Below are 114,027 nucleotides of genomic sequence, written 5' to 3'. Positions count from 1 at the left end.
ACTGCCTTGCAGGAAGCTTATACCAATTATACTCCCACTCTCAGGATGTCTCCACCATGCCAACACTGAAATCTGGCTGGTTTATTTTTTTTTTATGGTTACTAGTAATAAACAAATAAACATATCTTGTTGGTTTTGTTTAAACAAAATTGACTACTGAGACGGGATTTACTTTCTGATGCCATTAGCAATTCTTTTTTTTTTTTCCTCTTTTGCCATTTCCTGTTGACCTGTGAGATTTTTTTTTTTTCCTTATGGATTAACCTTTTGTATATATGGGCATAAGTCTAAGTCTCTGTCAACTACAAATTCCTTAAGGGCCAAAATCATCTTCTTCATCACAACATGATTAACCTCTAGTGTAATGCTTGACCCAGGGTGGACCCTCAGAAATATCTGTCAAATAACTGATCTTGCCCATCATATATATTATATTTTCCCACTTTGTCATGGGTCTTTTTTTAAAAAATTAATTATTTGTATTTATAAATGATAGCAGAATGTATTATAATTCTTATTACACATATAGAACACAATTTTTCATATCTCTGGTTATATACAAAGTATATTTGTTATGGGTCTTTTCATCTTATTTTTTATTTTTCCCCATCCAAAAATTTTTAAATTTCTATAACAAAAATCTATTAATATACTCCTTTATGAAAATAAAGTCATACCATTTTCATGTCAAGATTATAAAAATAACAATAAATATTTATGTAACACTTCTTGTGCCAAGAACTATTGCAAACATCATGAGGTTCATTCTTTTAATCCTTCTAATAAGATTTTTGTCTAGTAGACCATGTGTACCAATTCTGCTCTACCCCACTCCCAATTCCCAATTATTCTTCCTTTAAAAATTTTATCTAGCTATTGCTCTCAATTGATTTCATTATTTTTAATACATAATATACTCACATTTTCAAAATCAGAAGGAGGAAAATGGATAAACTGAGATTTTCCTCTCTCCCTGTTATGGTTTGGATCTATAATGACCTCCAAAAGGCTAATGTGCTAGAGGCTTGGTCCTCAATGCAGCAGTGTCCAGAGGTGCAGTTTTTAGGAAGCAATTGTATTCTGAGGGCTCTGTTCTCATCAATGCATTAATCCATTGGTGGGCTCATGGTTGATGACAGTTTGGGGAGGTGGTGGAAACCTTAGGAAGTGGGACCTAGTTGGAAGAAGTTAAGTCACTGGGGGCAAGCCCTGGAAGGGCTTTTCTTGTCCCTGGTATGTCTGTCTGTCTCTCTCCCACTTTCTCTCTATTTCCCAGTTACCATGAGGTGAGCAGCTTTGATCAACCATGATCTCCCACCATAATATACTGCTTCAACCACAGACCCAGAAACAATGGAGCCTACTGACCATTGGCTTAAACTCTGAAACTGTGAGCCAAAATAAATATTTCCTCCTTTAAGCTGTTTTTCTCAGGCATTTTATCACAATGACAAAAAGCTGACTAACAGTCCCCTTTATTTCAATAGTCCTTGTTTTCTTCCTCTGTGAATATATGTGTAATTTCTCTGTTTTGTTTTGTTTTCAAATCATGGCCTGCTCTATATACTGTTCTTCAGTCTGCTTATTTTATTTCACTTAAAATGTCCATATGTGTTTTAAAACCACTTCATCAACTTTTTATTATGATTGAGTTAAATATACAAACTTGGGGAGTGATTTTCATTAAAAAAAAATTTGTAATTGTAGATGGACAGCATGCCTTAATTTTATTTCTTTCATTTTTTTTGTGGTGCAAAGGCTGGAACCCAGTGCTTCACACATTAGGCAAGTGCTCTGCCACTGAGTTACAAACCCAGCCCATGATTTTCATTTTTAAAATATTAAATCTTCTTATTTGAGTATATTATTTCCATTTTTTCCAGATTTCTTTGTGTCCTTCATCAAGGTTTTTAGTTTTATTCTTTTAAATACGAAGTTTTCTTTAAATTTTCTTATAAATACTGTTTGTTTTTGAATAGTTTGTCTTTTAAATCTTTCTCTATGTGATAGGCTAGCAATTTTTATTTTTTAAATTGTATTCACATACTTACCAATAATATTGAGTTCTTTTCATATGTTTATTGATCATTTGTACTCTCTATGACTTCAGCCCCTCACCCTTGTACATCTGAATGACAGAGAAGACTCCAGAAGATCCCAAGGACAACTAAAATCATTGTTCAATATATGAAAATGCTCATTCATTATTCCCATCAAAAGCAATTTCTTTACTTTAACAATAAAATTAAAGGATGTTAATAAGTATACTTTTCCATATTCAAGATCAAAATTACATAGTCTTGCACTAGGGGTGTAGATTGGTGGTAGAGTGCTTGTCTCGAATGTGCAAGGCCCTGAGTTCAATACCAGCACAGCAAGCAAATAAGCAAACAAATACATAACCAAACAAATGTTTTTAAAAATCACAGTCTTCTGTGATACTTTTTTCCCATTATTTCTACTTTCTTTCATTTGCCTAAAGTGTTATAAAAGAAAAATCTACCATGAATATTTCCCTTGTTTCTTCTAACTCTTCCTTATTTTTTTGGAAGTGGGAGTATGGAGGATTGAACTCAGGGACACTCAACCACTGAGCCACATCCACAGCCCTATTTTTAATTTTATTTAGAAACAGGGCCTCACTCAGTTGCTTAGCACCTCACTAAATTGCTAAGGCTGGCTTTGAACTTGCGATCCTCCTGCCTCAGCCTCCCAAGCTGCTGGGGATTTCAGGCATATGCCACTGTGCCCAGCTTAACTCTTTCTTTTTATTGCTTAAAGTTTTTTCAGGTTCTCCATACCTTTGCCTAGCAATAATTGACACCATGGTCTCCCTACCTCCTCTTGCTTTCTTCTCTGCCTGAAGAAGGGACAGATTAATATTTTGGTTGGCTTATCATTTTGATTATGACCAAAAAACCTGACAAGAACAATTTAGAGGAAGAATGGTATATTTTGCCTCCTGGTTTCAGAGGCCATAGCCCAGAGATGGCTGACTCCATAACTCTGAGCCCAAGATAAATCAGAACATCAAGGCAGAATGGTGTGGTGGAAGAAAGCAGCTCAGGACATGGTAACAAGGAAGCAGAGAGCACTTTGCTTACCAGGGACAATATATAAATCCCAAAGGCACAACCCCAGGGACCTCTCTCCTCCAATCACACTCTATCTGCCTGCAGTTACCACCCAGTTAATCTATATCATTGGATTAATCCTCAAATTAGGTTACAACTCTCATGATCTAATTATTTCACTTGTAAAATTCTTGCATTGTCTCACACATGAGCTTTCAGGGGACACCTCATATCCAAACTATAACAACGAAGTATAAATCCATTTATGACCCATTGTATACACTGCTACCGTTTTCTCTCATCTCCCACCATTATTCTACATTTTTCCTACAGTTCAGCAAAATTAAACTACTTAATGTTCCCAAGATTTGATCTGTGCTTTTATGACTCTGGGCCTTTGCTCCTACTATCACGTGTGTCTGGAATGCTCTCCCATTATTTTTTTTCAGTCTTTTGAAATTCCATCCTTTCTTCCACGCTCACCTGAAATATCATCTCCAAGGTGATATTTCAATATCATCTCCTTTACTAAACTCCCAGAAGAACTTAGTTGCTCTTAAACTGTCCATTTTATTATCACCACTACTAGTAGTTCATAAGTTGATTAAGCACAAAGAACATGTCTTACATGATGATTTGGTGGAAAGGACAACATATGAGGTCAGAAGATTTGTTCAAAGCATCATTGTTTTTTATTGGATAAGGTACTTAACTTACTGAATTCTCAGAATCTTTTAATGTTGGTAATAGTACCAAAATTTATGTTAATGGTACTAATTGGCTTACACGAAGTAAATTTTGTACATGCTGAGTTCTTATCACATTTGTGCATTATGACAATGTATCAATTCAGATGGTAGCAATATTTTCTAAGATATTCCATTGCAATCTAGTCTCAAAAGTAGAAATCATTGTTGGTCTATAGGGAAGATAACAGAATTCTTAAACAATACATTTACAATTATCTAAAAGTGAAAGAGAACCTTAAATATATTGAGCTCCAAAGTCCAGCTTATAGATGTTTTTTGTAGTTTGTAAATAATAATTAGGCTGAGAGAAACCAATGCAAATGAAACTTATTTTTATGAAAGATGCTAAGGTATATGGAGAGAACCCTAAGTTCCTTCTGTCTCCAAGGCAAAGGGCAACGTAATAGGTGCTGAAGACTATAGATTTCTCATGCACCTCACTTTTATTGCTCTCTAAAATAAGTTCTTCAATGATTCATAACAATTTCCAAGTTTCTCCCACAGTGGCACCCCAAAACATAGATGTACCATACTTTGTACATGTGAGCACATGCATGTAAGCCACCTTATCCATCCCAGAGAGAAATAAAACAAGAATGAACGAGTGATTCTGCTTTCACATCACTATCTCCTTTCCATACACTTCTAATTAATCCCCTTCCTGAGACTCAGTGCAAAGGGCCCTGCTTCCACATATCTGAAGAATGGTGTTCCCTCAATCTGTCCCTCTTTTCCTAAGTTTAAATTTCTTTACATTGTCATCCATCCCTTCTACTTTTTTTGCAGTTTTATTGAAACACAAAATAAATTCATTAAAAGGCCTAAATTACACTTGTCTTTAAGTGTAGAGCTCAATAAATTTTTCTCACGTACCTACCCTAGTTGGCCCCTTCTTGACCCCTCCTAACCAATACTCCTCATCCTGTTCCCCACAGAGGCTCTGACTTGGATTACCATAAGTTTTATATATTCTTGGCCATTTAAAAATCATATTTGTAGAGCACTTGTTCAAGACTTTCCCATTTTAAAAATCGAGTTGTATAGTTTTTCTTATTGTTTTGTAGCACTTTTTACATATTCTTGTATGAGACCATTTTCAGATAAATGTCTTAGAATAATTCTCTCTTCCCTACCCACTCTCCTATTGTGTCATTTGATAACAGAAGCTTACTTCCCCCCCCCCATTTAGGTCTATAAGGCATCTTGAATTAATTATTGTATATGGAGTGAGGTAGGAGTCAAATATCCTTTTTTTCCAGATGAGTAGCCAATTGCTCCAGCACCATTTGTTCAAAATATTATCCTTTCCTCACTGAACTGCAGCAGTGACTTTGTCGTAAATCAAGTTCTCAAGTTCTATTTCTGGATTCTCTATTATGTTCTCTTGGTGTATTCATTTATCTTTCTGCCAATACCACACTGTGTTAATTATTGAGCCTTATAATAAGTTTTGAAATTTGGTAGGATAAATCTTTAAGCTCTTTTTTTTGAACATTGTCTTGGTTATTCCAGGCCTTTACATTTCCATATAAAACTTAGAACCAGCTTTCAATTTGCATAACGCACACATTTTGCAATTTTCTTCCTTTCTTATATACTTTGCTTCAGAAAATGACCCTTCTCCTAAAATGTTACTCTCCTTTTGTGCCTTCAATGTTGTTCTCAGATGCTTCTCTTGGATGATCAGGAATCATTATCTCATCCTGCATCCCCACCCCTCATCTGCAGCCGAAAAATCTCTTTAGCATCACAAACTCATATGTACTGTTATAAAAATCATCATCTTTCCTCTCATAACTTCTCTTTCTATATTCCCGGATCATCTGACTCCAACATTTAGAGTCATCTTTGCCTCTACGTTTTTTGTCTTTGATTCCTCAACATTTGTTCCACCATGGACTGGGGACTGGCTCAGGAATGGGCATGTGGCTCAACTATAACCTTGGAGATGGGCAGGGAGTCAGCTGGGGAAAGTGGGGGGAAAAGTCCTGGGAAATATTTTCCCTTTCTTAAATTAATCTTCTTCCTGTGGACATTGTAGTTCAGATACCTGGAACTACCCCTACCATCTTGCTATTAGGTAAAGAATGATGCAAGCATTGAGATAGCAGGGCAGAAATGGGAAGAATCTGATTCTTTATAAACTCTTGAAGTCTTTTCTACTTCAGAATTTCCAAATTGTTGAGAAATAAAATTCCTTATTATTGCCAAGTGCAGTGATGCACATGTGTAATCCCAGCAGCTCAGGAGGCTGAGGCAGGAGGATAGGGAGTTCAAGGCTAGCCTCAGCAACTTAGTGAGGCTTTAAGCAACTTAACAGACCCCGTCTCTACATAAAATATAAAAAAAGAGCTGAGGGTCCCTGATTCTAAATAAAATATAAAAAGGAGTGGAGAAGTGATGGCTAAGTGGTTAAGCACCCCCTGGGTTCAATCCCAAGCACCAAAAAAAAAAAAAAAAAATCCTTATTGAAGACATTTTAAATTAGGATTTGTTACATGCATTGACACATCCTTACTGGCAGAATACTGGTAGAACACACTACCCTAACTCCTCACTATATCTCATTTGGGCTGCTGAAATTTTATCTGGTCTTTAAGGTTTCAAAGCTAATCGATTTCATATACCTGCTTGCTAAAGATTCCTTTTTTTTATTCTTCTTCCCACCATCCCACCCCCGTACTAGGGATTGACTCCATGGTCTTGGTCATGCTGAGTAGGTGCTTTGCCCCCAGCCTCTTTTAATTTTATTTAGAGAGGATTTCACTAAATTGCCTAGGCTGGCCTCAAACTTGTGATACTCTTGCTTCAGTCTCCCACATAGCTGGGTTTGCAGTCAAGCACCACTGTGCCTCCTGTAAACATTCCTTCTTAAGGAACTCTTTAATCACGTCCCTTGTCTTGTCCAAAGACTTCTAGTAACTTTCCATTGCCTAGAGAACAGTCTAGGCTCAGCATTTGTGGTTTCATGTAGCCCTATCCTTCTTTATAGAATCTGTGTTATAAAGAATTAAGTGCCATCTCTCACATATGACTTTCTCTTTCCCGCTTTGTTCATGTTATCTCTGCCTAGAATGCTCTAGCTTCACCGCCGCCTGTCTGTATGCAATCTTCTTGAAACTTGCCTTATGTCTCCCATTCTACCCTTGCAAGGTACTCTCTCCTCTCCAAGCATCTATGGTATTTATCGTCATCTACCTTGCATCGATGTTATTTGTGTAATCTCTTCTGCTAATGCCTTTGAATAGAATTTTCTGCAAAGATAACACATAATTTATTGCACACTTGAAATGTGACTAGTACAACTAAGGGCCTGAATTTTAATTTTGTTTAAATTTAAATACACAAGTAGCTAATGGCTACTGTATCAGATAGTACAGTACCAGACTAATAGGCTCTGGAATGCAATATACACATTTTTTCCCCTATAACCACTACAGAGAGTCCCTAGAAGCTACAATCTGTTCTGTTCTCCTTATTTTTTCCAGTTTTGTGGACGATAAGACATTGAATATTCACTTAAATCAATAAATAATCACATTTCCCAAATACTGTGTATTACAAGTACTTACAAGTACTTATAAAGATTCCTAGCTATTTTTGTTCCAAACTCAAGTAAATTCAATAAGGAAGAAGAAATATCTGGATGACTCAAATTCTAGTCTATTACTGAGGAACAGATAATTAGTCCAATCAGAGGATCTATCATCTATGTATATCTAACTTACACCATTCCTTCTCTTAGTGATATAAAGGAACTCCTTACAGTTTAAAAGTCTTAATTTTTTAAATTATTTTTTTCCAGAGTTGAGGCTCTAACCCAGGGCCTTGTACAGGCTAGGCAAGCACTCTACCATGAGCTATAACCAGCCTAAGGTGTTTTTAAAAACTATTTATTTTGCAGTAATTTCAAACTTACCATAACATTGCAAGATACTGTAAAAATATCCAGCTTCATCAAATTTAATTGTTTTAATTTAAAAATAACCCAGATTCTCCAAGCTTCAAATTTTATCAATCTCTTTTTGTACATGTGTACAGCAGATGTGAGCATGTATATATATATGGTATATACATTATTTTTTCTGAACCATTTGGGAGAAAATTCCACAGTTGTGTCCTTTTACCCTTTAATATTTCAGTGTATCTTCTTCTGAACAAGGATATTTTGTATAGAACGTATTCAAAAAATTAAACATTGACACAATATTTATGTCAAACTACAGTCCATATCTAATTTCAGCAATTATCTCAATATTCTTTATGACATTTTCCTCCTCTCATAAAGGACCCATTTCAGGGTAACATATTGCCTTTAGATGTCACGTTCTTTTAATTTCTTTTAATCTGCAGTCTTTGTCTTTTATGACATTGACAGTGTTTTAAAAATATAAGGCTAGTTATCTACAAAATTTTTCTCTGCTTGTGTTGTCTGACCCTTCCTCATGGTGAGATCTTGGTTAAAGCTCTTCAAAGGTGGTGAAGGAAGTATTGTTATGCTGATCTTTTTGTCTTCCATCGGATCTTAGACTAGACCCAACCACACCTATTATTAAATTCATAAATCATTACATTTTTTAAAACAAGGAGAGAGAATTTTAATATATATTTTTAATAATAATAATTTTTATATATTTAATATATATATATATTTTTAGTTTTCGGAGGACACAACATCTTTGTATGTGGTGCTGAGGATCGAACCTGGGCCGCAACGCATGCCTGGTGAACACGCTACTGCTTGAGCCACATCCCCAGCCCAAATCATTAGATTTTTATTAGAATATTTACCTGCAAATTTTGTGCAACAAATTTCTAGGGGAGCCCTCTACCACTGAGCCACAACCCCAGCCCCTGTACAACAAATTTCTAAAACAAAACGTTCTTGTTTAAAATACATAATTCAGCTGGTGCACACCTGTAATCCCAGTGGCTGGGGAGGCTGAGGTAGGAGGATCTCAAGCTCAAAGTCAGCCTCAGCAAAAGTGCGGCACTAAGCAACTCGGTGACACCCTGTCTTCAAATAAAATACAAAATAGGGCTAAAGATGTGGCTTAGTGGTTGAGTAACCCTGAGTTCGATCCCAGTACCCTAAATAAATAAATGAGGTGATTCTACAATTCTCAAAAGCACTTGTCGGCTTTGTGTGTGAAATTTACTTAATGGATTTAATTTACCTGAAATCATTTCAATTATTTTATATTGAGCATGAAAATAATTCCTCAAGGAGAATTGCTATGAAGTATTAAGTATTCTTATTTCTTAATGGTATATCCACTGGAGAGAAATTTCTTAGATTCTGATATTGTATATCAAAAGCACTTTTGGCCTTTTGAAGTTTGGTCTTTGAAGTGTTACTTTTTTGTCCTAGTTGTTTGTTTCCTTGGCAGAGCTAGAGATGGAACCCAGGGTCTTGCATACGTTAGGCAACTATGAAGGGTTTCAAATCAGCGTCATAGCTCAATATTTCAGGTAAATTTAAGGACGAGTAAGGGACAAGGAAGTGGGGAAAATATCTAACTGTAGGGAAGGCTATACTTCTTAAAAGATGCTTTGAAAAACAAAAAAACCAAAAACCCACTTCTCATTGTAGCTATAGAGCTATCCTTGAGATAGATAGCATGGTCCTTCAGGATTCTTCTCGGGAATACGAATTGTTTCAAGGAAGAAACTGGCAGCGATATGGACATTTTGGACAGAGACAGAAAAATGCTGGAGTGTTTTGGACACCATGAAAACGCTAGAATTATTACATAAATATTTTATAGTGTGAGACACGTATGTTGGTTTTTTTTTTCCGTAGAGGGAAATTAAACAAATATTTCTTTAAGAAGATAGAAACTTGAAGTCTTCCCCTCTCCCCTGAAAGCTAAAGTGTCGTTGGCTCTGCTTCTAGGACTTCTAGGAACGTGCAATTAAAATAAAATCGAAACAACAAATCCCTTGCAGCACTTCCCCCACCCCCACCGCTCCAGAAGTCCGAGCCCGACACGCTGCTGATCAGAGTCTCCCAGCCCGGAGTCCCGAGGCTTCCAGGACGTCTCCGCACACCCTGGGGACGCCTCGGTCCCCCGCACGGGTCACTCCGGCGAGCCGGCGGCCTCGGCGCGGCCGGGCTCCGAGGGGGTGTGTCCGCGCCCGCCCGGCGCCCGCCTCCGCAGGCCCACCTGCTCCCCGCGCCCGCCCCCGGGACCCTCCAGCGGCGCCGCCGGTCGCCCCGCGGGTCCCGCCGCCCGCTTCCGGACCCGGCGAGACCCCAGCGACGCGCGACCGACCCTGGAGCTCGAGCTCCCTTCTCCCTTCCACCCAAAGGGCGATCAGCCCGCCTGAGCGCGGGGAACCTGTGCCCCCGCCCCGGCCGGCAGCCCCAGCGTCCCCCTCGCACGGCCCCGCGGCGGCCCACGCCAGTCCGCGCCGCAGAGCAGCATTCGCCCAGTGCGCTCCCAAGACGGGTGTGGGGATGGTGAGTGTCGGGGGCGGGGTGCGGGGCGGGGAAAGAGCACCCCCGCGCCGCTGCCGCCGCCGCCGCCGCCGCCGCCGCCGCTGCTGCCCCGCCGCCCGGCTGGGGGAGGCCTCGTCACAGCCGCCGCCTCAGCAGCGCCCGCAGATCTCGCGGTGTTTGCCGGCCTCCGCGCCGCCATATTGTGTGACAGTATTTTGATTTGGACTGGGCTGGCGGAGCCGCGGCGAGAGCTGGGGGGGTGGGGGGAGGGCAGGCGAGCGCGAGGGGGGTGGGGGCAGAGGGAGGTAGGGAGGGCGAGCGACCGGAGCCGAGCAGCGGGCCGCGGCGACGCCGCCCAGCCATCGCTTTTGATCTGCAGCAGCCGCCGGCGAGGCGACCCAGCCCGACCCCCTCCCCTCCCCCTCAGCCACGAGCGGCGGCGGCGGCGGCGGCGGCCGGAGGGAGTTGGCGGCGGCGGCCGATCGGAGGGGGCTGAGCGGGGAGGGAGGGAGGGCTGAGGTGTCCCCCCTGCCGGGTGGAATCGGAGGCGGCGGCGGCGCTGGCGGCGGCCGTGGTGGCGGAGGCGGCGGCAGCGACGGTGGAGACGGCTGCCCTAGTGGGAGAGGCGGCGGCGGCGGCGGCCGAGGAGGAGGAGGGGGAAGCGGCGGCGGCGAAGGGTAAGCGGATAGCGCAGCCGGGCCTCGGCGGGATCCCCAGCGCGGCTCTCCTCCGCGTCCCGCACCTCCCGGTCGTCGGGAAGCGGCTCTGCCGACCCGCAGGGAAGGCCCTTGCGGGGCGTCCGCTCCTTCCTCTCCCTCTTCCTCTCTCCGCCTCTGTCCTTACCCCGGTGGCGAGGCGGAGAGGGAGGCCCCCCAAGTCCTCCAGACCGGGTGGGGGTGGGGAGCATCGGGCCGGGCCTGGGCTCCGGGGCGTCGGGGGGGAGGGGGAGGGGGTTCGTGGGAGCCCAGCGCCGGGAGAGCCGGGGTGGGGAGGCCCCTGCCCCCGACCTGCCCCCAGGCGTGTGTGCGCTGGAGGTGGGGGAGGCACAGCTCCTGGGGAGCCGAGGTCTGCAGAAAGATGACTTCACGGGGGGTGCTGGGAGCGAGAGGGAGTTGTGAGGAGGTCGGGGGCAGAGCGCCCTTCCCTTCACGGCTGTTCTCTTCAGCCTTGAAAGTGGGGGGCAAGCCCCGCTGAGAATATGTGGCCCCTTAGAGTTCACAGGAAAATGCTAGCTTTCTGTTGGTTCACCCTGAAACCCAGTGACTGACTGAGACCAGGAGGTAGCGAGGGTCTTTGGGGCATTGCCGAACAGGTGACAGGTGGATCTTTCTGTTGCTGATGCTTTGGGATTGTTGAGGCAGAGTTGTGTACCCAAGTGTCAAGAGACCGAGTGAGTTTGTATTTATGTGTTTGGCCATGTTTCATTCCATATATAGTATATTTGAGATGTTCGGTTTCCATTCAAGTCGGCTTAATTGTCGTGGAGAAATTCTTCAAATGTTTCTGATAAGAGAGGTTTCCAGGAGAGTGAAGGGAACTTGCAGCTTCACAGGGATACCTCAGTAGGTCGTGAAATTTAGGTCCCCAAAGTGGAGACTGTTCACTGCCTTTATTCATTGGAAAGTTGTTGAGCACTAAGGTCGTATTCAAGGCACCCGTGAGGCAGTACAATCTTGCATCCATTTTGTCTGTTTTAGGTAAGTTTGTAAAGTACCAAGTTTTAGGCTCAGGTTGATTCACATTATAAAAGAAAGTTTCTTGTATTCAAAGAAGATATTGCTCGTTATGCAATTTCAGATTTGGCTGGGAATTTTGGTGGGAATGGAATACAATTTTTGCTTTCAGTTTTTACACTACTGCTGCTTACCACACTTTTATACAGTAGCAAAGTATTGACACCTTTTGAAAAGTATCTTTTAAATTCTTTGTAACTGTGAAATCACCATTGATCTTAAAACTTGACAATTTGAAACTTTAAATTTTGAAAGGGTAGTGGCTGCTAATAAAGGAAGATCTGCTTTTCATTTTATTGTATTCTTTGAGCACTTTAATTAGAAACCTTGGTTACAAGTGTCAGATAAATGAGCTACAGATTAAATTAGAGCCCATTTAGTTTATGGATCCTTTAGCTTTTTTAAAAAATGTGTTTGCAGTAAATATGTTGAATGATGGTAACTATCAGTGTGTTAACAGGAAATAGAACAAAAATTCCAATGATTCAGAACTTCTGTTTGGGTTTCCCCCCTTTAAGCCTAAACAGTTTCTAATAGAGGGGGCTTAAATTTGAATTCTTAAAGAATCAGACCGAAAATTGAATAAGTTAGTTAGATGAGTAAGTTATCCACCGAATATACTGTTATTTCATTTTTCCCTGGGGTGCATGGAATAACTTTTCCTGAGTTTAAAAGTATTTTCCATAGGACACTGATGAAAATGCCACCATTTAAACCCTCTTTAGTGGACTCTCATAGTGGAACCTGTGCTTTTGTAATTCATCAAGAATTGGGTAAATACTCAGAGGTTCATAGAGTACATGTTCCCTGAAAAATATATTTTAACTTAAATCAATCCCATTTGATTGAAGTAACACCTATGTTTGGTCTTTTCTTTAGTGGAAAGAAGCATTTCCCTTCATCTAAAGATACCGTAAGACCTGAGTACAGTTATTACATCTAATTAAATGAGCTAATCTCTGCACAATTGAGTAGACACTACTGGATGCCTAATTATGGCTTTATTGAGTATTGCTTCTTTAGTGTTAGTAATATACTTACTACTCTTAGGTAAATGTCTTAAACTTTGTTCTACTTCTTGAATTTTCTCTGTAAGGGAAATTCTTTTCCCACACCACTGTTTAGAATGAAGTGAACCTACTGCATTTTGAAAAATAGGCATAATGTGTAGGCTCTTTTACTCTATGAATTACATTGCCAGAAAAGTCCTTGAGGAATGTCTGAATTTTCTAAAACTGCAATTTTTTTTAGTTATATAAACACATCTAGACAAAAAGTTTATTTTGTATGATTATCAGCATACTTTAGAAGAGAAATTTTGCCTTGTTATATAGATGCTTTTAAAAAAAGATTTCTGATAGTCTTTACAACATATAAAGTTCATAAATTAAATCGTAATTCAGAGAGGTTTTAATCCCATTATATTTCTACTTGGCCAGGTTCCCATTACCCAGACAACAGTAGTACTACTTTTCCGTTTTGTCACTTATGCCATTTTTATTTGGTCTAAGATTGGGACTCTCTAAAGTAAAGAATTATGAGAAAATAGAGGCAAGTGTGAAGATTAGGACAAAACATTGAGGAGAAAATAGGGGATAAGATGCTAGTGGAGGATTAAATGAACGGTTTTATGTAGCTGGGAATGTGGAGATGTGGGTAGTGGTGGCTGCCAAGCCTAGGAAAATGATCGTGCTGAACGGCATAGAGATTTGTTCTGAATCTTTTTGTAGGCTCTGGCAATCTATACATGTCATCTTATTTAAAACCCTCTATTTTTTAAGATAGTGAGAATTGAAAACATTAAAATTTTAAGGAATTTAATGTATGAATGTTCATATTTATTTGCCTCTAGCTTATATTCCCAGATAGTTAAGATATTTTACCATTTTTTTCCTAATGATTCTGATCCTAAAAAAAATCTAGAACACTTACTCAGAAAGCTAAAATTCCTAAGTACTCTGGCACTTGCCAGGTACTGTCCTTTCTGAGTTCTCTTAAGTTAATCACTGGACTTTACTGTGATCTTGATAACTAAAGTATAAGCATGGAGGGTTGTCTTTTTCATTATTTTCTAAGTATCCCACAAACAATCTTTTTATTAGTAAATGGTATTCTGCCAACATTCAGTCTTCCAGGATTTTATTTGGGGTGGGGGGGTGTCCCAGAATAATTGTCACAAAACTCCTACATTGAAGTGATATATTTTCACTTATTTTATAGAATATGCTTTCTTATTTCCTAATCCTTAGAGAAGAAGTGAGCACAGTGAGAAGTGCCAGCAAACAAATTTATGTTTCAGGAGATCCAAGTCAGAATTGTTGCAAAGTAGAGTTATGGATATTAATATCAATAAAAATCTCTATGAAAAAAAATTTTGAAGATTTTGTCACTTACATGTTCACTTGTTTAAAAATTATTTTACATAGACCCCCTTGTCTCCTGATGGTGCTTGGTAAATGAGGCTTCACTGAATATGGGTTTTTTATTTTCCTAATTCATTTTTAAGGTAAAAATTTAATCGGGATTGTAGTGTATGTCCAATTATTGATTTCAGTTTAGAATTGGCATCAAAGGGGTGCTATCTTATATAGTAAAGAGGAAGAAACTAATTTTATTGAATTTCTACTGTGTGCCAAGTTTTCATTCATTTTACAAATGTGTTCTAAGTACTTACTATGTACCAAGGATTGTTGCAGATGGTGGAGATGCAGTACTAAATAACAGACAAGAATTTATGTTCTCATATAGTTTACATTCTAGTGGTAGAAGACATAATAAATGAGTAAAATGTAGTGCGTCTAGGAAAAAAAAATACTGTGGAGAAAAATAAAACCGAAGGAGTTTGGGGAATGTTGCTTATTTGATCTTTTAAAAACTACTTAGTGGGTAGTTTATTATTCTTGATTTCAAAAAACAAAAACTATCCAATACATAAAATTTTTTTCTTTTAATAATAATATACTTCATAATTTGAGAACAAGATCATATTTGTGCTTCAGAGTTATCAGTCTCATAGGGATTTCTTAATGTTAATATTTCAGAAAGCTGCTTTGTGGCTCAGTAGAAAATTTTGGGATTACCCTGGTTTGAATCCTGGTTTCGCTACTTAAGAGATTTGCTGTTGAATTTGAGGCCAATTATGGTTTCTTTGCTTCTCTGATCCTGTTTTCTAATCTGTAATGAATATAATATCTATATGGTTGTTGCAGTGATTAAGTTGTATGTCTTATGTAAATTATAGACGCTCAATAAATTATAGAAGCTCAATAAATTGTTTATTGCACATCTAGAGTTTTATTAAAAAAAAAAAAAAAGCATGGCTGGGGTTGGTGACTCTTCAAGAAAGCTCTGTGTGGACATAGTGTAATAATGTTTCATTTGGATAACTAAAGCTGTCTTGCCTGATTATCAGAAGGTTAATCAAAGCACAACTGTAATGTACAGTCTCTAGTACTTTCTGGAGAATTTGTGCATGTTATCTAGTCAGTGTAACATCTGGAGTAACCTTTTTCTGGTAAAGGAACATTGTGTCCTTTTTGGTCATGTTGATAAGCTGGATCTCAGCATTTTGACAAGTAATCAACAAATATTATATTAAAATGTCAATGCATGTAAATTCTTATAAAACATTTAGTATAGTACATTATACATAGTGTTCAGTGAGCATTCACTTTTGTCATTTTTCTCTATTGTATATGAAGAGTATTTCAAAGAATTTACAAAGTATTAAGGAAAACAGTTACAAAGATAAAAGAATAATGTAAATTGTGAATGAGATTTTTTTGATGAAGAGCAGAATAGCCATTCAAATTGCATACTTATTTTCATTTTTACACTGGAAGATTACTAAACTGAGCTTCTCAAGGATAGAGCAGATCTTTTCCTTCCAGTTTTTACACCATGATCTGGTCAGTGCTTAGCCTGCAGCTAGGAACTTTGTTAAGTGTTGAGTGGTTCTTGTAGTAATGTTTCTGTTGTTGTTGTATCACAACCCTATTAGGTAGTAAACTCCTTCTGAGTCTGAACTGTTAGGGGTGCAGTGGACTTAAGTTTTTGAGTCTCCCTTTTAAGTACAGACTAAAATATTATAGCAGAGTGGTCTTGGATAACATTGTAACTTTTTTTAATTTGAAAAAATTCCCTAGAAATTGAAAGGAAGAAATCAGTTATTTGCAACTATACTAGTGTTCCCTATCCTCTTCCTATGATGTTGTCCACATCAGTGTGAAAAGGGGATATAGCAGTTTTTAAAAGCAGAATAGAAAAATGAAGTCATGCATAATTACATGCTCCTAACTAACTTAAAGGTCAAGTTTATTTTGTCCCTTTAAGGCAATTTCAGTGAAACTGTAGATTTGTACTGGCTTTATGAATTAAATGACTCGGTTATTTACTTAACATTCTTGTGATGTGGGAAATACTGGTGTTTCCACAGAAAAGGGAAAACATCCCACCACTGCCCCAACACCCACTGTTATTAACAGTAACCAGTTCCTCAGATGTTTGCATCTTAGCACCAGTCAGCTTTTTCTTATTCTGTTACAAGTTATCCTCTACCTCATGGATAATAATTTCATCTTCCCTAAGATTTAAGGCTTCTGACTGGTTCTAAGATCTTTAGCTGTTTACACAAACTATTTCTTGAATTAAAAAAAAATTCCTCTCAAAGCATGTATAGGATGTTTTATATTCAAATTTGATATGCCACCTTATTATCTTGCAAATGAGAAAGACATACAATTAAAGATTCTAATACTCTTGTGGGTTTTTTGTTTGTTTGTTTTGAACAATAATCTACCGCTGGAAAGAAATACTACTGCAAGGTGTTAGTTTGAGTGGCTTCAGAAAGGAAGTCTAATTTACCCACAAACAGGTACAACAAAGGAGGGCAGAGTAAAGTAAGAATTTGTAGTATTTTAATTGCCTTGTTAAAGAAAATGGCATTCTTTGTATCACCTAAGAAAGAATAACAAAAATTGGGCTAATAACAGTACTCCTGGTAGAAGACACAGAAGCCAGAGAATAAAGTAGAGGTTGGAAAGGTCCTGCCGAGAAAGAGACAGGGGAACCCAGAGTAAAGAAATGCGAAAATGCATGGATGTTGACTATTAATACTAGGATTGCTCTAAAAATAATTAATCCATTAAGTTAGCAGCAAAATTCATAATAGTCAAGCTATGGAGTCAACCTAGGTGCCATTCAACAGACGAATGGATAAAGAAAATGTGAGATACACACACACACACACACACACACACACACACACACACTGGAATACTACTCAGCCATAAAGAACAAATGAATTATGGAATTTGTCATAGAAGCGGAGACTCATGCTAATTGACAGAAGCCAGTCCCCAGAATGTTAGAGGTCGTATGTTTTTTCTGATATTCGGAAGCTAATCCAAAATGAAGGGGTGGTGGATAAAAAAACAGAAGAAAGATCAAAGAGAATTGAAGAGATGGGAGGAGAGATGGTTAAGGAAAGAATAGTGGAATGAATTTGATCTAACTTTCCTAGGTACGTATATGAACATATCCTAGTCAATCTTACCATCGTGTGTATCCACAAGACACAAACTTTAAAAAAAAAACTATAAGTAAATAGAAAGGTCAGTAGACTAGGAAAAATGGGGGGAGAGAGGAGGAAAGGGAAAGTACGAGGGACTGAATTAGAACAAGTTATAATCCATATTTTTATAATTATGACAAAATGAATTCTAATGTTATGTAAAACTAAAAAGAGCCAGTAGTGTTGGGGATATAGCTCATTTGGTAAGGAAATTGTCTTTTGACCTTTAATACCTTTATACCTTTTAGTGTCAACACCATAAGTCTATCCTAAGTTTGCTTCTGTCAGTTTGTTGGCCAGGCAGCCCAAAGATATTGCTTACTTTAATCATGTCAATTTTGTGGAGTGTTTTTTTTCCATTCCTCATCAATGAGAGAAAATATTTGATAATACAAATGAAAACTTGAGTTTAGCCACTTAACCTTATAGAATATTGACCTTACGTCAGTCAAGTTTGATTGAAGCAGAGAAATTACAACAGCAGTCATTCTGATATGAAGTGGGGAAACGTGATTAGAAAGGAATTTACCTGATTTTAATTCTGTAAAGGAACCAAGTCATATAATGAATTTTGGTTTTGAGTTGATCTGTTAACTTGTCAAATTGTCAGTCTCTGCCATTTTAATTAAATATCTTAATCATGTTGGCAGTTTGCAATGTAAAATAAGATGTAGGCTTTAAACTCAGATGAGCCCCAAGTAAATATGAGTTCTCTTTCTAACCATAGCTATATGATCTTAGGTATCATTCAAGCTCTAATCCAAGAAAAATGGATACTCTTTTAGGTACCTGGCATGGTAGTTCTAACTGTATTTTCTGTGATATGTTACCTAGCACAGTGTCAACCTGGAGCCTAGTAGCCATTAATAAATAATACTCAAAATCTAAACTACATTCCATGATATCCTGAAGATGGGGGTTGTAGGGAGGTGTTGGGGATTGAACCCAGGCCTCATGCATGCTAGCAAGTGCTCTGCCATTGGAGCTATGCTTCTAGCCCATCCTGTACTTTTTAAGGCAAGTTTTCTTCCCTATAACTTCCTCACATTAGCTTCATTTTGATCATTTTCTGTTCCGAAAAGTTTAATTATAAAAGATAATAATCTTTGAAGTAAACATGATGAATACTTGTTCTAGTTACATTAGATATATAGCTTAAATAATTGGGAGCTACTTTTTCAGTTATTTCAGTAACATTCTTTTGTATGTCTGTACTCACATGTTGAGAAACAGTGCTCTCTTGTTCTTGTGTTTATTGCTGGATTAATTATAATTGTCTTTGCTTTGATTTTTCCTAAAATTGTTTGCCTTAATTTATTAAGTAAACTGGTGTGATTATTTGCTTTTCTATATTAGTTAGTATTAAGTGCTGTTTTAATATTTTATATTAATAATACAGTTTGTCTATTAATTATGTACTAAACTTCAGAACTCTTTCTAGTATGATCATGATACAAATAACTTATTACTACAAAGCCAATTGCTCTATAGTTGCTACTGAAATAGTTTAAAATATGGACTGCATTTTATTAAGTATGTTTAGAATATTCTGTAGTGTATACATATTTAAAGTCTCTTATCCTAAAGTGACTAGTACTCTTTAGTCTTACATGTGAGCAGTTTTTGTGCAGTCTGTAAAGTCAAGCCAGAAGCACAAATTATGATGGGGATCTAGCAATTAATCATTGGATAAATGATATATTATCATTACAGAAAGAATTGTGAGGTTCATATTGGTCTTTTTGGCTTGTTTTTATACCCAAATAGATTTTCTGCAAGCAAAAATCACTATGTAGTGTGAAGGATTACATATATAGAACATTTTATGTTTATTTTGATCAAATGCCATTATTTTGAAAAGTAACATTTGTAAATCTTGTCATATGGGTCACTTAATACAATTAATGATTGGGTCAGCAAATTAGTTTTGTTTTTTTGTGTGCGATGCAGGGGATTGATTTCCCAAAGCCTTATTATGCATGCTAGTCAACACTCTTACCACTGAGCAACATTCTGAGTCCTGATTTTGCATTTTTACAGTTTGCAACAGTTTGACTTCCAAGCAGCAAAGCCAGTTATACATTGCAAAAAAAAAAAATTAAATTAAAAAAACTCCCTTTAAAATGAATAATGTTTAAATTTATGCTATAAAGCCTATTGTATTATAAAGACAATTAGGGGTCTGGTAAACATAAACTTCTGCTTTTTAAAACTTAACCCATTAAGTCCCACATTTTCAATTCTTAAACAATTCAATGAAATTGACACAGGTGCATTAAAATAGATTGGAAATCACAATCTAGAACTTAATATATTCTTTATATATATCGTCATATGTTCTAATCATTCACTTACTGCTTTTCTCAAATTAATTATAAACTAATTTTCTCAAATTAATTAATTAAAAATAATATTTATTTCAAAAGTTTTCATAAATGGTATATTTGTTGCTCAACTTAAATTTTTAAAGGTAACCCACATTTAAGATGATGGGACTTAACATCAACTCCTAGGTGTCACAGTTAAGTAGTTGCTAGAATTGGAGAGAAAAATGTGCTCAAAGAAACACTCTTAAGGTGTCAGTGTCAAATAAAAAGTGCTGGAAATATATCTACGTGAGGGAATAACTATTGGAATCTTACTCTGTGACTAGCATGTAGCTCAGTTTACCAACACAAATAGTACTTGATTAAGTCCTGTTTGCCACTTTTAAGATGATTTTCTAGGGAAATGGAAAAATAAGCAAATGGAAATGGGATTTCAAAAGAAAATTTCAGCTGCCACCTATGGTGATTCTGCTTTTTTACATTTAAATATGCACTGACACATATTGATTGGACTTGCTTGCTCTTTGAGATTTTTCTTGCCGAAGTGATTTGTTGGCCTGAGTGAGAGATCCTCATTCTCTCTATGAGATTTTTCTGGATGACTGTCAGTTCCTTTGTTGTAGTTCTACAAGTGGAATGAGAAATACTCTTTTGGGGATGATAACAGATTCATGGGAAAATTTATCTGGTGATCTTAGTCAAAGCCAAGATAAAGTTTTATAGGGTATCACATGAGAATATTAAGAAACCCCCAAGTTTCATATGCCTTGTATGGCATACCTGTGCAGAATAGCTGCTCACCCAAGAAATCTTGACTTGCTTGTTCTTCTGTAGTGTCTCATCTCTATATTCTTTATGATTAAATCTAACTGAGTAGTTTTTGAGTTTCTGCTGTATACTGGGTCCTTCCTAGGCAAAGGGGATGGAGAGATTAATAAGATATAGTTCTTGTCCTTGGACACATTTGTAAATGACTATGATATACTGTGACAAATGTTGTGACAGGGTTAAACAAAATACTTGAGGAATCCACAGGAGGCAGTATCTGATTCAGTGAGAGATGAAAGGATACAACAGGGAAATCTTCATAGGAAAAATGACACTAAGTTTGAGTGTGTTTCAGACAAGGAAAAGACAGGTTTGCAGTTAAGAGGGCATTTTGGACAGAGAAAAACAGCATGTCTAAAGGATGGAGGTAGGAATGCCCATCTGTATTTAGTAATTGTGAGTATTCCACAGTGTGGTAGGCTCCAGTGGTGGGTTAATAGGAACTGAGATGGAAAATTAGAAGACAGAGCATGATTTGACTTCATTCTATTAATGACAGAATGCAAGTTCTTAAATTTACCTTCTAAGAAAAACAAAGAATACTACAGCAAAGAGAATACTTAAGAAAACAGATACACTTGGAAAGGAGAGTTAGGCCTTATAACTTGTTGTTTGAGAGTTGACAAGGGATCAGAATTAAGGCTGTGATAATTAGGAGGTGAGCAGATGATGGGCTTGAGAAGGAAATATTGAGTATAAAGTAAAGAAAAGAGTCACACATGCCCTGGCTTGAGTTCCTAGGTGCATGGTGGTGACATTCACTGATACAGAACAGGTCAGGGGAGTAATAGGTGAGGAAGGTAAGTTTTTAGTTTTGTTTGTTGATTTTAAGGTTCCTGTAGAGGGAGAAAGAGGAGGAAAACATCACTTTATTTGAGGGAGACAAGGAAGGCTTTCTGATTAGATAACAGTTGAGCAGGCACCTGATGTGATTAAAAAGATTTCCACATAGAAGGAGCAAATGCAGAGGCCTTTAGTTGAAAGCCTGCTTGCTATCATCCTTCCAAGAGCTAGAAAGCCAGTACAATTGGAACTGAGTAAGGGAGAGGAGGAAGGGCAGATGAGATATAAGTGAGTAAGCTTTTTAAATAAGGTTTTTAGATTATTATGTCTTTCCCCCTTATAGTCTCACCTTTCTGACAAACCTCAACCCCTGGCAAGCTCCATCTGATCTCTATCCCTATGATCTTGTCACTCTGAGTGCTACATAAATGGAATTATACAGTGTAATGCCCTTAAAGTCCATCCAAATTGTTACATGTATCATTAGTTCATTCTATGTTAATGCCAAGAAGTATACTATTTTATGAATATACCATAATTTATTTAACCATTTACTAATTTGAAGGACTTCAGAGGTCTTCAATTTGGAGCTGTAAATACAAAGCTGCTATGAACTATTTTTTACTGGTTTTTATATGAAAAACCATTATCTCTATACCATAAATCCCCAGGAATACAATTGTTAGACTGTGTGATAAATGCATGTTTAACTTCAAAAGAAACTGACGACTTCAGCAATGATAGTTACTGCTTTATATACCCACATCAGTATTTTTCTTTATTTCAGCCAGTCTAAAAGGTGACATTAATATGCACCATGACTATTGACCGAACATATTTTTACGTGCTTTTTTGCTGTCTGTATATCCTTTATAGTGCAGTGTCCATTTAAGTCTTTTGCCTGAATTCCCCCTCCCCCGCCCTATGTGCTGGGGATTGAACCTGGGGTGCTCAATCACTTGAGCTACATATCTAGCCTTTTTTATTTTTTATTTTAAAGGAGGATCTCACTAAGTTACCCAGACTGTCCTTGAACTTGTAATCCTTTTCCCTCAGTTTACCAAGTCGCTGGGAATAGAGGTGTGCCACTGAGCCTGGTTGTTTTGCTCATACTCTAATTGAATTGTTTTCTTGAGAGTTCTTTACACATTCTGGATCCAAGTCCTTTGTCAACTAAATGATTTACAAATATTTTCTCCTACTCTATAGCTTCTCATTTTAGCCTATAATTTTTTTTTATGAAGTTCATGCATTTTATCTTTTATGGATTGTGCCTTTCTTGTCAACTCTCAGAACTCTTCAACTAAATTTAGGTCCTAAAGATTATTCTGTTCTAAAAGTTTTTTCAGAGCTTTATGTCTTACCTCTTATAGCTATGACCTACTTCGATTTAAGTTTTATGTAAGGTATGATGTTTAGGTTAAAGTGGGTTTTGTTTTTGTTTTTGTTTTTTGCCTGTGGATGAACAATTGTTCCAACATTTCTTTTCATTTTGTTTTATTTTATTTTATTTTTTTTTAGTTGTAGATGGACACAATACCTTTATTTATATTTATGTGGTGCTGAGGATTGAACCCAGTGCCTCACACATGCAAGGTGCATGCTCTACCACTGAGCCACAACCCCAGCCCCATCTTTTCAATTTCTTGAAAAGACTATCGGTCTTCCATTGAATTGATTTTGTACCTTTGGCAAAAGTCAGATGGCCATAATTATGAGGTTCTATTTCTGGATTCTCTATTCTTCTCAAAGATCTTTTTATTTGTCCTTTCACTAATAACACATGATCTTAATTAGTGTGACTATATTGTAAGTCTTAAAATTGTAGTGACATTCCTCTGATTTTATTCTTTTTCCAATTGTTTTGTCTATTCTAGTTCCTTCCTGTGTAAAATTCAGAATCTCTAAAAATATAGTGCTGGTGTATTTTGTCAGACTTGCGTTAAATCTATAGCTCAGCTTCAGGGGACATTAACTTTTTTTTTTGATTCAGTCCATGAACATGGTACATCTCCCCATTGTATGTCAGATTTTGGATGTGTTTCAAATCCTGTATGGATAGCATTGCTGATGAATTGAATATGAGGTATAAAAGAGAATTCAAGAATGACTCCCAAGATTTTTGGCCCAGGCAATTGGAAATATGCAATTGCTGTTGACTGAGTTGGGAAAGAGTGGTGAAGTAGCAAGTTTAGACTGGGCTGGGCGTGTTTGTTTTGTTTTGTTTTGTTTTGACATGTTAACCTTAATGTCTTTTAGACATGTAACTGGTGATATCTAGTAGGCAATTCATTCAGTATTTGAAATGGAATTTAACTGAGATTTGGGCTAGAAACATAAATTTGGGATATAAGTTTATGTGTAAGAAATTCCAGTGGTATTTGTTAAAAACTATTCCTATAACTACTTTTTGTTTTCTGTCATATTACTTGCCATATTACATATTGGCAAAAAATCCAGATTCTCCTAGCATATGAAGAACTTTGATACCATTCTGTTCTGCGTTGTATCTAACCTTGCCATTTTTCTGTTATTCCCTAGATCAGGGTTAACAACTTCTAATGAAACTCATTACATTGTAACTCTACAAAATCTTTGGCCTCTGTTGGGTAGGAAGGTGACATGACCCAGCCTATATTTTAAGCTAGTAAGTTGTCACCACTATGAAATACAGAAAGACTTCTTAACAGTATAATAAGCTATACAGTAAGCAGTTATTGTGTTACTTTGATTGTCCAGATAGCAGATATCTGAACAAGAATACTGGAAAGAAGAGGGTAAGTACGAAAAGTTTTTGTGGGGGTGATCATTGGAACTGCCATTAACTATATGTGGAAAGTAAAAGAATTGGAGGCTTGGCTCTGGTTTCTAGCTTCAGGATCATGCTACTTAAAATTAACAGAAATACATTTTTGGGTGGGGGGCAATGAGTTGTTCTGGATAAGATGAATTTAGGTTGGTAGCATGGTATTGTCAGGCTGTTAGTTTACTTGTTCTGGTTCCACCCTTTCCCCCTAATGTCTGAATTCCATTGGAATAACTTCTCTTTAGGAAAAACTAACCAATAATCAACAGTAGAGCTTGAAATATGTGAAGGGCAATTGCTTTCCTTATCCCTTAACCACATTCCCATCCTCTTTCCCTACCATATTGAAAAAATTACTTAGAATAAATATACCACTGTCATTATTGCCACCTATATTGGTACATTTTTATATTTTTGTAGAAAATAAGTAAGGTAGCTTGGCAAAGCTTTTTGAAGAAAAAGCTTTATAATGTATTTGTGATTCAGGTATTAATCATTGAGTCAATTAATACATCATTCATCTAGTATCATTAGGTATTAACTCCATAAAATAATTGAAACTTATCCCCAAATCTATTTAATTATAGATTTTCTGTGCAGATTTTAAAATATCTATATTATATGAAGATATTTATAGCCCCAAATTATTTCTTTATAATTTTTATATGCTTTGCTACTTTCTGAAATAGAGAAAAATATACATGCCTTGCATACTAAACCTTTTCTGGAAGAGAGAAAGAGCTTCAGAATGAGTCAGGAACCCCATATTCTAATCCAGTGCCAGCACTAAGTTGTTGTGTGAGAATTGACTACATGGACTCTGGAACTTCACCTAGCATGTAGTAGGTGCTTTGCAGATACTTTTAGAATGAATCATTGTTTTATGCCTAGTTTAGTACTCCTCCTCTGATTTATTACTTGGAATTCCTAGTAAATAAACTTCTGAGTTTTTAATTTTTTTTTTTAGTTGTCGTTGGACACAATACCTTTATTTTATTTTATTTTATTTATTTATTTTATGTGGTGCTGAGGATCAAACCTGTGCCTCGAGTGTGCTAGGCGAGCACTCTACCACTGAGCCCCAGCCCTAGCCCCACCTTTTTTTAACTTCTGAGTTTTTAATCAATAGGGCCATCTAGGTTCTCATAGGGCTGAACTATAAGCTTAATTTCTAATATCTGTTTTAGCTGCTTAATGGAATTGGCCTTGTCTTGATAGGTTATTTTGGTATTTGAAGTTGCCAAACAACTGATCTTTCAGTACTTGATTTATTGAGAGCATTTTACTTATTTAGTACATTTTATGTGCCTTTGTTATATATAGCAGTGTCCTAGATGGAAGCACATAGCTCACTCCCCAGAGATTGTGTAACTTTGATGAAGAGACATAGAAGAGGAAGTACAGGAGAATAATTGAATGTTCATTTAAATGTCAAAACATTGACCCCACAGAAATATTATTTAAGTTCTAGGAATAGAGCCCATTTGGGCTGGAACAGAATAAGGATTCAACAAGAATGTGAAATTGAAGATTTTCAAAGGTGGTTAGGAGTTTGGTATCAGGAGGGAGAAATCATCCTATGCGAGGGTTGTTGGTACTAAGGAAAAGAAAAAGGGAGGTGAAATTTGTTCAGACAAGGCTGGCTGGATTCCTAAGGGTGTGAAGACTTATGGGGGCGGGGGAAGTAGGTGGATATAGCAGAGATATTTTAATCTAGGCTACAAGTCCCCAAGGAGATCTGAGGGTAGAATTTAGAGAGGTCTGAGCTGTGGTACACACCTATAATCTCAGGTACTTGGGAAGCTGAGACAGGAGGATTGTAGGTTTGAGGCCATCCTAAACAATTTGGTGAGACTCTTATCTCAAAATAAAAATAAAAATTTTTAAAGGGCAAGCCCTATCACAAAATAGTAATAGTAGTAGTAATAATAATAATATAATAGAAGAGATGTTTACATTTGGATAAAAAAAGTTACTTCTAACTGAAACTTGGCATATTCTTCTGTTAAGATTTTAAGCAGCAGATTACAATAGTATTAGCAGTACCCGTCTTTACTGCTAATAGAAAAAACACAAGACAACTTTCACATCTATCATTATGGCATTTCTAGATGTAATTTATGTATATATTACTTCACAGTTATGGTTTTTAAACTCCTGGTTGGTTTTGTTGTGTTCTGTGTTAATAAAGAAACATGCATGTTAATCAATCACAAGTTAACTGGGCTTTAGTGTCATTGGTGGGGAGGATGGTAATTTTATTTAAATAGACAATTGAAAGACTACCAAAGGGGCCCATCACCCCAGATCTAGGGTAGAACCAAACTGGAGAAAGCATTGAAAAACACCATGATGGGTTTTAGTGGAAGTGATAAGCAGGAAAGGAACTCAGTGAATTTTTTTGTGCCATTTACAGAATAAATGCAAGTTAATTAGTAATTTCTAAAGTTTGAAGAAGTTTTGTTGTCATTTTTTTTTAAGAGAAGGGGAACTCTTCTTAGCACTCAGCTATGAATAAACTGAGGTTTAAAAAAGGTAACCAAAATTCCATATTTACTATTCTTGCCCGGATATTATATATTTATTTCAGCTTATTAAGTTCTTGCTTGTGCAACTGAGTGAAATATTTGAAGCAGTTACATAGGAATTTTTCATAGATTAGGTTAACAGGGAGCTAAGGCACAGGTCTGGTAATGTAGATGTTGGATGATAGGAATACCATGGTAGGTAGCAATAGAAGTGGAGCAGAATCTCAAGAGATTTGGGAAGAAAACTATGTAAGTTGAATTTTTTGGGTTTTGGAGAGGTAATGTGTATTATATAACTCTTCGAAGTAAGGTCTGAGACATCACCCTATAATTAAATGCTAGTATTTCTTCAGTGAAACATGGAAATACTCAACAGTAAGTGGGCTAAGTCAAACCTATAAATAGTTTTACATCAACTAAAGTCAAATTTTTGCCATTTGAAATAAATTTCAACATGAAGCTTGGTGGGGGGAAAAATCTCTTCAATATTTTTTAGGTTTTAGAGTTATGGAAGAAGTCAACTGTGACATCCAGTGAGGAGAGTCTTAGGAGTTGTTTTGAAGAATGTTGTGAAATTGAGATTTAAAGGAGTGGGGTGAAGGTAAAGAAAGGCAAGACAAGAGTTGAGACAGCTTCAGTTTTCAGACTGAAAAGAAAATTGCTGCTTCTGTGGAAAAAAGTGAGGAGTTGAGGAGAGAAGCCAATTTGGGAAGAGTTTAAGTAAACATAAGCACAATTAAGGAAAACAAGTTTTGCTTCACTGAGATTCTCTTTTTATTAATTTTTTCATCTTCTTTAACATGGATAAATTAGCTTGAAAGTTTGAGTAAGTATTAAGAGTGTAAAATTTCCTTCTAAAAGGAGCTCTTAATTCTTAGCAATCTACAAGGAGCCTAGCAACCTCTGTGTTAAAACCTTCTCTGGGTTGTGAGTGGATGGAAAGGCCTTTTTTTTGTTTTTGTTTTTGTTTTTTTGTTGGGTGAGGACTGTGTCCCTACTCAACTGAACAAAACCTGGAAAAGAAACTAAAGGAAGTGGAGTGAGGTATTTGGCACCTAACACATCTTCTTCCATATGTCAAATCACTCCTATGGCCATGTTCATAATAATGAATTTATTTAGACGTGGTCATCATTCAACAGCAGTGGTCACTGATGGAGGCAGATTTTGCTCTGTGTGCGTAGCAGCAGTCTGTTGTGTTCTCTTTGTAGACTGGGTCAGTACATCAACTCAGGTAGAAAGCATTAGCATACATAGTGATGTGCTTTTGTTCTGAAATCTGGAATATAGACAGTTAATGCATAGGATTGAGGAAGAACTGTATTACCATTCTGTACTTCCTTTTCATTTACTTCGAAAAATAGGCTTATATATTGATATCATTATATAAGTAAAAACTCCTAGAAATGGGGAAAATCCTTAACAAAAATGAAATAAAGCTCAATAATCATTCTTAAATACATTAAATTATTTTATATTTATATAAATGTGTATCCTTGTTTTTGATTCATAAGAAATAAAACAAATTTTGTCTATTAAACTTTTGTTCATAATCTGCTAATTTGTGTTTAGAACTTGTTTTTCTTAAATTAAAGTCTTTTAATTTCAAATTCTAAGATACTGAATGTTTTATCAAGTAGATTAGAACACTTATACTACAATTCAGAAATTTTCCTTAGATTATGCTGATTGTAGATGAATGCCAGAGGAACCGTGAAAGAATGAATGTCGTAACTTTTGCTTCTATTCTTTTGACAAACATTAAGAAAAGGCATAGGAATAAGGATTCTAGCAAACTGAAAAAGACTGCACAGTATTGACCAAAAAAGGAATATTCAAGAGGAAAGTTATTAGTAATGTCCTTAGTGCAATAAAGAAGAAACAGCCCTGGACCTAGAGTTAGAAAACCACAAACACATTTCTTCCCTTAACTTTGATTTTTAGTTTTGGTAATCAGTTTTAAAAAAAGATTACTTAATTGTCTGAATCTTGCAAAGTGGCAGTAATAACTACTTAGCTTTCCTCAGTGGTTTCTGGGAAGATCTAGTGACATGATAGATTAGAAAGTACCTAGTAAAATTTAAAACATTCAGTGAACTTAAGTAATTGCAAAAAAGTGGAGGAGGAGCCTGAAGAAGATATTGAATTTGATGATTTGAATAAAAATATTATCAAGGGAGAGACCTTGAAGGTAGGTTAAAACAAAATGAGGCCATTGTATAAAATCTTAGTAGAGCAGTTTGGCATTACATTGCTGATGCAGTTTCTTCCATACTTGTTGGTGTTTCATACTAGACTAGGAGTAGATAGAGGGCAACAATTTTAATAAACAGGTTTGTGAATAAATACTTGATAAAGGATTCTCATCCTGAAGGCTAAGGAGATACTTTGTGGTATGAATGTGCGGATGTATGTGTGTGCTCACATATACATGACAGTGTGTTTACGATGGATAAGAGTTATATATGGTCATAGGTTGAAGGAAGAAACTGAAAAGAAAGGATATTGGTTTCTTTAAGGAAACGTAAAAGAAGGGTCTGGAGCTATAAATGAAAATGCTAGTCTTTTTGTTGTTGTTTTTGGATATATATGACGGTAGAATGTATTTTGGCATGTTATACATACATTCAGTGTAACTTATTCTAACTAGGATCCTATTCTTGTGGTTGTCCATGTTGCAGAATTACCCTGGTCATGTATTCAACTAGAAGGATAGGAAAGTTATGTCTGATTAATTTTACTGTCCTTCCTATTCCCCTCCACCCTCCCTTCCCTTCATTCTCTTTTGTCTAATTCGGTGGACTTTTCTTCTCCCCACCCTCCCTTGTGGATTAGCATCCACATATCAGACAGAACATTTCATTTTACTGTTAGTGTTTTGGTGGTATTGGCTTATTTCACTTAGCATGATAGTCTCCAATTCCATCCATTTACAAGCAAATGCCATATTTTCATTCTTTATGGCTGAGTAATATTCCATTGTGTATATATACCACATTTTCTTTATCCATTTATCTGATGAAGGGCATCTAGGTTGGTTCCATAGTTTGACTGTTGTGAATTGAGCTGCTGTAAACATTGATGTGTCTGTGTCACTATAGTATGCTGATTTTAAGTCCTTTGGGTATAGACCAGGAGTGGGATAACTGGATCAAATGGTGGTTCTATTCCAAGTTTTCTTAGGAAATCTCCATACTGCTTTCCATAGTGGTTGCACCAATTTGCAGTCCCACCAACAGTATGAGAGTACCTTTCTCTCACATCCTCACCAACATATATTGTTACTTGTATTTTCTATAATTGTCATTCTGATAGGGGTGAGATGGAATCTCAGTATAATTTTAATTTGCAGGAAATGTTAGTCTTATTCACAAGAGACCATTCCCTATAAAAAGTACCAGACCCAGGATGTTTTACTAATGAATTCTTGAAAACATCAAGCCCTGGATAACTTTCAGAACACAAAGAAGAAGAAGTAAACTTTGTAGTTCTTTTTACAAAGCTGGCAAAAACATGAGAGTAAAACAGTAAAGAAGACTAAGACTAGTCTCTCAAAAATTGGTACAAAAAATATGTTTAATTGTTAAGTGGAATCTAGTATGGCATTAACAAAATAGTTCTGTGACCGAGTAGGATTCATTCTAGGAATGCAGTGATAAATCAAATTAATTCTTATTGATGGGAGGGGATATGATTATCTTGAGGGAAATAAAAAAAGGGGAAGAGGAGGATTCACCACTTATTTCTGCTAAAAAGTCTTAGTAAAATAAGAATAAAGGGATATTCCTAAAATTTCTTATATCTCAGATTAGTAGGTAGCGGTTTGTTACTAGAAACATTAAAATACTAGAATTGGCATTTAGTAAATTTCTAAATTCTTGTTAAAAAGTCATGAATCAAAAAAGATCCAACCAACATTATTATTATTATATAACATGGTCTTGGAAATGTTAACCAGTGTAATTAGACCCAAAAACAAAACAGGAGATATAATTATAGAAAGGGAAGAGGCAGATTTACTATATTTATAGACAACATTGTATATGTAGAAAAGTCAAGAAAATCAACTGAAATATTGCAATGAACAATGAGATTTCAAAGTGTTGGCTAATTAAAAAATTAAAATACATAACAATGGTTTCTCTAAAGTGTTTTTCTTTTCCTTGATGATCTTTAAACTGAAAGCCTATCTATATGGGTTAGTAAGTGGTAATTCTCTACCTCCTCACGTTTACATTTTTTTTTTCTTTCTAAGGAGTTTGTCGGTTTAATCTTACCATCTCTTTTAAATAAGATGCTTCCATATAAACTTTTAAAACTATTTTGAAATAAAGTTGTGGCAGTGAATACATTATACATTTAGCGTGACTGTAAGGATTTTTTTTTTTTTTAAGAATTCCTTGTGGCTTGTAATGCTTGTTCTATTACGCTGTAATGTCAGGGAAGGTGTAATCTGATCTTTGAGCCATACTTGGTAAATAATAATTTGGGGTGGAACCCACTGTTCTATCAGTAAGAGGAAAATTATTGCCCATATGTATAGCTCTTCTTTGCCTTTAAAGTATTTCCTAACTTAAAGACTAAGTTATATCATATATTGATTGCCTTTTTGACTTTTAAAAAGCAAGAAGTGTGTATTTTCTACTTTGCTTGGAGGAAGAATAATTACATGTCTTCTTATTGGATACAAATTTTTTTATAACCTAAATGTAAATTTTAATATATCTAATTATTATCAGTTGTCAGACTTGAGCTATCTCATTTGCTTTGTAGCTATTCTGAAGCCAGTGTTGATGAATCAGTATTATCTCTTAGAATGTGATGCATTGAATGAATTAAACCTAAAGACTTAGTATGTAGGTATTGCAGTGAAAACTTATGTGTACCCATGTTTAGAACAGAAGAATGTATTTTATTCCTTAGTAATGCAGAAAAATGTACTGGACACTTAGTATATGCTAGGCTATTAGGTGCTTTATATACTTGAGCTAAATCTCATGACAATTCAGAGAGATGAGTGGAAGTATGCATTTAATTGAAAGGAAACTTCTGCAGAGACTTTTAATCCAGGGCCATATTCATATCAAATTTGAATGGAGGTCTCTCTCTCCCAGAAATCCTTACCTGCAGCTTGCCATCACAAAAGATGGAAAGTTTATGTTTTCCACAAAATAATTTTTCTCCATTTTGCTATGTTGTATTACTAGTTACTAGAAATTCAGGGAGGTAAGTTCTTTGAAACCTTCTTTTCACTATTTTTTTTTTGTCCTGTTACAATTCTTACATCTTACAGCAGCAGAGAAGTTGATTTATTTTGTGGGGTTAGTTTCTTAGAAAAACTCCTAATGGTGCCAGCCTACCAACATAAGGGCATCATTTCTAGACCCTAGAATCTAATTAGTACAATATTCTACTATTTTTTAATATCCTACCATTTCTTTAACCTTTATAGTTGCAAGTTTATTTGGGGGTTTTTGTTTTTATATGGGTCTCACACATTTTTTTTTTAATCATGAATCTATTTTAGTAATGGAAAAAAAGAATTTCCAGTGTGGTTAAGAACCACATCTTATGAGCTGTTCTTTGCCTCCTTCTTTTAAGAATTACCAAGTGTTTTTAGAAATTGGAACTTGAAATTCAGTTCATTGCTTGGATATATCTAAAGTATTTCTTAAGAAACCCCTGAGAACTGAAATAGGAAATTAGGGGAACAGTTAAAAAATGATGGGAAATAAAATAGCAAAACAGAAGAGCAAAATGAGCTGAAAATAAGGACTTCACAATTTCAGTTTTATCAATGAAAATGGATTTTGTTGGTTTTTGTTTTTTTTTTTTTTTTTTCTGTTATGGTTGCTCTGGTCCCCAGTGGGACGGGCTGTTGTTGAAAGCCCTTAGAGATTTCATCAAAACTACTATTCAATTTCTAGAATTGGGAGTCTAGACTAAAGTTGGATAGATTAAGAGACTAACAGTTAAGAAAATAACTTTCTCTGGTAACTTGTCATTTTAGAAATCCTTTTTCCACTTTAGAATATTTAGTGTTAGAGCCTTTAGGAACTACCTCACTGCTCTTAGATCTCATAATGTTATCTGGTCACGTTTCATATTCTGCCTACCTCTAGTTTACTCTAGTTTCTCTTCTGCTTTCAAGGCTTCAGACCCAGTTCCTGGACCTGCCCTGGAAAAGAAGTATCCAGTAGAGATGAGCTCACTGCAGTTACTTAATTAAAAATTGTAAGCTGCAAAAATGGCAATGGGCCAACCAAGAACAGCTACAATTTGAATTTTTCTATTTCCAGGTATGCTAAAGTCCATGGCACCAGACAACCTTAGCCTGTGTAACTGCCTTACTATGAAATCTGTAGTAAACACAACTTTACTTTAAAAACTTGTAATCCTCTTGCTTTAAAGTACAATAACATCCCTAACATCTAGGTAACATGTAACTAGTATTGCCTTTAGTGTAACTTTTGCCTGAATGTTTCTTTCTTGTTTGCTAGTAATAGCAAACTAATGGAAAAACAGTCTAAGACAGATTTGAAATGCTAGAGTTAAGCCCTGTAAGTTTACAAAAAGTACTCTGATCTTCTTTGAAAAGTGAACATTAACAATAAGCAACTGTCCTACTTTTAAGAGATTTATATATACGAGTAGTATAGGGAATAAATGAATGAAACAAGTTCTTCCTGAGATCCTCAGCTGTTCTGTACTACTGATGCCTTCATATAATAGTTAATAGTTCAGAAGTCAGAACTGACATTTCTGGATAGAACCAAATGATGTATTGTAGTACTTTTACCTGGAGAATTATTTTAGATGTAAGTGTATAAATAATATTTGCTGATTTTTTTATTTGAATGCTTAAAAAAAAAATGCCAGATAAGAAAGTCATAGAGTGTCCCAGGATGAAAAAAAATGAGGTTTTCTAACACTTTAGGTTTTAACTGAGAAAACTACTCATAAATGGTTAAAGAACCAAGGTTAATTGGCTTTTAAGGACATGTATTGCTTTTACTAATTTGTACACATTTAGAAACAATCCATAAAAGGTAACTTATTTATTCATAAATAAAATCATATGTATATAATATTATATATGTAAATAAAATTATATATAACTACACATATCTCTTGATTTTTAAAGTTCAGTTCCTCTAGGTTAGAGCTCACCCACAATTGAACAGGGATTTTGTATCCTGATTGTGAATTTAGAGGATGATCCTAATATTCTACCATGTGCCTTCCTTACGTTTCCTTCTAGAGTGTTACTTAATGCATTGAGTTAGTGTCAGGCAGTCCAGTCAGCATTAAGGTCACTGGTTATCTATTTAGTATTGATCATCTCAGTACTAAATTAGGATTGAAAAGGGAGCAGCTAGGAGAGTTCTTACAGGATCATCACCATTGTTTGAGAAATTGAAGAAGGGATTGTATATGCATACCAAGTCTTCACCATTAGTAATGGTGGAGTTTTTTGTTTTTGTTTTTGTTTTATAATTGTGTGTGTAAAACATTGAGCTAAACACAGTAGGAATATAGAAATGAAGGAACCCTTTTCAGTGAGCTTTATAGACAAGTATAGTTGGCCCTCCACAGCCATGGGTTCTGTGCCAGCTGAAGATTGAAATCAGGTCGGCCTCAAGGATTACAGCTGTAATAAACATGTATACTTTTTTTCTTGTCATTATGTCCTAACAATACAATGATTTACATTGTATTAGGTATTATAAGTAGTCCAGAGATGATTTAATGTATATGAGAGGATGTGTATATGTACATTTCCATTTTGAATAAGATTTTATAAGGTTAATCAAGCATCTGCAGATTCTGGTATTCTTGAGGAGTCCTGGAACTTATCCCTTTTGAATTCTGAGGGACAAGTGTAATATGGAAGTATCATAGTAGAGACATTAATATACTATGGTGTATTTACTTGAGAGTACCAGAAAGATTCAACCTGGTAAAGAAGGTAATGCGTTTCTATCAAGCCCTAAAGGTTAGAATTTAACTTTAGAATGTGGCAAGAGTGTTTTTCAAGAATTATTATTTCTAAGTTGTATGTTCTAAAAGCATTATCTAAGCATCTAACATGCTTAGAAGATAGTGGGGATTTGATAGGAGATGGAGCTATGTCATACATATTTTCAAATGTCAGGTGAAAGAATTTGGACTTTCATTTATTTTGTTAGTGAAAATTCACAGAAGATTTCCTAGTACTAATGCATGTAACTCATTGAGTATTTTGGAATACTGATTGCAGTAAAGTGAAGGTTGAATTAATAAGGTTAGATGTTAGGTAGTAATAATACCTAATAAAGGATACCTATTGTTCTGTTTGTCCTACATTGTGTGTAGAGTTTCACCTGTAATTTCTCTTTAATCCTCACTACAGGACTCTAGTGAGAAGTAACTAAAGTGATACATGTTAAACATTTAGCATAGGACCTGAACCATAGTGCTGAACCAGAGGAATTACACTATGAGCTCAGATAAAATAGTGTGTAGTATCTCTTCCTTTGTGGATAAGGGTATAGGGTTTATTGAGAAACTCTTAAACTGTAATAAACCTACTTTTTCTTATATTCTCTACTTATTTCTTTTAACCAATTAAATTCTTAATGGTAAATAATAATATTGCTTACTTAGTTTAAGGGCTTGAGTAAGAAGTTCACCTTGAGTTCCTTAGGGTGAAAAAATGAGACATGGCTTTTTTGTTTTAACTGTGTGTGTCATAAATTAGGAGACTAAGTTTAGAAATGATTAGTCACAAACCTAAACATATGAATAGTTAAAAATGTAACTGTACATGTATAAATATACCACAGTAAATTCTGCCTTTGTGTATATCAAGCCATTTAAAAATAAATAATAAAAGGAAGGCGGTAGAATAGAGGAGGGGCAATAGGAGGAAGGAGGAGGGGAAGGGAAGAGGAAGCACCAGGGACTGAAATTAGAACAAATTAAATTCCATGCATGTAAAGATTATGTCAAAATGAACCCAATATGATATGTAACTATAATGCACTAATAAAAATATTAGATAAATATATATGTATCCAGTTTTTTAAACATCCTGATAATTGATTATTGCTTCAACTGTTAACTGCATATCAATAACAGTTTGAATTATTTGAAAGTAGCTATGTTGGCTAAGTACAGTTACTTTTAAATAACTCATTCTATTCCACCCATATCAAAATACAAGGAGTGTCATGGGGAAATATATAGAGATTAGTTTTATAAAGAGATTTTTTTTCTTTAATTCTAGTCTTTCAGTTGTTGATGCTTAATTATTCAAGTAATAGATAAATATATTTTCCTACAGAAATTGAAACATTACAGAATTGGAACTAAACTTATAGGGACTACCTTTATAATCTTTCCTATGTATTCAAACAAATATTTTTCTTTAAATAAACCTTGTTGTCATTTTTTTTACAGAGTATCATATTATACATGAATTCTGCATCTTAATCTTTTTCAAATAATGTCTTATAATATTTGCCATATAACTATTTGGATCTTAACTTTGCTACAGAAAGAAAAAAAACATGGTGTATATCTATGCAAAAATTTATTCCTTTGTGATAGATATTGGAGTTTTTCTTTGGTAATGGCACACAACCTTTGTTTACATCTCTTTATACACATGTGTTTTTCTCTAGATGCTTTTGTTTGTATATAGATGGATAGAAAGATAGAACTCTCAGTACTTTATTATTAGTTGCACGTCCACTTACACTGTGTCTAACTCATAAACTTAATTCACTCTTGGAGATTTTCTCTCTTTGGGAGTTCCTCCCATCCTTGCCCCCACCCCCATATACACACCCCTCTAGCAGCTGGCGGGCAGTCTACTCTGGGAGTATGTTGGCTGAGGGCTGCAACATTAGAAAGAATATGGGCAAAGTTATTTGAGATGAACAGGGAAAAGTAAGGGATTGAATTTATATAGGAATCAGTTGATGAAACTTCTTAAACTTTCTCTGATGAATCTTCCTATTAAGGTGGAATTTGAAGTTATATTCAGCCATAATACAATTTTCATGTATCATTGAGTTAATTGATTCATTAAAAATGATTGTGGTTGGTGAAATAGGAAAACTGGTTCTTTCAGTCACTTTCATTTACTTTTCTCCTCCTTTTACCCATAAGTAAGAACTTATTAATATATTTAGCTTCTGTGTTCAGATTATCTTTATGCACATGGCAGATTGTCCAAAACTAATAGTGAGAAGAATAACTTTGTTTTGAATGGTAACTTTGTTTTCACTTTAAATCCCTAATATATTAGAAAATAATTATGATATATGAATAGGAAAATACACACAAGGTAGTCAGTTGTACACTATGTCATCTCAGATTTATTGCACTTTTCTCAATCCTTAGAAAATGGTAGCACCCACCACAAAACCACAATACATAAATTGCCAAGTGTGTTTGACTTGTACATTCCTTTTAGAAGAACTTATAACTGGTTAGTCTTTTATCCATAAGAAATGTCAACATTCATAGTCTTGAAGTAATGCATTAAATTAAAAAATTGGAAAACTTTTTGTGGGGAAGTTTTTAAGAGGTGGTAGTATGGATCATCTTGTTACTTTAGCTATTAATGCTTATAGTTTCTCTTAAAATAAATTATCCCATTTTAGAATTATAAAGTTGAGATATCTGACTTTTGGTAACATAATCCTTGGGTCTCTTCAGTCTTAAATAACAGTAAAACTGAACCTAATAGCTAACTTAAAGTAGTTAGTATTTGGACGACTGATGTTTCTATTATTTTATTTTTGCAAATAACAGCTTGCCTATGTAACATGGTTCAGTGTTAGAAGTATTGTTGATCAACTTTATGCTAAAAATTAGTTATAATTTTGTTACTTTTATCTTCAGTGGTGATAGTGTTTGAATTTTATATTTTTAACTTTACAGCTAAAATTCTTGCATTTTACCTTAGAAAATAACTATTACAGATTTTTTGAAAGTGTTTTGCCTTTATATCATATTCCAAGAAATATAATTCTAGTAATTTGCTATAAAAAGTGTTGACTTTTTAGGTTAAATTAATGACATTTATAAATTCTTGTAAGGTTTATCAAATGTGTAGTGTACCAAATGTTATCTAACTGGCATGGGCGATAATACACTGCATATCAATCCTTTTTATGATGAAGATATTATTTCAGAATAACTCATTACAGTCTTGATAATGTCAGTCAATCCACAGAAGACACAAATTGTAATTAGTGTGAAGAAATTTTAGCATCATATCGATAACCAGATAAGTGGTTTTCCCACTGGACATTTTGGGAATGGTAGTGTTAACAGTTGTTGAGATCAAAGGAATTTTGACATATAGCCAATTCTTTTAAAAATTTAACATATGTCTTCCTGAACATCACTATAACATGCAAAAACATACCACCAAAAATGACATGTACCTGTTGAAAAAAGGAGATTAGGGTTATAGCACTCAAAATCTTCATCTGCGAACTTTAAAAATAAAAACAAGAAATTTAATGAAAATGATAATACAGTTTTACTCATGTTAAATGATTAGGAATTACATAAATACTACAATAAACATTATGCTTCTTCTTGAAGGAGACTTGAAGTTTACTTATGAGAAGTGAGCTCACTGGGTTGTAGCTCATGAGTTATTGTGAAGTAGTCCAAAAAGGATTTTCTGAAACCAGAAGGGAAGTTGTAACACAAGATATAACTGGGTATGTGTAATCTATAACATGCTGATGAAGTAGCTGGTAGGTAGATGTTAGAGGCGTGTTCCTGTTTTGTATGGATTTGTGTGCAGCTTGTTCCAGTTAGATATGGTTTTCTGTGTTTACCTAGTGATTCTCCCAAGTGAAATTGTAGCAAAATTCACCTAATGCTCAAATTATTCTCTACTATATCAACTGTATTAGAACAAATTTATCATTTCAAAACAGTGTAGAACTAACTTACAGCTGAAGGTGAAGAAAACTTTTACATTTGGGAAGATAGATACTACTTGTTATTACTAGTCTCTAAAAGCTAGATAAATTCTGATGTTTATTTAGAGTTTCATTGCAGCAAATATATACCGAACATTCATTTTTCATATATAGGTACCTAGGATACAGAAGTAGGCAAGGGATCTCACAGCTTTGGAACTGACATCACTCATGTGAAGAATTTTGTTTATAATCATGGGTTGGTTGTAAGAGGTGAAATTGTGTTGATGAGTAGAAGAAGTCTAGCAAAGAGTCTAGTGGCCAGCAGGTGTTTTCCTAACCTCTTAAATTATAAACTTTTATAAGATAACTTGCTAGAATCCTGTGTAACTCAGGATTTCATGGTTTACAGAAAATATTATCATTTCTAGTAGTTACAATGGAAACCAGAATTTAATTTTAGGATATGTTGAAATGTTACCTTCATATTCATAAAATGAGGGAGAAACTAATACAGTTGGGGGAGTGAATTTGGCATATTTCTTCATTATATTATTTTGTTTTCAATATGAACTATTTTTCTTTGTTGGAATAATTAAAATTTGTACCACTAGAATTATGCCATGTAAGAAAGGAACAAATATAAAATGATATGCATATAGTTTTGCATAATAATATTAAAACTATAGTACTAGTGTATTCAAGTCTCTAAAAGCTAGATGAGTTCTGATGTTTATTTAGAGTTTCATTGCAGCAAATATATACCGAACATCCATTTTTCATATACAGATACCTAGGATACAGAAGGAGGCAAGAGATCTCAAGGTATTCAAGGTCTTCTTTAATAAAAACCATCATACACATGAAGGCTTCATTGCTTATCTTCTTCCATAACAATTCCCCACCCCAACACCTTCTTCATAATCCCCTTCTTTCCTCTTGTCCCTCCTGTCTTATTCTACCCAGACACGTGGCTTATTATCTCCAAAATATGTCCACTATTTGGTTACCTTGCTTGGTACTTCAACTGTATCATTTAAGTATCTGTATCTCCCACTCCCTCCCTCAGTCCCCAGGGACTTCCTATTAAATACCTGTGGCACAATTTATGATCCTTTCTAGCATTCATGTGCAACCTAGTATCTTGAGCTTTTTCACCTAGGTTTCTCAGAGTTCCTCAGTTACACTTGTTACCCATCCCATGTATGTAGGAAAGGAAGGCCTCAAGAAGTCTGTCAGCTTCTGCATTCAGCAGCCAGGGTAGCATTTCTACTTTGTGAAAATACACAATATTTAAAATAAATAGTTACTGCCATAGTTTATATTTTTTGCTGCCAGGCAGGTGTAATACTGTTCACTTTCACTGCATTCACACTAATCCTTGAAACTCTTTGCTTTGTCAAAATAGGATGAAATAATGGGATCACTATTTTATTGACCTGTATTTACTGTGTGCTTTTTGATATTGCTGTTTTTTTTTTATCTTACATGGGTTACTAATTTAATTCTCATAACAGTCCATAAGGTAGCCACTATCTGGCTTAGAGTATGAGGGAAAGGAAAGAATGATCAGGGGCAGTCAGTTTCAGTCTTTTTTCCTTTACTTTTTAAGCTTAAAAGTGGTAATTTATTATTTAGCTCTATATTTACTTCTTTACACTTTTTTTCTTGTAACGTTCTTTTTATTTTATATTTTAATTTATCTTTTTAGTTATATATAACGTTAGAATACATTTTGACATAATCAAAAAAGCATGGACTATAATTTGCTCTAATTCTGTCCCCAGAACCCCCCCTCCCTACTTCTTTCCCTTTACTCTACTGATCTTTGTACAATGGTTTTATTTTTTAATTAGTACCTTGTAGATGTACTTGATGGAGAGATTCACTGTGGTGTACTCGTGTGTACATACAAAAGTTCTTCCCATATTCCTTTCTTCCTCTCCCTTGATCCCCTTTGTCTGCTGATCTTTCCTCTATTTTGATGGAATTACCTCCCTCTTTTTGTCCTATTCTCTCTACCCACCCCTCATTTTAGATTATCAGCTTCAATCTTTGACAAAGTTTTCTTTATTTCTGTGGACATTGTTGTGGATATTTGTTTTTAATCTCTTATCAAGGTAGTCTGTTTACTATACAGTAGTACATCTCCTCTGAATTTATAACTTCAGTTGTAGAATAGAAATGCTTTTCCTTTCTCCCCTCTCCATTTTCTCCCCATCCTCCCTCCACCTCATGAGAATTTGAGAGTTCTATTCTTTTATTGGCTTGATAGAAATCCAGCTTTTGATTGGGCTATATTTGATTAATATTCTACAGGGTGTTTTGTTGTTTTTTAATATTTTGGTTTTTTGTTTTTCACTAAAAATCAAAATGCTAGTTTGGGAAAGGACCTTGAAGGTATATATGGTCCATTTCCTTATTATAGACTGAGAAATTACTTGGTGATATTTATAGGCAAAAAAGTAATATAAACACTGAATACTGGTTAAACAAAAATTGTGAAATAAGTAACTGGGCAGAAGGATACAGAGGTAGAGAAGTATAGTGTATCCAAGTGGTATGGGCAGAGTTAACGCTAATCTTTATTTTCCATAGTAAGAAATTCATATATAATGTGTAAAATTGAAAATTCGGGAAGTAATTCTTTGATCATTTTATATAGGAACTTGGAGAAATAACTCAGTGGTTACCTTTGCATAATAGGTATTGGATGGAGAGATGTGAGGCAAAGAAACCACAGGTTTTCTTGATAAGTATACCTTGTAGCATTATATGGCTTTTAAAATTATTTTTATGTGTTTCTGGTTTAAATTTTTATTAAAGTTTTCATTACAATATAATATCATGTTAAAACATTTTTGAACAATGAATTATTCAAATATCTTTAAATCAGTATTATTTATACATGTTAAGGTTTGTTGAATATGGAAGGAATGTTGGCCTTTATGAAAAAAATTGATAGTGACTGTTATATTTTAAACCATAATACTACCAAGAATATATTTCTTCATGTGTTCTTAAATTATAGGATATGATAGAATTGTTTCTTCTGCACTCGGGTTTTAATTAATGCCAGCACCAAAAATGCCTCTCAGATTTCTGTCTTTAGCTGAGACTTTACCTTCTGAGCTCCAGACCCTCATTTCCCAACACGTTAAGACATCTTTCTTTGGATATTTTAAGGTAGCCTGAGACTCCACATATTGAAAACCAAACCTGTAATTCTCTTTGTATTCTTGGACTTTTCTGTTGTTCTGTAGTTCATAGAGAAGTCAACCTTGATGCTGCTCCTTCATCCTGATATCCAATTCATTACCAAGCTTAAAAAAACTTGGATTGAACCCAAGGGCTTACATATGCCCTTGGGTTCAATCCAAGTGAGCCCTCAGCCCTATAAATATTTACTTCCTGAATATCCTTTAAATTTTTATACTTCTTTTTACCCAGCCTCCATTGCATCTCTACAATATAAACTACTACCTTTTCCAGGGTAGACTATAGCAGAGTTTTGTAACTGGTTTTCTTATATTCATTTGCTCTTTCCTCAGTACTATAGCCATGTTACTTTCCCGAATATTTCAGTAACTTCCCATTGTTCTTAAAATAAAACCTCCCAAGATTTTTGTTTATTTTTACTGTACTAGATTGAACTAAGAGTTTTGTGCCTGCTAAGCAAGCACTCTACTTACTCCTCGGCTACATACCCACTCCCTTTTTTTATTTTATTTTGAGACAGTGTCAGAGACTGGCCTCAGACTTGGGATCCTCCTGCCTTAGTCTTCCAAGTAGCTGGGACTGCAGTTATGTACCACTACTCCCAGCTAAAACCCCCAATTTTAATTCCCTCTATAAGGCAGTTCATGATTTGATCCTCACTTGCTTTTATTATTCTCTGTTCTTTATAATTTTTCCTGATGTACCATGTTACCTTCTAACCTCTGATTTTGAATGATGTGAAAGAGATGAAAACCATGGCTGGGATAACAAAAAGAAAGATGGCAGGCAGCAAATTCGGTAGCAGAAGGAGGTGGACAGCAAGTTAAGAAAGTTACCTTAATTATAAATTTGTATTTATATCAAACTTGAATCCAGGAATTTCCGTGGTCTGAAGGGCAGGAACATAGACTCTAATACTTGAATCCCCAGCACAAAGGTGCTTAAACTGGATATTCTTTAAGTCTGTGAGTGGCAAATAAATAGATGATGATAGTCCCAATTGTAAATAATAATGTCATAATTATCCAAATTTTTATTAAAATCTCCATCCTTCAGATTGCTTTGCCTTAAAAGTCACTGACTCTTCTATCATTTCTAATTTGTGGTATATCCATCCAGTGAATTTTTTATTTCAGATATCTTATTTCCATTTGGTGGTTCTGCTCTCTTCTCCTCCCTCTTCCTCTTTTTCCTCCTTCTCTTTACTGAGAAGTCCAAGCATATTTGCTCTTACATACATGAGCATAGTTAAAACAATTGTTTTAAAATCCTTAAGTCAGTTCAGGCAGCTGAACCACCTTGGACTTATTCTCCATCGGTTTCCTTTTATCTTGGGCATAGATCATTTTATTCCTCTTTCTTCTGTGCAACAGTTTTAGATTATAATTAGAATATGATTGACATGAGATTCCAGGTTCTGTTCCTCCAATGAATATTGATGTTTGGTTTATTTAAGTAGACTAAACTCACACTACAAACTGGAATCTCAGATAAGTTTTTTTAAGCTTAACCTGGTTGCTTGGAATCTGTCTCACATATGTATAGAGATTACGTATATGTACAGAGTGTATTCACAGAGTTTGAGGCTTCATCTCTCTGATTTTCCTTTCCATGATGTAATCACTATGCTCTTAGTGAGTCTTTGTGGTCATGCCAAAGTCTGCCCTTTGGTTCTTCAGGCAAATAAAGACTATAGGTCTTCGGTCTGGGTTTTAGCTACTCAAACCAATTAGATTCTTACTTTCTGGCTAAAAGCAATTTTAAAATGGAAGGTCTTCCTGTTGTTCCCTTCTTCCACATTCTTGCTTTTCTTTTTCTATTTATATTTCTGCCTTAAAGTAGTTTTTTGATACTTTGTCTAATGTTTATAGATATTATTTCTTTAAGAGTTGGTTCAGTAGAATCTATTGAGTCACAGCAGGAAGTGTACATAAAGTACAGTTGTACAGTTTGAATAATTTGAATAATTTTCTTGTTTTGTGTACTCTGTAATATTAGAAAGGCAAGAACATATGGTAAGAGTTTTTTAAAAGTGTTTTAATAATGCAATAAATTACAATTTCACAGTTCCTCTTTCAAGTAAAGGTATTCCTCATTTAGACTGAGGATGTATTTGCCTCTCCCTAAAATTGTGTAAAATAATTATTTTCTCCAAATTTCATTTGCAATATGTATTAGAAACTGCGATATTAAAGAACCTATAGTAAAACCTTTATTTCATCCAATGAATATTGTTATCTTTTGTAAAACAGGAATGAACTAGATCCTGGAAATACAGCAGTAAACTTTAAAGGCCTTGATTCTGTGGAGAAATTTTGGGGGATAGATAGATAATGGATCAAATGTATGCCAGATAGTGATAAGTAAAGAAAAAATATGAGAATTTGGTGGAAAGAGGTGTGGCAATATTTTAGATAGATTGATCAGGGGAAAGCAGTCTCTGAGGAAGTGACTTTTTTTAAAAAAATCTTTTTGTATTTTTTAGTTATAGATGAACACAATATCTTTATTTTGTTTATTTTTATGTGGTACTAAGGATCAAACGCAGTGCCTCACATGTGCAAGGCAAGCACTCTGCTACTGAGCCACAGCACCAGCCTAGAAGTGACATTTTATCAGAGATCTTAATGAATTTAAGAGAGGGAACCCTGTAAGGGAAGAATGTTTCAGGCAGAAGAGCCAAAAGCCCAAAGGGAAGAGTTTGATTGGTTTCTTTGAGAATTCACCAGAAGATCATTAGGAACTGAAGAGGTAAGAAAAGTGGTAAATGAAGTTAGAGAGTTGGTAGTTGGTTAGAGGCATTATAACATCAAAGTTAACAGGGTGTAATTGTTCTGGTTTACTTTTCACAGAGATTACTCTGCTTACTAGGGGAAGACTGGGAGCACAGAAAGGAGAGTTAGGGGGGAAAATGAAGGTAGAGAAGAGACCATTTAGAAGACTTGAAGGGGTGTAAACTAGGTGAATTATGATGGCTTGGGCAAGGGCAATAACTGGTAGGAAAAGTAGTCAGATCAAAATACCTTGTGTAGTAAAGTCAACAAGACTTGATGTTAGATTAGATATGGGATAAGAGAAAAACCAAGTAGGTGAATAATGGAGTGGAAAAGATTGGGAAAGGGTGGTTTGGAAGGGGGGTAGATTAAAAGTTGAATTTTTGGACATATATCTGAACTCCATTAGCCCACCAGTATGCAGATGGCCAGAAAAGGAAGGATCTGGCAAAAAAAAAAAAAAAAAAAACTGAAAAGAAGCCACCTGTGGGTAGAAGGAAAGCCAAAACAGTACATATCTCAGAAGCCAAATGAAGAAATTGTTCAGAGAATGAGGAAATAGTTGACTGGGTCATAAACTGTGGAGTGATCTTTTAAAATGAGAAGTGAGAACTTATTTCGTGACCTGAAAGCCTGATTGGGTAAGCCTAAAAAAGGAGATTAAGAGGAAGGAATAAAGACTAAATTTTAAGTATAAATAGGTATTCCGAGGAGCTTTAGCCCAAAATGAGACAAGTAGACTGGTAGTTGGAAAGATGTCAAAGGAGACTTTCTTAAGATGAACAGCTCTGTAGCATGTTAATTACCCCTTAAGTTAAATATCATTTACCAGTTTCCAGCATTACTCTTTTCCCCTTTAGCTCATTTGTAGAAACACTACTTTGAGTGCCAAAATTGCCTGTGCTTGTGTGTTTTTTATGTAGAAATGCTTTTGAGAAATCTGTAATGCAAATAACTTGGATTGGCAATAATTTTACCTATGAAATGTAACGGAACTGAAGTCACATCAGTTAAAAAGGATTAAGTAAAATTTAATCAAATAATAATCAACTTAAAAGACTTACTATGCATAATAGCTAAATGAGTTTTTATTCTGTTGAGGGCTCAGGAATTATTTTACTATATTAGACTGATGACTATAAAGTGCTAGGTACACAATAATAAATAAAAGAGACTTTATTCTTGCATTCCTAAAATTGAAAGTTGTTCATGAAGATAAAGGAGAAAAACTACAAATAAGAAATTAGTTTTAAAGAGATTGTGTCTTGTTAAATTTATCCTAAAATGAAGTCTATTTTAAGTAATAATCAAATAGTATGGGTTTAAGTATTTTAATATTTTATTTAGGTTTAATATACCTGTATCCTGTTTATGTCCCAAAGAGGTTTTCAAAATTAATCATGATTTACATTAGGAATGAAAATAAAGGGGTAGTTCTTAACTTTGGACATACATTAGAATCACCCAGGGAACTTATAAAAATCCATATGCTCAGGTTGCCCCCTGACCAGTTATATAAAAAACTCTATGGTTGAGGCCCACGTATTAGAATTTTTTAAAAATACTGATTTAATAGACACAGAGGGAATAATATTGCTGAGCTCCTGAGAATGAGTTGATTATGCCTTTAAGGATATCTGAAAAATAAAGCCAAAATATCAAGTATTATTGGATATAGATTATTAAGCCTTGAACAAAGTATGTGAAAGTTTTTTACAGAACCCAATTTTTTCAGGTTTTTTAAAGAGTTTTAAGTGGAACAAATGATATTTTATATCTCAGGCTATTCTCTGTAATCATTAAGAAAAACATCAGTAAAGTTTTTCATGCTCTTCTTTTAAAAAATGAGGGAAGACAATCCTGACAATAATTTCTTATAGAATGTCTTTTGCCACGGCCATTATAGAGCATACAAATATGAAAGAAATAAACAATATAAAAGTTTGCCATCAGAAATTATACTGAAAAGAGAGTGTATGTTAAGCTTTTTAGGCCAAAATAATATTTTTATCATTTATATTGGTAGGTGCTAAGGCACATACCCATTTGTACTGAAATTTTAAATCCACATAATATTCATTCTATACTCAGTTCTCATTTAAAATTTTTTTTCTTTCTTTCACAGAAAATGCTTGGACAGAAGAGATGATTACTAATTCCATTAAGGCCTAGAATTGCCTACTGTACAGATACTCCTGATCAGGCAATATACGAATGGCCCAAGGAAGCCACCAAATTGATTTTCAGGTTTTGCATGACCTGCGACAAAAATTCCCTGAAGTACCTGAAGTTGTTGTGTCCAGGTGCATGTTACAGGTCAGTGTTCAATGATTTCTGAATTTATTAATACAAATCTGGTGTTTTATAAACATTAGAAGAAAACTCTTCTAAGTTATTGTGCTGTGATGAAAAGAAATGAACTTTGGTGTGTGACAGTCATGTGGCCTTTGCCAACATGAGGTTCTCTGTCCTCTACCTGTAATATGGATACTACCTGTCTCATAGATTAGTTGCAGGAATGAAATGAATTCTGAATGTAAAACACTAATTATGTTTCTATTTTTAGTAGCTATGAGAGTCAGAAACCTTGGATTCTAATACTAATTGGACACTCCATGCATATTGGGCAAGGCTCTCTTTGTACTTCTGTTTTCTTATTGTAAAATGACTGAGTTTGACTTTAGTTCTCAATTCTAAAGAAAAAATTTGTTTTTATACTTTTAATTTAATATGTAAGTTTTCCAATTAATGTGATAAATTGTTACAGTATTCTTAGTATACATAATTTTAGAAATCCGTAATTTTGAAGGTTTAGTGATAGTATGCCTTCCCATTTGAATAAACTGGAAATCTTTTTATCAAAAAGTATTGGGGCTCCTTCAGACATATTACTCTTGACAAATGATTTTAAAGATTGAAATTTTTATTCAATCTGTACCTGATATCAGATGACTACATAAATTTTGTTCATACCCTTATCACTATTTATCTGTACTTTTTAATTAGTCTACTTGCCTTTAGCCTAGCCCACTTTTTGGTGTCTCCAGTCCATTCTCTTATATCTGCCTAATTGTCTTTCTAAATGCAGATTCTGTCATGTATTACCTGCTTAAAACCTTTTGATTGCTCTCCATGCCCTTCAAAATGAATTGCCTTTTTCTTTCTAGGGCATGCTGCATTTGGAATCCTGGCTTTTTGTACCGCAGCATAATGATGTCTTATCACTTCTTCCTGCCTATACCCTATGGCTGATTATTCTGAGCTCATGGAATTTTCCAAATTTATCTGACTTTATTTCTAGAGTATAATGGTTAAAAGCATATGTTTTGGCAGTAAATGGACCTGAGTTCAAGTTTGGCAATTATTAGCAGTAATTTAATTAACCTCTCTGGACCTCATTTTGTGACCTTCATTTCCTCAGCTGTACATGAGAATAAAAACTTCACATTCAATTAAATATGATAGGCTGGGTGTAGTGGCGCATGCCTGTAATCCCAGCAGCTCAGAAGGCTGAGGCAGGAGAATCGAGAATTCAGAACCACCCTCAGCAACTTACTGAGGCCCTAATCAACTCAGTGAGACCCTTTCTTTACATAAAATATAAGGGCTGAGGATGTAGCTCAGTGATAAGCACCCCTGAATTCAATCCCCAGTACCAAAAAAAAAAAAAAAAAGAATTAAATATGATAATGTTGGACCTGATTCATAATGAGTGCTCATGTTAGCATGCTAATACTACAAGGAGTAATATTAGTAGAAGACTTGATAAATATTTCGTGAATGAATCAGTTTACATTTGTCAGGATAGAACATGAAAGTTAAAAAAAGAGGGGAAAAGAAGTAATAAGAAAATAGTCAAAAGTTAACAAAGGTATGAGGAAGGAACAGAGATAGTGGGGAAAGATTGTCTACCCCCCCAGAACCCAAATATCTCTAACTTTTCAAATAAAACAATTTTTTAGTAAAATAAATTTACACTGAGAATGTCCAATAAGTCAATAAAAATTAATAGAAAATGCTGTAGATTCTTTAAAATTTCTTAGACTCGATATTGAAAGAACTATTTAGAACACTTCTATACTCAGTAGAGAGTTTAAAATAACATCAACAGGGAGTAAAACAGATTTTTTTGTAGAATTGCTTAAAATATTTTCAAGAATACAAAGAAAAGCTCTGTGTATGATAATCAAGATCATTGTACTGTCATGTGTAACTAATTAAAACAAAAAAATAAAAAAAAAAAAAAACAAAGACAAGCTATAATGTACACCTGAGTATGATCTTCAGGACATACTAAGAAAACAAATGTCCTTCTGTATAGACAAGAACAGGGCATAAATATAAACGAAATATATATTTGCCTCTGATTGCAGAAATACTGAATTAAAAACAAAATTAATAAAAGATGGTTAACAATAGAGGATAAGAAGGGCATACCAGATGGGGATAGAGTTAAGACTAAGACTTCTCAACATATCTTTTTTTTTATTATTTTGATCTATGTAAATGGAACCTATTTTTTAAAAAATAATTAAGCATGGTTTTCAACTTTACCAGCGGTTAGAAAATATTATTTGGATTTCCTCTGGGCACCCAGAAGTTTCTCAAAAGCTCACTGGTCTATTTGGTGTACTCCCCAACTACTAATGAGGACTAAAATGAAACCTATTTTGCTTGCAACTTATTTGTGAGACAGACCACACTTTTTAAAAGTGAGTTGATGGGACTGGGGTTGTGGCATGCATGAGGCACTGGGTTTGATCCCTGGTACCACATAAATAAGTAAAATAAAAATATTGTGTCCATCTACAACTAAAAAAAAATATTTTTAAAAAAACAAGTTAATTCATCCAGGTTATTTGCTTTTTAGCTAATACAACAAGAAATGTGACAAAAGTGGGATGGAAAGGGTCTCTCTGGGTACAGCTAGGATGCAGGTCTTCCATATTTGGGAAAATAGTGAATCAATGTTGGAGAAGATTGATCATAGGGTAGTCTTTGATATTATCTATAATTTTTGTTCATTCAGGAGTTTGGGGAAAAATGAAAAGGGAACTAGAAGTAATGATTCAGAATTTTTTGGTAATCTTGAAGAGAATGCAGATTTGTGGCTGTGTACAAAAGAACAATGATGATTACTCTTTTTCTCTTTCTTTTTTTTTTTTTTTTTTTTTTTAGTACAGGAGATTGAACCTAGGAGCGCTTTACCTAGGTACTGAAGTAAATCTCTAGCCCTCTTTATTTTGAGACAGAGTCTTGCTGAGAGTCTCATTAAATTGCCAAGGCTGGCCTCAAACTTATGATCCACCTCCTGTCTCAGCCTCCTGAGTCACTTCTATTACAGGAGTGTACCACCACTCTTGGCTTGATTCTCAAACATTTAAAAACTCACATCCCTCCACCCCATTTTGATACATTTAAAGAGAGTTCTTTGCAGTTTCCCACCAAAAATAATCAAGACTTCTTTGAGAAGTAGATAAGTAGTAGGACATGATCTTGTTCTATCAGAAAGCAAGGAAGCCGAAAAAACTAGGTTCATGTTGTTTGTACAGAGAAGCCAAGGTGACGCTGTTCTGCTAGCCCAAAGATGCAATGTAATGGCCACAATCAAAACAAAATAATGAAGATGTAGGAGTTTTTAATAAAACTAAAAACAAATATTAATCATCTTTGGAGATTTCTAGGGTACCAACTTTAAAAATTATTCTGAAAAATATATATACTGCCTTTTCTGTACAAAAAGAAGAGTAATCAAACAGTTTAAAAAGATAGGTCTTCAAGAGAGAATTGCTGCTAATAAAAAGCATGCATTTTATAATTGGGATTTTACCAGTACCACCATTTTACAACTCCTAAGGAAATAATATTTCTAAATAGTGGTTATCCATAACTGCTAATAGTCATTAGCTGGATCAAGCTGACTGCATAAGAATTTACGAAGAAATTGATTTCTCTAGGGGATAAGTAATACAAAGTCACATGAATTATAGTAGAGCTGGGATTAGAATATTGCTTTTTAATATGAACATAGAATAATTATTAATTAAAAAGGATTAAAAGGATTTTTAAAAGCTCAAGTGAACTGAAGCAAAAGGCTTTGCAAATATAAGTAGGAAGCATTCACAAAGGGAGTGAAATTGGATTTGGTAGGAATATACATTTTATTTTATTGCCATATTCATTCTAATGGCAATGATGACTTAGTAGAGGTAAAGGAAAGATAAGATTTCTATGTTTCTGAGCTTTTGCTTAGTAAGAAGAATATATTAGAAAGAGCAGTAAAGTTAGCAAAAAAAAACCCTGTTAGGCACATTAATTCAAGTCTCATTATTATAAGTAATCAGATGATCAAAATTGTGGTCAACTTTTCAGTTTTATTTGGAAAACTAGTATATATCAATTTAAGACTTAAAAGAATTTTTGTAGCATGAGAGATTTAAATTGTTGGTTCTAGGTTGGGGAAAAAAAGGTTGACCAGTGCCCACTTTCATATTACCTGTTCAAACTGTGTGGATTGTAGTATTTCTCAGCAAGATTTCAAAATGCCTTGTTAATACAGTTCTTTCTTATGTGATTTTTATCCCATATCGAACTGCTTTGTTCCTCATTTTCTTTAGATCTAAAACTATCCACTTTTTCTTAGGCTCCTGATATAGTCCTCGTTCAATTTTTTTCTCTTATGTCCAAGTTGCATTGACTAGTCTTATGTGATTCATTCCATTATCAGACACTCATTATCCTGTCTTCATTTCCTTTCATCTGAAATATCAACAGAATGACCCTTTGTGTCTTTATTTCTCTTTTCATTCTAATTCAGTAGCTCTCCCAGTAGCTCTCCCCATTTTTTTTAATAAAAGTCAAACTCTAATGTGACTCATTTTTCAAAAATCCTTCATTGTTGAATCCTAGTCTGCTTTTCCAACTATTTATTTAACAAAATTTCCAATATGAACCTTTAACTCCAGCCAGATCTGTCCCAATCACCTTGTTTGGGAACATATTTTTAATTACTGTTACATTTATGTCCTCCATTACATATGCCATTCCCTTAACCAATAATTCATTTCTTTCCTTATCCAATTCTGCATATCCTATGAAAACCATCAGGCCATACCTCCTTTATTGTCCCTGTCTTTTCTTAAAGTAGTCTACAGTTTTAACTTGTATTAAACTTCAATATTAATATGCACATACTTATTCATATTAACAGTGTTACTTTTTCAAAAATCTATTATTTGACTCCCTGTTTGAGTTGTTCATATATGTCATTGAGTCTTTTTGCAGACTCAAACATTGCTGTGCATATGGCAGGTGTTCAGTAAATACTTGTGGATGATGACTCTTAGTCATTTTATTTGGAGGAGTCTTTAAAAACAGCCTATTTGTTTTTGTTTTGTTTCATTTGTTTCTGTAGAAGTGATTTTTATGGTGCATATATTTCATATGTAAAAAGATATTTTACAAAAGTAAGAGAAGGCATGGGAGGAACTGATGACATTGGTATGAATTTTAGAACTTTTAACATTTAAATTCTAGGGGCTGGGGATGTGGCTCAAGCAGTAGAGCGCTCGCCTGGCATGCGTGCGGCCTGGATTCGATCCTCAGTACCACATACAAACAAAGATGTTATGTCCGCCAAAAACTAAAAAATAAATATTATAAAATTCTCTCTCTCTCTCTCTCTCCCCCCCCTCTCAAAAAAAAAAAATTTAAATTCTAAGGGCTGGGATTGTGGCTCAGAGGGAGGGCTTTCGCCTCGCATTTGTGAGGCACTGGGTTCAATCCTCAGTACCACATAAAAATAAAATAAAGATATTGTGTCCACCTATAACTAAAAAAATATAAATATTTTTTTAAAATTTAAATTCTACAGATAACTTGTTAAAGAGTCATTAGTTTATAAGATTTATAAGCATTTGAATGTGCAAACACTAATAAAATATCATTTAACTTTTCAAAAAATATTTATACAGCATTACGGACTTCAACTTGATTATTTTATTTGACATTAAAATAGTATTTTTAACACAGTTTTATTGTGTTAACTTGAATCCATACCAAATAGCTTCTGAAATAGCGATTTGATTCACTTTCATCTATTAATAGTTTTCCATTACATTAATGAGAATTTTTAATTTAACCATCTGCATAAAAATAATTCTCAAAAGAGTTCAAATATATTAAAATTGTTTTGATCATTAACTTGTTATTCAGAATATTTTTGTGGTAATGACAGTCTTATTACTTCTAATTGTTAACATCAAAGTGTTTTTATTTTGTTTTATAGAATAATAATAACCTGGATGCCTGCTGTGCTGTTCTCTCTCAAGAGAGTACAAGGTATCTGTATGGTGAAGGAGACTTGAATTTTTCAGATGATTCTGGAATTTCTGGTCTACGCAATCACATGACTTCTCTCAATTTGGACTTGCAGTCACAGAATGTTTACCATCATGGAAGAGAAGGAAATAGAATGAATGGAAGCAGGACTCTAGCACACAGCATTAGTGATGGACAACTTCAAGGTGGTCAGTCGAGTAACGAACTATTTCCGCAGGAGCCACAGACAGCACCAGCTCAAGTTCCTCAAGGCTTTAATGTTTTTGGAATGTCCAGTACATCTGGTACTTCAAATTCAGCACCACATCTTGGATTTCACTTAGGCAGCAAAGGAACATCTAACCTTTCTCAACAGACTCCCAGATTTAATCCTATTATGGTAACTTTAGCCCCAAATATCCAGACTGGTCGTAATACTCCTACATCTTTGCACATACATGGTGTACCTCCACCTGTACTTAACAGTCCACAGGGAAATTCTATCTATATTAGGCCTTACATTACAACTAGTGGTACAACTCGACAGACACAGCAACATTCTGGCTGGGTATCTCAGTTTAATCCCATGAACCCTCAACAAGCCTATCAACCTTCACAGCCTGTTCCTTGGACTACTTATCCTGCATCTAATCCTTTGCCACATACCTCAGCCCAACAGCCAAATCAGCAAGGCCACCAGACCTCTCATGTCTATATGCCCATCAGTTCACCTACTACTCCACAACCGCCAACAATTCATTCATCTGGTAGCTCACAATCTTCTACCCATAGTCAATACAACATTCAGAATATTTCAACGGGACCTCGAAAAAACCAAATTGAAATCAAACTTGAACCCCCACAAAGAAACAATTCTTCAAAATTGCGTTCTTCTGGACCTCGAACCTCCAGCAGTTCCTCTTCAGTCAACAGCCAGACCTTAAATAGAAATCAGCCCACTGTTTACATAGCTGCCAGTCCCCCAAATACTGATGAGATGATCTCCCGTAGTCAACCTAAGGTCTATATTTCAGCTAATGCCACCACAGGAGATGAACAGGGCATACGGAATCAGCCCACAGTCTTCATATCCACAAACTCCGGGGCATCTGCTGCCTCTAGGAATATGTCTGGGCAAGTGAGCATGGGTCCTGCGTTCATTCATCACCACCCTCCTAAAAGTCGAGCAATAGGCAATAACTCTGCAACTTCTCCTCGAGTGGTGGTCACCCAACCCAACACCAAATATACTTTCAAAATTACAGTTTCTCCCAATAAACCCCCTGCAGTCTCACCAGGGGTGGTGTCCCCTACCTTTGAACTTACAAATCTTCTAAATCATCCTGATCATTATGTAGAAACAGAGAATATTCAGCACCTCACGGACCCTACCTTAGCACATGTGGATAGAATAAGTGAAGCACGGAAATTGAGTATGGGATCTGATGATGCTGCCTACACACAAGGTAATATTAACTAATGGAGGGGTAATTTCTCATGCTAGGTTTATTGTTTATTTGATTCCACAGCAGAAATGGGCATCAGCATTATTTCATCTTTTAAATGGTGCCCCAGCTGATCTTAACATTTGAAAGTAATCCATAGAAATTTCAATTTTATTATCATATAACTTGAAGTTTGATAGTGTTATCAGCTCTTCAGAATAATCTAAAGATTATTTATTTCTTTATGTCCATAACACTTTTCTTTTCAGTTCTTCTTGTACCTGTGCTGATACTGACTTTCCTTTAAATTTTATGCAAATAAAAACCTATAAATTATAAACACACTTTAATAAGAAATAAGTTGGGTTTACCTTCTTTAATCAGATACTTGAAGAAAATAATTTTCTTCATTTTACTGATAGGACATTTTAATTCTTCTATTAAGGTCGAAATTGCTACAGAGTCCTAGAATAATTCAACTAAAGTAAAACTGAATCTTGTTCCTGATACTTATCTCTTTAAGTTTCCCTAAATGTCAGTTAATTATTTTTTTAATTGGAATTATGAATAAGGATGATGGTTTTAAATCTGTTTTGATTATCTTTTTCTGAAAAAGACTAGTTTATATTGAGATAAAACTAGATTATTTCCATATTGATTCAAGTAGACAGTATCTGTCATATATTTTATATGACCTCCTTAAGCTACTTAATTTTCAGTAGGAAATGTAAATTTATTCAGATAAGAAAGGTTGTGTTTTTTTTTTTTTTTAATGTTGATGCAAGTGTGTAGATTAAGTGGGAATCTTTTAAGAAAAGACATGTCTTAGTCATCCTTGTATCCTCAGTGAATTGTTCTGTGTGTTAACTTTGGTTGGAAAATACTATGATGTCACCTCCATGCAGCATGCAGCCCCTACTACTCCTAGCACCATTCATCCTTTTAAAAACTTCTAAATACACTGACTTTATTACTGAATTTACCCTTAGAGGAGCCTGTTCTGATTACACTAGAAATTGTGTTCAAACTTATATTTTCCTTATATCTGTGACTGACTGGAACCATTTTTTTTTTTCTCTTTTTTGTTTCATTACATGAATTTCAGTATATTATTATTTCTTCTACTGATATTTATTCCTTTTCTCTCCCCAAAGTCTTTTTTCTTCTCCCCTTCTGTCATAACAGCAGGCTGCTTATATTTGGGTAGTTGCTATGATTTAATGAAGAGAAAAATTTTTATGAAGATAATTTGACAAAGGAAATTAGCAAGTAGACATTTTCATTTAATCAGATATAAATTATATCAACAAAGCTATTCATATTTAACTCAAATGTGAAAAGAAAATGCTTAAATATGCCATCCCCCATTTTTCTATACCCATTCTCTCTTGAATCTACTGCAGTCAGGAATTTTTCCACTGTAGTCAAACAGAACTATTGTGGAGGTCATCTGTGATAGTGTTGTTACTATACAGCCAATGGATATCTGTCAGCTCTCATCTCTCTTGATCTATAGGTCAGCAGCATCTGAAACAGTAGGTCTCCCTCTTCTCTATGCTATGAAATGTTTTGTTCATTTAGCTTCTAGAATACTATTCTAGGATTCCCACTTTTTTTATTCCTTGCTGGTTTTCCCACATCTCTGACCTCTCACCTTTTTGCTCTCCCATTTCTTTGTTCCCAGTGATATCAGAGTCTCACAGCTTAATTCCTAAAGCTCTTCTCTTTTTCTGTACTTAATCCTTAGGTGATCTCATTTGGCCTCTAGACTTTAAATAGCATTATATACCTGCAACTCCCAAATTGGTAACTCAAGCTTAAATTTCTTCACTGAGTTCTAAGCTGGTTTATTTAACTACTTATTTTGCATTCTCACTGGTACATTTAGTAGGCATTTTAAACTTTCTGTGTCTTGAAACAGCTTTGACCTTCCCCGCAGCTTGCTCTGCCTTTGCTCAGTCCCACCTTAGTTACTGGCAATTTAATTTTTGTAGTGAACAGAACAGAAACCTTGTAAAACATCCTTGATTCCATTTCACATCTATTTTGACAGCAAATCCTATCAACACTAACCTTAAAAGTATTCAAGAATTCTCTTACCGTAACTCTGGACCAAGCCAGCATCATCTCAGACAGATACTCTAGTAGTCTACTTGACTCTCACCTTGCCTCGGGCTTGTGGTCTTCTCTCAACTTAGCAACCAGGGAGGGATATGCTCTTCAAAAAATATGTCACTCCTCTGCAAGTGATGGCTGCCTAGTCCAGAGTAAAACCTGTGAAGCCTTGCATGCTCTGCTGCTCCTGCCCACCAGCTCTTCTTTCTTTTTACTCACCACTTTGCTCCGCTGTGGTTTAGCACTACTGGTCTTACTCTTCCTTAAGCATGGAAGCTATACCCTAGGACTTCTGTGCTTGCTATTTATATTGTCTCAGTTTATCTCTCAGAAATTCACAGCCCCCTCCTGTGCTTCAGGTCTTTACTCAAAATCACCTTTTCAATGAGACTTCTCCCTATCTAAACTTAACTGTCACCCAGCATTTCCTACCTCTCCATCACTGCTTACATTTACTCAAGGGATGGGGAGTAAATAATGTAATATTAAGATATACAGTAATTAATACTTGCTGAAAGCTTACAATGTTTTCACCACAGTCTTAAATATTTATTTCCCACAACTAACTATAAAATAGATACTAGTATTATTCCTGTTTTCAGATTAAAGTACTTAGGAGCAGACAGATTAAATAACTTGCTGTGGGGACCATATCTGCCTAAATTTAAGAATTTAGTAAAATATCATTCCATAAAAAACAAAACCAAGGGTCTGAGGTTGTGGCTCAGCAGTAGAATGCTCACCTAGCTTGTGTGAGGCACTGAGTTCTATCCTCAGCACCACATATAAATAAATAAAATAAAGGTCTTGTGTCCACTTCCAACTTAAAAAAAAAAAGTAGAGAAATAAAACAAAATAAATGGGTATAATTTAAAATAACTTGAAGCAGTAGAGTAATAACTTGACTGATGTAGAGAACACTTTGTAAAGCACCGAAAAATTAAAAAAAAAAAAAAAAAAGATCCCTTATAAGGGCAGGGTCTGGTTTGAGAACAGAAAGCCTACCAAAGTAGATTTCCCCAGAATCCACCACTCAGACAGCCTTCAGACAACTTAACAACCTCGACCATATAAATTCTTTAAATATAACTACATATTCATTGGATTTCATAGCATTCATGTGGCTGTGTGCTGTGGTATTATCTGTGTGTGTGTACCCCATACTGAGGCGATGCTGCTCTACAACCTTTCTTCTACTTGTGGCTTTCTGTTTACTGTGGACACAGATTTGTATATCATCCAGTAACAGAATCTTGATCTAGTATTTTATTAATTTGGTTCAGGACAAATCAAAGGATTGTCCTTTTCTGGGGGGAAAAAAATGCATCTTTTAGGCTTCTACCCTACATATGTGTGATACAAAAGTTTATACAGCACTGTCTACAGTGCTAAATGAAGTGACTTGAGTGATAACCAGTATTTAAGAAAGGATCTTTCCCAAACTCCTAATTCCAGCCGTGTAAATAAAAGAAACAGTTCTGCATCCTGCAATAAAGCTGATCTCTCCAAAGATCCTGGAACAAACTGTTAAAGAAATAAACTAAGCCAGGTCCTGAAATCATAGGAAAATATTTTCCCAAATTGAGGAGGAAGCATACAAAATTGGTAACCAAGATTTTTTTGTTTGGTCTAACATTTGAAATCTAAAAATACTATAATAAAAAATGTTCAAAAAATGAGTTTTAAACAGATACATTATTTGATTTGCTACCTGCTATAAAGTGATCAGAAGAAAAAAATAAATTAACGAAGCTTCTCCCACCACTTGGCACTGAGTCTAACACTACGAAACCACCCCTAAAAGGAAGTAAATTAAACTTGAGTCACTAAATTATTACAGAAATCCCAGACAAAAATGAGTGGCGGCATGTTAGCACATGCCTGTAATCCCAGCGGCTTGGGAGGCTGGTAGGAGGATCATGAGTTCAAAGCCAAAGCCAGCCTCAACAAAAGCAAGAGGCTAAGCAAATTAGTGAGACCCTGTCTCAGAATAAAAATACAAAATAGAACTGGGGGCATGGCTCAGTGGTCAAGTGCCCCAGAGTTCAATCTTCAATACCAAAAAAAAAAAAAAAACAGTACTGGATAGAAGAAAAAATTAATGTGGGAAGAAATTTTTAAGTTTAAAATGTTTAGATATGAAGGCTTTACCTTTCCTCTGTATAGCAAATACAGAGGTGAAAATTGCCTATTGGTAGTAATGTCACCAGTCATAGCTACACACACACACACACACACACACACACACACACACACACACAGATACTAGGTTGATTCTGACCACCTGACTAAAACAGACCCCCTTTGAAATTAAAAGCAACTTTCTATTAACTGCTTTTCTGCATCCTATATTTCCTCATGGTGAGGACAGTTGCCAGGGGAATTAAGTAATATTACTTAACATATTCTTTGGCTGAGCACACCCTAACTAAATTTGTATATGTATATCACCTGGCTTTTATTTCTGTGAATTGACCAATTCCATAGAACTTGTAGAGAAGCGGTTGAACTGCTTCCCAGTTTCATCAAACTGCACAAAATTTCTTTTTCCTTTTTAGATCTTTACCTATTCCTTCTGCAGGCAGGCAGCCAACCAAATTTGGCCAGCCAGGACTCAGGCAGGTTCCCTGGCTGCTGGACTGCCAGTTTCCTGAGTACCTAACTTCTGAAAAATAGTGAAAAAATACTTAGTTATCCACACTGTATTGTGATTTTCTGGAGCCCTCCCCTTCATAGTACTATGCCTTTTGTACCACTACAGCATTTATAGACACAAGGACAAAATACTTTACTCTTTCAGACCAGTTGTCATGATGGGGAAAAGGCCTACTTTGTGCATTTTGTTATAGAAGCCAGGAACTCTTAGCCCACTGACATGACTGCTGAACATCATTTCTCATTCTCATTTCTCTAGTATTCATATTCACTTAGCTGGCAGACTGTTTTGAAAATAATATAGCATATATAAAATCATAAATATTTTAATGATACTTTAACACCTTTTTTTCCCAGTTATAAACTATTAAGCAGTAGCCTTGACTGTGGACTTCACAATATTCTTTTATTTAAGGAGACTTAATATAATGCTAAGGGTGACACACATTCATTGAGCAAGATATTTTTTTCAAAATTAATTCAGACTTCTAAATCTTTACTTTGTTTACCTTTTTTTTTTTTTTTGTAGTTGTAAATGGACAGAATGCCTTTATTTGTTTTTGTGTGTTGCTGAGAATCAAAACCCAGTGCCTCACACATGGTAGGCAAGTGCTCTACCACTAAGCTACAGCCCCAACCCCACTTTGTTTACCTTTATACATCTCTTTATTCAGAATGCCTTTTGGTAGAGCTCTATGTTGACATTGAAATCACATTGTTAAATAATAAACTCAGTAGTTAAGATTGATTGAGATCAAACTGCTTATGGATTTTTTTCCCTCAAAATTAACCCTACTACTTGCCAATTCTTCCCAGTCTTAAAACTTGACTGCCTTTTTAAGTTGAGGTGAATCTCATAGTTGGAAGAGACTTTAAGGGTCTTGTACAATTCTGTACCAAAAGTTATTCAGTCCACTTATTTCAACACTCAGTCCTGCAGGATTGCTACCAAGGGTAAATCCATTCTGTACTTGAATACCTAAAGTAATATATTCTATTTTTGGAGACATCTATCTACTAGCAAGTAAGTTCTTAAATTACTAAACCAATATATTTAAAAATCATTAGGAAGATAACATGTGCACATGGTAAAAGAAATTCTAACCAAAACAGGAAACTACAATAAAAGTGTGTCTCCTTTAACCCTCATCCCCTATTTAACTATCAGAGGTAATCTCTATTAGCACTTCTTTTTTTAAAATTTATTTATTTATTCTAACTTGTTACACATGACAGAATGCATTTCAATTCATAGTACATATATAGAGCACAATTTTTCATGTCTCTCGTTGTACACAAAGTAGTGTCACATACATGTACTTAGGATAATGGTGTCCATCTCATTCCACCATCATTCCTACCCCCATGCTCTATTAGCACTTCTTAATCCTCCATCCTCCTCTTTATATTCATTCGTGTGTACGGATATACTGATGTATGTACACATATGTGCTTCTTTTAGTGGGAACATACCATGTATGTATACATAAATGTGGAATTATAGAGTTTACCTCTCTCTATAGGTGCCACATTCATGAATTTGGGCATCTGCACATTGAAAATTAATTATTCCTGTGATGATTGCATCTATACTGTACATATACAGATTTTTTTCTTTTCATTTTTCCCTAAACAGTGCAATATAACAATTGTTTATAGAACACATTGTATTAAGTATGACAAATAATCTAGAGATGATTTATGAGAGGATATGTATGTGTTATAGGAAACACTATACCATTTTATATAAGGGACTTCTTAAGCATCCTCAGATTTGGGTATCCTTCAGGGGAAAGTTCATGGAACCAATCCCCAATAGATTAAATAAAGAGACATCTGAATGGAACCAATCCCCAATAGATAATAAAGAGACATGGTTTTGAGTATGAGAACAAATGTTGCACATTTTTTTAGTTTAATGTAACTTAAGATCTTTGCATTTCAGCATGTACAAATCTCTTTCATTTTTTTCTTTTAAAAAAATTAGTCATTTTAAGAGCTTTATTGAGATACAGTTAACGTACTATGTATAGTGCACTTCTACAGAGTTTCAAGTCAGTGGTTTTTAGTACATTCAGTTACAAGTGCATCATCACCACAGCCAATAGTAAATAAAACACTTACGTCACCTCAAAAAGAAGCCCCATACCCTATAAGCTTTCACCACTCTCAGCCCAGGCCACCACAAAAATACTTCTGTCTCTCTAGCTTTCTGTATTCTGCTCATTTCATATAAGTAGATACATATACTATGTGGTCTTTTGTGACTAGATGTTTTCACTTAAGGTCATCCATTTTGTAGCAAGTATTAGTACTTCATTCCTGTCAGATGAGCTACACACACATACTGTATTTTGTTTATTTATCACTTGATGCACATTTTGGTATTTTTTTACCTTTTGGCTATTTCAAATAATTTTGCTATAAGCATTTCTGTACAAGTTTTTGTGTTTATGTATTTCTCTTCTGCATATACCTATGAGCAGAATGACTGAGTCATGTGATAATCTTATATTAACTGCTGGAATGGCCAGGTTGTTTTCCACAGAGATTGCCCAATTTTGCATTCCCACCAGCAGATTTGCTCTCTCCACATCCTCACCAACACTTCCTGTTATCAGATTTTGTGATTCTTGTCCTCCTGGTGCCTATGGAGTATTTCATTGTGGTTCTGATTTACATTTCCCTAATGGCTAATGGTCTTGAGTATCATTGTCATGTGCTTATTGGCTGTTTGTGTTTTTTCTTTGAAGAAATGTCCATTTATATCCTTTGCCTCTTTTTATTTGGGTGATCTAGAGTTTTATTATTGAGTTGTATTAGTTGTTTGTATATCCTAGAAGTAAACTCCTTGTGTGATTTGCAATTATTGTCCCATTCTGAGTTGTCTTTTCACACTCTTAATGATGCCCTTTAAGCCCAAAAGTCTTTTATTTTGCTGAAATCCCATTTGTGTACTTTTGTTGGTCATGCTTTTTGTGTCTTAATCTATGGTGTCTCCTTAAGAATTACAACTTTAGCTCTTATGTTTTCTTCTGTCATCTATTTTGAGTGAATTTCTGTTTAATGGCTTGAGCTAAGAACCAACTATTTGTTGAAAAGGCTTTTCTTTCCTCTTTGAATGATTTTGGAACCCCTGAAGATGATCAGTTGACTGTAAACACATGGGTTTATTTTTGAACTCTCAATATTTTCCATTGATCTGTATGTTCCTCATTCTGATACTACAGTTTTAATTACTTGCTTTATAGTAAATTTTGAAATTTGGATGTGATTTCTTCTACTTCATTCTTTTTCAAGATGGATTTGGCTATTTGTAATTACATATAAATTTTAGAAGACGTTACAACTTTTAAATAAGGTTCTAATAGGGATTACTTTTAAAATATTTTTCTATATATTTGCTATGTTTTAAATGCACAGAAAACTAAAGGCTATATGATGAAAAGGTCCCCTCACTAGAGATAAGCAGTGGCTGATCACAGTCCATTCATTATGTGTTTGTCTAGAAATTGAAACTATCAAGTGGAAATTGAAATTATCAAGTGTCTGTGTATTTTATACTAATGAAGTAGGGTTTTACTTTCTGTGTTTTGTTTTTGTCTTCATGTTTTTAAGAGAATTGTAGATCAACAAGTTCAGCTCTGCGTTTTTAGAAATGACTGCAATAGTATTATACCATGATATCTAACCAGTTTTTTCTTAATGATCTTTAAGATAGTTGCTAATCTAGCTTTTACAAATAGTACTGTAATAAAAATCCTCATGTATATACATTTGTGCCCATATCCAAGTATGTCAGCAGAACAGTTTACTGTGCCCAAGCATATGTACATTTTTAATTTTGATAGATTTATCATTTAGGCTTGGTTATAATGTAGTAACAAATTGTATCCTAAAAACACCAAAGGCTTATTTCTAGTTCACACTTCTTCTTGTCCATTACAGATTAGGTAGTGGGCTCTATTCTACATTTATCCTTACCCAAGGATCCAGGTTAAGGGAATATCTGTCTGTGCTTCCATGACAAAGGAGATCTAGCAGATCAGCAGTGCTTCCCTAGGCTTCTGTCTCGACATGTTATTCTTTGGATAAAATAAGGCCCATAGCCACACCCAATTCAGTGGCAGTGCAAGGTGTAATTTTGCCACATACCTCGGGGAAGAATAACCAGGAATATTTAGTGAAGGATGCCAGTGACTGCCACAATAAACGTTGCCAGATTCAATTTGAGGCTCTCTCTATAAAATTTTATACCAGTTTTTATTCCCATAAACAGATGATTGAGAAAATACACCTCTATCAGTCAACTAGGTAAAAATGTGCTTTTTTTAAAATTTAAATATGAGGTTGAACATTGTTTCATGTTTTCTTTCTTAAACTAGTTGTATTTCTTATATTGTAAACTTGCCTGTTTTTGTAGGATGTTTACTCCATTTTCCTAATTTGTAATTACTTTTAACTTGGTCAGTAAAATTTTTTGTTTTATACATTTTTTACTTTTGTACATTTAAACTTTTTTCCTTATGGCTTCTGGGTTTTGTATCTTATTTAGAAAACGTCTTCCTGTTCCTAGATTTGGAAAAAAAGAATAGAAACCTTGTGCTATATTTTCATTTTAGTTATAATATTGCTCCTTGGAACTGCATTCAACTGGTCTGTGGCATCCCATCACAAACTTGAAAGTAGCTTATCATTATCCCCTTTTAAAATATAAATCTATAAGTGTTCAGAATTTCTAAAGATATTTTAGAACAGTGTATCTTATCTTAATGCTATAAGATTATATGCAAAGTCTTAATTATGTACAAATAAATACAAACAAATTATTATCTAGGAAGAGGCACCACCAGTTCTGTTTAAAGGACCAATGCTTGTCTTTCTAACTTATTTATAAACATATAAATATTTATACATGTGAATATGTATAAATAATTTAAATGTCTTTAGAGATTAAGCATCATTCCTCAGTTCTGTACATAGTTCATACATCTCTTCCCCAATTATATGCCCAGTTGTAGCACTGTTGCAATACCTAATTTCAACTTGCTCTTAAAATGGAAAAATAGATGCAAACAGAATGCTTATTTAAAAGAGTAATTGCCCATCTTTGAATCTTTTGTGATTCAGTCATCAGATAAATGACTAGTAATACAGTAGTTTATAAAACAGATATGATCCCTGCTGTCAACAAAATTATACTGTAGAAAAATATGGATTTTGGAGGCTGACATTGTACTAAGTGTGATAACTTAGGCAGGTCTGAAGCATATTCCTGAGTTAGGCATGTAAAATCATGACAGACAAAAACCTAAAAATACTAGAAATAAGTACTGATATGTTTTTCAATGGCAGAGTTTTCTTATTTCCTTTTAAATAAGCCTGAAATCTTTGTATACATCAGTTCCTGATACACTGTACAGTAGCATAGGTATTTCTTTAATAAGCATATTCTATTCTCTTGTGTTTTTGTTTATAAGCTTCTGGAGAAATCAGGCATTCTTACACTATAAAGTGCCTAAAATTATTAACACTAACATCATCTGGAACTTTCAGTGTGTTTTTCTAGTTTTAAATAAAATAAGTAAACTTGTCTCCGTTGTTCATTAGAAGGTGACAAAAGTGGGGTCAAGACTAAGCTTTTTATATAAAACATCTGTAATACCTCAAGGAGTGGTTTAAGAGCCCTGGTACTTAAATTCAGGAAAATTCAGTTTTCAACCACAAGAGGGAGCTGCATGCTTTAATTACTTATGCCCATTAATTTTTTTTTTTTTTTTTTAAGAGAGAGTGAGAGAGAGGGGGGCACAGAGAGAGAGAGAGAGAGAGAGAATCCCAACATTTATTTATTTTTTCTTAATTCTCGGCGGACACAACATCATTGTTGGTATGTGGTGCTGCTGGGGATCGAACCCGGGCCGCACGCATGCTAGGCGAGCGCGCTACCGCTTGAGCCACATCCCCAGCCCCTATGCCCATTAATTTTGACTAAAAAGATTTAAAGGTACTGAATATGTTTTCTCTATCTATAATTCCTCATTTTCATCTATTTAGGAAGGAAAAATAGTTTAGAAAACTAAATAAAGAAATATATTATTGAGATATTAAATACACCACTAGGACTAGCATATAAAGAAGCCACTGATACGCAATATCATCAACCTAAAAGTATTGCCATATTTTACAGTGTATTAATAAATCAAGTGAAAAAAATTAAGCTAAACTTTAAGGAGGCTTTAAATATCAAGGTTTTTTTTTTTAACAATATTTCTATTTACTACCCATTAAAAGTCAAAATGTTAAGCCAGGCATGATGGTATATGCCTGTAACCCCAGCTACTCAAAACAGAGACTTGATGCCAGCCTGGGCAACATAGTGACACTCCATTGCCAAGAAGAAAAAGAAACAGCAGATCATTATCACTATTTTATATTTAATAGATATTTAGTGCCTATAGCTTTCAAGGTAATAACGTATAAGGTGTTGAAATAGTTTGTTTCCATAACTTTATCTTTGTTCACGCTTCATTCATGGTATTAATTAATTATTTTGAATTATTCATTTCTTTTGAATGAGTAGTGCAAAAAATAACTTAAGCCTCATTACTATTCAAATTATATTGAATTCCAGAATAGTGGAAACAATGTATTTTAAGGTATACTATTTTATAGACATATTGATGCATATTCAATATACAAGGTATATTATTTATATGTAATTACATTATATGTATTATAAAATATAAATAGATACAGAGAGAGCTTCAGTACAGCTTTTAAAACACATTGATACTATTTAAACCTTTTTTTGCTAACTTCTTGCTATGGTACAGAAAGCTTTTGCTGATAACACAGGCTATCCAGCATGTGTCATCTTTATTTTTACTTATATAATATATATTCAGAGTAGATAACATTGACATTTTGTTCATGAAAATTCATGAACAACAGAAATTTATTATTCACAGTTGTGGAGGCTGGGAAGTTCAAGATCAAGGTACAAGCAGACTCACTGTCCAGTGAGGTCCCATTACTCATGATGCCTTCTGTGTGAAGTCCCTTTACTCATAGATGCCTTTGGTGTATCCTCACATAGTGGAATGGGAAGAGCAAGCATCATCTTGGATGAGGGCGCTAACCCCATTCATGAGAGTACAGCCCCGGTGACCTAATCACTTCCCAAAGGCACTTCATAATAGCACCATTGGAAGATTATGTTTCTCCATGTGAATTTGGGAAGAATACAAACATTCTGACCACAGTAATTATATAGCATATTGATTTATAGGATGCTTATGAAGCCAGGAACTTACTGAAATTACACGTCTAATCATCATACGTGTAAATGTTTACAACAGAGCCAAGTAATTTATCTGTATTATATAGATCTTTGATACAGCTTTCTGGGTTTTTATCACTCTTATAGTTACCATCTCTTAGATCTTATCTTCCTTCTTGGTTTATGCCTTCAGTTTGCTAGAACATCTCAAATATCTAATAAAAGACTTAGAATTAAGTTATTTTTAAGTCCTAAATGTCTGAAAGTGCCCTCATATTTCTAGCTTGGTGTAGAATTCTTGGATGAAAATTTTTTCCACAGAACGTGCCACCAACTGCCCCTGACAAGAGGAAATCTTATGTCAATGTGATTCTTGTGCCTTTGTAACCTATTTCTTTTCTTTCTGGAAATACTTAAGATCTTCCTTTTGTCCTAGTAGTCTGAAACTCTACCATGTTATGTTTAAGCTTAGATCTCTCTCTTTTTTTTTTTTTTAAATCATCTCATCCCACATTCTGTGGACTCCTCCTTTTCAAAAGCTAGCACCTCTCCCTTCAGCCCTGCAAAATTCTTTTCTGGTCCTCATTAGTTTCCATGCTTTCTCTTTATAGAACCTTGCTTCTTCAGCAGTTTAAATTCCTGAAGAACCAACTTTCTATTTATTTCTTATTCTCATATCCTCAATATAGTGTACCTTTGTCTACTTTACATTTTAGGAAATTCCCTTAATATTTGTCCAGCCCATGTATGAAATTTTCATTTCAGCATTAATGTTTTTGATTTCTGAGTGCTGGTTCTGATTCTTTTTCATAACAGTTGTTTATGGATATAATATTATTTCTCATCTCTTAATGACAGTAATTAGAATTTAAGTTCTCATCTCTCTCAGTTATCTCCACTTAATCTGGTTTAGTTTTTCTCACTGTTCATTCAGTTCTTTCATGCGTCAGACGTTCCTCAAATGTGTTGTGATACTTGGCAGATGGTTCATATTTAAGAGGGAAGTGTCGTGAAGGCTGGCTGAGAGCCCTGTATATGAAAGTGAGACTTAGCACTTGACAGACTGCTTTGTGCTGAATAGGTAAGTCTCTGCAGGGCAAGTTTGCTCACTGTTCTTTGTAGCAGCCCACTTGTCCACAAGACTGTAGGTTTCTCTGTTCTCCTTCATTAGTTTATGTCATTTCATCTGCTTTTAGTGTTCTAGAAACTTGTTGAAATTTGTTGTCCATTAATTGCCTTCTTCCTGTTCTTTATTGTTGGATTAAACCAGTTTTATTCCTCTTGTCATTTTCATGGGCTTTCAGGAAACAGAAAATTCTTGAAGTACAATGTGCAGTCAACCATCTTTAAAGTCATGGCTAATATAATTCCATCTTTATAGCTTAGCTTTTTAAGTCAGTATTAATCTATGTAAATAAAAGGGATGGAGAAAATTTTCCCTCACTGAAGTCTACAACAAATTTTTCTCATGTGTAATTAGTAGATGTTCATCAACCTGGTTCATCACGATATGTGGTTAGAATTATTTCATTTAAAACAGTTTCTTTATGTGCCAAAAAGGGGGGGGGGGGAGCCCTGAGAAGTAATTTTCTCAAGTCTCTATTCACAGTCATTTTCCGTAACAGTGATGAAAATTTCTAACCTCCCTCAGCAACTGTAGCTCTCTATTTGAAAGCCCCCAAACATCCACTTCTTTCGTACCCTGGAAGTATAATTGTGTTTCTCCCTGGTCATTTGGTGGAGGCTGATTAGAACAGAAGTGTTTTTACTATAATCATCCTTCTTCAGAATAAAGCTGACAATACTGTTTCATAATGTATAGGGATTGGGTGATATTTTGTACAACAAAGATTAAAATTGCAGAAATCGCAGCTAAAGAAGAAAGTTTAGCTTTAGCTGAATTTTCATAATTATTTTAAAAATTCACATTAACCTCCTTTTCGTCTCTGTAGTTTATCTTCCTCAGATTCCTATCTAAAAACCCCAACCTATAAGTGAAAAGTAATTAGAGGCATAAAGAATTGCTAAGAAATTGCCCTTTTATACTGTGTTCATATCACATTTAGCTTGTTCATAACTAAGAGACACACTTAAGAAATCCTAAACCGAGTATGTCATTTATAAGTAATACAGTCTTTGTAACTGAAATTTTGTTAAAACTGGAAAGAAGTACCTCTTAAATAATTTTAAGTTACTAGAGAGAGTTGCAATATTTTACTTTAGAACCTCAGACTTATTCATAGGCAAATCTTTAGCCATTGCAAAAACTTCTCTTTGTGAATTACCAAGGATGCAGTATTTTCTGTTTCAGAAATGTTCTGAAAAATTTGCTGTTTAATTTCAAAACCATTTCCTTCATAGCTATACCTGTAGCAACTGTGGCTCTGTGTTAGTCAGTTTTCCATTGATAAGACAAAATACCTGAGAAAAACAAGTTGCAGGAGGAAAATTTTATTTTGGCTCACAGTTTCAGAGGTTTCAGTCTATGGTGGTTGGTTGGTTCCATTGGCTTTGGTGAGGCAAAACATCATGGCAGGAATGGCAGAGCAACACTGCTCAGTTAGTATGGTCAGAAAGCAGAGCTGGGGTTGTGGCTCAGCGTTAGAGAGCTTGCCTAGTACATGCACGCCCTGGATTCAGTCCTCGGTACCACATAAAAATAAATAAATAAAGGTATTGTGTCCAACTACAACTAATAAATAAATAAATATTCTTAAAAAAAAAAAAGCAGAGAATGGGAGGGGAAAGAGCTGGGGAAAATATATAGTCCCCAAGGTCACAATCCTTCATCTAAGTCTCGTCTCCTGCTGTCTCCACCACTTCCTATAGTCCATTCAACCATGCTGAATTGATCCTTTCATGAGGTTAATGACTCCTAAAAGCCCCATATCTGAACATTATTGCATTAGGGACCTTGCCTTCAACACATGAGTCTTTGCTGGACATTCCAGATCCAAATCATAACAGGCTACTTCAATTTTAAATCTTTAAATCAGATTTTTGCCCACTATTAAAAGTTAATATTGGCCTTCTCTGTAACTCAACCTGGTTATTTTCTATTAAGATAGAAACATTAAAAATACCAGATTGGGAATTATGCGAGGAGCTGTGACTAAAAGAATCCTGGAATTTATGCTTTATGATGCACTATTGGAAAATAAATTAGAATATCTTTTTTGATTTTCCATTTAGAATGAGAATCATGTATTAGCATTTTTTGCCTTTCAGCATTAAGAACCTCGTAGTCTCATAAAGCATTTTATCCTAAAGTCAAATTTATTTTCTAAAAGAGGTATTTCTGAAGTGAATAGACTAGCTTTATTTCAGTTTATTTTTGCATGATTTATCTATATTAAGCATACCCAGCTACTCAGGAGGCTGAGGCAGGAGGATCTCAAGTTCAAGGCAGCCTGAGCAATTATCAAGACCCTGTCCAAAATAAAAATTTTTTAAAAGGACTGAGGATGTAGCTCATTGATAGAGCACTCACCTATTATGCATGAACTCTCCTGGGTTCAATCCCCGGTACCACAAAGGGAAAAAAAAATCTAGCTGCATTCAAGATTTTTTCTCTGTCTTTGGTTTTAGGTAGTTTGACTAGTATGTGTCATAAGTATTTTCTCTAGTTTTAATATTATTTGGCTATCTGGGCCTCTTGGATCTATAATTCATTGTTTCATTAATTTTTTTGTGTGTGTGTGTGTGGTGCTGGGAATTGAACCCAATGCCTTGAGCTTGCAAGGCAAACACCCTACCAACTTAGCTATATCCCCAGCCCTCGAATTTATTTATTTATTTATTTATTTATGTTTAGGTGTAGATGAACACAATGTCTTTATTCATTTTTATTTGGTGCTGAGGATAGAACCCAATGCCTCACACGTGCGAGGCAGGTGCTCTACCACTAAGCTACAGCGCCAAGACAGAAACATTTTTTCTGTCTTATTTTTCTTTTCTTCCTTGCCAATTACACACATGCTTTTCATGTTGTCCTACAACTCCTGAATTCTTTGTTGTTTTCCACTTTTTTCTTTGAGTTGAATATAGGTCATTTCTGTCTTCACATTCACATTCTATCACCACAGAACTGGTGTGCCATGTGCTGATAAACCTGTTAAAGGAATTCTTATCTCTGCTACTGTATTTTTTATTTCTAGCATTTGATTCATTTGCAGTTTCTACCATCTCAAATTGTGCTTCTTTGTCTGCACATTGTCTACCTTTTAAGTTCAACCCTTTAGCCTATTAGAGACTTCCAGCATCTGGCCCATCTTGAGAATGGTTCTGTTGGTTGCATTATTTCTGGATAATGAGTTGGGCTTTTCTCGTGCTTTTATGTGTATCTTATAAATTGTTGTCAAATATCAAATGATGTGTGGAAATAAATAGAAGGAATCATATTATCACCCAGAAGTGGGGACACTTCTTTTTTCTTAGGTTATTGGGCTTTGGCTTTTGTCCTTGCCTTCAGTGCACCACAGTCCTCAGACCTCCAACAGTTGGCTACTGTCACTTTGTGCCTCTGAGAGTGGTGCTTGAAGTACAAGGTTCTTACTTTAATCCTTTTATTTTATACCTTTTTGTGCATTGATGTGGTCTTTATTTTATTCAGAATCTTTTTAATAAGGTCAGCAAGGCACTATGTGGTCTGGTACAGGGTCAAATGGTAAATTATTTAGGATTTTGCAGGCCACATAGTTTCTGTCAGAACAACTCAAGTGCTATTATAACAGGAAAAAACCATAACCATTAAGTAAACAAATGAGTAAGGCTGATTCCAACAAAACTTTCTTCACAAAACAAGCCAGATTTGTCCTGTATAATTCACTGACCACTTATGCAGTCTTGTTCTTACCCTCCTCCCAGCCTCTCCTGCCATTGTAGTGTGCACCCCACCAGGGCAGAGGCTTTTGCCTCATTTCCCAAATGGCTAACAATGGCATCTGACACATAATGGGCTGTCAGTTTATTAAGAAGAATGGATGAGTGAACTATATTTGGAATGTTTTCTTATAAATAGCATGTAACTGAATTTTTAAAATATGTGTGCTGATCTCTTGTGATTCAACCAATACTTTTAAGTGGGCTGCTTTTGTTGTGATTACTAATAAAATTGGAACTGCTTCTGTCAGCTTTTTGGTTTTGTTTTCTATTTTTTTCCTTTAAACCTCCTTACTTGCTCTTTAGGCTTAATCACATTTTTTCTCTTTGTCTTTGTTCTGTCACTGAATTTAGAAACCAAACAAAACTAAACATTCTTATTACTGTTTAGAAACTACATTTTAATATAGAAGCTGTATATTTAATTTAGAAACTAACATGTGTATTTGTCTTAGCAGCATTTGAGGATACTCCTCTGAACAGTTGGAAGACCTTAGCATACTTTCTAATTTTTCATACTTCCAATTTCTTGTTATTCTTTTCTAAGATTTTAGTTTCACTTTCCCTTAGACCATCTCAGTCATTCCCCACATCCACCATGGTTTTTATCCTCTTTGATAGATTTACTCAGATATCTTACTTCATCCCTTTGTATTTCATCATCATCGTAACAAAAAGCATTTTTAGTAGTTATTTCAACAGGCATCTATCATTGATGAAATCACCCAGACTTTGAAAGTGTCTTAATAATCTGTATTCTTAGATGAGCAAATAATTCCATTATTTTCTGGAATTTGTTATTTTCTTCTATTTGGGAACATTTTCAGCTAGTAACTCTTCACATCTTGCCTCTTTATTTTCTTCTGGTATTCCTTTTTAGATGTACAGTCATGGGTCACTTAATGATGGTGATAGGTTCTGAAAATATGTCATTAGCTGATGTTTTCCTGCAAACATCCTAAAATGTATTTAGTCAAACCTCAATGCTATTACCTCCTACATACCTGAACTGTGTGATGCAGCCTCTAACTCCTAAGCTGCAAACCTGTGCTGAAAACTGTAGGTAATTGTAAAACAGTGGGTAGGTATCTGTGTATCTAAATCTATATAAGCATAGAAAAGACACAGTAAAAGTGTTAGGCAGTAGGAATTTTAGAGTTCCATTCTAATGTTTTGGGTCTGCTTTTGTGTATGCAGGCTGTCATTGACCCAAATGTCAATATATAGTATATGACTGTATGTGAGATCCTTGAACTCCTCCTTTATGTTTTCTAGTGCTATATGAACATTCTGGGTAAAATTCTTAGATCGATCTTGTAGGTCACCAACTGTGTCTTTGAATATTAATCTTCTATTTAATCTTTTTTACTTTTTTCATTTCAATTGACTTTATTTCTAGAAATTTAAGGTATTTTTTCCCATATGCCTATTTCCTCAAGATAGAATCATCCCAAGCTATCTCATTATAAAAGTAGATCAAGTACCTTTATTTCCAATCCAGTATACTAAAGGATGAAAGGATGAGGGTTCAGTTGTCCAGAGATGGATCAAAAAAGACATACCCCTGTTTTCATAGCTTAATAAGTTTCTCAGGGAGTTTGTGGTTCAAGATTGATTGCTTATTTTGTTTCTTTTAAAAATCTTGGGAACTGGGGATGTAGCTCAATGGTACAGTACTTACCTAGTATGCATGAAGCTCTGGGTTCAATACCAAGTACTACAAACTCTGTGTGTGTGTGTGTGTGTGTGTGTGTAAAATATTTTCACAAAATATGGTCTGAGTGTAAGAAAATAAAAAGTCATTTCTCTAAATGGTATTATTTTTACTTTTCAATTTGAATACTTTAATGTTAACACTCAGATGGCTTGTTGAATCAGTCTTCCTGTTTTACTTGTTGCATACACCAACATGTATTCACCCTATTCCCACACTCCCTTCTAAAAAATATATATATATAATTTTAATGTTAGAATATCTCATGCAAAAAACAAATATGTCACTCTGGAGTAAAAGGGCTTATCCTTTCCAAATGTCAGATATGAATTAGATAACAATGAGTAGGTTAACTAGACTAGAATCTTTAGAAAAGTAATAGGCTAAAATCACTGTCTTCGGCCATAAAGTGGATTTAATCCAAATCCTAAAATTTTTTTAAATAAAGTGACATTTGTTTAAATAATTAAAACAATTATTTGTGGAATTTTAAATGTTTAATCTCAAAATATTTTGTTTTAATGTAGTTTTGGGATTCTTGACAGTTCCTGTTTGGCACAGAAATATTCATTTGTTTTCTTTTCCCAAGTCTGCTTAAAGGTTAACTGACTGAAGTAGGCGGGTCCTCATGTTTACTAATATGTATTGCAGCTCTGTTGGTACACCAGAAGGCCAGAATGGAACGACTTCAAAGAGAACTTGAGATTCAGAAGAAAAAGCTGGATAAACTAAAATCTGAGGTCAATGAAATGGAAAATAATCTAACTCGAAGGCGCCTGAAAAGATCAAATTCCATATCCCAAATACCCTCGGTAAGTCATATGTAACTGTGGTGACCTCTGTGCTTGAACCTGAGAATAGGCTGTATGCCATAATGTCAAAAGACTTGATGTAGTTTTCTACAAATGTTCTTAATTCATATTTGTTTTTCTGTCCTTACCTTCCCCTGACAAAAACTCCATTCTCTCTTAACTAATAACATGAGATTTCAATGCAAATCTTTCTGACATGGAATTATTTTTCAGCTCGAAGAAATGCAGCAGTTGAGAAGTTGTAATAGACAACTCCAGATTGACATTGACTGCTTAACCAAAGAAATTGATCTTTTTCAAGCCCGAGGTAAAGTTCAGTGCACACTCAGCTGAAATTCATTGAATTAATCTGCCAACTCTTTTCCTGTGGCTGAGAACGAACTCATCAGTCATAATTTTACTACCTCAGTTCGGGCGGAGCCAGATGATAATGCTAAAGAAACATTAGATTTTTATTGCCTCGTTTGCCCCCCCAAAATAAGTATATACTTGGTTCAGAAGTCACTTGATACACTTTATATACTTCAGATCCACTTTTGGTCAGCTGTATTGCTTTTGTGTGTAGAATCTTTTGTGATGTTTATTAATTAACAGATGTATCCGTGTAACTGTTTTGTTTTTGTCCTTTCAAGAATTATGCATTCCCATCTCAATGGCACTGCCTTAATTGAAAAAAATAGAGAAGATGATGAAAGTAAGGTTATACATTTGTAGGTCAATGATAGTTTTTTATATTTAAACTATTAATAGCAGTTATTAGCAGTAATAATTAGCTATTAATAGCTATAGTTTCTTATTGTAGTAAAAAATGTTTATGACTTAATTCATTTCCATAGAAAACTAAAGCAGAATTTTATCACTTAAAACTTTAATCCTGAAATTGGGGAAATAATAGAAATATATAAAATAGAAAAAACAGGGAAAGGAAGGAAATTAATAAAAAAGAAATCCTCAGTCTTAATTTGGAGTGTCTTCCAACATTCATTAAACTGAAAGATGATTGATTTTACTTAAATTTTTAAAAAAAATATTGGCTGTTTATCTTGAAACACTCATAGAAAAATACCGCAGTTTAAACTTTGAAGAAAAGAAATGGCTAGTCTAGAAACTATAATCCTTGATGTTATTCATGTAGTAAAAAATTTGAACCATTATATCACATTAGCACAAGGTTTTTATACTTACTTGGGGCCAGGCTCTGTAGTTGTTCAAGTCCATACTTGATAATTTAAAGTTACTTTTTAAATTTTATGTTATTTTCATTTGTAACATAGAACAGGGGTCACTTCTAATTCTTTCTTATCATCTTTAGTTTGACTTCTTCCCCAATTTAACATTTATCTCTGTGTATGAATGCTATATTATACCTATATTTTGAAATATGTTTTTGAAATCTTACATATAATTTGAGATAGAGATGAAGATAATGAAAAGCATTTCTTTGGTTTTATACTGTAGCATTTTTAGAAAGAAATGCTTGCTTTAAAAAAATAAGTATTTTGGGACTATAAACATTGATATATTTACTTTTTATATATTTCAGGACCACATTTTAACCCCAGCGCTATTCATAACTTTTATGACAATATTGGATTTGTAGGTCCTGTGCCACCAAAACCCAAAGGTTAGTGTATCCATTAAGTGTGAAAACTGTTAATTTTGAAAAGCAAGATCTTAGAAACTTTTTATTTTTAACAACCTTCCACTCTAGAAGTACTTCAAACTTTGGCATTCTTGGATCTTTATTAGGAAGATGTTTGTTTATTTTCATTTATATGCTGGGGGCTGGGGAGGGTGCAAAGGTGTAATGTATTTAGCTTCTTAAAAGTAATAGATGTGGGCTGAGGTTGTGGCTCCTGTTGTAACAAGAGCGCTTGCCTGGCATGTGTAAGGCACTGGGTTTGATTCTCAGCACTGCATATAAATAAAGGTCCATCAACAACTAAAAAAAATAATAAAAAAGTAAAAAAATAGCAATACATGTGACCTTAGAGATTACTTTGTATTCCCAAAATAGCAAGTCTTGGTTTTAAAATAAATTATCAAGGGCAAAAATTTGTATTCTTTCAATTTAGATAAATGATGACACTTTTAGGGAAGTTTATTTTTTCATAGTGTCCTATTTTGTTTAATATTGATATGACTTTATGTAATCAAAATATCCTGAATTCCAGATGAATGATTTTCAAAAAATGTTTCCTGGTGTCATTTTACATCATTGATAGTCACAGAATATACGAATACCAAATTGACACATGTCAAAATGTGTCTGTATGTTTTGATCCAGGCATTAAAATAGTAAAGAAATGAAATAAAATGCATAATTCACACTACTGAAGGTAAATATGTAGACATATACATACAGGTTCTATAACATTACAATCATGGTGTATAATTTACTTTAATATGAAAGTTAAAATATTAAAATTATATTAATATACAGTATTTTTAAAAGCAAACTTTGACTATAAGAACACAAAATGACAGGATGAGGGTGCTGAAAGTATAGTATAATATTTTGTATGCAATTGAAGTTGTTATCATCAACTTAAAATAGAAACGAAGAGTTAAAAGATATTTTATGCAAGTGTCAAGCTAATGACAAAGAAGAACCCTGATATAGATACAGAAAAGATAAAAAGAAAAGCAAAGTACTCACTATTAAAAAATCATAAAAGGAAGATAGCAAAAGAGAAAAAGAGGAGCAAAAAGCTGCCAAATGTACTAGAAACAATAAAATGGTGATAAGTCTTCACTTAGCAATTATTGCCTTAAATATGGAATAAAAGAATTTTTAAAAACAGGATCCAACAAAGTGCTATCTATAAGAGACTTGTTTTATATTTAAAGGCATACATAGGCTGAAAGTGAAGGGATGGGAAAGATTTTTCAAGTAAATGGTAACCAAAAGAAATCATGAGTGGTTGTATCAGAAAAAAATAGATTTTTAAGTCTAAATATGCCTCTAAACACAAAGAAAGTCTTTATATATATATAATTTTTACATATAAATGACAAAGGATCAGTTCAAAAGGAAAGCACAAACAATATAGAACTGCCTACCAAACAGCAAAAGAATATACATTTATCTCAAGGTCCCATGGAACCTTCTCCAGGGTAGATCAACGTGTTAGTTTACAAACTAAGTCAAATTTAAGAAGAATCATTCCAATTATCTTTTTCAACCACAGTGGAATGAAACTAGAAATCATTAACAATAATACCAGAAAATTCGTGTAAATGTAAACAACACACTTTTGAACATCCATTGAGTCTTTGAGGAAATGAAAAGGGAATTTCAGTAGTATCTTGAGAAAAACAAAAACAACATATCAAAACCTATGAGATCAAACAAAAACAATACAAAGAGGTAAGTTCAAAAAAAAAGAAGAAAGGTCACAAATAAACGATCTAACTTTATACTCAAGGAACTAGAGGAACAACAAACTAAACCCCAAGTTAGTGGAAGGAAGGGAATAATAGAGTAGCACAAAAATAAATCAGAGAATTTTAAAACAATGTAAAAATTAAGAAGCTAAACATTTTTTGAAAAAATAAAGTTGACAAACTCATAGCTAGAGAGATTAAGAAAAACAGAAGATTCAAAATTAGAACAGAGAGAGAAGCCTCAAACATAAAAGGATTATAAGGACCTACTGTGTGTGTGTGTGTGTGTGTGTGTGTGTGTGTATTTACACCAACAAACTCAATAACCTATAAAATGGGTAAATCCCTAGAAATATATAACCTACCAAAACTGAAGAAGTGGTAGCCTGAACACAGTAACAAATAAGTAACTGTAATAAAATATCTCCCAATAACAACAACAAAAGCTCCAGACCAGATATAGATATCTTCATAAGTGATATACCTGCTGAACCATGAATGCATAAAATCTTCATTTAAAAAAAATTTTTGTAGTACTGAGACTCATATATGCTAGGCAGTGCTCTTTTACTGAGCTACCATCCCCATCCTCATTAAAATAATAGCAAACCAAATTTAGTAACACACTAAAAGCATCATATTCCATGATTGAGATTGATCCCTAAGATGGAAGAATGAATGATTCATCCTACAGAAATCAGTCAGTGTGATACAACACATAGAAAGTAAAAGCTGTTGTGGTCAACTGAGTAGATGCATAAAAATTATTTGACCAAGTTCAACATCCATTGATGATTAAAACTCTTAACAAAATAGATGTAGAAGGAACTTAACATACTAAAGGCCATGTATGAAAAACACAGATAACATCATAGTCAGTGGGAGAAAATGGAAAGATTCCCACTACGAGAGCTAGTGCAAAGCAGGGATGCCTACTGTGTCCTCTCATTTTCAACACAGTGTAAAGTCCTAACAAGAGCAATTGGAGAATAAAAATGAACAATAGATTTCCAAATCAAAAAAGAGAAAGTTAAATTCTGTTTGCAGAAGACAGGATTGTATGGTGGTCACCCTTTATCTGCATTTGCTTTCATATTGGTTACCTACAGTCAACCATGTTCTGAAAAGCAGTAAGTTTTAAATAACTTTTGTTGCAGTATATTAGTATAATTATTCTATTATCAGTTATTGTTAATCTCTCATGATGCCTAATTTATAAATATAGGTATAGGAATAAACATGGTATATATAAAATTCAGTGTGATCCATGATTTCAGGCATCCCCTGGGGGCCATTCAGTGTATTTCCCAAGGATAAAATAGGACAACAAATATGTAGAAAAGCCTCAAAGATTCAACAACAACAACAACAAAAACAAAAAACTAATAAAAGAATGTAGTAAAATTACAGATACAAAATCAACGTACAAAAATCAATTAGGGGGCTAGGGTTGTGGCTCAGTGGTAGAGTGCTTGCCTTGCACACATGAGACACTGGGTTCTCAGCACCACATAAAGTAAATATATAAGTTAAATAAAAGTATTGTCCATGTTCAACTAAAAATTTTTTTAAAAATCTATTAGGGGCTGAGGTTGTGGCTCAGTGGCAGAGCACTTGCCTCGCACATATGAGGCACTGGGTTAGATCTTCAGCACCACATAAAAGATAAATAAACAAAGATATTGTGTCCATGTATAACTAAAAAAAACAATATTTAAAAAATATGAAAAGCTTATTTAAAAAAAAGAAAATAAATCAATTAGGTTTCTATACACAGTGAACTGTGAAAGGAAAATCAGGAAAACAATACCATTCACAGTAACAACAAAAAGAATAAATACAAATAAACTTAACCAAAGAGGTGGAATGTTTATATACCAAAATTAAGAAGCACTGATGAAGGAAACTAATAAATACACATATGGAAAGCATCCTCCATTCACAGATTAGAGGAACTAATATTGTTCAAAGTAACTCACAGATTAACTTTCAGGGTGCCAAAGGAACAACAGAAGACCCCATTATTTCAAAATAAAGTACAAACCCACAATAACCAAACAGTATGATACTGACATAAAAACAGATATGCAGACCAGTAGTAGAACAGAATAGAGAGCACAGAAATAAATACATGCATCTGTGGTGAGCTTATCTTTGACAAGATTACCCAAAACACAGAATGGGGGAATGATAGTCTCTTTAAAAAAATGATTGGGAAAATAAATATCCACAAGTAGAAGCATGATATTGGAACCTTACCTCACACCGTATACAAAAATTTACTCAAAATGGATTTAAGATTTAAACCTAAGTCATAAAACTACTAAAAGAAAACATAGGGAAAAGACCTCTTGACATTGTTCTATACAATGATTTTTTTTGGAAATGGCAACAAAAGCAAAAAATACATAAATGGGAATGCATCATACTTAAGAGCTTCTACACAAAAAGGAAACTTTTCAACAGAATGAAAAGGCTACTACCTAAGGTCATTTCTATTCTACCATAGTAAATGTGATTTTTAAAAAGTAAGAAAATTTGGTAGAAGTTTTATACTGATGTACTTCTTCAAGGTCTATTTTTGATACAGTTAAATAAGATAAGAAATTAGTTCTCTATATTTGATTTATGTTATCCAAGATTAATGTTTTCAGTAGATACAGAACATTTAGTGGAAATACAAAGATGACTTCAGTGAGAAATGAGACGTAAATACGCTCAGTATTGCTTTGCAGTTGGACACTTTCACGATTTTAAGTGACATTACAGAAAGTTTGCTATTGGGTATCCTTTCTTCTGCTATAAATTAGGGGAAATGATGCTATTTTCTCCCTTAAGGAGATGTGGGGGTGGTTCTATCATGTCCGTGTTGCTCTTCCCCAGAGAAGTACCAGCTCAGTGAAGATTGGAGTGGTCAAGCACGTGTCAGTTTCAGCTTCCTTTGATTAACAAACTGCTTCATGCAATGCAGTACAAGTCATATTTAGAGTTGCCAGTAATTTGTTAGACTTTGTAATCTTTGCCTTTAAAATAAATTTTTTCTTTCTTACAGATCAAAGGTCTACCATCAAAACACCAAAGACTCAAGACGCAGACGACGATGAAGGGGCTCAGTGGAATTGCACTGCCTGTACTTTTTTGAACCATCCAGCCTTAATCCGCTGTGAACAGTGCGAGATGCCACGGCATTTCTGAGCCAGAAGGCCCTATGTCTTCTCTAAAACCACGTCTAAAGTTCAAGAAACTAGTCTGTCATCGGGGCAACATTTCACTGCTACATAGGATTTTGTCAAATGGAAGGTGTGACAAGATGGTGTTGTGCTAATATTAAGTGTCAGCCCACAGAGCTAATAATACCTCAGTATAATGTCACGGGCAGTTGAAATCCATCACCTGAAAGGTAATCTGATGGAAGACTTGGTTGCCTGCTGCCTGACCATGTACAGTGTTACCAGGAGCTAATTCTCACTGTTAATGCCAAGGTGTTCCCATTACTTTTTCCCCTCGTGTCACTACTGAATTTTGACAGGAGGAAGAAATAGAATGATAGCTTTTTTATTTTTAAAGCTTTCAGTGAAACACTACATACAAGAGAAGGAACAAGGTTTAACTATTTAAAAACTGCAGCCGCATAGTGCCATTGTCTAGGGGAAGACCTTCACACATCTGTGGTACTCTTGGCCTTGTCTTTGTCTTCCCTGAAAATGTCTCTGTGAAGCCAGAATATAGGGTCTCAAGATGAAAAGGAAAGCAGCATGCATTGTCTGTACAAACATGCAGTGAAATACCCCAAAGCTTTTCCTACTGTACAGATCTCTCGAGTCTGCTTTAAGTGATTTCTTCTTTATTATTTTCTTATATTTCTATATGTATAGTGTAATAGCCTTTTGTTAACTAATTTTCTTTTTTCCTTTTAGTGATTAAGCACGATCATGTCCCTTTTTAAGCCTTACCTAAGAGAAGCAATGTCGTAAAATAAAAAAAGCATTAATGAAATGAAACTATGCACAAAATAACTTTCCTCTACTTACCCTGTACTTTGCCCTCATGGGTGCCGATGTTCTGTGAAGACATACAGATGCTGCACAATGAACTGCAGAAGGTATTACAAGAATTATGTCAGTAGGTCACACTATGTGCTGACTTTAGAAGTGGGGTGGCACAACATGGTGTTTTGTCTTCCATGGGGAAGCTTAAAACAGAAGGTCTTTTAACCCACTCGCAAAGTGTGCCTCATCTGCTTGGTGCCCCGCAGAACTTTCACAGGAGATTTTTATCGGAAAAGTACAGTTTCAAAACCAGCAACAGCAGCAGTACCGACAGCCCTTTTATTTGGAAAGAAGTTTAAATGCTTTACTGTTGGGACAATCTGTTTCTAAACCTGACTTGGTGGTAGTAACGTGTATTTATAAAACAAGGCTATTCATATTTAGGACAACTGAAGAAAAGCTGGAAAAAAAGAAAAATAAGCAAACTTGAACACTGAAGCAACCTCAAGCATCTCTTTATTTTGATGATATATTTTTGTAAGGAAAATAAGTATTCAGATGATCAGGAATGTATATAACTCAATGGAATCAAGAAAAGATAACAGTATGCATTTAAAAAGAATTATGAAACTATATATCAGTGCTTAGAATGGGGCTAAGGGAAGTGCTGAAATACAGTAAAAGACAGGAGGTAATGTAGACTGTCACCCACTGTAAATGTTTGCAAGTGGCTGTTTTAAATAATCAGGATTATTACAGTGATCTCTATGAATGTTAAAGCCTCAGCTTCCAGGCTTTACATTATGTATATGGAAAGAAATATGACAATCCTAGGTAATTAGGCAGTAGACCCAGAGCCCTTACATTGGATGCATTTTGTCTTAAAAATAGGCCTTGTTTTTCAGCTTCATCTGCAGTTCTATGTGAAGATTGATAAATCAGTTTTTACTTGTTTTATTAATAAAACGTAATTTGGATATCTTGAGTTGATGGTTTTGTGATTTAGCTGGGTAAACTGTCTTTGTAACAGATAAGTTATTTATAAAAATTAAAAAACTTATATTCTAATGTGGATTTTGTGCCTTGTTTTTAAAGTTTGTGGGACAGGAAATAATTTGTACCCCAATAGAACATTTAATTGTTAATGGAGATCAGGAAAAAAAAGTTAAAAATAACCTTCACCCTCTAGAGTCCTCTCAGGACACCAGGTGTTCAGAAGCTACATGGCTTAGATTCTTTTTGTCAGTTTCCCCAGGCTGCTTGTTAACTGATAGCAACCAGATTTCAGCTAAGCCAAAACAAAGCTTTTTTTAATAATGTGTTATGACTTTCTGTTTTTAAATTTTTGAAAATTTACCCCATTGTTAAAAACAAGCCTGATTTCTTGGACCATTTATGCTGGGTTGTCAGATGGTTGATAAGGGCTCTATCAGTGTCATGGCACAGTTTTTATGAGCTTACAGAGAATGAGGTAGCATTTGCTGGTCTCTGTGATGTAGCTGTACAAAGGCCTGCCTTAAGTTGCCATTTAAACCTGGTAGGAAAGAGAGCCAGGCATGGTGACACATATCTGTAATTCCAGCAGTTTGGGAGGGTGAGGTAGGAGGATCACAAGATGGAGACCAACCTCAGCAATTAAGCAAGTCCCTAAGGACTTAGCAAGACTTTGTCTCAAAATTAAAAAGGCTCAGTGGTTGAGCACCCTTGGTTTCAATCCCTGGTACAAAAAAAAAAAAAAAACCTAATATGAAAGAAATTTTCTTTAATTTTTTTTTTGTGTGTGTGTAGTTGTAGATGGACAGAATGCCTTTACTTTATTTGTTTATTTACTTTTTTAAATGACCAACCTGAATGATTCTGCAGCCTAAAATTAATTATGTGAGGAATTGAAATTATATGGAAAATTATGTTCATGGATATTCCAAAACTATATTAGCTAATAACTTTAACCTGATATTTTTGTCCAAGTATTTATAATAGCAAAATTAACGGACATTTCATCAGTTTTCTCTACCCCAGTTTAATATCAATGAAAAATTCTAGGGAGCAATGATAGGTTTAAGAGGTGAATAGTGGGGACTGGGGATGTAGCTCAGTGGTAAAATAGTTGCCTAGCATGTATGAGGCCCTGAGTTCAATCCCCAGACTGAAAAAAAAAAAAAAAGAAAAGAATGAATAGTGTAAGATATACTATTTAGTTCATGGGTGGTTGAACTGGGCATGTTGCCCTAGAAAATAATATTAAGTCTGTTGGCACTAAAGGCTGTTCCAGATTTACTATCTGCACACTGGGTATTAGCATATAATATATGTTATGCATTAGCATATTAGCATTTTAATTTTTATTGCTTCCACCTGAAAACACAATTAGGCAACTGAGAGAAATCTCTCTTCTAAAGAAAACAGGATTTCAGAGCTTGGTATTAAGTCAGGTTTTCCCTCTCAGAGTGTGGTAGACTGGTTTAGGAAGTGGAAGATTGAATCCTTCGAGCCAGCCCCTTCTCGGTCACTAGAGTTCCTCACTAGGAACTGTATTGACCTGAAACCATGGGTCATGTTTTTGTTTAACAAATAAAAAAATTTGTAGGAATGGGTTGAGGTGTTTTTCTCAACAGAATTCACAGGTAAGTTTGCTCTTTATTTTTCTGAATTTAGGAACATCTCGGTGGATCGGAATTTGGTGTTTCAATCACTGAAATTGAATTTTCCTCCCTTTGATTGTCAAAGGTGGGTTGCTTTGCAGAGTTTAAAAGGCTATCAAAGGCCAACCTGAAGATCAAGTGTGTTTGTTCTGTTGCTTATCCACCTATCTACAAAGTGTACATTTTAGGGAATATAACTGTTTCTCAAGGAAGATAAATACTTCACTTGAAGGACTTACCGTAGTGTTTGCACACCTGCATAATTTTATTAAGCCTAAAATTGACCTGAGTTCCTCTTAGTCTAATGCCTTCAGATCCTTTACCTCCTTCCTTTTCTGAGGACAGCCTTCCTCTGACCCAATCTATATACTAAAGAACCATTACAACTTATTAATCTTTGTTCCAAAAATGTTGTTATTCCTCATGGCACTGTGGAAATGTTTTTTGAACTACACAGATATTTTCCCATAGGACCAATGTGATGAGAGAGAGGTTCCCAAGCTAGACTACTAATTAGCTAGAATGCTTTGCATTTAAAATACTGAAAGAATGGGAATCATAAATGTTAAAATGAAATTAAGAAATAGTGTTTCTTTGTCTTTTATATGATATGGACATTCTGGAAAATACAGAAATTGGTGTTTGAAATAGAAGTCCCTGATTTTGTTAACATCAAATTTTATTTCAGAGTATTCAAGTTTGTCTTATTTTGGATGCAGGTGTTTGGATGCCTTATTGTTCTTGGACATGATGGCAGGTTTTGTTTTTTATTTGTTAAGTAAAGCCAGGCTTCAGATTAAAAGATTCATAGCAGACAGCAGGGACTATTTATATATTTGTAAAGTGGGTCCACAAGACCAGGACGATGCCTATGTAACGAGTGACGTGAAACAAGCCTACATTTTTTATGTGTGTTGGCTTGAAGTTTTAGATTACTACTTTTTGAATCTTTTTTTTTTTCTGGCTGAAACCTTTATTATTTCAGAAATAAGCATCCTATATACTTTGAGATGGTTAAAATAGTTATTTCTGGATTACTGTAACTTTTTAAATCTTAATAAAAGTCTTTCACATTACCTTTTGCTGAAGTGCCAGGTTCCTTTCATAATAGAACAGCATGTACATGTTTAACACTAACTTTCTAATGTGAATAGCCAGGCTCCACTAAGCCACTGAAAAGTCACTCGTGGTTTCATTCCCACAGATGGTAACAGGTGACTTTTGTTGTGATCACAAAGTGTCCCAAAATGTGATGACTCTTAATTAACTTCAGTGGCAAAAAAAAAAAAACTTTTTAAGACAGGCTCCTGTATTCCTGGACTCAACCTTTCCTTTCTGTCATTCAGTCATTCGCCTGCTACAGCTACAAGTACTGGCTTCACATGTCAAAAAAACAGATGGTTCCCAAGTTCTAAAACAAGTGAAAAAAGGAATAGGCAGTATTCCCCGAAAACTTGAGATCAACTGTCATTTTCCCCTGAGCGTATGTACATGCTCTGACATCTAAACTATGTTTCTATGATAAATCTCCAACCCCGCTTAAGGGTGGCACAAGGCTCCCATTTATCATAGCATTCATCCATCTGCACACATAAAAGGATTTTCTAACTCTAATTAAAGTCTCTGTGACCATTTTCTTATTTACTATAGGCATAACACTGGGGAGAGGTGCCTTTCATTCTCAAAAGAATGAAATTAATATTTAGTACTTTCTTCTAGACAGAACAGTGAGTTTCCTCTTGCAATCTATTCTCCACTCCTTAGACGACAGCTTCCTCTACCACATTTTGTAAGTTTCCATTGAACATGGGAGCTTTGGCATCCCAATTAATTTGGAAAACAGATCCCCACTTGTTTTCTGGCACTAGCATGTTATGTGCTTTTGATTCCATACGAGAAGCATGATGGAGTTGTTTGTCAAATACTATCCTACCAGGCTTTTCAGAGGAATGTCATTGTCCCCGCTGAGTCTTGGAATTAGAATATCTCTTTGTTCCTGAGTCTTGGTTTAGTTTGGTTTTTAAATCTATTCATGCTTTTACTTTGTGATTACTCATGCTATTTTTATAGAATTGTTTTTCTAATGTTTTAGATTGTTTCAACTTTAATTTCTCTTTCAGTGGGAGCATTCCCTGAGTTAATCCTTGTCACTTAACCTGAGCATATGCTAGGTCAGTTGTGACTCACAAGAGACTGAGTGGAATGGCTCAGGAACACCTGTGATTTGGTGCTGCAGTCATTGGAGAACAGCTCTGCCCACTGGCTGATCTTGTACCAAGGTTAATCACCTAAGCCCTCAAGCCCACATTTCCCAGGCTCCATGATGAAAATTTGAAATAGAAATAACAGCCATGCTCCTCGATTACCTCTCTCCCAAACAAATTGACCCAACAAGATTTACATCTTCGGATAAACTAGGTGCTACGTAGGCATTTTTAAAATGCGATTCCTCTGAATCGTCAGGTACTGTTCTAAATGCTTTGCCAATATAAACGTAGAATCCTTACGACAACCCGAAGAAGTAGATGATGTGCTAGCCCTGCTGTTACAGAGCAAGAATTGAGGCAAGGAAAGGTCAAGCAACTTGCCCAAGGTCATACAGCTAATGATAGGCCAGAGCCAGATTTCAAACCAAGTGGCCTTGTCCAGCCATGCTTTTAATCCTGCACTGTGCTGCCTGGTGCACGTGGAAGTTGATTTCAGTGTGACCGCAGTAAGTCATCAACTCTGTCTACAGAATCATCTTTACATTTTAGTGGAATTGTATATTTCAACTCTTGGCACCTCCTCTGGCTCTATTCCCGTGTGTAAGAACGGCGTCTCCTATTTTGTTCACTACTATATATCCTCCTCCCCCAGCTTGGGTCTGAAGATAGAAAATGAACATCAAATTTTAAGTTACACTGTTTGGTAACAGTGTCTAACTTCATTTTTCTCTGATTTTCTCCCAGGTGCTTCTCACTACCAGGTTCCGCCCTAGGTCAGGCACTCTAATAATAGCTGGTAGAGAAGGCACCATCTCATTCATGGACCTCCACAGAACAACAAAAATTTGAGTCACTACTGCTCATATTCCCAGCTCCTGCTTCAGCCCTTGTACTATAAACAAGTGCCCTTTCTGCAGTCTATGTAGAGACATGGTTTTCTCATTTTTGTTGGTGATTTTGCTATTTTGAATGGCCCCCAAGCAGTCAGCTGAAGTACAGTCTGGGGCTCCAAAGCCCAAGAAGGCTGCGACTCGCCTTAAGAAAAATCAGACATAGAGAAACTTCCTTCAGGCATGGTTACAGTGCTATTGGCCAAGGGCTTAGTGTTCATAGCCAATCACAGAGGTTGAATTTTTAAAAAGAAACGTAAAACAAGGTTATGTGTTGCTGAAAATGTGTCCAGAGGCTCCTTGGAACCTGCCCCTGCATTTCATCGTTCAGTATTCACTGACTCTATGTTCACAGAGAGATTATTGAGAGTAATTGCCATTATAAATAAAGAGAATCCACTATGATCATAACGCAAGGTGAGCACTGTCCAAAGGGCAAGGTTCAGTGAAGGGAGGAACACCATGGTTGAGTCAGGGATAGTTGATGAAAGGGAGACATTTGCAATGGGACTCATAGGTGACACCGATGGGAAGCTTTTTATGTGGAGAAAACTGAGCCATGTTGGAGTTCAGAAACTTCAGGGGCCATGTAGAGATTTGCAGGCAGTCTCATTTGGCTGAAAGGTGATTTGGACCATTTTGTAGAGGACAATTAATAGTGTACTTGCTGGGCACAGTGGCACACATCTGTAATGTGCAGCTTGGAAGGCTGAGGCAAGAAAATCACAAGTTCAAAGCCATCCTCAACAACTTAGCTTGGTCCTAAGCACTAACCCTAACCCTGTCTCAAAATATAAAATCAAAAGGATGGAGATGTGGCTCAGTGATTAAGTGCCCCTAGGTTCAACCCCTGGTACAAGAAAAAAAAAGTGTATTTAATTTGGGGGAGTGGTATTGGGTCCTAGGGTTTTGTGCAGGCTAAATGTGCTCTACCACTAAGCTACACCATTAGCCCCAAGAGTGCACTTAATGTGACAGGGGAAAATGAGCCGTGGAAAGTTTGGGGGGGGCATGATTTGCCTAAGAGAAAAGAAAACGTGAGTTCATATAGACTTAAACATGACTGTTAATAGCGGCTTTAATCAGAGTAACCCAAACCTGGAAACAACCCAAATGTCCATCAACAGGTAGGGGAATAAGTTACAGGATGTCTATAGCTTGGAATGCTACTCAGCATTAAGAAAGAGCAAATGCTGAACAAATACGACATAGATGAATCTCAAATGCATTATGTTGCTGAAAGAAGCCAGATGCGACAAGGACATCCTGCAGGGCTTCATTTATATAAAACCATCAAAAAGGCCATACCAATAAATGGATAGTGACGGAAAGCAGCAGTGGGCTTCACTGAGAAGAGGCATGTGGGGACATCTTAGTGTGGTGAAAATATTCCATGTGTTGATTGTGGCAAGTTCACATGGGGGATATTCATTTGTCAAAACTTATTTTAAAGGCAGAGGGTATGAGCAAGTGGTAGATCGCTTGCCTAACACGTGCATGGCCCTGGCTTTGATCTCCAGTACTGCAAAAATAAAAATAAATAAAACTCATTTTAAAATGGGTGCATTATACACACAGAGAGAGAAAGAGAGGGTGTGTGTTAATGTGAATGCATTTTATTGTTTTCAATCCATTCTGAATATAATAAAATATGGAATGGGTGGCTTTTAAATAGCATAAATTTATTTCTCTCACTTCTAGAAGCTGAGAAGCCCATTATCAAGGCACCAGCAAATTTGGGGCCAAGTGAGGGCCATTTCCAGGTTCAGAGAGGGCACAGTCTCACTGTGTCCTCACCCAGTGGGAGAGGGTGAGGCCTCTTGTATAAGAACATTCATCTCTAATCACCTCCCAAAGGCCATCACCTTGGTGATAAGATTTCAACACAGGCATTTTGGTGAGGACACAAACATTCAGACCAGGTTAACATATATGTTAAAATCATAGGGTTGTTTTTAAAAAGAAACCTTAGGGGAAGAAATATTGAATATGCATCAATACTGTGCCCCCATCCTAATGACCAACACCCCCAAGAAAGGCACACGGGGGAAATGCACAAAGCGCGTTACCAACCAGAGGCCCCTTGGGAATCAGCAGATAGAAAATAAAGCCCTGATATATGCCAAGCTAGGGACGACAGGCGTCCTCCTGTGAGAATTTCCATGATCTACAGCATTTTTGTCGCTGTGACCAAAATACCCAACCATAAGAGAGGAGGAAAATATTTAGGGCAGACAGTCAGGGGTCTCTCAGTCCATAGAGGACCAAATTCATTGCTCTGGGCCCAAGTGAGGCACAACATCATGAGGGAAGGGCCCAGCAAAGGAAAGCTTGTGGAAGGAACAGGAAGCAGAGCAAGAGAGAAAGAGGCCACAGAGGAGATGCACCCCTGCAGGGAACACCCCAGGGACCTACCTCCTGCAGCCACGCCCCTCCTGCCTAAATTACCACCCATGAGTCCATTTAGACCTGCATGGAGTGATCAGATGACAGTTCTCAAGACCTAATCATTTCACCTCTGAATTTCCTGTATTAACAAGAGCTTTGTGGGAGACATCTCACATCCACACCATAACAACAGTATTGCTAACCCATATTTTAGCTAAAACTTCTTTAATACTGGTAGTGTACCTTACCAACTCCTCTATATTATATTGCTACATAGTTGCATGATCTTCACCCCACAGCACTACCAAAATAAAGGTAGGAAGAAACCCGCTGGAGTCACCATGTGTTCAGAGCACTTGTCATCTCTCTCCTAGGGAGCTCAGTGTGACATTTGGAGGAATCCACAGGAATGCTGCTGTGCAAACCAGATCCCTGCACGCCTAGAGCTTTGGGTTTCTGGTCCTCCTGAATCATGGCCCTTTCTGAAGAGGGAAGGAGCCTCCTTGTCCCAGTCCTGGTCATAGCCCCACACAGCTACCATCAGATGTTCCTGAAAGGGATACCACCAGAGTTAGGATGGCCTCCCGTGAGCATAGCCTCAGGCTTCCTGGATGTTCTCCAGGGACGACCACCCACCTTCAGTTCTCCCATTTCCCAGTGCCTGTCACTAAAATGCAGGTCTAGTCACCCTGTTATGCACAAAATCCCTGCGGTTGCACTCCCTGTGCTGCCTGACATTCCCAAGCAGCTGTCAGGTATTCTGCTTTCTACAGATCAAACTTGATTTAGAAATTTCATTTCTTATTTATTCATTTAAAGAGTGCAGTCATAGGTGCCAAGCTTCACCTGGGTTCTGGGGTACCACACTAAACAGGACAGAATGCCACCACCTGTGCTGTCCCTCATCTAGCTCCTCTCCAGCCTATCAGGCCACCTGCCTCTGTAGGCCTCTTCCCTGTGTGGCCAAGTGCTTCGAGAGTGGCCTCCTTATATTTTCACATTGGTTCTCTTGTTAGTAACACATGCTCAAAATCAGAAGAATAATGACGTTCCAAACATGAGCAAACATTCCCTTTAAGGAAAATCTATAAACTTAAAGCTTTAATAGTTTTCTGACTTCTACTTTCTGGGATACAGAGAACCTCATTATTCAAGAAGTTAATGGGAGTTGCCAAATGCTCCAGAAATCAGCTCTGGGTCTCTTCAATACTGCCCTTAGCTGTGATCATCTGCTGCTGCTGCTGCTGCTGCTGCTGCTGCTGCTGCTGCTGCTGCTGTTAGGAAGGGAAATGGGCCTGTCCATGCCTTTGATGTCACAACTGCCCCAGGGCCGGAATTTCTACTTCAGGTCCCCTCGGGTTGCATCTTAATTGTGGTATGCCTACCAGATCCTCTTCTTCTTCTTTTTAAATATTTTTTTTAGTTGTCAATGGATCTTTTTATTTTACTTTATTTATTTAATTTATATGCGGCGCTTAGGATGGAACCCAGGGCCTCACTCAATGGCAGGCAAGCAAGCGCTCTACTGCTGAGCCACAACTCCAACTGGACCAAATTGTCTTCTTCTTTTAAGTTGGATTCCTAAATCTGGCAGCACGTTCACGATCTCTCTCCTCTCTCTGCCGTCTCCCACTCAACCCCACCTCTTATCATCCCAGGGAGAGGGAGGGCACTTCACAAACATCCGCTTTCTTCTGCCAAGCGCGGCGCCGAGACCCGGCCACTCTGGCTTTCCGAGCCCACGGGCGGACGTCTGTCCGTCGGTCCCCGCTCTCTCGACGCCTCCCCACTCTGACTACGCCGAGCAGAAGCGAAGCGAGAAGCACAAACCCGGGGCGTAATTACGAGCTGAAAACATTGCTCACCAGGAAAACTGCACAGAGAAGCTCAGGCTGCCCCACTCTCCCCTGAAGGTGACCTTACGGGGCTGACATTTGCACGGTTCAAAAGGAACTATTAGAGCAAAGCATCGAGGACAGTTCCCACGCGGCCGGGCGACCTCGCAGCGGCGGTCTCTGATCACAGGAACTGGGTCCCTCCGCTGGTCCCCAGGGGGAGCGGAGCGGTGCTGTCGCGCCCACCCCCCACCTGCCAGTCAAAGTGGAGGGGTCACCTGCCCTGCGGGACCGGAGTGCGCACGAGGGCTCTTACACCCGAGCTGTCGTGATTTAAATGATTTTCTAAAGGCCTCCTAAATCGCCCAGTCTGAGTGGGGACCCAGCGGGGACCTCCCAGCGGCGAGCGGCCACCAACCTGGGGAAACCCGGACTCCGCGGCCGAATTTTACAGCGTCCCACTCCCTGTTTGTTGTTGTTGTTGTTGTTTTGTTTTGTTTTTTGTTTTTTGTTGTTGATCTTTTTAGTGATCTGTATGTAGCCAAATTAAAAAAAAAAAAAGGATAGAGAGGGAGGGACGGAGGGAGGGAGGAAGAAGATACGGAATTTTCATAAAGCCAAGGTGATTTCGTGTTAAAAGCTGTCTTTTTAACTTTGTTTTGTTTGTTTGTTTGTTTGTTTTTCCAGACTCTCACTCATCCCTTGTAGACACCCCCGGCAGCACATCTTCTAGGTTCCAAGGGCATCTCCGCTGGTTCTAGGCACCAGGCCTGGTCCAAATGCAAGCGGCTGGGATACCGCGGAGACCTGCACCGCCAGAGCGAGGGAAGCCCTGCAGACAGGGTTGCCTGTCCCGGGGCCAGTGCTTTCCAGCCGCGGGCCTGAGCTAGCATCCCCCTCCTTGGGCGGGAGCTCCACACAGCTGTGGCGCAGGAGAGGCCAGCAAGCAGCCCCGCCCCCACAGCACATCTGAGCCCACACCCATGGCTGCCGCATTCCACCCCTATGGCCCAGGTTGACTTTCTCTCTTCTACTGCTTTCTCTTTAAGGCGGGGTGGGGAGGCAATTCCACAATGGTTCCCAGAGGCCTCTGTTCCTGAGACAACTCTAGCCCCTGTCCCTGCAGCTGGTCTCAAGGCATGACAACCATCCTGTCCCTCCTAGTGTTCAGAGGTAAGCCCCCCTCACCCTCAGCTATGGCTCAGCAATATTGCCCTTGGCAATCTCGCATCCAGGGGGGTTGCAAATGTCTATTTGCAATTTCAGAGGGACAGGAGAGTACCTGGGAGTGGCCAAGTGGGTCTCTGGATTCCACACCTATTCCTCCCTGACCTCCTGTTTAAAAAGCAGACCTGTGTCCTCCCATGGATCCTCAGGTCACCCTCACCTGCAGGTCCCCAGCCACACAGTGTTTTATAGTCCCATGGACCCTTGCTGTGTCCTCGGGCCAGCATGCTGTCCCTTTCCAACTGGGACCTGTACCTGCAGAGTCCAGGTAGACAGAAGGGAAGCACATGGTCCCTCCATAAGTGGAGCCCTCCTGGGCCACCCCCTGTCTCCTAGCTCACAGACTGTGTTCTTGCTGGGGACACAGCACCCACCGCAGAGGGAGCTTCCCAATATGTAACAGCGGTCTCTCCAGATGCTGGTACTTCCCGTGTCCTCAGAAGGCCACTTCAGTGCTCCGCAAAGCCATCTGCTTCTGATTGGTGCATATGTGAGTGAGTGTGTCTCAGGACCCAGGAACTCTTACTGCCCCTCTCCCGCTACGATCTTGTCTGCTGGGAGCTGTGCAGATCTGTGCTGTGGCTGAGGCCCTGGGAGACCCTCAGATGGAGGTGGCACTGAAGCTCAGTGGGCAGGAAAGGCAAACCTGAGAAGTGCCACCATCCCTCCTCGTCTGGTTTCCTTGGACCACTCCAGGTGCCACTTGCATTTGGTTCAGGTCCTCCATGAAGTGGACACTGAGATGGGCTAGGTGTTCCAAGGGCCTATTGCAGGAAGTTCTGTGAAGGATGAAGAAGCAGGAGAAGGTAGCAGAGCCTTTGGCTGTCGCCAGCCCTCAGGCGGGTGAAAGAGAAGAGCCCCAGGCTGCAAGTCAGTCCCAAACAGACCCCCAGGGGGTCCTCAGAGGAAGTTGTCTAGCAGACCTGCAGAGCCCCGGAAGGGGCCTGATGAGGACTTCCACCAGGCTGGAAGCACCTGCTCATCTCTGGAGCTTCTAAATCAGTGGGGGACCCACAGGGGGAGCAGCTGGGCTGTCTGTCAATGACCTTCCCTCAGCAAGAGACCAATGTCTATCACAGCATATCCCCCTCCTGCCCCTGTTCTTAGCTCCAGGGATGGTTTAATCTCCAAGGCCAGCAGATTTAAACAGCTCTCACAGGATGGTGCCTTCCTGCAATCCAGGAGGACACTTGCCATGCCCTGGGAGTGAGGCTATTCAGAACCCAGCAGGTCAGCAAAGCCATGCATTCTCCATCTCTCTGTACAATTTTCCCCCTAGTACTGGGGATTGAACTCAGGACCTTGCACATGCTGGGCAAGTGATCTACCACCAAGCCATATCCCAGCCCTTTTTTCAAATTTTGTTTAGAGAATGTCTCACTAAGTGGCCCAGGTTGGCCTCTGAACTTAACCATCCTCCAGCCTCAGCCTCCTGAGTCTTGGCACAATATTAACAATGTAATGTCATGACTTGGATTTTACCACTGTGATGCTCAGCATGTAATTACATTCTGAAAAAGGACTTCATTATTCATAAGGAGTACAGAAATATGAGACACTGGGTTAACAACATGTCACGTTGGACTTCATCACTACATGTGTTTTAAACCTCATGACAGGTATACCCTTCTTACCCTTAGAAACTTTATATAGTTTTCTCCCCCCACCGCCCGCTTTTTTTAATTTTTATTTATTTATTTATTTTTTATTGTTGGTCGTTCAAAACATTACATCTAATTTGATATATTTCACAGTTTGATTCAAAAGGGTTATGAACTCCCATTTTTACCCCGTATACAGATTGCTGAATCACATCAGTTACATCAATTACATTTCCATTGATTTACATATTGCCATTCTAGTGTCTGATGAATTCTGCTCTCTATCCTATTCTCTACTATCCCCCCTCCCCTTCCCTCCCCTCCCCTCTTCTCTCTCAATTTTTTTTATTTTTTTATTTTTTTTTATTTAGAGACAGGGTCTCACTGAGATACTTAGGGCCTCACTAAGTTGCTGAGGCTAGCTTTGCACATGTGATCCTCCTGCCTCAGCCTCCTGAGCAGCTCTTATCACAGCTACCCAGCAGGAACCTAGGGAGACACGTGTGGCAGCTGAATGAGCGGAATGGAGGGGAGCCATCTAGCATGTGGGACACTGTGATGTGGAGGGGCTCAGCAGCAGGGGCAGAGAGAGCTGTGTGCCCTCAAGGAAACACCAGGGACAAGGACGAGAAAGGATCCATCTGTGCTCTGGTCTGGTGGTCTTCTAATGGTTCTCACTGAACAGGTCTCCACAGCGTCACCTGAAGCAGCAAGGAGGATGGGCGTGGGGCACAACAGAGCACTGGCTGCATGGTCCTGGATCCAGAGGAGGCTCTGCAAGTAGCTGTGGGGTCTGAAAAGGGAGGGGATTTAGAGCAAGTCCTTTCCCTCCCGGATCTTGGTGTCCCCATCTTAGAACCCGCCTTACCACGTGGTGCATTTGCTAAGACACCCTCCTCCCGATTTTCCGTCATCCTGATTCATCCTGTTGTCAGCTAAAATCCTGTCCTGTGCGCACTGACTGCTGCTCTGTGCTCTGCTAGTGAGGAAGTGGCAGTCCCAAGGGGCTCTGAAACAACCTGTTCCCGGTGGCCGAGAACCGGCTCCAAGGTGCTGTGAGACCACAGCGACAGGCCGGGCAGCGGCTGGGCTCCAGCTCCAGTTCTAGCCTCAATCAGCCCGTGTGACCCGGAAGAGACCAAGAGGCCAGCAGATTTAACCAGCTCCCTTGGGATAGTGTCTTCCTGCTACCCAACACAGAGTGTCACTTATTGGGGAGTTACTAATAAAAGCATGGTCCTGGGTGGCAGCAAGACCAGAGAATCCCTGTCATTTGGACGGAAGCAGGGGTGTCTGTAGTGATCAGGACAAACCAAATCAGAATCCACCTGGTTTAGCTCAAGCTAATAGAAAAGACTTCAGGGACATCAGTGGCACTGACAGCACAGGGGTCTAGTGGAAAGCCCCACCACCTCCCACGGTTTGGTCTATCTGTGGGGTGCTGGAGAACACGGGGGACTCTGACCAGGGCCACCATGGCAGTGATGACTCAAGCTGAATCATACACCAGGCAAAGGAGGGTCCTCCAGAATCTGAGACAACCACCTCCACTCCAGGCTGACCTGGGCCCCCCAAAGTGCAAACCCATCCTGGGAAGACCCTGACCCCCCACAAATTTCATCACTGACAAGAAATCTGCAGTGATCAGGAAGAGAGTTGGTGACCCGTTTTCCCCAAAGCCATGGCTTTCAAAATATTTTTTTTTAAAGAGAGAGAGAGAGAGAGAGAGAGAGAGAGAGAGTTTTAATATTTATTTTTTGGTTTTCTTTTTTTTCGGCGGACACAACGTCTTTGTTGGTATGTGGTGCTGAGGATCAAACCCGGGCCGCACGCATGGCAGGCGAGCGCGCTACCGCTTGAGCCACATCCCCAGCCCACTTCAAAATATTTTTAGCAACTAAACACCTTTCCCAAACAAAATTTTTACATATACAACCATCACATACAACAAGCAAAAAGGTGGACCAGCTGGGGTTGATGTGAGAGCCCCAGGCTCTCCTCCTCTTCACCCAAGACTGTGCCCCACGAGAGGCTGAGCCCTGCCCCTTGCTCAGTCCTAGTGTTTCCATGCACATGAGGCAGGCGGGTGGCCTAGTGCAGGTCACTGCCACTCTCCAAGGTTGCTTCTTCCAGGCACTGGAGATACACAGGAGAGGGCAAATGGGACTGGGGGTCCAGGGGATTGTAAGGCTCAGAGAAAGGCAGACTCCAAGGAGCACAGTGGACAGGCTCATGAGACCTCCCTGGTCCAGGGACCCTGAGGTTCCCTATTATGGGCTGGGGCTTTGAAAGATGTAGGAGTCGGGGAAAGAGGATGGACATAAACAGACAGAGCTGCAGCTAAAGACCCAAAGGCAGCAGTCTGTGCTATGAGGAACTAGCCCAAGACCTGGCAGCCTGGAGTTCTCGGAAACGGACGGAGCACCAAGAGGCCCTGCCTGGCCCTGGTGGAGCCACAGAGAAAGGGTGCAGTGGGTGCAGGTCTGAGGCCACCCTACAAATTGGGGCCTCTGGGAGGTCCTGGAGGGATTGGCTGTGCATGGTCAGAGGTGCTTTTTCCAGCAGATCACTCAGGTCACCAGCAGGGATAGGTGGGAGGGGACAGGAGGTAACAAAGCAATTCACGGAGGGAGTAAAATGTTGTAGGGAAAGATGCTGTTTTCCTTGTAAACAAGAATGTGCAAATTAAACCACAGTGAGATACAGTTCATAGCCAGCAACTTAGCAACTGTGCAAACCCTGTCAGTACCTTTTTGGTAAGAATGTGGGAGAGCAAGTTCTCAAACCGTGAAGGGGGATGACCTGCAGAATCTAGTGGTCGAGGATGTGTCGACTCAGCAATTTTATTTCTAGGGAGGAAAACTGTGGAAACTCGTACACGTGCTGAAGGAGATGAGTGTAAGAATGCTCATTAGAACATACTTGTAATGTAAAAAAATATATATAAAAATAACTTCCTGCTCCCCAACAGGGAAGCAGATGTGCGAATTGGGGTAAGTTCATACTGTGGAATCTATTTATTCAGCAATTAAAATAAACTGGTACCACTTGCAGTAAATCTCAATATATCATAAGTGAAAAAAAAAATAATTGCAAGCAGAAGAATACATGACATTTGGTACCACTCAAGGGAAAATAGTATGTATTCTTAGACATACATAGAACCTCTGGGATCCCTTGACCAGAGAGGTCTCATGAGTCTGGCCATGGAGGCTGTCTTCCTCTGAGCCTTACAACCTCCCCCCTGACCTCCAGTCCCATGTGCCTTGCTCATTTGTATGTAGCAAAAGCACAAAAAATAGGCGAAGGACACACACCAGACTTGGAGTCGTAGTCACCCTAGAAAAAGGAACAGATGGCAAGGTTTAGAAGACCATAGGAGCCTTGTAACAATATTGACAGTATGCCCAGTCCTTTAACAATTAGATGCATTCGGTGGCTCATGTTAAAATCATAAAAATCTGAGTACCACATGCACAGGCATATGTTATACATTTTCTCAATTTTATGTGCTTAAACAGCTTTATTAAGAAAGTTTAGGGGGTAAAAAGATGATTTGTGTAATCCAGGAGAGAATTCCAGAAGAGTCATCACAGAGGGGATGAAGAAATGGGCAGAATGGACTGGGGCTGTGGCTCAGTGGCAGAGCACTTGCCTAGTGTGTGTGAGGCACTGGGTTTGATCCTCAGCACTGCACAAAAAATAACCAAATAAAGGAATTCTGCCCATATACAACTACCCCCCCCAAAAAAAATGGGCAGAATATCGATATGAAAAGTGAAGAAAGAGAAAGAAGGTGCAGGAAGCCCAGCAGGTGTAGGGGAAGGAGTGGCATCGGGTTGGAGAGGTCTTGAGGGCAGGGTGCCAGGGACTGCCCAAAAGAGCTGTCTGTAGCTAGGCAAGGTGATACACACCTGTGGTCCCAGCACTACGCAGGCTGAGGCGGGAAGACCTCTTGAGCCTGCCTGGGTAACACCCATCTCACAGAATAAAAATAAATAAATAAAAGAAGAAAGAAAAAAGAAAATTCTCAACAGAGTTGTCAGGGGCCATGGTACAGGGGAGAGAGGGTCACCTGTCAATGCTGGGCAACTGAAATGAGTAGCCCGTCCAGCACTCAGGGCCAGAACAGGAGAAAGTGGCAGGAAAAGGAAAATTGGAAATACCAGTATATCAAAACAGCCAAGCTTTAAGAAGCAAATGGAAATGTTCACAACAAATGAAATAGATACTGTTGTTACCAGGTTCGGTGTTCTCACAGTGAATACACACACAGAGAAATTCTGATAACCACGTAGGAAAAATACTTGAACAGACAATTCACCAAAGAGGAAATAAACATTAAATACACGGAAAAGGTGTTCATCAGAGAAATGCAATTGAAACTGCTATTTGTTTGTTTCCAGTACTGGGGATTGAACCTGGGGGTGCTTTCTGGGTGAACTACATCCCCAGCCCTTTCTATTTTTCATTTCAAGACAGGGTCTTACCAAATTGCCCAGGCTGGCCTTGAATTTCCCATCCTCCTGCCTCAGCCTCCAGAGTTGCTGGGATTGTAGGTGTGAACTGGCAGAGCTGAAACTTTGTGTCTATTTAGTTACTGATGCAGTGCTTCTGATGGTAGCTTGGGTTTTGTTTTTAGCTTGGGTTTTGTTTTTAGCTTGGGTTTTGTTTTTAATGAGCTCTTGCTGGTGATGGCATGAAAAAGTGCTATACACTTGCTTGTCTTGCTGGAAAGTAGTTGAGCACTCAGAGGCCCTAAAGTATCAATGACTTTTCTTTTTATCAATGGCTTTTCTCATATCATTATACTTTGGGTAGATTCTGGAAAGTTTTATACAACAATTACTTACATTTATAATAGTGAAAAAGAAGAAATAAATAATATGCAATAAATTAAGTAAATCGTAGTTCCTCCATTGAGAAAAATTAGTTCTAGCAGACCATGTTTGCAAAGTTTATAATTAGATGAGGAAATTTATTTGTATAAGAAAAAAAATCATCTTAAATTATATCAGCAGAATGATCTCAACCACGCAAGGAACAACAGAAAAACACACCTAAAAACAATAACAACACAAAATTACATATAAGAGGTTGTGAGGGGAATGGGAAAATAAACAAGGAGAGAAATGAATTACAGTAGATGGGGTAGAGAGAGAAGATGGGAGGGGAGGGGAGGGGGGATAGTAGAGGATAGGAAAGGTAGCAGAATACAACAGTTACTAACATGGCATTATGTAAAAATGTGGATGTGTAACCGATGTGATTCTGCAATCTGTATTTGGGGTAAAAATGGGAGTTCATAACCCACTTGAATCTAATGTATGAAATATGATATGTCAAGAGCTTTGTAATGTTTTGAACAACCAATAAAAAAATAAAAAAATAAAAACAACAACAAAACCCAACAGCAAAACAATATATTGAAAATATATTGGAAGAAAATACACCAAAACAGTAAGTGGGTGGGTTTTTTTTTTCCTGTTACTACTTCCTGTATTTTCTATATAGGATATTTATTTCTGTAATAAATGAACTCACACACATTTTCTTCTGAAGAAAAATTAATAGTAGGACTTTTCACTTAAAATGGATGTTTGCACTTTGGTTATAGTAGGCACACAGTGGGGTAGGAGGTAGGGTGCAATTTCCTGTCTTATGAAAAGGAGCGCAAAGCAAAATCCCTGAAAGAGTGAAAGTTCCAGCATCCAGCACGGGGCAAGAAGCCAAGGGATTTTTTCAAGTTATCAAGTTTAGAGTCCGCTTCAGCAGTTTTTTTTTTATATTTCTCTAGGAAAATCCATAGTGTTGCATTCTTGACCCTATTTCCTAAGGGTAGGCAGAAGTAAGGACCGAGAGAGACTCGCTCAAAAGCTATCAGCAAAGAGCCCATTCAAGTGAGGGGACTGAGGAAGATAAACCCCCAGCGGTGTCACACCAGGCGCCACCAGGCACACAGCAAGACAGCCACAAACTGCATGTGGCTATTTAAATGTACAATTAAATAAAATTTAAAGTTCAGTTCCAGGGTCACATGACAACACTACAAATGTTCACGAGTCGCAGGTCCAAGGCGTTCCTCTGGGACATGGCAGAACCTTCCAATCGGCACAGAAATGCCTGTTGTCACTGCTGGTGGAGAATATCAACTGGCTAGTCCCACATGCAAAGATGACTCTATGTTAAAAAATCTTAGAAAAAATGCAGATTAACAGATGAAAGATTATAATCTTCTCAACTAATAAAAACAAAGCATTCAGGGATTTCAAGATTTATTCATATAAAAATAAATATAGCAAGAGTAAACTGAGGTGGGAAAAAATGGAGGGACTTTGGGCAAAGGGGAGGGAGGGAGAGGAGGGGATGGGGACAGGAAAGATGGTGGAATGAGATGGACATCATTACCCAAGTACGTGTATGCCTGCACAGGGGGTGCAACACTACATCGCGTACAACCAGAGAAATGAAAAGTTGTGCTGCAGTTGTGAACAGTGAATCAAAATGCATTCTGCAGTCCTATATACCTAATTAAAATAAATCTTTTTTTTTTAAAAAAAGAGTAGACTTGAGAAAGTGTCAAGAAAAAAAAGAACCCAATTATAATCATAAGAACAATAAAAACTACCCTGGAACAATTTCAATAAAATAGGTTCCAATTCCTGTCTAGAGAAAGTTTCAAATTATCATTAAATGAAAAAAAAATTGGCAAAATATTAAAATTCAGTTCAGGCATCTAACGTTCTTTGTAATTTTCTGTATGTTTGGAATTTAAAACATACATGAATTTTAAAATATATGCAATTCGCCTTTCCAGTACACCACGATACCCACAGCCACCACATCTCCCATCACAAACAGCCAGAACTGCTGGAGCGCAAGGGTGACAGCTTTCCTGTGTCACTGTCATCACTTGTTCCCTGGGTACTTCCCCTTCTAGACTTGAGGGGATGCTGCGAGGACTCCGGAGTGCGGTCTCCCGCCCAGGTCAATGTGTTGTGCGACAACAGTGACACCTACTGGTCATTGCGGGGAACCACATGCGCTCTCGGGTGGGAAGGGTGGGGACCACCGCATCGACACCGTCAGGCTTCTTGATGACCTGCTCCTCCAGCTCCTCTGTGAGAAAGAGCAGGAAGGTCGTGGGACTGGACAGGATTACAGTTTATCAGCTCCTTTCTCAGCAGCAGCAGACGTGCTGCCCCCGGAGACCTGAACTACTTTAAATGTTAACTTCCAAAAGTTAAGGGAGTGAGGTCTGCTCTCTGCAGAGCTTCCTAGCGCCAGCCGACCCTAAAGCAGCGTGGGAGCCCTTTAAATATGATGCCTCGGGGCTGGGGATGTGGCTCAAGTGGTAGCGCGCTCGCCTAGCATGCGTGCGGCCCAGGTTCGATCCTCAGCACCACATACCAACAAAGATGTTGTGTCCGCCGAGAACTAAGAAAAAATAAATAAAAAAATAAATAAATAAATAAATATGATGCCTCAGACCCACACTGCAAGTGAGATTTGAGGGAGAAAAACATTTGTGGAGTTAGGAAGGGAAGCTCTGCATGGGGTGGGACCACATTCTTTTCCCATTTCAAAGCGAGTTGGTGGTGATGCTCCAGAAATGCCTGAAGAGGTTTTTAAAAATCATAGATATTAGGGCTGGTCGAATTGTAGACTTCACATGACCAACTCCCTATGGAACATTGGGACGTGTTGAAATGCCTGCGGGTACATGTGACTAAGGACGAATCAGGATAAATGAGAATGGGTTCCCAAACGGGGAGCACACCTTGGGGCGGAACAGGGCAGGCTTCTCCTCTCTCAGCCAGGTGCAAGCTCTAAATCTGCAAATAACAGACTGCTAACAAAACTGCTTACTGGCTTTGACATCGAAATCATAAACGCACAGAGTACTTTGCCCTTCAGACTTACTGAAAACCAACCAGCTGCACCCAAAGCACAGCCATAAAGGTTACAGTGTCCACTTCACTTCTACTAGTTTTATAATTTACTTGGATAACAATACAGTAATAATTGCCAACATACTGAACAGTAACTCTGTCGATCACTTCACGTCTTACACCATCTTATTTAATCTTATCAACAAGCTCTTATCAACGGGCTTTAATCTTATCAATGGGCTCTTTGTGCTCCTTTTCCTGATGAGAAAGTTGAGTTCAGAGAAGCTAAGGAACTTTGCTTAGGACACACAGCAGATGGCAGGAGATAGAGCTGAAGGTTGTACCTAGCTTGCCTGAGACCAGAGTCAGTTCACAAAACAGCAAGAAGCAAAGAAATCCATGCACTCACTGCTTGCAGGTGTAATAGAAGGAGCTGGGACTGGCCCCTGGTTTTCGAAATATTTACTAGCTGAGTAAGACGAACTTGTGAGGCTTATAACCTACCTCACACTGTCGTGAATTAATCCAAAAACTATGTAATGCAATGCATAGAAATTTAATGAAGGCTGGTGTGCCATATTGGGGTGTAGCTCCCCCTGGGTTTGGTTAACCCATTTTTGGAAGCTTCTTCATAGCAATGACTAATGTAATCAGAAGAACTTCTGAAATTTTGCTTATTTATGAAATGCCATGTGCACACTGTATGATCATCTCAAACATCAGTCATTCCTGACTCATTTCTACCAAACATGTTGCAGAATAAAAAAAAAAATGTGTTCTGGCTCTTAATTTTACAAGCCATTTTGAATGGGTAATGATGTGGCTGAGCCCAGTTAAGGGAACAGGATTAATAGATAAGATCTGGTTGATTATCTCATATTTTTCCCACTAGCATTCAATTGTCCTTTCGATAAACTCTTTGAAAAAACCAAATAGACCCATTACTGAATGAATCGATGATATTGCTGCACTAAGGTAGCTTTGGGCCTTGAAAGCGTGATATGATAAAAATTGTATTTGCTATTGAAGATGAAATAATGTGACAAGCAACATGACATAAAATAAAAGCCAGCTATTTCTTGTCATTGTTGTGGTTGTAGCTGCTGAAGGGCACATGCAGGTGCTCTGTCAGGGCCCGGGGGAGAGCTCCTATACCTCACACTGCAAGGAACCCACCAGGCACTTGGACCCCAGGAATCACTGTCACCCCAGCACGTGTGAGTGGCTACAAATAAGAGCAGAACCAGCTTCTCACAGCCTGGCCCCAGGACTTGGAAAAGTCAACCCAAAGTGATCCCCCGACCGGGCTTTGAGAGCTGATTTTCACAAGGTCCCGAAGGAAGACAGTGGGGGGCACCGGGACAGCACAGTTCCAGCCCGTGACAAGCCACCTGCCTAATGCATTTGACAGTTGCAAAGCTAGGAATGCAGGGGGACAGCTAGCTTCCCACAGAGGTGACAGTAGGGTTGAGTCGGTGCCACCAGGCCCAGGACGGCCCAGGCCTTGTCGTGGCTGGCAGCCCTGACGGCATCTGATTCCCTGGCTTCCTGCTGTTTCTATTCCTGGGAAATGGGTTGCTGGGCTCACTTCAAGACGGGCTCAGGAGATGCTTCCGTCATCAGGGACCCTGGAGTGGAGGGAGGGGGAGCCCAGCCCTGTGGCATCTCCGGAACGTCCCACCTGGCCATTTGCTTTTCAGGGTCATCAGACTGGCACAAGACTGAGGGGTTTCTGAGGAGTGCAGGGCTTTAGGTGCTCTTAGGTGGGACAGTCCTGGGCAAACTGGGATGGTTGGCCACCGAGGATCCCCGCCTGCAGGCCTTCAGGTGGCTCTGGGTCTTCTGATTTCCGTAAAACGCTGTGTCAGCCCTGGGCCAGAGAGAGTCCAGTGTCTCATGGCCCAGTGGTCTGACAGCTGGGTCAGCTGCAACTTGGGATCCAGATGTTTTCTCCATGGGCAAATAATGACAGGTAATTGGCAGCTGCTTTTAAAGCCCTTGATGAGACAGCAGCACTGTCATGGACGGTAGCCTCCAGGAATGGCCAAGAACAGCCAGAGCCTGAGACTGAAGGCCACACCCATATTTTTTGCTCCACAAAGTCCCCTCTCCTGTACATAGCCTCTGCCCTTTTGGCTCCCAGATGAGCTGGCTGCCACCAGTTCACCTAGAAAACTGAAGCAGCAGCCTGGTCCCTCCCAGTGTCCCCACACTGTCCCCCATTCATCTTCTGCTCAAGGAGCAGCTGTAACAAGAGTTTTTAAACATTAGCCAAGGGCGATATTTAAACATTGCAGGTGCATGCCTGCAATGCCAGCAACTCGGGAGGCTAAGATTCCAAGTTCAAGGCCAACCTCAGCAACTTAGTGAGACCCTGTCTCAAAATTTTAAAATTAAAAAAATATATATATATTTTTTAAAGAGAGTGAGAGAGGAGAGAGAGAGAGAGAGAGAGAGAGAGAGAGAGAGAGAGAGAGAGAGAGAGAGAGAGAGAATTTTTAATATTTATTTTTTAGTTCTCGGCGGACACAACATCTTTGTTGGTATGTGGTGCTGAAGATCGAACCCGGGCCGCACGCATGCCAGGCGAGCGCGCTACCGCTTGAGCCACATCCCCAGCCCAAAAAATATATATATTTTTAAAGACTGGGGATATGACTCTGTGATAGAACATCAGAGTACTGCAAGAAGAAGAAGGAGAGGAAGGAGAAGAGGAGGAGGAGGAGAAGAGGAGAAGGAGGAGGGGAGGAGGGGAGGAGGGGAGGAGGAGAGAAGGGGAGGAGGGGAGGATGAGGAGAGGAGGAGGAGAGGAGGAGAAGAGGAGGAAGGGAGGAGGGAGGAGGAGGAGGAGGAAGGGAGGAGGAGGGGAGGAGGAGGGGAGGAGGAGGGGAGGAGGAGGAGGAGAGGAGGAGGAGGGAGGAGGAGGGAGGGGAGGAGGAGGGAAGGAGGAGGAGGAAGGGAGGAGGGGAGGAGGAGGGGAGGAGGAGGAGGAAGGGAGGAGGAGGAGGAGAGGAGGGAAGGAGGAGGAGAGGAGGAGGAGGGGGGAGGAGGGGAGGAGGAGGAGGAGAGGAGGAGGAGGGGAGGAGGAGGAAGAGGGGAGGAGGAGGAAGAGGGGAGGAGGGGAGGAGGAGGAGGGGAGGAGGAAGGAAGGAGGAGGAGGAAGGGAGGAGGGGAGGAGGAGGGGAGGAGGAGGAGGAAGGGAGGAGGAGGGAAGGAGGAGGAGGGAAGGAGGAGAGGAGGAGGAGGAGGAGAGGAGGAGGAGGGGAGGAGGAGGAAGAGGGGAGGAGGAGGAAGAGGGGAGGAGAGGAGGAGGAGGGGAGGAGGAGGAGGGGAGGAGGAGGGGAGGAGGAGGAGAGTAGGAGGGGAGGAGGAGGAGAGGGGAGGAGAGTAGGAGGGGAGGAAGGAGGAGGGGAGGAGGAGGAGGAGGAGGAGGAGGAGGAGGGAGGAGGAGGAGGAGAGGAGGAGGAGGAGGAGAGGAGGAGAAGGAGGAGAGGAGGAGAAGGAGAGGAGGAGGGAGGAGGAGGAGGAGGAGGGGGAGGAGGAGGAGGAGGGGAGGAGGAGGAGGGAAGGAGGAGGAGAGGAGGAGGAGGGGAGGAGGAGGAGGGGAGGAGGAGGAGGGGAGGGAGGAGGAGGAGGAGGGGAGGAGGAGGAGGGAGAGGAGGAGGAGGGGAGGAGGAGGAGGGGAAGAGGAGGAGGAAGGGAGGAGGAGAGGAGGAGGAGGGGAAGAGGAGGAGAAAGGGAGGAGGAGAGGAGGAGGAGAGGAGGAAAGGAGAGGAGGAGGGGAGGAGGAGGAGGAGGAGAGAAGGAGGAGGAGGAAGGGAGGAGGAAGAGGGGAGGAGGAGGAAGAAGGGAGGAGGAGAGGAGGAGAGGAGGAGGGAAGGAGTAGGAGAGGAGGAAGAGGAGGAGGAGGAGGAGAAGGAGGAACTCTCCCCCCAACTCACCCCAGCTCCAGGTGACACTAATCTGCTGTCTCTAGAGAAGAAGCTAAGAAATAATTTTTCACGTTTACAGAACAACACGTGTCCAACACACAACCCAGGGTTTCATCGACTCCAGTACTTAGAAAGCGTGAGGCCGAGCTGGGCAGACATAAAATCAGTCATGGAGAGACTCCATGCCCACCACGGTGCTGGCAGCTGTGCCTGCCCTCTTCTCTGCCGGCACCTGCCCCTGGTTCTCAGTGGTCCTGGAGCCTGATTTCGAAGGCTGCCTGTGTGGCTCCGTGTCTCCGCACCAAACCTTCCTGGTGCTCTTTGGAGCTGGGCCTAAAGCGGGAGCGGCAGAGCCCAGAGGAGCACTTACGGAGGGGCAGCAAGGACAGGGAGTCAGGGCCTCAGCTGTCTGCCTCTGAAGCCAGCACCCAGCAGGGAGGGGACCTGTGATGAGGATGGGCCACCTGGGAACAGCCGAGGGCCCTGTGGCTCTCTACAGAACTCCCCACCTGCCGCTGGGCTGGAATGAACCCAGGTCACACCAGGGTAGGCATCTGACGGAGCAAGGGCAGGCGGCTTCCTGAGAGGTGACAGAGAAGGCAACGCGGGAAGCTCCTCCGCATCAGACCCTAGAGTCAGCTCTCCTGGGGATGCACTGGGTACACAGGTGTCTTTTTTCTTTTAGCAGCTTTACTAAGGTGTAATTGACACACTATAAACTCTACATATATATATATTTTACTGGTTCTTTTTAGTGACACATGACAGCAGAATCCGTTTTAATGTTACTCTACAAGCATGGAATATGTCTACTTAGGATCCCGTTCTGTGGCTGTACACTAGATGGTGGGACTAGATGGTGGGATTCACCGTGGTGTCTTTGTATATGGACTAGGATAAACTCTACATATTTAAAGTATACAATAGGTGAGTTTGGACACATGTATACACCCAGGCAACTAGCTCTACAATCAAGATAGTACTTAGTCATCATCCCCAGAATTCCTCAGGCCCCTTGGTAACTCTCCCTCTTAACCCTCCCCACTCCCCAACTCCAGTAATGTCCATCTGTTTTCTGCCAACAGAGTCTGCGTTTTCTGGAGTTTTGAATGAGTAGGACATGTGCATTCCGGACTCACTGGCTTCTTCCACTCAGCATAGTTGAGACTCACTCGTGTTGCCTGTACCAATAGTTCACTTCTTTGTTTTGCTGAGTAGTATTCCATTGTGGAGACAGGCTGCAATTTGCCTGTCCATTCAGCTCTTGATGGACCTTTGTATCATTTCCAGTTTGAGACCATTGCAAATAACTCCGTTCTGGACACTTATTTGAAGATATTTGTATCATCGTACGCTTTCATTTCTCTTGAGTCAATATCTAGGAATAAAGAGTCTGGATCCCATGATAGATAAATATTTAATCTTTTTTTAAAAAAAACTGTCAGCTTATTTTCCCAAGTGGTTGCACCATTTCATGAAATCGAGAACTTCTGGTTTCTCTACATCCTTGCCAACATATGGTAGACAATGTCTTTTAAATTTTGCCCTAATACATGTGTAGTAGTTTTTCACTGTGGTTTTGATTTGCATTTCCCCAATGACTAATAATATTGAGCATCTTTTTATGTGCCTATTCACCATATGTATTTTCTTTGGGAAAGTAGCTTTTCCAACATTTTAATTAGTTTATTATATTGGTTGTTGGATTGTAGGGGTTCTGTATGTATTCTGCGCATACATCCAAGTTTGTGGCTTCGCTGCGATTTTCTTTTCTCTCCTCCTCCTCTTCCTCCTCCTCCTCTTCCTCCTCCTCCATCTTTCCCTCTCTCTCTCTCTCTCTCTCTCTCTCTCTCTCTCTCTCTCTCTCTCTCTCTCTCTCCCCCTGCTCCCTCTCCCCCTATATTGGAGACTGAACCCAGAAGTTCTTCACCACTGTCCTACATCACCAGCCCTAGTTTCAGGTTTCACATGTATGTCTGTGATCCTTTTTGAATTAATTTTTTATATGGCACAAGTTCCAAAACTAGTCTGTTTTGTTTTGCCTGTGGATGTCCAATTGCTCCAACAGCATTTTTTAAAAGATTATTCTTTCTCTATTGAATTGCCTTTGAAACTTTGCCCAAAATCAGTTTTCCTAGACAGGGTTTTGTTTAATTTTTATCTTCCATTCTGTTCCCTCACAGATGAGAGGTGGGAGCCCAATTACATGGCAGTTGGGCAGTTTGCTCAAGGGTGGAGTGCTTATTGCCACACATCCCTTCAGCGCATGTCTCTCCCATCTTTCAGAGGATGGGAGACTCTGCGTTAGGGATGAAGGTAATTGCTGGTTGACATTAGCTGCAGTAACCACCTTAAGCCAGCTCTCTCAGTTCTTCAACAATTTAAGCCCTCTTCTAAGGCTTCCATCCCCCAGAGGCCCCAGTTGATAACCAAGTTTTCTGCTTCACAAAGGGAATCCTTACACTCCCTGCTCTACTGGCCACCACTTCATACCCACAGTCGTGCCATGCTATTCCTACATCCTGTGCCACAGTCTGGCTGGGCACAAATAACCGAGCCGTCATGAGGCACTTGTAGGTTCAAACAGGAACTCCTTTATTGCCCAGACTCCACCGGCCCTCCACGCGCACTCCCGGGGAACTCTCTCAGCCCTCAACATGGCTAAAACTTAACGGGAACTCCTGGCGCCGGAGGCAGCAGGAGCCGCCCTATTGCCCAACAGCAGGGGTCTATGTACAACTGAATACACAGCCTGTTTCAATCCAGCATCATCCAGTCACAGCAATTATACACAGCTTAACTTTATTATCATCATTTTAATGGCTGGCGTCACCTCTCAACCACTCCTTCTGGCAATGCCAGGCACCATCCGACTCGGCTGTGGCTCTCAACTCCCCTGGAGAAGAAGCTAGGCCTTTCTGATTTCTCCCACTAAATGTAAAGGAATCCTACTCCCATGATGTTCTCTACTTCCATCTATTTTCCCAATGGCACCTGCAGGGCAGAACCATCATACGTGGTTCCCCTTAGCTTGCTTCTGACCTAGAAGGTAAGCTCCGCAAGGTCAGGATTTTCCCAAGTGCCTAGAACAATCCTGGGCACACAGCAGAGGACTAAAAAATATGCTGAAAAGAATAAATGGAGGTTTTTTTGGTTTTGTTTTTGTTTTCCCCAGAAATCCAAATGGAACAGCTTTGGGCCACAAGGCCACAAGTAAGTGCCTCAGCCTCTCTGGAGAACTCCCTTGGGGAACTGAGCTTCCTTCCCAATCCGCCACGACATGAATGCACGAAGTCACTCACTATGGGACACTCTCACCCACAGGCCCAAAGAAGGAGGCCTGGAGTTATACCAGACGCAGTCTTCCCAACCCCCATGAACCCTCCGGCTTCACAAACCAGCACTGGTTGTACTCAGGGTCTCCAGTGAAGTTAATCCATCAGAATAAACAACAGCAATTCCTTCCATTCTGCCTCAGCCCCTCAGCACTGGAGAGGCAGGCACCTAAAAGAAGTGAGAAGAAGCCAGACAGGGGGTGGCAGGCCAGAGACAAGCAGCTCTGGGGACTCTCCCTGGGGATTCTTAGAAGGTTACAAGAATAGGAGGGATGTGATCCAGGGCATCCAAAGGATAACTGTCACTTTGTATAAAATATAGACTGTGTCCCGTCCAGGGTGTGAACCTGATGGCGGGAGCCATGAGGTCAGGTCTCGGGGCGGAAGAAATAGGGAACCCTCTCGGCAGGGCAGCTCCTAAATCACTCTGGGTAAACAAGCAAAGGAAAACCTCCCCAGGGCCTCGAGCCGAGCTTGGCCAACATCTCGAAGGTCAGCAAAGCCATAAATCAACTGCATTTGCACCGAACAGATCATGAAGAGTTGCTCTGAAAACGACTTGGCCAAAAGAATCCCCTGGAACTGAATCAACTCAAAGAGCACAAACAGGGAAGTGGGAAATGCCATCGTCTTCCTCCTATCCCAAGACACGAAGGCTGCAGGCCCCAGGCCAGTGTGCTTGCTCAGGACAGCGTTCATGGCCTGGGGGTCCACAGGGTGATGGGTCTTCCCTGAAAGAGCCACTTGGCCTCCACTTGGCCTCCACTTGGCTGCTCCTGGAAGTGAGTGGCCTCCTGGGATCCGTCCCCCCTCCCAGGAGCCAGGGCCTGCACAGGTTTCGAAGCAACAGAATGAGACTTGATGCTCATGTGGAACACTCAGGTTCAGGACTCACAATACCCAGGGGCAGCCAGGGAGCTGGCCACGAGGACTTTCTCTCAGTTCAACCTGCATGCTCGCATAAAAGGAAAGAAGTCTGGAAGAACCCATGTTTTGGTGTTATCAGATGACAATTCAAAAATGCCTGAATTTTCTGCATCTCCAAAATGTTTTTATATTTGATAACACTTTCAGCAAGGATTTTTTTTTTTTGCATGTCACCAAAATTATCAATTGTAGAAGATCTAGAAAAATAGAGAAAAACCAAAAGGGAGGAAAAGTCACCTGTCATCATAATCCAGCTATATTCTGACAGTCTCTCAGGGAGTTTACTTTGGTTCTTTCCTATAAATATAATATATATTTATAATAACAAAGAGAGCATATGGTATTCTCTTTTTTTTATAACCTACTTTTCTGCCCCACAATATAAACTCAACACTTTCTATGTCATGAAGGTCCTTATAAAATGTCATTTTAATGGATTAGAGCATTTGTGGCCAAGGGGGCCATCAAGTGCTACGTCTTCTCTGCAACAGCCATTGCAGCCAAGAGAGGTACCATGTTTCATTTAACTCCTTCCTTCCTTTGGGGTTGCCAATCAAAACACATCTCTCTCTAAGCCACCACACATACATTGTCATGAGAAGGGTTCTCCATGTGCGTCTACACCATGCAGACATTCAGCCCTGCGGTGCTTTCCTGCTCCCAGGAAATAAGGTGCTGCCCTGGGAAAAGTTTGGGTCAATGACATGGAAGCAGCAATGATACTGGGCAGAAACTTTGAGGAATGGTGCACATTTAAGAATGTTCCCTTCCCACCAGGGAGCTGGAGACATACCCTCCCTCCACCTGGAACTCCATATGCACAGTCCTAGCCACGCTGTGAAGAGCATATTGCTCCTGAACTCTGTGGTCCTGACCATTGAGATTCAGGCCTGTGTTGTTTCTGTAAAGTATCCTCCCTGGTCCTAACTGACAGGGCTGTTGAAGAGACAAGTTTAAGAGAATCCCACGCCTTAAATTACAGGTGGCTTAGTTGGGGAGGTCCACCCCAAGTGATGGAAGAGTCCAACAGTGAGTAACAAATAACCACTCAAAGCAGAGCCATTGTAAGGGTGCCCCAGAGCAGCATGGCAGAGTTTGACCCCAGAAGGGCTAGCTCTGAAGCAGTCTGAGGGGGGGGCCTCCCAGTGCTGGGATGGCAGGTGCAGACTTCCTGGAGGAAGGGCAGAGAGGCCTCTAAAATATGGGGAGGTTCGTGGCCAGGTGGTTGGGACTGAGGAGAGGGGCAAAGGGGGTTATGATGGAGGAGAACACGGAGCCCAGAAGACGGGCAGGGAGATGATTTTGCACGAAGCAGGAGACTTGAGGAAATGAAACCCGGAGACAGCCTGAGAGAGAGGAAGGAGGCAGACTGGGCCAAGTCCCTGCTGCAAGAGGAACCTCATCCCTCTCCCGTGATGCCTGGGCTTTGCTTAAAGGGAAAACACCTCCCTAACTGCCTCCTTCAGGAGTGGCACCGGAGGAGCCCCTGCGGGAGCTGGCCATGGCCAGTTGCGATCATGAGCACTCTGCATTCCAGAGTCAGTTTGCAGATGAAGTCGGGCCTGTCGTGTTTGCCAATCCTGTTTGAACCATCACGCCCAACAGCTGCAGGTGCTGACCTCACTTCGTTCTTACCAGTTAGCATCAATCGGTGTCACCCAGTCAATGCCAGTCCATATCAGTCAGTATCTGTCAGTCAACGTCAGTGTCATCTAGCCACTTGTGAGTCATCGGGTCAATGTCACTGTATCTGTGTCAGTCAGTCAGTCCATCCATATGGGTGTCAGTGTCCGCCGGTCAGTGTCTGCCAGCCAGGATATGCATGACACTCAGACCTCTGACCATGGGGCCCATTTCCCTTTTTATTTGTTTACCCAGCACCTTTCTGGGAATTAAGATCCGTGTGTCCCTCTTCCTGAAGATAGAACTCGGGACAAATTAATTCCTGAGCTGGGTCAGGCCCCTGGTTTCCAGCTGGGCCTCCGGCAGCCAGGTGAGCTGCCAGGATTCTGGGAGCTTTCTGAGCCCTGTTCAGAGGGGAGTTGAAGGGCTGGTGGAGCTCATCTGAGCCCAGCTCTAGGACTGGCACAGTTACCAGGTGATACCTCAGGCCCCACAGCAGCAGGCTGGCCCTTCCGCCTTCCTCCCATGGAAGGCTATGCTGTCTGTGGACGGGCAGACTCGAGGGAGGCTCTTCCTAACCCAGCTCTTCTTTTTCAAATAGGACCAGAGCTGAGTCGGGGGTAAGGATGGGCCCTTGGCCCAGTCCCCAGCATTAAACTTTATTGTGGGTCTGTGTTTTATCTGCCTGAACAATACCCCCCTTTCTTTGAGAGAACTGCTCATTCCCTGCTTGCACCCCAGTCTTCCCTGTGGGCTTGTGCAGGAGCTCACAACCACAACACAAGCCCTCATTCTAGCCAGAGGTGGGAGTGAGACCCAGTCTGGATTAATCTGAGTACTTCCTTATCCCACAGTGATTGGGCCAGGGACGGTCACGTGACCCAAGCCCAGCCACTCGGAACCCTTCCCCAGAATTTCTCAGAAGCCACCTCCTAAGTCCTTTAGCTGGAAGGATATGTGCTGGCAGCAGAATGGCCCTCATTGTGTAGGGGAAGCTTCGAAGGAGACAATAAACAGAAGGAGACAGGTGCAGAAGGAAACAGACAAGAGGAGACTGACAGGGTTTCCAGCAGCTAATTCCAGTCAACCCCACAGCTGCCTCCATCCCTGGCCCCCTGCCATTTGGTTTTGTGAACCACAGTTGTAGCCAGAGAGCCTTGCCTAATACAAACAGTATAACTGCTGCCAGTTTTAGGCATCTGACCCATTCGGAAGTAGATGAACCAGTTTGAGATCTTCCCAAGCCCCATAACTTCTACCAGGGAACCCCTCAGTCCTCAGGTAGATAGAGTGGGCAGACCCTCAAGTAGAGGCCTGGCCCCAAAGCTCCTGCCCCCAAAGCTCATGGCCTTTCCTAGCTGATGGGTGTGTGCATCCTGGGCTCTGACCTCCTTCACTCAGTGTTTAGTTATGAACACACTGTAGGAACTGAGGCTGTCCTTTTGCTTACCTTGTTGGTGACTCCAGGTCGGCCGGCTTCATAGACATATGACCTGTGCAATGATCACACAGGGTCTTGCCCTTAGAAGTACCTCATGCTCTTGTGCTGCCATCATCTTGAAATTCTTAACCATTTTGAACAAGGAGGCCTACATTTTAATGTTGCACAGAGCCCCACAAACTATGTAGCTGGTCTTGGCTCCATGCAGTCCCTCCTGGTGGGATTTGGTATGTATGCGAATTGCTCCAGCTCCTACAATCTCTGTCTCCACTGGCCCCGTCTTGTGTCTTCCATATTCCTTAATGCCATTGGCTTCCCTCACTTCCCACCCCTCCATACGTGGACTTTCCTCCCAGAATGCAGCATATCTGTGGCCTCCTTCAAACTGGACCCACCCCAGCTGGTAGCTGGCTCATTGCTCTCCATCTGAGAGAAAATGAAAAATCCAGGCTGGAATTCATTTTATTTGGAACAATGCCGAAATGAGGCTTTTCTTGCTTCTACCCTTGAACCACCCACATTCTGCAATTTGGCCTCGAACCTTCTAAACAGAGTCCTCTGGGAAGGCTGAGCTGGGGCAAACACAGGACAGCCTGAGCTCCTCTGAGAGGGCAGGCAAGACCTCTGCTGCAGGTTTCGACAAGAAGGACTGCTTTGTAGGTCTGTAATGAGGATTTGAAAGTCTAGCAATCAGGTGAGCGTCTGGGTCCTTGGGGATAGCCT

General features: G+C 38.2%; 1 protein-coding gene across 7 annotated transcripts; it reads left to right on the top strand.

Annotated features, from left to right (window-relative positions):
* Positions 1-10,264: 10,264 nt before the first annotated feature.
* Tab2 (TGF-beta activated kinase 1 (MAP3K7) binding protein 2) lies at positions 10,265-82,432 on the top strand. 7 transcript variants are annotated; one of them, XR_013424789.1, is made up of 8 exons: positions 10,557-10,942; positions 46,894-47,084; positions 53,056-54,553; positions 73,828-73,988; positions 74,202-74,295; positions 74,621-74,682; positions 75,532-75,612; positions 80,428-80,455. XR_013424789.1 is itself a non-coding variant. In XM_078018927.1 (8 exons), the coding sequence occupies exons 3-8, from the start codon at positions 46,983-46,985 to the stop codon at positions 80,568-80,570; spliced, it is 2,079 nt and encodes a 692-aa protein (XP_077875053.1). In that variant the 5' UTR covers positions 10,557-10,942; positions 32,994-33,141; positions 46,894-46,982; the 3' UTR covers positions 80,571-82,432. The 7 variants fall into 7 exon arrangements, 6 of the variants coding, with proteins under 6 accessions (XP_077875054.1, XP_077875053.1, XP_077875052.1 ...); XM_078018927.1 differs by lacking the exon at positions 74,621-74,682 and adding an exon at positions 32,994-33,141 and having other exon boundaries at positions 80,428-82,432; XM_078018928.1 differs by lacking the exons at positions 10,557-10,942; positions 74,621-74,682 and adding an exon at positions 10,265-10,286 and having other exon boundaries at positions 80,428-82,432.
* Positions 82,433-114,027: the final 31,595 nt, after the last annotated feature.

This window comes from Ictidomys tridecemlineatus, chromosome 8 (assembly GCF_052094955.1).
Source record: "Ictidomys tridecemlineatus isolate mIctTri1 chromosome 8, mIctTri1.hap1, whole genome shotgun sequence".
NCBI lineage: Eukaryota > Metazoa > Chordata > Mammalia > Rodentia > Sciuridae > Ictidomys > Ictidomys tridecemlineatus.
This window is presented reverse-complemented; position numbering and strand designations above follow the sequence as displayed.

Bases quoted from the DNA above. Each gene is read 5' to 3' on its own strand.
- Tab2 (XM_078018928.1), top strand. From the start codon at position 46,983: ATGGCCCAAGGAAGCCACCAAATTGATTTTCAGGTTTTGCATGACCTG. The intron at 47,085-53,055 runs GTCAGTGTTCAA...TTTGTTTTATAG, and splicing joins TGTCCAGGTGCATGTTACAG to AATAATAATAACCTGGATGC. The intron at 75,613-80,427 runs GTTAGTGTATCC...TCTTTCTTACAG, and splicing joins TGTGCCACCAAAACCCAAAG to ATCAAAGGTCTACCATCAAA.